General features: G+C 57.5%; 7 protein-coding genes across 18 annotated transcripts; 4 read left to right on the plus strand and 3 right to left on the minus strand.

Annotated features, from left to right (window-relative positions):
• Nucleotides 1-8776: 8776 nt before the first annotated feature.
• Nucleotides 8777-20954, plus strand: GRIN2C (glutamate ionotropic receptor NMDA type subunit 2C). The gene is made up of 12 exons (XM_067308112.1): nt 8777-9184; nt 10890-11482; nt 11864-11978; nt 12902-13113; nt 13645-13819; nt 14671-14824; nt 15938-16063; nt 16150-16379; nt 16739-16899; nt 17600-17787; nt 18420-18652; nt 19238-20954. Exons 1-12 carry the CDS (start codon nt 8777-8779, stop codon nt 20564-20566), a joined length of 3924 nt encoding a protein of 1307 aa, XP_067164213.1. The 3' UTR covers nt 20567-20954.
• A 3855-nt stretch (nt 20955-24809) lies between these two features.
• TMEM104 (transmembrane protein 104) lies at nt 24810-70577 on the minus strand. The gene is made up of 9 exons (XM_013961719.2): nt 70473-70577; nt 67578-67699; nt 65490-65571; nt 64395-64500; nt 63911-63991; nt 59103-59202; nt 58155-58263; nt 41851-41944; nt 24810-29018 (listed from the first exon to the last, which is right to left on the minus strand). Exons 1-9 carry the CDS (start codon nt 70515-70517, stop codon nt 28258-28260), a joined length of 1500 nt encoding a protein of 499 aa, XP_013817173.2. The 5' UTR covers nt 70518-70577; the 3' UTR covers nt 24810-28257.
• A 2824-nt stretch (nt 70578-73401) lies between these two features.
• Nucleotides 73402-78096, plus strand: NAT9 (N-acetyltransferase 9). Of its 2 annotated transcripts, XM_067308439.1 has the most exons (7): nt 73402-73440; nt 74493-74652; nt 75453-75562; nt 76707-76847; nt 77069-77128; nt 77326-77420; nt 77511-78096. In XM_067308439.1, the coding sequence occupies exons 2-7, from the start codon at nt 74576-74578 to the stop codon at nt 77655-77657; spliced, it is 630 nt and encodes a 209-aa protein (XP_067164540.1). In that variant the 5' UTR covers nt 73402-73440; nt 74493-74575; the 3' UTR covers nt 77658-78096. The 2 variants fall into 2 exon arrangements, with proteins under 2 accessions (XP_067164540.1, XP_013817169.2); XM_013961715.2 differs by lacking the exon at nt 73402-73440 and having other exon boundaries at nt 74443-74652.
• Nucleotides 78097-82824: 4728 nt separating this feature from the next.
• On the minus strand, nt 82825-97284 carry NHERF1 (NHERF family PDZ scaffold protein 1). Its single transcript, XM_067308270.1, has 6 exons — nt 96854-97284; nt 87278-87439; nt 85906-86059; nt 85023-85063; nt 84104-84202; nt 82825-83900 (listed from the first exon to the last, which is right to left on the minus strand). The coding sequence occupies exons 1-6, from the start codon at nt 97247-97249 to the stop codon at nt 83736-83738; spliced, it is 1017 nt and encodes a 338-aa protein (XP_067164371.1). The 5' UTR covers nt 97250-97284; the 3' UTR covers nt 82825-83735.
• A 1665-nt stretch (nt 97285-98949) lies between these two features.
• RAB37 (RAB37, member RAS oncogene family) lies at nt 98950-115133 on the minus strand. Of its 11 annotated transcripts, none has more exons than XM_067308455.1 (9): nt 115054-115133; nt 109652-109762; nt 103699-103740; nt 103501-103567; nt 103361-103413; nt 102890-102955; nt 102234-102290; nt 102026-102102; nt 100146-101845 (listed from the first exon to the last, which is right to left on the minus strand). In XM_067308455.1, the coding sequence occupies exons 1-9, from the start codon at nt 115108-115110 to the stop codon at nt 101740-101742; spliced, it is 636 nt and encodes a 211-aa protein (XP_067164556.1). In that variant the 5' UTR covers nt 115111-115133; the 3' UTR covers nt 100146-101739. The 11 variants fall into 11 exon arrangements, 10 of the variants coding, with proteins under 10 accessions (XP_067164552.1, XP_067164551.1, XP_067164549.1 ...); XM_067308456.1 differs by lacking the exons at nt 109652-109762; nt 115054-115133 and adding exons at nt 105854-105964; nt 107862-107978; XM_067308451.1 differs by lacking the exons at nt 109652-109762; nt 115054-115133 and adding an exon at nt 105854-106888 and having other exon boundaries at nt 98950-100234.
• Nucleotides 115134-119831: 4698 nt separating this feature from the next.
• On the plus strand, nt 119832-129678 carry LOC106500026 (uncharacterized). The gene is made up of 16 exons (XM_067308631.1): nt 119832-119980; nt 121042-121371; nt 121531-121663; nt 122348-122457; nt 122771-122811; nt 122916-123026; nt 123272-123419; nt 124524-124579; nt 124893-124992; nt 126104-126433; nt 127259-127364; nt 127832-127944; nt 128261-128325; nt 128713-128829; nt 128919-129038; nt 129419-129678. The coding sequence occupies exons 1-16, from the start codon at nt 119938-119940 to the stop codon at nt 129452-129454; spliced, it is 1959 nt and encodes a 652-aa protein (XP_067164732.1). The 5' UTR covers nt 119832-119937; the 3' UTR covers nt 129455-129678.
• Nucleotides 129679-130473: 795 nt separating this feature from the next.
• Nucleotides 130474-133305, plus strand: LOC106500028 (protein CD300H-like). The gene is made up of 4 exons (XM_067308457.1): nt 130474-131087; nt 131235-131570; nt 132294-132408; nt 132780-133305. Exons 1-4 carry the CDS (start codon nt 131054-131056, stop codon nt 133138-133140), a joined length of 846 nt encoding a protein of 281 aa, XP_067164558.1. The 5' UTR covers nt 130474-131053; the 3' UTR covers nt 133141-133305.
• The last annotated feature ends 2318 nt before the right edge of the window (nt 133306-135623 follow it).

Below are 135623 nucleotides of genomic sequence, written 5' to 3' on the forward strand. Positions count from 1 at the left end.
GAGGAGCCTGCGTGAATCCCGAAGCCCAGCATTAGCCGAGATGGGTTAATGCAAAGCTGGAATCACGTCTGCTACGAGCCATGGCATCCTGGCTCGCTGTCTCCCGGCCCGGCCGGCAGCGGGATTTTCCCTGCAGGATGTGTCTGTGCACCAGGAGCTGTCAGAGCATGTTGCCTCGCATTTATCAAGCTGCTTTCAGAGCCTCCTGCACAAAAGAGGCCAGAGAAGGATGGGGGGGGGGGGGGGCAGCAGAAAAGCTGGCCATGCTCCTCTGCTCAATGGCTGCGAGGGCTTCGGCTCAGCATCCCCAAAAGGTGACATCTGAGGGGTCCCGCTGGGATGCTGGGAGACCCATTGGGGTGCTGGGAGACCCGCTGGGATGCTGAGGGCTCCCTTCCTGCGATGCTCATGGGGCCGCTCCGGGGTGCCGACCCGTTGGTGTGAGAGAGGAGGATGAAGGGGGGGGGAAGAAGGCACCCTGGGAAGAGGCAGCAGGCTGGGAGATGAGGCGGCTTCGTGCCTGTGTTATCTCCCATGCTGCCCGGAAAGCCGTGCAAAAGGGAGAGCAGGAACAAGCGGCGTGACATCCCCGGTGACGATGGTCCCGAGGGGCCGGGAGAGAAAGGCTCTGCTGTCCTGGGAAAACTGGAGGGGTTTTCAATTGGGAGGAAAAGTTCAGCCTCTGAGCTGTGCGTTTATTCTGGGTTTCCATCTGTGTTTTCGTTGCTGCACTGACCTTTTTAACCATCACACTCACGCCGATTGTTTTCTAGCATAAAAAGGCCTTTTCTTCCATTTAGAAAATGCCCAAATAAGGCATCTCGACAGTTGCAAAATAGCTTCCAAAAGCTGGTTCTGAGTTAAAAACCTCGTGGCACGGACCCCCCCCTTGGCAGCAGGCTGGATTTGGGGAATCTCTGCATTTTCCCATGGAAAAAGCTTTGGGTTTGTGTTTTTTTTTAAAGACACTGAAGGGCTTTGACAAGACAACTGAAAACACGCAAGGGAGCTTTTAGCACCGGTCCCTGCAGAAACTCGGTCTGCAGCCAAGCCAAGCCACGCTGTCTGCCTCCTCTTAACAAGTGCTTTATTTCCTCTCAGCTAAAGTAGATAATTTGGCTCTTCTTTCAGCTGTGCTCGGCTCCCAGGGGAAAGGAAACGCGGCTGTCGGGGGCCGGCGCGTATCGGCACCGGCCCTCACGCCGCGCTGCTTCTCCCCACTCCAGGCACCTTCCAGCTGTTTATCCAGCTGTGCGCCAGCGCCCGCTTCCTGCATCCGTCCCCCCGCGCGGGCTTCGAGGCGCTGCCGGAGAGCCCACGTGGGCTGAACGTGCCGCGGGATGGAGCTGCCGGGCGAGAGGCAGGCAGAGGGGTGGTGCGCGGCGGAGGTGGGTATCGCCCCGGGGTCTTGCTCTCGCCCCCCTCATCCTGCCCCGGCGTGGGGCAGCGCTGCTGGGAGCTGTTTTCCCCATCCCCGAGGTGCAATAGCTCCGATGCGAGACGGTTGGAAGGAGCCAGCTCGGGGGCAGCCGCCCTGGCACCGGTATGTCGGGGCCCTGCCTTGGCAGGGGGAGGCCTTAAGGCAAAGGCAGAGACCAGGGATTTCCAGCCCTTTCTCCGCTAGCCCGACAGGACCGAGTCTCCAAAAAGCTCTTCCCCCAGGCTCTGGTTTCAGCCATGAATGGGAAGGGAGCAGGAAGGGTTAAATGCAGCCAAGAAGCCAGCTCTCTCCTTTTCCATGTTAAAACTGGGAATGACCCTTTTGTTTTCATGGGGAAAAGACCTGAGGCAGCAACGACCTGTCACCTGTCGCCAGCCCTCACCCTCACCTCTCCTTTCTGCAGGCGAGAGAGAAGCATCGCTGCCGAAACACCAGGCAGCCGGGGTGGCAGGGGCTGCCTGCGGTCGGGGCGAGCGGCCCGGAGCCGGCAGGTAGCCGAGTGAGGGGCTGCGAGGCCCCACACCATGTCACCCCGCTGCTCTGGGCCCCTCCGGACATGCAGCGCTGCCTGCAAAACCCTTACGTGGCCTCCTGGAGAAGGAGAGGGTGCTGCTTGCAAATCCTTTATAAGGAAGTCCATGAGGAAAATACGTTTTCCGTGCCCTCCAACGTTGGTGTCAGCATCTCTTATAGGTACCAGTTCTCCTGGCCACCTGTCGAGCCGGGGGAGCATCTTCAACCCCTCGGTGCCCAAATGCCACCTCGGTGCAGGGGTGCTCAGGAGCCTGCTGTCGCCCCCCCCCCCCACTCGCCCCGCAGGATCCGGCTGGGGAAAGCCCAAGCGTTTGGGCAAAGCGAGCCGGGTGTTTGGCAGCGCTCTGGAGGCTGTGCCTCTTTCGAAATGCAGCTCCTCCCTTTTTCCCCCTTGTGATAAGTCCTGCAGCCCAGAGGAGTCCCGAGGGCTTTTGCAACCCCTCCGGGGCCACGGGGAGCTTGCAAGGATACGGCCACCTTGGGGAAAGGTGGGGAGAGGTCCTCGCGGTTAGGCAGCTTGTGGTTGACTGGGAGCAGCAGGTTTTCATGTAGGGTAAAACCCCTCTGGAAATGGTCTTTCCAGGCCCCTGCAGTGCCGTGTTTAGCCGGACCAGGAGGGCGGTGGTAGAGCTGGGGCACGGTGGTGAGAAACGCAAGTGGGGAGCTGAGACTGCGGATGCGCTCGCGCTGCCTCTCTGGTCCTTGTGCCTGCAAGCGCGTAACGGTGGAGCCCTTAAATGTCACAGGGAAGTGACATCGATGCTGTCGCAGGTGGCTGCGATGCCAGGTTATTCTGGCAGCTGCCAAAACACTCCGAGCGCCTTGCTTTTGGGCAGCCACTCTGGTTTTGGCGGCCCCCAAGCCAGGCACCGTGGGCACTCCTGCGCTTTCGCCGCCTGTCTCGGGAAGGCGACGGCAAGAGGGCAGCGCCTGGGCACGGGGTGCTGCCCGGGCAGGTGTGCTCGGGGTGAAGCAGGGTGTTTTGGGGGCTCTGAGTCAGGGCACACTGTGATTTTGGAGCAGTTGGCCCTGCTCGAGGCACCTGCGTTGGGATCTCGCCCTGGCCAGGCCCCACGGGGAGCCGTGCTGGCTCTGCCAGCGTCTCAGCTGCGGCAGAGCATGGGCCATTTTGGGGACTGCAAGCCCAAGTGTGACTCCCCCTGGCCCTGGAGCTGGCAGGGCAGCTGGCGGAGGCCTCGGCATTGCCTCTGCCCGGCTGGGACCCCCAGGCCCTCTTCCCCCTTCATTCGCCAGACCCCCCCCCTCTCCCCCCCAGTCCACATTGCTCTAAACCAGCGCTGCAGGATCAGCTGACCCTTTAATACTGGGCCTGGCGACAGCTGGAGGATGCTGCTGCCCGCGAGGGCTTTGCTCTCTGTGTTGCCCCCCCGAAGCGCCGGGGCCGGGGCTGCTCGAGGGCGACCTGGGGGGGTCAGCTTCCTCCCGTTAAGTTAGCAAAGGGCTGCAGGGTATTTCTGGGGGGCTGCGAGTGCTGCTGCAGCCGTTCATACCCCCCCCGCCTGTCCCTGGGGTGGGTGGAAAGGGGAGGCGATGCTCTGGGGGGGGGGAATTGCTTTGGGTAGGCTGTGCCAATTTGCAGTGGTTTATTTTTTGCGCCCTGGGGAAGGCGAGGGGGACTTGCCCCCTCGCTCCCCAAGTGGGTGGGCGCCAAGGGAGCCCAGCAGCTTTGGGCGGGCGGCTCCCCACCGTCGCCACCGCTCCCGGGGGGCTGGCGGCCAGCCCCGAAGTTGCGGCGAGGCGGGAGGGCAGGGGCTGGGAGGACATATGTCTTGTCCTTCTGCCAACCCCTCCTTCCTCCCCCGGGCACGCCTGCCTGCCTCCCTGCCTGCCTCCCTGCCTGCCTCCCTGCCTGCCTGCCCGAGCATCCCGCGCGGCTCCCACCGGCCGTCCCGGGGGTGGCCGCCGCGGCCGGGCGACCATGAAGCAGGGCGCCGGCCCCCGCCGAGACACCTGCCGGCACCGGGCGCGCTCGGCGGGCCCCCCCCGTGCACACCCGCTCCTCTCCCTCCTTCCTCCCCTCCCGCCCCTGCCTCCCGCCGCAGCTGCAGAGCCTCCTCCTCCTCCTCCTCCAAGGACGAGTCCGGACCGACGGCGCCTGCCGGACCGCCGCCTCCGCCAACTTCGGCCCCGCCGCCGCCGCCGCCGCCTCCCCGGCCACGGGCGCCGGGCGGCGCGGGCGGGCGCGGGGCTCCGCGGCGGGCGGCGGGGGCCGGGGGGCGCCGGGCCGCCGCGGGACATGTAGGCAGCGAGCGCCGCGGGCGGCCCGTAAGTACCGGCGGGGCCCGGCGGGCTCTGCCCCGGCGGGGGCAACGTCGGGGGCGGCGCTGGGGGGGGGGGCGGCCGGCTGCCGACCCGTCCCTCGCCCCGCTCGGGGCCCCGCCGCTGCCCCCCGCCGCCTCCCCGCGGCTACGGAGGGGACGGGAATTGGCTTTAGTTTTAGGGCTTTAATTTAAGGGGTTCCCTTTTTTTGGGGGGGGGGGGGGAGCAAAGAGAGAGGAGACATCCGGCAGCCCCGGCGTCCCCCCGCCGCCTTGCGTAACCCAGCAGGCGGCGGGACGCTTGGCGTTTATTTCGGGTTAATCCGTGTTCGACCTTCCTAAGCGGCGCGGGGTGGGCGCGGGTGCCCGGCCCACGCGCGGCGGCGGCGGCGGCGGCGTCTGGGGCGGCGCGGCGGGAGCCCCGCAACTGTTGCTGCCGCAGGCGCCGGCGAGGAAGAGGAGGCTGCGGGGTGACGCTGGCTGGTGGCAGATGAAGGTTGAAAGGAGACGGCGCTCGCCGGAGAGGGGCCCGGGGGCTGCCGGCGCTTTTCCCTGCGGAGTCCCCCCACGCGGGGACGGGGACAGCGGGAAGGGGCTGCCGAGGAGTTGGCTGAGGGGCACTTTGGGGAGATTTTGCCGCTTTGCTGCCTTTCGGGGGGCTCTGCCGAAGTGCCCTTGCGCTGCGGGGGTGTCGCTCATCCGGGCAATGACGAGCCCTCGCACAAGCCCGTGCCCTCCCTGGTCTCCCGGCACGGCTCCTCTCGCGCTTCCCGGGAGCTTCGGGTTCGTTTTGTCCTTTACATCCCTCGGCAGCGCCGTCCCCCTCCCCTCCCCGCGTGCCGTGTGTTCCCTGTGGCTTCAGGTTTGGAGGGTTTTTGAGATAAGATTTCCCTTTCTCGAGAGGTATTTTGCAATTCAGGATTTCATTTCTTCCGTCCCTAAGGTCAAAATATCTGCATGATCTCTCCCCTGGCTGTGCTCTGTCTCCGAGCCAGGGAGGGAGGGATGGAGGACGAAAAGGAGGTTTAAAATTAGGAGCAAACTTTCCCTGTTGCATTAAAATAACGTCTTGGGGGGGGGGGGGTGCAGGAATGCGAGGGCTTGATTGGTGCCTTTAAAAGCCGGTTTCTGTAAGTGTTTATTTATCAGGTGAAACTGCATTTAGGAAGGGGTTTAACCTGCTTAAAAATATCCCAAAGCAACAAAAAACCTGTGCCAAAGCAACAGGGCAGCTCCGTGCTGGCCCTCCGGTCCCCAGGGAGGCAGCTGGGAGGATGCACGGCCGAGCCCCAGCTCCCGGCTGGGGACACGCTTGTCAGCCCCCCGGCCCCAATGAGGGCCTCAGCAGCCGTCCCTTCCCGCAGCAGCGCCCCGAGCTGAAAATCCGCCTTTTTGATAATTTTCCCAGAAAGTGCTTCTGCGGTGCTTGCTTAAAGGGGTTGGAAAATGGGGATTAAAAAGTCCAGAGGGATTTTATTTTGTTTTTTTTCAGCCCCAAAAGATAGGCCAGCTTGCTCTCACTCCCCCAGCCTGGCTGGCCGGGCCAAGGTGGCCCCTTGCCGAGCCGTGGACGGGCTGTAGAGCAGCCCGGGGCCGAGCCGGCATGGGGAAGCGCCAGGCTCCTGCTTCCCCTCCGTGGGGTGAACGCTGACATCCCAGCAAGCGCCTGGGCCGGGAGCAGACCCTGCACGTTGCCTACAGCTGCCTGGGGCCCTGCGTAGCTTTGCCGCAGCCCGGCTGATGCAGGAACGCAGGGAATGGCTTTGGTGGCTATTTTCCCTCCTCTGTCTCTGTCACTCTTTCTGCAGTTTGCCTTTCCTCTCCCCTTCCCCAAAAATCACATTTTCCCACACCAAATCGATCTCTAGCTCGCTCCTGTTTAAGAAAAAAGGGCCGTAAGTTGCATTTGATTAGCTCTGTTGGAGGCTCTTGTTGCACTTTGCATCCCAAGCCCGGCCACGTCGGCTCTTGGCAGCGGCTGGGCTCCGACCCGTGTCCGTGCAGCTCCGGCACAGGGGAGCAGCCGCCTGGACACGGGCATCAAACCCGCCGTGCGCATTTGCTCCCAGCCAAGGGGGAAACGGAGTCAGAGCCTGTGCACGTCTCTCCTCTTTCCTGCCTCTCCCGATTTCCACCCCTGGGTGCTGCGGGGGGAGCACGGCCGGACCCGAGCACCCCGTGTCCTCCTCCACGGTGGCAGCCGGGGCAGCCTGCCTCCGATTCCCGGTTAACGGCAGAGCTTTCCTCGGGGTGCTGGCAACCTCCTCGGCGATTTGCTCCCGTGCTTATTTCAGTAACGGAGGGATTTTTTTTTTTTTTGGTGCCCGTGCCCATCTCTCCGCTCTGCAATTGCCACCACGGCTCGGGATGCAAGGAAGAGGGGATGGGGCTTGCTTGAGGCTCAGGCCAGCGGGCAACAAATTTGCCCAATTTAACCCGGCACGTAGCTTTGCAGGAGGGTTTGGCTGATCGGGACTCGGGTCCACAGGGCTCCTGAGGTTCGCGAGCCCTGGGGCAGGGGCTGCTTTGGGGGAAGGGCAGGAGGGTTTCCGTCCATCCGTCCGTCCGTCCGTCCCATGCGCAGCCGAGCCGGGGCCGGCGCGAGCGAAGCCGACGAGCGGCTGCGAGGGCGCAGCGCTGCCCGGAGCGTATTGAAACGTCCTTGAGGAGGCACCGGGCGGGCAGAGCGCGGCTCGCGGGGAGGCGCGCGGTTTGTTTTGGGAGGCGCCTCGCTCCCCTTCCTCTCTGCTCGGGTAGCTGATGCCGGATTCCCGATGAATTATTTATCGCGGGACTAAAAATACTTGGAAATTTGCAGCGAGGAGCGAGCGGCTTGACCCGCCCCGGCGCTGGCGTTGGCGTGCCGTAGCGTGGGACGCTGCCAGCATGACTCACCGGCCGCCCTCTCCGGCCAAGGAGCCCCGGCGGCGGCTTCGCGCTCGCTCCGGCGCCTCCTGCCCACCCAGCCGGCCCGCGGCAGCGGCTCTCCCTCGCCGGGCAGGCGGGAGGCGGGCAGCCAGCTCCGGCGGCGTGGTCCCCCTTTTTCCCCGGCGATTCGAAAGGGAGCCCGGCCATGGGTCGATCCCTGCCAAAGCCACCCGGTCGAGTGAGCGCCGGATGCCGTCGGGGGCCCGAGGCCTCTGCGGCCGAACGCGGGGAGGGGGGCGGACACGGGGCTGGCGCCTCCCGTCTCTCCAGAGGCGAGAGCCCAGCGCTGGGTGCTGGGGCGCGTGAACGTGCCCCGCGCGATGCTCGGTCCTGGCTCGCGGGGTGCCCCCAGGCACAGCCGTTGGGCTTAGTTCTTAGGTTTTGGTTCAAAATGCTGGGGGTGCTGTTGCAGCCTGGGCTCCTGCGTGGGGCTGTGGGTGCACTGAGCTGGCTGGGACTCAGCTCTGCCGGCGCCAGGAGGGGTTTCTCTTGCCGTGCTTGGCCTGGCGCCCAGGCAGGGGTGAGACGGGGGCGGCTGCGAGGGCACGTTGAGCAAAGGCAGCGTTTAACTGCGCCGAGCGCCGGCCGGCAGCGGCAGCTCACCGCGCGGAGCACCACGGGCGCCGTGGCCGGTGCCGCCGCTGCGGAGTAAAGAGGAGAAGGGGCTAAAGCTGTTGAGGCTGGCGGATGGCGCCCGGCAGGGAAACGCAGGGAGGCAAAGCGGCTGCGAGCGCGATTCGGTGGGAAGCGGGGGAGCGGGTGGCGCGCAGGGAGAGGGGCCGGGGCACCGCGGCCAGGGGACGCCGCTGCTTCGGGGACGGCGCGGCGCGCAAAATCCCCAGGCGGGGAGTCGCGCGGCTGAACCGTTCCCGGCTCAAGGGCACCTTTCACTCGGCTTTAAACCTGCCTTGCGCCGGTGCCGTCGGTGCCTCTCCTTGCCCCAAAACCGGAGGCTTGGCAAGCCGGAGGCAAAGGGGGTAAAAATGCAATCTTCGGCCAGAACAAGCCGCAGCTCGCGGAGGAGGGGCCCCCCCCGCCCAGGGCCGGTGGCACCAGCGGCTGTTGGAGACGTGGCTACGGGCCAGCGTGAACGGGCCACCAGCCCCAGCCAGCCAAAACCGAGTTTTTCCATTAACGAAGCTCCGGTGAGAGCTGTGCTGTGGGCCGGCCACATTTTATCTATTGCATTGTCACCCTGGGTGCTTAATTTGGGAGTCAGCGGAACCAGAGGTGGCTCATCAGCCTGTGACATATAAATATATATATCTTAATCAGGAGGGAAGGCAGGCAGCTCTTCGGCTGACAGCACAGCGCTGGCAGGGGCTCGGGGGAAGCACTGGGGCGAGGGAGCTGTTGCAGTCTCCCTCCCGAGAGCATCTTCCCCACCGGCCCCGATGCTTCTGGGATGCTCCTCCTTCCCGGGGATGCTCCTTGGGGGGCTCCGGCTGGGAAGGGTTAGTGGTTTTGGGGGCTGGAGTAAAAGGCTGGTGCGAGGGCGCTGGGGACCGCGCGGCCGAGGCACGGAGCTGGGCGGCCGGAGCGGCGGCGGGTGCGATGGGCTCTGTGCCGTCCTCGCAGGGACGCGGCGGCGGACATGGGCAGAGTGCCGGCGCCCACCCTGCTACTGTCGATGGTGCTGGGCTGCTCGGCCGTCTTCACCGACATCCTGCTGCCCGGCCCCGAGGAGCCGGTGGTCAACGTGGCCGTGGTGTTCGGGGGCACGTCCTACCCGCTGCACATCCGCTCCCGCCTGAGTCCCCAGAGCTTCCTGGACATGCCCCTGGAGATCCAGCCCATCACGGTCGTGGTGAACAACACCAACCCCAGCACCCTGCTCACCCAGATCTGCAACATCCTCGCCAGCCACAAGATCCACGGCATCGTCTTCGAGGACAACGTGGGGACGGAGGCCGTGGCCCAGATCCTGGACTTCATCTCCTCCCAGACGCAGGTCCCCATCATCAGCATCAGCGGGGGCTCTGCTGTGGTCCTGACGCCGAAGGTGAGGCTTCTCCCTGGTGGCTCCTGCCAGGGGGATGGAGGGAATGGGGCGTATCGGAGCCATTTAAGGGGTGCAGAGCTGGACATCAGGGTGGCTGCTGGTCTGTGCCATGGGGGCGCATTGCAGGGGACCGGGGCTTCAGTGCCCTTGAGGAGGGACCTTCTCTGGTCCCCTGTCCCTTCCCATCCATCTCCTGTGTCCTTGCACAGACCAGGGCAGCCGCATCCCTGTCCTGCCCCACTGCTCTGGGGGATGGCAGCATCCCTCCCTGGCGATGGAAGATGTGGGACCAGGGCTGTCCCCAGCGCCGGCAAGGCCGGGATGGCTCTGCCTGCCGTGGGGCGCCAGGAGGAGGGTGTAATGCCGGGGGACTGCGGTCAGCACAGCCTCAGCTCAGGGTCTGCAGAGCCCAGCGCCGCAGGGGCTCAGCCCGGGGCTGGATCCAGCCCTGGCACCGTCATCAGTGCACCGGGAAGCACCTCGGGTCTGCGCACTGGCGGCGGGCAGGCAGGGAGAGCTGCACCGGGGCACCGAGCGACAAATCCCTCCTGCAGGATTTGTCTCATCTCCTCCACGGTTGCTCCTGTGGCTTTGCCCAGCTTTGGTGCCCGGAGGGGTCCTGCTCCTGACGGCCTTCCCCGGCATCAGCGGCAACTCTCTGCTCGGGGAGTTTGCATTTTGGCTAGGCAGAGTGCAAATATCTAGCCTGTTGCCTCCACTGTTTGGGTGTTTTAGTGTTTTTTTTAAATATTTTGGTTTCCCAGAGCTTTTGGGGGCTGTCACCCCTGGATCTCACCTCTGCAGGTCTGCCCACGCCGACCGGGGAGGCTGGAAGGGGACCGGCTGCCCGGCCGGCAGCCAGCCCTGCCCCTGCAAGCGCCCCCGAGCGCCCCAGCCTGCCCGTCGCGCCGGCGGGTGCCGGCGGGTGCCGCGGGCTCAGGCGTAGCCCCCGGGGCTGTGAGCGAGCCGTCGCTTTGCTGCGGGCTGGCGGCTCTTCTGCAGCCTGCTCCAGGGCGGATGTCGCCAGCGGTGGTGGGGGGACCCGTTCGAAGGCCTGCCCTCCTCTTCCTCACCCGCGTCGCCTGCGATCCCCTTTCCCCTGCGGTGAATCCCCCAGGGATTCACCCGCTCCGAGTGGACCAACGCCTCGGTAGGAAAAACACTTCGCTGGCGATGGAGGCCGTCTGCACGGCAAAACGCTGCTGCCTTTTCGCGACCTTCTGCAAATGCCGTTCACTGAATCATTTAAGACGGAATCAGATCAATTAAGATTTGCTAATGAGAGGCCAGATGGTCGGGGAGGTGGGGTGGGAGGGAAGGAGCAGCCGAGGGGCTCCGGGAGCAGGTCGCGGTCCGGAGGCTGGAACAGGATTTACTCGCCCGGCAGATTATTATTTGCCCCCCTCACTCTCGTGATTTAAAGGGAAATTATTGGTGTGCTTTGGAAAGTGCTGGATGAATTTTGGTCAAAGGGAGAAGTAGTCCTAGAAATGGGGGCAAGAAGAGGCTGCAAAGTGTGGGGATGCACTGGTCCCATTTTTGGTGTCTCCAGCCCTTGGGCCTCACCAGCTCTCAGCCCCCCGACCTCCTCTCGGTGGTGGGTTCAAGGTTTGCAGGGGTGCGAGGAGCCCCGGCCACAGGGCCCTGGGTGCCAAACCCGTCCCTCAGCCCTTCTCCTCCCCACCGGGCTCGTCTTCTCCTGCAGGAGCCCGGCTCGGCTTTCCTTCAGCTGGGCGTCTCCATCGAGCAGCAAATCCAGGTGATCTTCAAGGTCTTGGAGGAGTACGACTGGAGCTCCTTTGCCGTCATCACCAGCCTGTACCCGGGCTACAACATCTTCCTGGACGTCATCCGCTCCTTCACCGACGCCAGCTACTTCGGCTGGGAGCTGCAGGACGTGCTGACCTTCGAGATGAGCCAGGAGCAGAGCAGCTCGCGGACGCAGCGGCTCCTGCGGCAGCTCGACGCCCAGGTGCTCCTCGTCTACTGCTCGCGCCAGGAGGCCGAGTACCTCTTCGAGATGGCGGAGCAGGCCGGCCTGGTGGGGCCGGGCTACGTGTGGATCGTGCCCAGCCTGACGGTGGGCAACATGGAGCGGCCGCCCGCCTCCTTCCCCGTGGGCCTCATCAGCGTGGTGACGGAGAGCTGGAAGCTGAGCCTGCGCCAGAAGGTGCGGGACGGCGTGGCCATCGTCGCCATGGGGGCGGCCGGCTTCTTCCGGGCCCATGGCTACCTCCCAGATGTGGGGCGCGACTGCCGGGCGCCCACCGGCCCCGCCACCAACGGCAGCTTCTACCGGTGAGCCCCGGGGAGCGAAGCCTCCGTGCGGGGTGGTGGGGCACCCTGGAGCATCGCTGCCGCGAGCGTCCTCGCTTTGCAATGGGCCAAGGGAGGAGGAGCGGGGAGGAGGAGGAGGAGGAGGAGGAGGGAGCCGGCGGCAGGGCCACGGCGCTGGCTGGGAGCGGGACGGTGCCAGGCTGCTCATGGCTGACCTGGTGATGGTGGGGTTTTCCCTTTCTTTGGTTGCTCCCACCCACACGTCCCACCATGGCCAGCTCCGGGACCGGTGGCTGCGGCTCCCCAGCCGGCACTGGGGGAGGGTGGAGACGTGCCGTGGGGCCGGTGTGGCAGCGGGGACCGTGCGGCTGCGGGCTCACGGTGCTGCTGTCGCCCCGCCAGGCACCTCCTCAACGTGACGTGGGAGCACAGGGACTTCTCCTTCAACGAGGGCGGCTACCTGGTGCGGCCCACCATGGTGGTGATCTCGCTCAACCAGCACCGGCTCTGGGAGATGGTAGGGACCCGCGGGACCCGCTGGGCTGGGCCGCGGGAGGGCTCGGTTCAGTGGGCTGCGATCCTGCCCCGGGGCAGGTTACACCCTGCAAAACCCATTGCAAATATCGAAGGTGGCTTTGGTGTTGCCCCCACCAATTTGGGGCCGTGCAAACTCCCCCCGCCTGGGTGCACAGAGCAGCCTGCGCCGCGGGTATTTGCCTGCAGCAGTTGCCTACCGCAGCTTCGTGATGGAGTTTCCATGCCCTGCTCCAGCTGGTGCCTGGCATGGGGAAGGGGTCCTGGTGGGCTCCTGCCCCGTCGTCGAAACCGTGGGCTGCTGCGGGGCCTCACCACAGTTTTCACGCCCCGGCTCACCTTGCAGCCTGCAGTGTGCTGGGTCGGCTGGGCCGTGGCACCAGCTCCCGCAGCCGGGCAGCGGATTGGCACGGCTCTGACGGGCACCAAAGCTGTGCAAAGCACTGATTTTCCTTTTCCCCCTCGATTTGGTGGCTGCGGAGTTCCAAAAGATTTCAAAATGCAGACGTCCACCTTTGGGGACCAGCAAGCATTTAGACCAGCAGCAAGCCACACGGGGCTTTTTTTTTGCCCTTTAAATGCATTTCAGTTGATACTTGGCCATGTTTTTGCTCACGGTGCTGGCACAAACCCCGCTTTTTGGGGCCCGGGTGGAAACCCCCCCCCCCCCCCCCCCCGGCGGTCGCTGGTGCAGAGTGCGAATGTGCCCGTGGGTAACGGCGGTGCAGAAAGCCAGCTCGTGGCGACTGGGGCACGCGCTCCAGCGTAACGGTGTACGGGGAGAAGCGAGCCCTCGAAGACCCGCAGAGCGAAGCGCAGGACGCGGCGGGACTCCTCGGCTGCCTGTGCCCCAGCACCCGCCGCCACCTCGCCAGGCGGTGACGGGGCTCTCCCCGGTCTCGGCAGGTGGGCAGGTGGGAGAGAGGCATCATCCACATGAAGTACCCGGTGTGGCCCCGCTACGGCTCCTTCCTGCAGCCCGTGGCCGACAACCGGCACCTGACGGTGGCCACGCTGGAGGAGAGGCCCTTCGTCATCGTGGAGAACACGGACCCCAGCACGGGGGTCTGCGTGCGCAACACCGTGCCCTGCCGCAAGCAGACCAACTCCTCCCAGAGGTGCGCGGGGACGGGGCGGCACGGGGCTCCCCGGCGGATCCCCTGCGCCGCGCGGGGCTGAACCGTGCTGGCGAAGAGGGACGCGGCTGGCGCAGACCGACCCTGTCTGGCTGAGCCTGGGCGAAGTTTTTGCGGGTTCCTGGCCGTCCTCATTAAGAGAGGCTCCACTGCAACCGAGCTTCAAGCCGCTCCTTTCTTGCGGTCTGGGGCTTTAGCTGTGATGTGGCTTGAAGCCCCCTGCCCAGGGCAACGCTCCGGGACTTCAGCTCACCGCTTCCCCGAGGCTTTTGGGAGCTTGTCAGTGGCTTCTCTTCCTTTCTCATTTTGGGGTAAAGCCCCCAAACCCCGTGCACTGTTCAGCAGCAGGGACGAAGCTCAGCATCTCTGGCCCTGCTTCCCAGGCAGCTGGTACCCTGGAGGCACCAAGGGAAGGGGGGGATGGGGCAGCTCTGGGTGCTGTGCACCCCCTGGGGTGCTCAGGGCACCTCCAGGAGGACCTGGGGAAGGCCTGACCCGCTTTTCCTGGCGCAGCTTCAGCGGCGATGGCCCCCCGGACCCCTACACCAAACTGTGCTGCAAGGGCTTCTGCATCGACATCCTGAAGAAGCTGGCTAAGACGGTCAAGTTCTCCTACGACCTCTACCTGGTGACCAACGGCAAACACGGCAAGATCGTCCGCGGGGTCTGGAACGGGATGATTGGTGAGGTAGGGGTGGGCAGGGCTCGTCCCCAAAATTCACCCCCCCACACCCCAAGGCATCCCAGGGCATCATTCTCCAGCCTTGCTTGGGGGCAGGTCCAGGGCTGGGATTTTCCTGTTGAAATGGGTTAGAGTTTCTGCACTTGGACTCTTGTTTGCTTTTGGCTAGCCCCTGCGTAGGGGATAATCCGGCATGAGAAAGAGTGGAGGCGTAATTGTAAATCCCAAGGGTTATGGTTGAGGCTTAACAGGGAAGAACGGATGGGGTGGTCAGAGAGCTGGAAGTTTATCGTCCCCCAGCTGGCTGTGTTTGTCTCACTGTTAGCTTAATAAGCCAATATTAAGAAAAAAGTTAAGGTTGCAAAATGAAGCACTCGGGAGATGAGGAAATGCCTGGAGAAGGTCGTCTGGGTCCCTCAGTCCTGCCCGTTGTGTGTCTGCATTCCCGCGGGGGTTTTAAGGGCCAGCTCATGCCCCGGTTTCTCCATGGGATCCCTGCATGGTCCAGGAAGCCCTTTGGGCACATCCTTGTCTGCGCAGGACCCCGGGCTGCCTTCATCCTGGTCCGGTGCAGCAAGGCACGGCCGTGGCTCCACCGCGGTAGCCAACAAAATACCATTTCTCACTTGGACCTCCAGCACTGGGGTTGCTGCCCGAGGGGCGCAGGGAGGCTCAGGCTGACGCCGCAAGCGCAGGCAGTTTCCAAGGGTGCTGCCCCAAAGGAGGGTTGCAAATCCCGGAGCTCCTGAAATGCTGCTCCGGGTGCCTTCAGCCCGCCTCCTCTTCCTCCGGCGGCCGGCGGCACGTTGTGGGTGCTGCCGAGCCGCCCCCGCTGAGGGTGAGCTGCCCCTTCCCAGGTGTACTACAAGCGAGCGGACATGGCCATCGGGTCGCTCACCATCAACGAGGAGCGCTCCGAGATCGTGGACTTCTCCGTGCCCTTCGTGGAGACGGGCATCAGCGTCATGGTGGCCAGGAGCAACGGCACCGTGTCGCCCTCCGCCTTCCTCGGTGAGCAGAGCGGGCCGGGGCGGCGCGCACCTCTCCGTGTGCGTGCACTCGCACATGCGTGTGTGCATGCGGGTTCCTCCCGTGCTTTTGGCAAGCGTGAGTTAGAAATAGCATCATTTAAAAAAAAAAAAAAACCTGTTTGTACATCGCGAGCGAATGAGATTGTGCCGGCAGCTTTGTGGCTGTCTCCTCCCCATGCCGTAAGTAATCCTTTTATTATGGAAACTGAGGCTGGGATCGGCGTGGTTTTTCCTCTCCATCCCTTGCGTAGCGGAGGAAGGATGGAGGCACTGGAGGTTTAGAGGGAAGCTGGGGATTTGCTGGCGCTGAAATCTGCTTGAGGGGATCTGTTGTGTTTGCTGAGCCTTCACCAAATCCTGCGTTTGAGCCGGGGAACTTCCTGGTGCAGGAGACTGCGGGCGCTGAAAGTTCGAAGGAGTTTTAAAAAACAACTGGGCAAAAAGCCTGGGGAGGCAAGGAGGTTGGCCAAGGTCGTCGTAAAATTGGAATTGAAAGTTAGGTGATTTCTTGGGGCTTTCCAGCAAGAGCGAAACAGCAAGAGCCCAGCTTAGGTGGAGCAAGGGTTCGCACACGTGGAGCTGGGCTCTTGCGTCGAGACGCGTCTGAGAAGCGTGTCGGCCGTTGCGTCCAGAGGGCCTGGATTAATCCCGTCCCTCAGGCTGCCCCGGACACCGGAGCCCCCTGCGCCCGCAGTGCCACCCCGCAGCTCCCACTCGGTGTCTCGCCTCTGCCCCGTCCTCACCAGCTCCAAACAACGGCTCTGCCAGCCGGGGCTTATCCCAGCCGCGGCTCCACCGCCCCAGAAATACCTGGGGTCACGTTCCCGGCTGGAGCCGGCCCCCCCTCCCGTGGGAGCCCGGCTTGGCTGCCGAGTAATTTCGATTTCATAAGTACATTTTGCCTCGCTTCCTCTTAATAATATCCCTGCGGCAAGGCTGTAATTCCTCCGGAGCAGACTTATTGCCTGGGATTATTGGCTGAATAATTTTGCAAAGAAAGAAACCCGCCTGGGTTTCGTCGCGGGGGCGGCGGCCGTGGGGGGGGGGGTGCGGATGGGGATGGGGGTCCCAGCGGCTCCCCGATGCCTTGCAGAGCCCTACAGCCCGGCCGTGTGGGTGATGATGTTCGTGATGTGCCTCACGGTCGTCGCCGTCACCGTCTTCGTCTTCGAGTATTTCAGCCCCGTGGGCTACAACCAGAACCTGAGCAGCGGCAAAAGTGAGTGGGGGGGGGGGGGGGCGGCGGGCGCGGGGCCCCCCCGGCCGGGCTGACGGCTCCCCGCTCCCGTCCCCTCTCCCCGCCAGGGCCCGGCGGTCCCTCCTTCACCATCGGCAAGTCCGTGTGGCTGCTCTGGGCCCTGGTCTTCAACAACTCGGTGCCCATCGAGAACCCCAAGGGCACCACCAGCAAGATCATGGTGCTCGTCTGGGCCTTCTTCGCCGTCATCTTCCTCGCCAGCTACACGGCCAACCTGGCCGCCTTCATGATCCAGGAGCAGTACATCGACACGGTGTCGGGGCTGAGCGACAGGAAGGTGCGGGGCGCGCGGGACGCGGCGGCGCTCCGGCTCCAGCGCTGCTGTGCCAGAAGCCTTCGTTGTGCCCCGTGCCTCAGTTTCCCCATCCATGAGGGACAAGGGCAGGAAGGAGCCCAAGGAGCTTCGCTTGTGGGCACAAGTGGGGATGCAGAAGGGTGTTTGGGTGCCAGGCCGTGGCACACCTTGCAGATTAGACTGTTCTCCCTCAAAAAGGTTATGGGGGTGGGAGCTCCCCGGGGGGGGACGTTGTGCCCAGCCTGGCCGTGCACGGACAGGCAGCCGGAGGGACACGGCGAGGGGCGCGGGGGCGGCGCCGGGCCCCGCGTGACGCCGCTGCCCGGGCCCCCCCCCCGCAGTTCCAGCGGCCGCAGGAGCAGTACCCCCCCTTCCGCTTCGGCACCGTCCCCAACGGCAGCACCGAGAGGAACATCCGCAGCAACTACCCCGACATGCACACGCACATGGTGAAGTACAACCAGCGCTCGGTGGAGGACGCGCTCACCAGCCTCAAAATGGGGTACGGCTTCCCCCCCCCCTCCAGCCATGGGGTAAGGCTATCCCAAACGGGGCGCAGCTCCCAGGCCCCCCCCCCCCCCCCCCCCCGTACGAGGTATGGCTTTGTACGGCTGCCCGAGATGGGCACAGCTCCCCCAAATGGGGAACATCTCCACCAAATGGGGTACGGCTCCCTCAAACGGTGTGTGCCTTTGTACAGCCCCCCCCACATGGGGTATGGCTCCCCCAAATGGGATACCCCCCCCCAAATGAGGTATGGCTCTCTATGGCTCCCACAGGCGAGCTATGGCTCACTTTAGATGGGGTGGGGTGCACCCAAATGCGGTACAGCTCTCCCAGAGGGGGCACAGCTCTGTATGCCCCCCCCCAGATAGGTCATGGCCCCCCAAACGGGATGCAGCCCCCCCCCAGATGGGATACAGCTTCACCTGGCCCCCCAAATGGGATGCAGCCCCCCAGATGGGGTACAGCTTCATCTGCCCCCCCAAATGGGATGCGGCCCCCCCCCAGATGGGATACAGCTTCATCTGGCCCCCCAAATGGGATGCAGCCCCCCAGATGGGGTACAGCTTCATCTGCCCCCCCAAATGGGATGCAGCCCCCCAGATGGGCTATGGCCCCCAATGGAGCTACAGCCCCCCCCCCAGGGGCTGCTCACGATGCCAGCCCCTTCCTCACCCTGCCCTCTCCGGGCGCCGCAGGAAGCTGGACGCCTTCATCTACGACGCGGCGGTGCTCAACTACATGGCGGGCAAGGACGAGGGCTGCAAGCTGGTGACCATCGGCAGCGGGAAGGTCTTCGCCACCACGGGCTACGGCATCGCCCTGCAGAAGGACTCGCGCTGGAAGCGGGCCATCGACCTGGCCCTGCTGCAGTTCCTGGGAGACGGTGGGTGCGCGCCGAGCCGAGCCCCACCAGCTCCTCGTTAGCCTCTTCTGACGCGCTCCTTGCTCGTCCCCTCCCCAGCGCTCCTGCTGGCAGAGAGAAGCTGCTGGTTTTATTTTAAAGTGTTTATTTGTTTCAGTCTTGTAAAGGACAACATGAGGGTCTTCTGGCCCATGGAAACCCATCCTGGCACAGCGAATTAACCCAGGGACAGCAGAGGAGGAGGCTTTGCCATCTGCCCGCCCTTGGCATGGGCTGTTTTGGTCCCTGGCGCCCTCAGAGGGGCTCAGACCCTGCCATCAGCTTGGAGACTGCCATGCACAAAACATATGAGGGCCAGGGAGCCGGGGAAGGAGAAGGAACATCACAGGACAGGGAGTGTGGCCAGCCAGCACGAGGGAGGAGGAAGATGGAGGGGCGAAGGGGAGAAAAGAGAAGGGAGAGGGCCTGGGAGAAGCATGAGCATCTCGCGGGATGCTCAGGCCACAGGCGATGGCGAGGGCAGAGCTGATACCAGCTCCAGGGGGTGATTTTGTCCTCTTCCTCCAGTGACGGTGATGGGTAGGAGCTGTGCTTGAGGAGACACGGCCTGAGTGGGACTTTTTCACCCCATGCCTCTGTATGTGTGGTCCCAGGTGAAACACAGAAGCTGGAGACGGTTTGGCTGTCGGGCATCTGCCAGAATGAGAAGAACGAGGTGATGAGCAGCAAGCTCGACATCGACAACATGGCTGGGGTTTTCTACATGCTGCTGGTGGCCATGGGGCTGAGCCTGCTGGTCTTCGCCTGGGAGCACCTCGTCTACTGGAAGCTGCGGCACTCCGTCCCCAAGTCCCACAAGCTCGACTTCCTCCTGGCCATCAGCAGGGTGAGCACGTGGCCACTGGGGGCTCTCAGAGTGCCCAAATTTCCTCCTGCAGGGCCGTGGAGGTGGGCAGAGCTTTGCTGATGCCCCTTGGACCTGCGTGGGGCTTGCTGGTGGAAATGCTCGTGTTGAAATGCATTGTCGGTTGGGGAAAGGTGTCGCTGGGGATGTCGGTGAGCGGGCACTGGGACAGGGCTTTGGTCTCCCTTCGCTCATGTGAGGAGCCTGGTCTGCAGAATGGGGGAATGGCAGTGGGATGGGAGCTGCTCCATGGTGGAGGTGGGAGCGGGGATGTGGGGGTTTCTCTGGCCGGGCAGTGGAGCGGGTGCTTGTGGGGTCCCCAGCATGGAAAGGGGCTAAGACGGAGGATGGGGCACATGTGAAGATCTCGGCTTGGCTTTCCTAATAGCCGGAGATCTTGGCCTGAGCCGTGTCATCTCATGCCAGCTCTTCTTGATCCACCCAAACCAGCTGCTGGTGTAGAGGCATTGGCAGACTGCATGCAGGACGGGCCGGACTGGTGGATGTGGGACATGGAGCTCCAGCTGCTCCGCTGATGGGGCCGGGGGGGTTCCCCTCTCTCCGCAGGGCATTTACAGCTGCTTCAACGGGGTCCAGACCCTGGCGAGCCCCGTGCGGGTGCCCACCCCTGACGTCACGGCCGGCTCGGCCCAAGCCAACGTGCTGAAGATGCTACAGGCCGCCAAGGACATGGTGTCGACGGCCAGCGTGGGCGGCTCGCTGGAGACCGCCACGCGCACCATCGAGGACTGGAGCAGCCGCAGCGAGCGCCTCCAGACCACCTTCTCGCTGAGGACACCCCAGCTCGTGGTGCAGAACAGCACGGGCGCCCACCGGCCCCCCGCCCCACCGGAGAGGTTCGGCCGGGTCTACGCACCCAAGGGCGCTCCTGCGGGCCTGCCCCAGCCCGTCCTGGTGGACTCCAGGCTGCCCGGGGACGAGAAGTGGCGAGGGGCCAACGAGCAGCCCCACGTCCTTCACCCGCTGAAGTTTCGGGGCGGCTGTTCGGGGGACAGAGCGCTGCCGGGCTCCGCGGCGGGCGGTTTCCCCCACCTCCTGGTGAAGACCACGCCGGAGGGGGATGGCCGAGACCAGCTGCTGATGGGCAACCACGTGGGCGCCACGCTCTCGCCCCTGACGCCGCCGAGGGAGCTTCCCCTGCCGGACATCTACCGGGAGCACAAGCGGCCGCCGGCGCGGGGCGACCGGCTGCACAGCACCCCGCTGCTCTACGGGGACGGCGGACACGGCGGCCCGGCGCCGCTGCCCCGGCTGCTCTCCGCTTCCGCGAAGGAGGTGGTGGGAAGCCCTTTCGGGCCGCCCTCGTGCGCCCACGGCTCCTTCCCCGGAGCCGAGAGGACTTGCAGAGCCTCGGGGCCGGGGGCCGGCACGGCGGCGGAGCAGGAGCGGCTGAGCCGGCGCGCCGCCTCGTCCCGCGCGTCCCGGGAGCGGGGCGAGAGGCGGCGTGGGCCGGGGCCGTGGCACTGCGGCGGCAGCTCGCCCACCCGCACCGACGTGCCCGACCTCTTCCCCGCGGGCGCCGCCGGCTGCAGCCCCCCGGCCGAGGGCCTGGTGCCGCCGCGCTCGCCGGGGGCCCGGCTGCCCTCGTACGGGGAAGTGTGCCGGCACCACGCCGGCGGCCCCCGCTACTCGCACGGCCGCGCCAACGGCACCCTGCCCCTCTACGTGGGACGCCTCTGCCGCGGGTCCCCGCCGGGCCGGAGCGCCAGGCGCCCAGACAGCGGCTACCGGGACTGCGGGAGCCGAGCGGCGCCGGCCTTCCCGCGGGCGGCGGGGACGGAGCAGAGGGAGCCGCCGGCGGGGGCCCGCGGGGCGGCGGGGGGCTACAGCGGCCGCTCCTGGCGGCGGGTCTCCAGCCTCGAGTCGGAGGTGTGAGGGCGCGGGATCGGGGGCATCGGGGGTCCCGCCGGCGGCTGCCCGCCTCGCGCCCCGCCAGAGCCGCCGTGCGCCCTCCTCTGCGCCAGCGCCGGTGGGGAAAAAGCGAAGAAGTGACCTTTTCCCGCGCTGCCCCGTGGGCTTCAGCGCGGGTGATCCGAGGCTCCCGCCGCCGCCAGCGGGATGCCAAAAGGCGGGATACCAGCGGGAAGCCAAAAATCCACGTGCGGGGCGACGGATACGCCAGGTCGGCGGAGAGCACGAGAGCAGGGACGCAGGGGCTGGCGGCTGGATCCTGCCGCCGCACACGGACAAGGCTGGTCGGGGGGCAGCAAACTCCTTGCCGCCGCGTTTCCTTTTCTGAGGGACTCCAAAATGTCATGTCCGGGCCATTAAAGAGACGTTTTAAGTCTTTGCGGGGACCGTTCTTCCGTCCGCCTGCGCCGAGCTCGGGGCTGCCCTGGGCTCAGCCCCTCGGTCACTGCGACTCGGTTCGGCCAAATGGGACGTTTGAAACCTATCGAATAATTCCTGCAGGTGGCCGGAGAAGGGGCAGCTGATGGGCTAGCGATGCGCCGGCCGGGTCCGAGCCCTGCCTGCCCTCCGCGCAGCGCTGCGGCATGGCCGCGGCGCCCGAGCAGCCTCGTAAAAATGTGCCGCAGGGGAAAAGATAAGGGGGGGGGGGGGAATCCTCCCCCCTCCCCAGGCTGCTGGAGCAATAAGGCAGGCGAGAGCTGTGAGCCTGGTTTAATCCTTCTCTTGCCTCTAACGCGTCCCTCTCCCAGTGCCGCTGGGGCCCCGCGGATGGGGAGGGCAGCGATTCGTGGGCAACACCGCGCCGGGGGCACCAGGAGCTGAAGCTGCCTGGGAATCGGGCACGAGCAGGCCAGAGAGCAGCTTCGCGGGAGCCACCTGCAAGTGCTGCAGCTCCTTGGCTGTGCAAAGCCACCGGCTGGGCCCTTTTTTCAGGGAGCTGCCACGATGCCAAGCCATGGTCGCTCTTCAGGGCTGGTTTCGCACTGGTCACACACATAAATGTCTCTTCAAGGGGCTGATCTAAAGCACCTTTTTTCCAGTTAAAAGCAGCCTTTTGGGATGCTGGGAGCAGCTGCTGAGTTGGGAGGTGCAAGGGGGTGAGTGCATGGCCCCCAGGAGCCCCGGCACTCGCCAGCCAGCCAGGCATCCCACCGGCGACCAAGGCTGGCTTGCTGGGAGCACTGGGGTGCATGGGGACCGGCCCGGGGGGGGGGGGGGGTTAAACTCTTGGGGAAGGCAGAGAGTGCTGGGCTGCTGCTGCGGGCGGGCAGACGGGGTGCCTGCACATGCAGGGGCCATGCACGCGTGTATGAGCCTGCATGTGTGAGCACGCGTGTGCGCATCTGCACGCAGGCAGCGGGTGTTTGGCAGCTGCCGGTGGCCCTTTTTATGTGGGCAATTACAGCAAATAGCTGCAGCCTGCCTGTGAAGTCCATAAAAGCTCTGTGGAGCTGCGATGCTGGGTAGGTGGTGGTGGGTGGGGGGGGGGGGGGGCGGGGGCCACAACTGGGAGCTGCGACAGCACTAATCCTGGCCGGGGGGGGGGAGGGGGGGTCCCTCACTCATCCCCCCATCCACCCCAGGGGTCGTCCCCGTTTGGTCCCATGCACCAGGCAGGCAGGGACAAGGGGGAATCACTGCAAAGCCCTGGGGAGGTAAGGAAGGGCCTGGAAACGCATGGCTGGGGACAAAAAAGCCTCTCTGACTATCCATCCATCCATCCATTAGTCCATCCATCTTTCTGTCTAGCCATCTGTCTAGCCATCTTTCCGTTCATCCATCTGCCCATCTATCCATCAGTCCGGGATTAAATCCAGCCTCTTTCCCCACTAACCGCCCCCCCCCCCCAACAGCCTTGCTGCCGTGCTGCCATCACGCTCCAGTGCCGACGCTTTAATTCCCATTACTTATTTATCACCGCAATTGTCTTTTAATTGCTTTGGCGGCCCCTCCGAAGGCATCTTGGCGAGGGGAGAAGGTGACGATGTATAAATAAAGGCGATAAACAAGCCTGGCGGCGCCACTTGCAGGCATGGGGAGGCTTGCTGGGCCGGTCCCGCGTGGCTCCGGGGTGCCAGCGGCTCCCTGGGGAGCTTCCCCGGATCGTGGCTTTGCAGCCCAAGGAGTCAGCACCCATGGGTGCCCTGGCGCAGCACCCCCCGGCTCGGCTCAGTGGGGCCCGGCCAGACCTGAGTGGGGTTTGGTGGGAGCTGTAAGCGCAAAAGGGAGCTGAAAGAAAAGAAAAGAAGAAAATCCCTAACTCCCATTTTTAATTAATTAGTTATGTCCCCAGTGACTCATGTTTTATCGAAGGACCCTGCTGCGGGAGGCTGGGACAGCCGCGGGGACCGGGCGCCATCCGACAGGGCACCGTGGCCCAGGTGCACCGCGGCCGGCGTGGGCAGCAGCCGCCCCCTGCCCCGTGCCGTTGCCGTGTGATTTGCAGAACTTATTTATATGCTAATTGCAATGGGACGAGCTGCTTTTTTTTTTTTTTTCCCACTTTCCCTTGTGCCTGTGGCGTTAATTTGGGGCGCTGGGGGGGGGGGGGGGGAGAGGAGCAGCCCCGGCGCCTGGGTGAGGGCAGTGGGATGCTGCACCACGGCCAGGGTCCGGCGGGGAGCCGAATCCAGCCACAAGGGCTCAGCGCGGCCCCTGTACGACGGCTGAACCATCAGGGTTAAAAGAGGGGCCGAGCTGCTCCTGCCACCATCCCCGGCGGCATCGTGGGACAACCCCGGCTGAGAAACGCAGGCGGGCCGGGACCGACCTCCCGGCAAAGCGGCCAAACACCGGGCGAAGGCGGCTGATGGAGGCAGAGAGACGCAGCAAAAATCCCGGCTAAAAAACGAGCCTGGCACCGAACCCTCGGTGTGGGGCAGTGCTGAGCAGTTTGCAGGCAGCGTTTCAGCTAATCCCGCCTGCGTGGGGCAGGATTTTGCCCTCGGTGCCGCCGGGACGCATCGCTCGCTCCCTGGGAGACGAGAGCAGGGCACAGATTTGCCCACGCATTCGTCCTGGTGCCAGCGCTCAGGGGCTCAGGGGCTTTGCGGAGCAACGGTTTGGTATTTTAGCGCTTAACAGCCCTTGAGGGATATTATTTCTCTTTGGTGAAAGCGTCTAATCAATCACTTTTTAATTCAGCCCGTTCTGGCACCCATGCCACCGTGGGATGCTGCAGTCTGCAGTTTACGAGTGCCCTGGGTGGAAAAAAACCCCACTGCCGGCGCCTCTGTTTGCAGCCCGCCTACCGCACGCAGCAGCGGCGGCGGCTCGGCCCCGCTCACCCCGCACGCCTCCTCCGGGTGCCGGGCCCCTGCCCTCCCCGGCAGCGCTGGGCTCCGCGCCGCTCGCTTTTGGGCTGACGGAGCCGAACTGCGGTAGCTAACTCGGAGCCTGTCACCACGGCTGTACGGGTAGGGTTTTTTTTGCCCTGACACGCACCATTCCCCCACTTTTAACAAAGAGTTCGGGTGTTATTTTCACCCTGCCGCGGGCCCTTCCTGAAGACCACGACAGCTCCTCGGTTCGGGGCCCAGCTGCCCCCGCACGGATTCGGGAGGTTCAGCCACCACCTTTCCGCACACCTTCAAATGACTAAACCCCCCCCGAACAACACGGGGGCGACGCTGTTCCTTGGTGATGTTTAAGCCTTTTCTAAACCTGTTTCTCCTGCTCCAGGTTTTTATTTTTCCTCCAGCGGCTGTTGCTCTTTGAAGTGCTGCAAATGACCGAATCCATCCCCGATGCCAGTTTGATTTCGGATTCACCGTCCAAGCCCCCAAATCTGCCACTGCTTGTGAGGTCCTTCGAGAGAATCACAGCGAAAGTGTTTATTTCCATCGTAAAGATGTGTTTTAATATTTTACCATAAATCAAGCTGCGCTTTATGGCGATAATAAATTTGTTGGCAGAAACTGCCTTTGCAGCCCGAGGCAGTGGTGCAATTCAATTTGTTTGGTTTTAAGTGTAAGGATATGTAATTGAGAAGGAGAAAGTACAGATGTTTTAATTGAGTTCCCAGATACCACCTAGAGTTGCAGGAGACTAATAGAGAGGAAGAGGTGAGGGTCTCCATTACCCTCTCCGCTTGCCGTTCCTCCTTGGCCTGCGGACCCATTAGTCACGGGAGTCCCCTCCAGGAATAGCTGCTTGTTGCACCTACGAGAGGAGGAAGGGAGGGGAAGAAAGACGGCAGACTAAAACAGATGTATAATGTGCATTTTATTTTGGTTTTAATCCTTTTTTTTTTGGAAAACTAATTACAGTCAGGACAAGCATCATGTGAGGATCTGTAATAATGATTTGTTAGCATTGATAACAGCCAAATAAAAATAGACTCATTGCTGATCTGCAAGAGGAGAGCAGCTCCCACCCCGTGCTGAGCCGGGGTAGCAGCTGGAGTCACCCACTCCCCGGCTCTGCTTCCCCCAAGCCCAGCGCAGGGCAGCGCTGGCCCTACCGAGCCATCCCAGTCCCCCTTTCACCGGTAATTTTTAAGGCATTGCTATGTCAGGTTTTGTATGAAAAATGTTCTCTCCGCCACGGAGTTTCTTTCCACTAAACGCCCCGATTCCTAAGGTAGATTTGTTTCGCTGCTGTGCAAGGACAGCAGCTGTCTGGGAATTCTTGGTTATTTATTTAAGAAATCACTCACGCTCCTCGGGGACCAGAGCTCTTCCAGGTGAGGTACCATGGCGGATGCTGGGGACAGGAGGCGCGAGAGCAAGGCAAGCGGCCCTCGCCGTACCGCGGCATCCAAGCCCCGCTGCCAAGTGGCTCGCAGCTTAGACCTACGGCCCCTTGGAAGTCACTGTCACGCACCACGCCAAAGAGCAGAGCCGGTCACCGAGGCCAGGGAAGAGAAGGCACGTCTAAATGCAAGTCCATCAAAGGGAGCTGGCCGGGGGGAGGCTGGCAGCCCCGCAGGCGCATGCGGTCGGGGGGTTGGTGGTTGTGGCGGGGTGAAGCCGGCAGTGCCATGTCCCAGCCCCGGGGGAATTTAGCAGCTCCTACTAAAGAACAAGCGCAGTGGTGCTCCACCACAGCCTGCCGTCACCCCCGCGGTGGCAACCGGGGGGAAGGCGCAGGGGGTGGCATGCCCCGCGGCGATGTGCTGCGCTGGGTGGTCTCAGCCCTCCGCTCTCACGGCGAGCGGTGGAGTTTGAAGGCTGCTGCTGTACGAAAAGCGAGATCCCTTCTCCGACTGTTTGAGAGAGGGAAGGAAGGGCAGCCCTAAGCGGGGAAAGGATGAACGGAGGTGAAGAAGGAAGTAACCGAGGACAGCCCGCTCTCTGCGAAGGCAAGAAACTCCGCTCAGTGCCTGAAGGGATGGAGCTGACTCCAGCGCCCTGCAAAGCACAGGCAGCCCGAGGGAAACAGCCTCAGCCCCCTCCGTAAATCCGCACCTGCGCACTTGCACAGAGGAGCAGCCTCCTGCAATTTTTCCACCCTTCTGAAGGCTCCTTTCGTCAGGATTAAATCCCTCCCTCTGGCTCTGCCCATCTCCCCGCTGCACCAGGACGGAACAGGCCAGCGTGCCCCACCGCGGCATCTGCGACCTGTCCCGTTTCTGGCAGCCAAGGCTGCGCAAGAGCCCCGAGAACAAGTGACAGAAGGGAGCAGTTGCAAGCGCCTGCCCCGTGCCTCGCAGGGGCTCCCCGCTCCGCTGCCCGGGGAATTTGCCCTCCAAACTGCACAGCTACCGTCACTCTTCCTAAGCGAGACACCAGCACCGGCTACCCGTAAAGTGACTTGCTAATCCGGCACTCAAGGTGCCACATCAGCTTTCTTGTAGCACTTGGGGCTGTTGAAGTCCACTAGCAAGGGCTGCCAAAACCTGTTTAGGACGGAGCTGGAGATGAGGGAAAAGGTCCCCCCGGATCCTCTCCAAGCAGCACAGCAAGGACCCGTTCACAGTGCTCAGGCCTGAGAGGTGAAGGGACTTTTGCTTTAAAAACCGTGTAGTGTTTTCGTACAGCTCCAGGTACTTGCATACTCCCCCCGGAGGAGCACTAGGAAGTCCTACTTGAAAACAGAGCTTGATTAAAAAGCAGCTGCACTTCAAAGCTTGCTTTTAGTGAGCAGTGACACTTAATATTAGAGCAGCGCAGAGGGCAAGAGGATATAGCACCAGTGGCATGCACCTGGCTTTGAACCCGCTTTAATAAGGGCTGAGGGAGGAGAAAGGCTTAAAATATTTCAGGTGAAAACTTCTAAAGTTCTTCCTTCTGCTAGGAAAGCCTATATGATCTTTGCCTAAGGGCCTCAGATCCCTGGAACTGATGCTGTCTCTCACTGGGTGGTATTAGAGTGACCAAGAGAAGCCTCAGAAGCAGAGATTATAATCTAAGGCATTAGCTGCCCAAGATAGCAGGCAGAGAATTATCTGGGAGCCCAGCAAACTCTCACGTAGGCTGAACGAGACCAGCAAGAAGCCCACCTTAACCCTGCGCAGAAGGAGAGGATGGGTGGGCTCAGGAGCAGTTTCATAGGGTTCCAGTTTTCTCTCTCCCAGCGCGCAAGCTCTGCTCCTGCAGAGCCGCACCACCGCACAGCCTTTTCCCGCTGGCACGAGCCCATTCCCTTGAGTTAACACCCACCTTGTTTCAAGGCTAATTACCCAGCACAGGAGGCTGGAAATGCATCAGTGTGCACAGCCAGGGCTCTCACAGATCTAACACGCATCAGGCCTGGGTAATTAGCACCTCCCCAGCCCACATAAATCCTGACCACCGCAGCCGGGGCCTGGCCTGTTGCACCAGCCCTGTGTGAAACGGAGAGTGGCTCTGCCAACTGAAGTCACTTAGCTGCATGCAGGCTGTGGTTTCCTTTCCAAGGGTGAGGAGCTACATCCCTGCACGCATATGGACATTGCTCTATAGGGCTAAGGCTGCCAAAGCAAAGGAGAATAGGATGAGAAGTGTGAATGTAAACTCCAGGGCTGGGGAAAAAAAAAAGAAATCCAGTTCTGCTAAGCAAGAGATCCCAGATCCCAGGCAATCTGTGGTGCTCCTTACCCAGAGCATAAAACAGGTTAACGCTTCTGGAAGAAGAAAGTGTAACAGATATTTAAAAAAAGAAAAAAGAGGGCTTGGGCTATTCCCACCCTAATTTATTTTCTCCCCCCTAACTGGCACAGGAGTTTTGTGTCTGTGGGGGTCGCAGTTGAAGAACAGAGGTTAATTTCCCCCAAATTCCTGCCGGATTCTGTGCGCAGCAGGTCCCTGCTTTTGGGGCAAGGGATATTTAGCTGAGCAGCGTAGTGAGCAGCCAAGGCTGTCGGCTCTCCTGTGTGCTGAAACCCGCAGCGTCAGAGGAGGGCCGCTGTAGGGGCAGAGAAAGCGATGCTTGAACAGAGCTCAAGGCAGAAGGGGCTGGGCACCGGTTAATCGTACAGGCTGCCAAGAGCTCAGCCCCATGCCTTCGCACAGCGGGTCCGTGAGCCAGGACTGTAAAAAGGCTGAGTCCACTCCACCCACACCCGACGTGGAAGTGGAGAAAAAGTCTGTGTCCAGGTCTGACCTGTGTCACCAAACCAGTGGCCTGGAAACCTCCCTTCACGCTGCCTCTCCTTCCCCCTCCGCAGTCCCAGAAAAGCTGAAGTGCTGGAATCTCCTCTGGAGCCCCGGAGGGAGCGCGCCACTACGCCCACATCAGAGTTTTGACTCACTCAGAACAATGTTTGCAGTCACAAACACGAAGCAAGAAAAGCCCCATATGAGCACGAACACAATCCAGAAGGTGTGCCGGAAAGGGGACAGGTGCTTGTTAACAGTACCACTGCCGAAGACCAGCTGAGTGTCCTTCCGACTACAGTATGCGAGGAAAGCTGGAATGAGGTACTGGATCCCATTCCCAGCATAGGCTCCTGTGATCCCCACCAAGGACTCCAGATCGTGGGTGCAGAAAGCCACCAGCACTGGGGGAATCAGCGTGATGGCAGGAAAGACAATCCTATCCACCACCCATGGGTAGGTTCCCCCTTCTCTGTGGAAAAGGGTCTTCCAGTTGTTGCGCAGGGTCACAGCAATGATGGGGAAATTGGTGCTGATGGTGAAGACTGGGAAGAGGCCCAGGAAGTAGCGAATGAAGGCGATGTTGATGATTTCACAGTTGGTGAAGTTGAGCGTGTACATGTCCATGAGGGTGTCATTGCGGAAACAGTAAATGGCAGTGAAGGACAGGAGGCTGTAGAAAGCCAGGATCAGGATATAATCGAGCAGCACAAGCTTGTTGACATGCCTCTTCTTGGAGATGGGTGTGATGAGGGACGGCAGGGAGTGCTGGCACATGAAGGAGTAGATGCACACCCCAAAGAGATTGTGGATGCCTGACAGCTGGGCCATGGACGGGTGACCCTCTGCTTGGCCTCTGCTGATGCGGATGAGGGCCAGAATAATCATGAGGATGAAAGCTGGAGAGAGAGAATGTTTCAGGTCAAGCCACGTCCATGCTCCCCACAACCCTCCTCCCATCGGCACTGGCAGCCTTGGCACCAGATCTCCCGACTGTGCCACAAGAGCATTTCCCTGTCTCTGGAGAATGTGGTGCTGCACATCAAAGGCAAGATGCACAGGAATTAATCACGACTTTCATTGCTAGTCAGCACATAAGGGAACAGGCTTAGGACCGTCTTTGGCAGACATCTCCCTCCAGTCTCCCTCCCTCAGGGACTCTCCCACCTGCTTTAGGAAATGATTGCTCTAGGCCCTTCAGAAACGTAACACTAACACTGCTGTCCGAACTCATCACCCTCTTCCCCAAGGGTCTCAGGCCATGTAGGCTTCTGCCATGCACATTGGCTAATTGTCACCGTCTAGAAATGACTTACGGAGAGGTTTGAGCCTTGACCTCTAAAGGAGGAAAAGATCAAACCTGGCTGCAGAGTCAAACCCAGCAACATTCTTGCATGGTTTGTGGCCGGACTAATATTTTCAAGACCTCACCTATGTATACAGGCAGATGCATGCGAACAGCTACTATAGAGCTTTCCTGTCCCTGTGACCTGTCAAGCACGATAGAACAAGAACTAGCCAGCCATTTCCTGGGTAGGAAGAACAGGCTGTCTGTAGTTAATCCCAGGTGGAGAAACCAGTCTGGAAGGGACTAAAACAGCACTGAAAGGCTGCTATTAAAATTCATCACTTCTAGGCATGAAGTCTGCTTGTCTACCCTTTACTTATGTCAGGGAAAAGCCTAATAACATTTTATCAGCTTGTCACAAAAAGCTACTTGCTATGGACAAAAAGGAAACGGAAAGATTGGGCTAATACCTTTATTTACTCTGCTGGTGGAAATCTGAGCCAGAAGCAGTTATTGTGAGACTGTTATTCCTAGCATGGCACAAACAGCAGAAACCTAATTCTGGCATCACAGAAATCACATCAACCTGGGAAAGACGATCATCAGCTGCTGGAGTTAACAAGGAACAGGGGAAAAAGCCTGCCTGGCTGGGCAGCAAGCAGCAAAATTTACAGTCTGATGCTGGCAATGGATGGGTCACTGTGGCTTGCACAGAGCTGTCTCCTGCACTGGTTTGAGGCATCAAAGCACAGCCATGAATTACCAGGTATTGAAAAAAATAACAAAGTGCTGACACTACTATTATGGATAACTTTGAATGTCATAAATTAAACAGCAGAGAAAGTAGAGCAGCGCACATCCCCATGGCCAAGCCCATAGCAGGCAGACCACTGGCACTGCAAGCAGGGCAAGGCTCACTGCGGAGCAAAGATACTCGCTTGCTCTGCTGGAAACCGGCAGCCGGAGATGGAAAGCCTTGCCAGGGACGGGCCTAGAGAAGTGATAGTTACAGACCAGTTAGCAGACGCTGTCTCTGCTGTCCCCAGAGAGACCAGATTAACCTTAGCTGAAGCATCATCATCTCTCACACCCCCCCCCCAGCAGTTTCCCAAACAGTTTCCCCTCTCTCTCCTCTCACAGCAATCCTTCTTCTTATCCTCATGTTGCAAACACTGGTTTCATGCCAAGCACTTATGTATCCACACTCTGCATTTCACCTCTTACTGCCTCAGGAAACCTCTCAGCTTCCAACTGTTTCCCAGTGGCAGGGAAAGTCTAACAGTTCTCCACAAGCAGACACCAGACTGGAGAGATGACAGCAGATCTATTACTTCAAGGCACCACAATAGCTGAGCTACTTTGGGAGTGCTGGGCACTATAGATCTCCCCAGGACCAGTCACAGAGGGCTAGGAAAAGCAACAGCTCATTGCTCTGGGTGTGCACAATTCCCCTTGCCTTCACTCAAGCTAGTAAGTGAGATGCACTGTGAACAAAAGCACGGTTACTGTGTCTTCCCACGCTTCCCCATTGCTCTCCAGAGGAGAGATGTTTGCCAGCCACATCAGGTAGAGCAAGATAACCTTAAAGAGATGTGTTCCAGGTGACAAGGCATCGGGTACACTCCCTGGGGTTGCACATGCTACAAGAAAGAGAAGGCACCCTGAAGACCAAGACAAACCAGGTTAGGCAACTTTGGAAATACACTGAGGTCATTCCTTTCCCTCTCGCTTGGGGAAGTGGTCAACCTCTGAAGCCCAAAACCAAACCATTCCTGCATCTTGAATAGATTTGACTGCAAAAGCCTTGCTCCTCTTCCCCTGCACACAAGACAGTGAATCTCTACCAGCTATGCTTAGCCCAGAGTAAAGAGTTTCTATCCTATTTCTATCTCTCAACTCTCTCACCATTCACTCAAAACCCCGCTTTCCACACTGACACTAACAGGACCAGCTGGACTTCAGGGAAACCTCCAAGCTTGTAACCCATCTTCAGTCAGAGATCCAAAGGCTCTTCTCTGCCCCAGCATGTGCTTTTCTGGTAGGGAGTCCTGAAGGATCAGGTTTCCAGTGGATTTCCTAAATGTCAGACAGAAGCCTAAAGGCTTAAGAAACTAGAATTCAGATAACTTTTGTTTTTTCTTAAATGCTTCTTTCAGAAATTAAACCTTCTAAAAGTTTGAGAAGTGATAATCCAAGACTAAGATCTAAACTCATACTGTTTTCAAGAAGGCAAGGTGTGATGCCTTACTAAGCACTTGGAATCAAGGTTTGAAATGTTACACCAGCCTTTGGAACACCATGCTGTTCCTTAGAATAAATAGCTCCTTCCCTGCCCTGGTGCAACAGTACCCTCATTTTGTTAGATTAAAGAAATCACACTCTTCTGGTCTTTGCTTCTGTCCCTTAGCACCTTCTAGCATCTAGATTTAAATCAATCCCCCTTGGACTCTTCACTCAAGCCAGGGCTCATCTATACATAACACAGCCCTCCCTCCCCAGTCACACATGCTATTTTGAGAAAGGAGGCCTACTCCAAGGTATCTGGTAGTCATCCTATCATTCTTGGCGAGACCCAGGGAATCCTGGGGCTGGAGACAACCGTGCTTTGGTAGTTAGGAAGTCTAGAATCTCAGATAGCTTGTTCGAGCTATCAGTGCCACAGAAAGTTGCTTCCTACTTATTTCCATGGACTGAAGTGGATTCCTAAAGAGAATCTCCTTAGACATCTCAGATCCCACTGGGCCAAGGCACAAAGCTGACTTTGCTCAGCTATATTTGGAGCTTTACCCTAGACAAGAAATGGTACAAACAAGATCAAAACATCACTCCTGGGGTTTTTTGTTTTTTTTTTCCTTTCTCCTCCCACCCTGAGACCCATGTATGTGGGATAAGCCAATAACTCTCCCAGAAGTTCCCAGCTCTAGAGGAGGTGCTGTGATCAAGCGTTCCCCCTGCCCTAGCACTAGTGTTCTGTGGATGTACTTTCTCCGAGAGAGATGGTAAACTGGAAACCTCCCCTGCCCAATTCCAACCCCAGAGATCACAACAGCAACCCTGCCCTGACAGCTGTTTTCTCTCACTCCCTGGGGTGGAAGTTTCTCTTGCCCTGCTCCTAGAATCAGAGAGTTAAAACATTTGCATCCTAGATTTATTTCCCTGTCCCTGGGAGAAGGCAAGGCTGAAATGAAACTCTGAAACCTAGTTATGCTGAATGATAAATCAAGATGAAAAGAAGATGACAGACTGTGACTGACAGGCAGCTTTGAGCAGACAAGGCAGCACAGGATCCTGCAGGCACACACAAAGACCCTGCTCACATCTTCCTCTACCTGGGATAGCAGGCTGAAGGCAGAGCCTCAATGTACCATCTCAAGTCACCTACGGTTGCCACATCAACTGCTCCTTCAGTGCTCCTTCACCAGAAGGACATGGGTTGGTAAAAAAGCCCTGATCTTTTCCTGAACAAACAGGACAGAGGATCTGAGCAACATGCTTCAGGAATGAAAGAACTTCAGACACCCACAACAGCGTTAGACCCATTCCAACCCAACACACCACTGAACAGGCTTTTCAGTCAACAAGGCACAGAGAACACTTCACCCATCTCATCTCCTGGTCTCTAGAGATTTGAGTATCCTTTTTACTGAAGAATGTAAATGGGCCTGAGGAATAAAAAGAGGGGGGTATGCCATAAAGAAAGAGTTGTAATGCACTCTCATCACCCCTGTTCAGTTGCCTCTCCCTACAGACACCTCCCCTCACTCTTGGAGAAAGACACACCAGCTCTTTCTCTTGGACAAAGTGGACCTTGCAGACAGTTACTGCCTCCTGTCCTGCTTGACTCAAGAGATGTTGATTCAGAGACAGACAGCTCTGCTATGTTTCTTGCAGATGGAAAAAGGATGAATATGGATGAGCACACATCCAAATATCAGAATCCTCGGAAACTATGGGAGTCTGGGGATATTAAAAAGTACATTTTTGTGAGCTTTGATAGAAACATAATAGACCTGTACAGAGAAGCAGTGAAGATAATAGTGAAGATAATTTAGCCATTCTGAGTTTAAGTACTGTTTTGCAGCATCAGAGCAAATACCTTTGCAAATGATAAATGCTGTCTCATGCTTGTGCTTTATTTCTCTGCAAAAAGGCTGTTGCAGGAGAGAAGGGGGAAAATAAAAAGTCCTAGGCTGAAACATTTTTTTTTCCTCTGATCATAGGAGGTTCCTGGAAGAAGAGGAGCTGATAGCTGATGTTGAGAATGAGGTCCTGGCTTAACTCTTCCCTGTGTGCCTCCAGCAAGACACTATGCTATGCTTGCAAGCACCATAGCACCTGGTGGCCCCCTTCTGTCTCTCTCTTGGCATGTAGAAAATAATGGGAAGACACTAAACTGAGCCATGCTGGGAAAAGAGAGGAGAGACACGTGCTGTTACACAATTCAGAAAAAGCTGGCCTGGCAAGAGGATGTGATCTCAGAAGTGAGGTTCTGCAGAATTATGACTTTAGATAACCTCTCTGTGATCCCAGGAAGGAGAGCCAAAAGCAGATACAGCTCCCCAAGTTCAACAATAAACTCCCACCTTCAAAGCACTGGTTCCAGTTAAAACTAGGATGGTTTTACTGGCTCTGGAAAGCACAGAGGCAGACAGCTACAAGCCAGAGAAGAGCAGAAAAAAAAAAAACTACTGAAAAAAATCAGAACAAAGGTTACATTACAGCTACCTGTCTGTTAAGAATCAGAAAGGTAGAGATGGGGAGGAAATATCTTGTACACCCATTCACCCACAGCTCGAGTCACATCCTTTCTAACTCTGCCCCTTCTCTCCTTCCTCCTTCCAAGAGGAAAGCCCAACAACATCACCGAACCTGTCTGTCATCCCTCCCAGCAATCCACACCACCTTGCCATCAGCAGAGCAACCCATGCCTCACTGCTCCCCTACCCCCACTTGGAGCCATTTGTTTAAGCAGGCACTGCATTACATTGCTGACACATTTGCAGCAGGGCCATCCCTCAACGTTGGCTGATGGTGTGACAGAGCTTTCTTGTCAAAGTGGAGAATCAATATGCCAGGAGATAATGATAATGAATCACCCTTTCATAACGCATGCCGCTTGCTTCCCTTTTCATACATTAGGTTGCATGATGGATTCAGAGAGGAAGAAGTCTTCATGAGCTTCCTGGGCCCATTCTCTTCTGAAGGACTTAAAGGATGAAGCTTTCTCCCCATCTTAACCTTGGTCTTGAACCCTCACCAAGCCAAATCCCACCAGACCATGCTTAAACAGAAGAATGGACCTCCTCCAGTTTATCATTAGGCAGCTCTTTCAAGAGAGAAGACATAAAAGCAAGACTGTCTCCTCTGCACGTACTGAACAGAACAGTGTCATGTCAAGACAATTTCGCCTTCTGTATCCCTAGCTATCACTTGGTTTGCCTATCACTATGATCAATGTCTTTCCAGGCTGCTATTCCCCCACCTCAGAGCCAGTTGCCTTCCATGAGTTCTCTGAGCAAGTTTAAGAGCCCAGTGCAGCTCTCTGGAGTTGCCAGGTATTATGGATGCTGTCGTATTTGAAGTCCTAAAGCACGGTTGGAGTTCACTATGCTGGCAGAACAAAGTATCTGAAATGAAGACACTGATTCTTAAATTTAAAACTCAGTTACCCAGTTTCTCCTCCAGAACCTGTATCCTATCACTTGCTTATGACTTCTAGCTCTCTAAACTCTGGAGCAGCAACTGATAAATTGTTCCAGGTTTCAGAGGAGGTTTCTGCATGAAATGATGGTAAAGGGGTAACATGAAAACCAGATTTGCCCCATCAGATGTGGAAACTGGAGTAGTTAAGGATCAGACTAGGCAATGACTGAGCCTAAAGCACTGTCTCTGGGAAGATGAAGGATTTATGAGTGCAGAGACTATGGGGAAGCAAGATGGATCTGTTCACAGAAGACAGCAATTCTCTTGACAGAGACGTCAGAAAGAGAAGAGGAGAGAAATGACTTCCCAGAAAAAAGTTATCAGCTATGAAAAGTTGTGGAACACTACTGTGGCTAGTTCTTCTGGTGGAGGGCAGGGACTTGCAGGGATAAGTTACCTCCCTGTCCCAAAGACTCGTGCAGAGTCTACATGGCTGGGGACTGTTGCTCATACAGCAGGGGAAGCACAGCAACATGCTGGGCATATTATGATCACAGAAGCATGATGCAACTTACCAAGAAGGCAAGAAAAAGGTAGCCTGAGAAGTGGAAGCGTTGTATCTCACTGCACTACTGCTCCCCGTGCCATTTCACCCACGTTGCCAGGTTTTGCTAGCTCCTGCTGCAACCCTCTCAGATGTTACTGCTGCCCTGGCCTTGGGCCAAGCAGAGCCCATTTCGCTAACAAAGGAAAACTTTATTAAACAGCACCAAGTCTTTTCAGCTGTCAAAAGCGGTTCACTAGGAATTCTCTGCTGCAAAGAGATCACCTGTCTGCTTTCCTTCACGGTTTGGGGTAGTGTTTGCTACATGATAACTAAGATTTACAAGTAACCTCCCCAACCTGGTAACAACTCACGCTGTGAAACTGTTGGAGCTACCCTGCTCTCAGCTCACATTTGCTGGTCTGCATCAACATCTGCACACCAGTAACAGTTCATAGGGAGAAAAAGTGCTCTGCACTCTGGTGTTTATCACTGATGCTTTATCTCAACATATGGGAAGGGAAGAGCAGCCAGGGAGGTTTGTTTGCTTCTGCTGGAAAATCACCTGTATAGTTTATTGTTCCCTCTTCTTCAGTCACCGTTGGCAGAAGCACCATAAAGCCTTTACAGCTGGGACTCAGTTCAGAGTTCTGAGCTCTGCTATTGACTTGGTCTATTAGCTTTGATAGTTGCTTCCCCCTCCATGCTTCAATTTACTCTTCTGTGAGAAGGGAATATTACATTCTTCGGTGTCACTGTGAGCCTGAGCTAGGGTTCTGCATGCTTTGGAAAGCACTGGGTGCAGCACACCCATGTCCCATGAAATCTGGGTGCTCTGCAGCCTCAGCCATACCTTCCGCATCTTGCCTCAGACCATGCCCAGCAAACAGTTTTAACGACCTTGTCCCAAAAGCTCCTCCTTTCACACTCTGAACAGCGGAGAGCAGCTTTGCATGCCAGACTCCTGCCCTGAAAATCTGTGTGGGCACAGTCATCCAGACCCTTCAGCAGAGCAGGGACATAGGGCTGAACTCGACCTGGCGTTTTCAGCTCCCTTTCTCCAACTCTCAGACCCATCAGTTTGTCTCTGCTGCCTGGATAAAGTGCTCTTTTCAGGAACGTCGACTCCTCAGACAGGACCTCAGTGGTCCTGTCCAGCACCACACGTCACTCTCCATCTGCATCTGAAGCGAACAAGGCACTTTCGTTCGCACTGGCCCTGCTTCACCCCACTGCCCCCCACAAGCACCACTGAAATGAGCTCCTCAACCGACAACTCGAAAAGCAGGCACGACAGAAGCACCGCCTTTTAACTAACTCTTCATAAATATATTCACTTCTCTTAGTGAATTATTTACCCCAGGCTCTGGCAGCAGCTTTCTCTGCTCAAAATGGATATAGGAACATAAAGCAACTTTGTGGAAGAAGGTTGTCAGAATCCTTAAAACAATTCAATATGCAACAGTGTCCTGACTTACAGTTCAATTCCACCTTCCTTGTCATCCTTCCTTGTCAGCCTCACCAGTGTGCTTTGGAGAGCCCTTCCCCAGTTTCTTCCCTAGCAGCCTTCCACCAAGCAGGCTGGAAGGGGAACACAGAGCTTAACGCACTCTCCCTGCTATTCTTGTCCTTCCTCACTCCATCTTACCAACCACAAGGAAAGAGCTAGGCAAGAGATTAAATTAATGGTCTCCAGTTTTATACCCACAATTTGGGAAGAGTTGGAAGTGATCCGTCTTAAGGGCTGTATTTACTGGAATGGATGTAGTCTGGTCCGACTATGCTACAGGGAGAAGGAACTGAGCATGCAGCAGCCAAACCCAGAAGTTTATTCCTCTATAAAATGGCTCTTTATTAAAATACAATACTTTAATAACTACAATATAACATCAAGAGCAGCACATGGGGCAAATGTTCCAAGCGGGAGCTGTCTGGGAACATTTGCCAGAGACTATTCGACAACAGCAACAATAATCACGCTACCACAATCTTTAAAGCCAATGGTCCCTGCCTATAGAGCTGGACATCTCAGGCTGCAACTAATCTGGTTAGCTGCTTAACACACGATAGCCCAATGTTTGCTGCTGAGCTCCACCAAGGCCCATCCTTTTTGTTAACTTCCCTAATCCATATATCTTTCTGTGACGCTGTGAGATAGTTATTATCTAATAATAAAGAGAGGTAGGGCTGTGCACCGGAAAGCTGTGTTCCCTTTGCGTCAGCCTTGCCTGACTCAGTCCGTTCCCTGCTCCCTTCACCAAGAACGAGCTGTGCTGTCCCCTCCAGCAGCTCACCCCTAACACCATCTATTTGCCCAGGATTGGCGAGAGGAGGGGAAGAAAACAGCTAGACATCAAGTCTCTAAAGTGAGCAGACTATCACTACCAAAGATTTAAACCCTTCAGAAGAGGAGAGAAAAAAAAAAAAAAAAAAAAGAGCCAGAAGCCTGAGCAGCAAAGTTTAAAATACCAACAGTTCAGTCTAACCTATTGATGGCTTAGTTGGATTAGCCTTCAGCAGAAGGCTCCCCATTCCAAAAATCTTTCAAGAGACCTGCAAACAGGCTCCAAAACTGATAAAGGGCTTGGGCTAATAACAGCTCTACTCTTTTGTTAGGCTGAGGTGGAAGGAAACTGAAAGAAAGGAAGGAAGGAGAGATAACTGTTGGGGGAAGGAATCTTCTCTACCCCAAAAAGAGGATCCACATTGGTGACCCCGTTGGTATCTGGTCACCCAGTCTGGGTCTTGGGCGTGCTCTTAGTAGTGTTGCTCAAGCACTGGTTGAGCCAATAAGGTTTTATCCCTAACTCAAATCAAGGTCTCGCCTTAAACATTTTCTGGATTTTCGTGACTATAGCCCCTTCTCCATTTAAGCACAGCAGGCTGGCTCCCTATCACACCCCTTAGATATCTAAGGGTACTGAGGTCTCCTGAGGCGGTTCAGACACCAGCAGTAGGAGAGGGCTGACAAAGCAGGTTGAGGAGCTTTTGCTGTTGGATAAGGGATGAGAGCTTGGTGTAGGCAAACCCTCACACATTGGCCAACTGAGAACCGAGATCGCTAAGCACAGACAAGCCCTTTAATTTACGCACCAACTACTGCACTAAGTTTAACCATTGGCACTCACCCACGCGAGGCAGCAATCAGTTTTGCAGCCAAGCTTGTAAGCTGTTACTCTTGAGAAAGCTGCCACTGGATCCACGTCTCTGGAACCCCTGACTCTGCTCTCAGTCCCTCTCCACCTGGAGATGCAGATCCACCCTCTGTGCTCCTATTAGTCCTGACAGAAGAAACGCCTCACCATGCCAGCCTTGTTTCCAGATGAGCTCTCTGTGTTCAGCGGGCCCAAACAGCAAAACTCCATCTGTCTGGGCTCTCTGGCAGTATAGCACTTGAGCTTTCGAGCTCCTTCTTCAACGTTCTCCTTTTAGAGACTTGAGAGGTGCCTGTCCTGGCTAGTTCCCCTATCCTGGGATGAAAAATGCAACAGGGATCAGCCCTGTGTCTGGCTGCATCTCCAAATTCTTCGAACCAACTCAATTTTTCTTTCCAATTCACATCCTAGCATTCAAGATGGTGTATTTTTCATACAGAGACGGAGTGAAATTTTTCTTCTCCATGAGGTGCGGAGAGAGACCGCTGTAGGCTTTGTTAGCTGAAGCGTTGCTTGTGATGAGCACAAGGCTCTGCAAAGAGGCTACTGACATTTGATTATCACTTAGATGAGGAGAAAGAAGAAAAGCAACTTTCAAAGGCAAGGCTGACATTGTTACAAACGCTAGCAGAAATGACCTTCACACACAGCTAGCTCTCCCTGCTGCCAAGAACCATCCTCTCAGCCACTGTCATCTTTATCTCCAGTACACCTGGGGCAGTGCAGTCTTACATCAGCCATTGCTGCTGCGAAATCCAGGGGCTTTTCACCAGGCTGGGGAAAATGGTGCAGGGGGCAGGTGGTCCTGCATGGTAGAGAGCCTGAAATGGCCTCATAGCTTAAAGAAGAGGCTTGGTTTTTCAAATAATGGTGCAAAGCATGGGTCAGCTTCCCATCCACACCAGGCCAGCAGACACAGGTAAACTGAATAACCCACTATCTGTACAGGAAGAAGTTTTTACTCAGCAAAGCAAACACCTAGGCTGGCAGCTCCAGCATTCAGTTCTGCGGCTCAGAGAGCCTTGCAGAGAGAGAACCACCTTCAGCACCGCATGGCTAAACCCAACCAAGGGAAGAGGGAAGAAAAGGCACAGATTGTGGCAGGACAGGAGTTCACATCTGGCCATTGGTATTCAGGTCAGAAAAGTTCAGGAGACCTCAAAACACAGGTTAAAACCATTCTTTAGGATCTTGTCTAAGCTCTATCACCAACACAAGATCTACCCATGTTTAACTTAGAGTCCTGCTTTTGGAGAAGGGAGATGGTGGGTGATGTGAGAATGTGCAAGAAGCCAGCTTGGTAAGTCTGAACAGTGCTGGATCCATCCTTAGCCCAGAATCTGCAGCAGAGAGCATTACACTGTTCCCCGCATCACATGGCTTTCTGATAAATAGTCTTTCCTAATAAATCTATCCTTCATTGTACACATACGGAATCCATTGCTCTAAGTTGCCACCGAGGTACTGTCAGAGTCATTAAATATCATTATCTGGGGCAGCTGTTCCCCAGTGGTCTGATGCAGGAATCAATCAGGCTAAAGCATGAATTTCCCCTGTGCTTCTCCAAACGCCGCTTTTGTCCCTCTCCATCAAGCGACAAAAGAAGAGGCAGTTTGCCTTTACGGCAAGGTTTAACAAACCTCGTACTGGAGGGAGCAGGCTAATAGGAAACCAATGACAGACCAGACAGGCATCAGGTTGTCACAGAGACAGGATGAGGTCTGACTGATGTCTCTACCGGGAAAGAGGAGGCCAGGTGATTGGAAACAGGCCAATGAGCTGAGAGGAGATTACTTTTTTTACTTACTTTAATACCCCTTAATGAGATAACCTCTTTCTCTGAAGAACATGGGGGCTTTCAAACCTTTCATGTGCTCAGACAACAAAGGGGAGAAACCAACATTCAAGATTTTCACAGCACCCAAGGTCAGCGTTCGTTAACTCAAACTATTCAGCATCTGAGGCTCCAGGGCTTAAAATCCAACCTCATTTTCTTGGGTGACAACTGCTTAACCCCACCTCAGATGTTCTTTGGAACAGAGAATCTCCGTTCCCCTGCAGTGACCACCAGCCATTTCCAAACAGGATCAGGGCCTTTGAACTCGCAGAAAGTTACTTTTTGCCCCACTGAAGTCAGGTCAAGTGTGTGGTGGTGGTGGTGGGAAATAGTCTGAGAATCAACTTTTCTTCCTGGTGCAGGTCAGTGATAGGCATAAGCAGCACTAACCCGTGCTGGAATGGTCTGTGCCATCAAACAGGAGACTGCTAATCTGCTGAAATGCTGCTGGTGCTGTAGCACCCATTCTGTTAGCTCTGAATATCAGTTATCCTGTCTAGGTTACACACAGTAATATGAACCTCAGCATAAGCCTCCATAAGACACACTTGCACCTCTCAGCCTTTAACTGCATGTACACATACAAGCCAGATATGAGGCAGCTGCATCTTTGCATGACAACAGCACTGCAAAATCAGGAATCTTTTATTCCCCTTAAAGGAAATATGGTTTGCACTGACGTCTTCCCCAAAGTCCTTGGCAGTAAGATTTTGGAATGGACTCATGAGAGCAGTGCTTCCCAAGGACAGCATACATTGGTTTAGGAGTTTTCAATGCAGCATATCCTATGCTAAAGCAAGGCCCAGGGAAAAATGCAAACAGATGATAAAACAAGGGGAAAAAAAAAAAATCCTAGAGAAGTCCCTTTAGTTCTCAGATCAAAAACAAGATTGTTCAAAACCTGTTATACACATGCTGAGAGAGAGACGTACTGCAGAACAGCAACTGGTGGTTAACGTACTTAGCCCAGACAAAGGAGACCAATCCACATCTCTCCCATCTCTCTCACATAAATGAGGTTAAAGCTGTATCTACCAGACCATGTCTGATCAAGAACAGCGTTAGTTTCAGTCAGAAATTTCATCCCAGAAAAAAACCCACATCCTTCCTGATCGAAGATTTATCAGGCCTGGACAATCCTCCTCAAAGAGGTTGTTTTGACAAGCATTTGTTTTCAAACAAAAAAAATCTTGCCAAAAAGATTCATCAATAGCATGACTCAGTTCCATCTACAGTGAAGAGGTGGGGTCCTGCCAACACTCACCTATCCATCTCATCAGGGATGTCATGATTTGTAGATACTTTGTCTTCTGCACATTGAAGAAGGTGAAAGGACCCAGGAGAAGAGTGAATGCTGCCTGGAAGGACAACAAAAACATACATTAGGTTAAAAAACAGAAATCCTGCTATTAAGACAAATTTACAGGTAAAGCTAAGCTTGCCTTGAAAGTTCACCTCCAGACACATCTGTTTGTCACTGAGCTTTCTTTGCTGCTTAATTTTACAGCTGGTTTGGCTGAGACGCAAGGGGGTCAAGCAAGTTGCTTGGATCAGAGAACATGCCTCAGGCGGAGGTAGAGAGCAGGATCCTCTTGGCTCTCAGCCGCTTGCTCTCACTGCTACAGCACGCCTTTACTGACACATTTCAGTATGAGCTCTCGGTGCAGCTTTACAGAACATTAAATATTAAACTGTGGCATCTTTGTCTGGGTACATGCTCAATTTAGGTCTGGATAGCAATAACTGTGACCAGTCTGCCTACATTAACATTGATGGGCTAGCTTTGAGGTGTTCCAGGCTGAATGGCAATGGAACCAGGTCTGCCCAGACCATTTTTTCCATGCTTTAAGTTGCACGTTTTATAGGAGGAAGTTTACACCATAACAGTTAAGCTGTTGACTGGGAAGCTGAAACGTTTTGCAAAGTAAGGAAAATCAAAGAGATACTGTTAAGAAAGAGCTCTATTCAGAGTGGAAATTAAAGGTACTGTCAACGAGGACAGTTCTCTCCTCACTGCCCTCTCTTAGGTGTGCATTTGGAGACCCATGGGCCTTCGCACACTAAACTGGCGAATGCTGTAGTACCAGTTTGTTGCATTTCTTTCAGGTATGTCACAGAATACACCCAACAAAACTGGAAGTTAAGACTGCGCGGTTTCCTATGAGAGTTCCCCCTAGCACTCTACCACAGCGCACAAGGCAAACACGTTGTTGGCCCATACCAAAAGGAGCCATGCTCTCTGCCCAGCACCATTACCCCGGGGGACTGGAGCACCACTCAAAAGCCCTAGCTAGTCCAGGTGGAGAAGAGAAAGAACTTCACTCCATGAAGATGATAGACCTTGACTGAGGTCTGAATGTGGACCGAGAGAAGTCAGCAGGACACCGTTTCAGTGCAGCTACCTGTGCTGGGGAGATGGGCTGAGCGTTACCGAAGAGAGCTCTACCTGTGATCCAGGGGGCAGCACAGGCTGACAACTGCTACTGTCATGGGCTAATGATGCACTAGCAGATCCAATCAGTAAGACAGCAGCGTCCAGAAGACCACAGCACACACTGTGCAGATTTGTTCAATATCTCAGAGGGATTTTAAAGACAAATACTAAACATTAATATTTACACATTGCTCTTTTCTATGACTTCTTAAAACAGTTCCCAAAAAAAGGTGTCACCAGAAGGGAAGAACAGGGACTCAAAAGGGCAGGCTGCAGAGCCTCGAGGTCTCTGTCGACCCCAACAGAGTCAGTGACAGCACAGAATCCAAGCTATTTTAAGATTAGTACAACCCCAAGAAACCTTTGAGACAGTTTCAGAACATCTGCAAGGCAAATTGGAAACACCTCACGTCACAAGTATTCTCAGACGACCAAAGTAAATCCAGAGAGCGGATCACAGGAGAGAACCCTTGGTTCCACATGCCGCTTGGTCAAGACATATTCTGACCTGGGGCCATCATCTACTTCAAACTTTGTTTTTTCTGCTTGCAAAAGAAGGACAGAAAGCATACAGAGAATTCAAATTTGTGAAGCAATTCAGGATCCTTGGAGGAAACTCTGAAATCACACAGAAGATACTACGTCACAGGCATAACTGACAAGACTAAGAGCTAAAACAGCCTTAACTATTAAGACACTTGCAATTTTAACACAGAAGCAAAACAACCAGTTACAAGTCTTTTTATTCTTCTCGCTCTGGTTCCTTTCTTGCAGTCAGGTGCATAACTCCACTCTCCTTCCACTCTCTTCTGCCCTCTGCAGACTGCCGTTATATCCTAGGATAGTGCACAAACCCTAAAGGACTAAATAAACTTATGACTAAAAAGAGAGACGTAGGTCAAAGACCCAGAGCAAACCAAAGTAGACAGCAACTCTATTACTGGAAATTATACTCAAGTTTGTGACTCATCTCTCTCAACTCCCCCCACCCCACACACATACTACTGAACACAACCTACCTTCAAATCATGTATGCTTACGCGTCAGAAAGCTGAAACAGAAGAGACAGAGGAAGGATGGTGATAATTAAGGAACAGGTGTCTTTTGCAAATCAGAATGTAGCAGAACCAATCAGCGAAACAGCATCTTAATCCAATGCAAGGACTGATACAAGATCCCCGGCCACCAAAACACCTGGGTCTGAAACCTAGATTTGTCTTAAGCATCAAAGAAAGAACTGTGTTGAGGAGCGTTTGAGGCTCGATTGCTGAAAAGCATAAAAAGCATCTTTAGACACTGGAAGAACCTGGATGCTCTAAGTGCTTCCCCACAACTACTACAGAGGCGTAAAGAGTCCCTTTCAGTTTTACACTCCAGCTTCTACCGTCATTCTCCAGTGCTCTCGGCATCTTAAACAACTAAATCCCTTGATCAGCAGAGCGCATCTTTCTGCTCTCCATCTCCTCTGTGATCTTGGTTTTTCAGCTCATTTGGGAGGGAGGAGGGCAGGGGAGGGGTGGAGATACGAATCGTTGTGGCTGAAGGGTCGGTGCTCTACCTCACTGTGTCAAGCACCTAAGTGCCCTTCCTACTCTGGACTTAATTAGTTCCATAACTTCTCCCCAGGGAAAAAAACAAGCCCAAATAAGCACATGGGACAAATATACACCCAAACTTCCTCCTGATGTTTACTAAGCTCAGGTTTTCCCCAGAGGAATATAATTTACCAACTGTGCTTCATTACATGTGCAATTCAAACAATCTGAAGCCTACATGGAAAACCACACCAGTTTGCCTTGCCAAACGTCAAACACACAAAGCTCTTACACATCAGGAAAGCTCTCCTGAGCTTTCTAGTTCACCTCTTGATCTAGCTTAAAAATCTTCCTAGGAGTTTATCATTCACTTCCTAAGCTTCAGCACATTAACCCAAGGCAGAATGAACATAGCCAGCTTTAATTAAAGATTTGTCTATTACTGAGTTGGTTTCCTAGTAGGAACAAACAGGTGTACAAGGCCGATTCTTTTTTTTAATTTAAACAAGGTAAAAGAATCCTCCCTTTGGCTAAGAAGGAGCATCAGCTCTACTGAATGCTGCTTACATTCACAACAGGATGGGAGAGAGAAACCTTTACTGTGTTTTTGCACAGGGCTGACTGTTAAGAGACATTCTCTAATTTCTCTCCCAACCTCTTCCATTAAAAGCAAAAGGCCAGACACATCCCAGGCCTGTTGCAGACGGTACGTGGAATCCATATACAGCAACAAATAAATGCAACAGATGCAAAAAGCTTTACTTTTCCTTCCAGATTCCTTTTTCGTGCTGAAAACAGCATGAGGACCCAGCACAGCACTGACTGAAAAAGAACAGTGGATTTGTGGCTTTTACTGAAAATTACATTTCCAGTCAGAAAAAAATTAGAAGCCAGCTAGCAGAGGAAAGGACGGCAGCTTGTCACCCTGAATTACACTCTGCCTTGCAGGCTAGTAGGAGTCATGAGCAGCAGACCAGCTTGCTCAGCCCTGGCAGGGCCTTCAAATCCAATCCCCCCGCAAGCCAACCCGGAGCAGCGCAGCAGCCAGGAGCGCACCCAGGTCGGGGCACCTGCCCAGCCAGCGACACAGCCGCCACTGCTCTCCCTGCCTCCATACCTGCCAGCTCGCAGCACTTCAAAGTGAAATGCAGCCTGGCCAACTTGAGTCTTCTTGCCACAGGGAAACTAGCTGGGGCGCACCATCTCCAGAAATATATCTCTAGAAGTATCTTTTATTAAAGCTCTTGCGTTAAAACTTGGTTACATAACTTTGCTTATTGGCTTAGCTCAAAAAAACAAGAGTAAGGCCAAGTATTAATAGGACATCTGGCTGTTTTTACCAGCTTAGTTTCAGCCAACAGGACCACCAAGAGAGCTCTCAACTACTAAGTCATGGCCATCTAAAGCCAAGAGTAATTCAGAGCATATAAACATGCTTTACGCCAAAGTCAGAGGGTTGTATTGACTAAACAGGCTCTTTATTGACCTGAAGGGTACTTAAATCACTCTGAACCAGTACAGTTCAATAGCTTTCATCTGCTTCCCAGCATGTGGCTTTTACAAAAAAACCAATACGGCTCAGGAAGTGCAATTAGCATCCCAAACTTCACTGATTCACATACTAGATGTAGTAACTACAGCATTATGGCTAGTGCCTGCATATATTTGCAAGAGAACCAACCGAAAATCAGCTTCATTCATAACTGTCACTAGAACTTGCTAATTTTCAGGCTCCACAAACCCATCTGCAAGAATGACATCTGTATTCGGTGCTCACCAAGCAGTGAATTAAAAAGAGTAGCTACCATTTCTTGTTAATTTAGAGCCTGGAAGCTCTCTCAGCCAGGTTGAGTAGAAATAGGGTATTTGCATGAGGAAAGTGAGACAACGAAGACTAATTGTATTAAATGGAACAGCTACTCCAGGAGCAGAGCAAAAATGAAAGTTTAAGATTCTTTGGATAAATCCATTCAAGCAGTGCAAAGCTATCATACCAATACAACGTTAGCAAGGCTCAAATATCAGGCCAGAGATCCCTCATTCTAATATGAAGAAGAGGAATTATAGTGCGCTCTTCTTAAATATCACCTTTTGGGCTGTGCTCCCAACCACCCTTTCCTTTCCTCCTTCCAGCCTTCCTAACCTGCAGAGCCAGAGCTCACCTCAAAGGAAAACCTTCCTTGGAAGTCCTCACTTTACCTAGATAGAAGAAGTGCCAACATCTCGCACAGGCTTCATTTCAGGACAATATCAACTCTGTCTCTCCAGAAACTGCTCAGCATCTGTGAAGTTTAAACATCAACAGTGCTCCCCACCACCCCACTCCCCCCGTCAAAAAAAAGAGAGTACTACAAACGACTTAACCATAATGGGCAACAAGCTGACATTTATAAAGGAAGAGATACCGGTTTAACAGAAGAGATGACTCTGGTAGACTTTGCCATCTTGGCTGGAAAGCTCAGAGTCGAATGCTTTACAGAAGGTACAAGACTACAGGTATGGAGCATTCCCACAGCAAAGCAAGATTTGACAGGCAGGTGCAAGCTCTACTGAACAAGCACCTCCCAGAGGAAGCTCGCTCTTTGATTCAGTGTTTAGAAGCAAGGAAAGTCTCCTTGAACACTAGGAAAAAGCAGACATTTCATACACGCTGTCAGGAGTGGCAATTCTGACACCAGTTCTGCTTCTGCAAGATGTCCCTGAGCTCGGAGCCCCTTCACAACCCATATGAGTGCTGGAAGGGACAGACAAAACACAAAACAACAAAACCAGTCTGTGCAAGCTTCGGACAAGATGCTACAAGAGCCAGGGACTGGCTGCTCTGTTCCCATGTCATGTGCTCTCCTCTAGAGCACATCTGAAGAGGCATATGGGAAAAGAACTTGATTTACCAGTACTGACACTGGTCAGAGGTTTCGTCCCTGGCTGGAAGCTTGAAACAGAGCTACTGTCTTCAGTAAAATAGTTTCTTTTGAATTTGTGTTCCTGAAGTCCATTCATGTCTTCAGGGTATTTTTAGGACTGACTTCAGACAGAAATGTTAAGGTGCCTTCCCCACTCCTGTTTGTTGCTCTGAGATAAGGAAAACGGAGCTTTAAAACATTTCAAAGCTACTAACAGCTACACCAACATCTACCAGCAGTCTCTGACACTGCTACAATAGCTTCACTATGTCCACTTCAAATCGTGGCAACTGCTACACTACCCAACAGCGGGCTCTAGTCACTCATGCCAGGGCTTCAGCATTTTTCAGCTAAAACCTGTCAAGGGGAAAGGGTCTCGAGTGCAGCGTGGTGCCCCCCTCCGCTGTCTCTCCTCCCCCTTCACTACTGTGACAAGGCCACGTTTCTCTCCCGCATGAGCTCATATCTCAAGTTAAAGAGCCAGATGGCACATCACCGAGGGCTGCGATCCAAGCTTTCTTTGGTAAAGCTTTACCCCTTGCAGTGGACAGTACAAATATAAATACATGAAAGGAGTCTGATTGTTCAGGAAGGAGCTTTTTAGAGAGCTGGAAAAAAAATAAATAAAGCTGAAGATCTACAGCCTCTCAAGGCTGGAGGCAGGGCTGCAGCAGGGGCCATGCTGATAGGCAGTAAGTTATAAGCAGAGAAGCGACTATGAAGCTCTTAAAGTTGGTTGAAAAGAGATAACCCAGCAGCAGAACAAGGATTGCTCAAAGCAGCTGAGAGGCAAGAGGGATTTTAACCTCCAGATCCCCTACAGAGTAATGAAGTCGCAATGGAGGGAGCCTGCAATTGCCAGACATCACACGAGCAATATTTACGGATAAAGAAACAAGGCCAGTTACACTCTGAGTAGAGCAGGCATCTACTGCCACAGCAGCTCTGGTTATTAACGTGCAGCTCTGGGGACAGCCAGCAGCGGTTTAGAGTCATAACTTGCACGAAGCATATTGCTGGCACTAAGGAGCCCTCACCCACCTTTCTCCTGAGTCTCACAGGGCAGGGAGCAGGTACTCCAAAAACTAAGACCTCAGCTGCTGCGAGGCCAGTTTTTGTCAGTGAAGCAAGTGGCATTTTGTCCATCTGCACCCATGGAACCCTAAGCCAGATGCTTCCTCTCACGGTTCCTTTGCCTCAACACCGAGAGTTCTCCCAGCTTTAAACCCCACTGTCTTCTGGCATTTCCTCCAAGATCGAGACCTTTCGTAAGGCATAGAACGAAGTGCAGTACTCTCAAAGCTACTTGGTTTAGTGGATCCGAGTATGATCTAGAGATTTTCAAAGGCTCTAGTCCAGCACCAGCTGATGGCAGCTTGCATTTGACAGCCCATCCAGAAAATAAGTGTTCGTTTCACAGCCGATGTCGCTACCAGTTTTGATCTTGCTGGGCATCTGACACACTAAGGACTAAGGGGAAACTGAACAGCTTCTATATGCAGCTTGAGGAGGTCAATGTTGAAGCAGTATGTGGACAGAAAGGATGGTGCTGTTCATCTCTCCCCATCCTGACTCAGGGTCAGAGATGGTTTCTGAAGTTGGCCCATTTCAATGTGCACTGGGAACTTTTCACTTTGGAAGGAGCACCCCAGAAAACCAGTTCTTTTTCCTCTTAAATTGAAAAAATCCAACCACAAAGTGTTTTCAGAAAGTCATTCAATGCAAGGACTGCGGTCCCTGGCACACATGGGTCCAGGATCATAGCCAGCAGCAAACTTACATTCTCTGGGGTAAATGTACCTCCATAATCGTTTTTCACAGCCAAGAGAAAGATGGAGGCCAGCAATATCCCCGAGGTGACTGGCATCTAATTTTTCATCACTGGAGTATTTATGGCACAGCCATTTGCAGAGTCTTGTAATCACTTTAGCGCCTCCTTGACCCCTGGCTCCCCCTTACTCTGCATCTTCTAATTGCATCTGAACAAGCAGGAGGGAAGCAGCAAAGTGGGTAGATAAAGGAGAGCTGAATAGTTGGCCCATGACACTTGGAAGGACTGCAGAGAGCAGTCGCAGAGCCAGGTCTGGCTGCACCTCCCTCCCACCCCCCAGCTTGCTTTGGCCTCCCACTGGCTATGAAACAGGAGCCTTCCTCCTTCCTGACACCAGGTAACCTTGAGGAGTGTCTCCCCTCCTTCCCCTTCCCTCCCCCGCCGCCAAATTTGTTAGTGTGGTACAAGAGATTAATGAGCTCCCTCCAATACAGCATGAAGGCAAATTCATTATTACACAGACACTGCCCAGAATTCTTGCAAATTCATATCAACTCCTGGCAGGGTAATGGCAGCTAAAACCGTATTTATATTGACTCCAAAAGCCGCTGGGTTAGACAGCTCTAAAGCAAGGGAGACTTGGACTAGTGTGACACTGATGCGCAAAGGGCCCTGCAAACATGTCAAGCCACAAACTGCCAGGGTTAGGAGGTACTTGGTTTCTGCAAGGATGACTGTTCCCGAAGGCCACTAATCCCTCATCGGCCACAACACATGCCAGCTCCATCACTAAGCCGTCACGTTTGCTCTTGACTTTTTCCCCCATCAACTTTTCAGTAGAGCTTCACACCATTTTTCGGTTGCCTCGAGGTCGTAACTTCAGGGACCAGAGCATCACCCCATTCACTGAGCGGTGTCACGGAGGAGCTGCCCGGAGGCAAAGCGAGCGGCCCCCGCTTTGTAACTGCTCTGCAGCAGCACAAAGGCAGGACACAAAGCCACAGCGCTTGGGGCTCGCAGGCAGCCTGCTTGCTGCCTGCCTGCTTTGCCTACACTGTACAGCACACACCAAACAGACTGGTGCAACAGGCTTCGGAGATCAGCTCCGCCTGAGAGCATTATACCAACTTCAACTTACACGATAAATCCCAGCTGCATTATTTGTATTTATAGTCCTGCTTACAGAAGCATGAGCCACATGTGGGATTTGCTGATGTAGTCCAAAAATCCACATTTTTGGACAAGAGCATCAGTGATCTCACCCAGAGATAAAGTGCAATTTAGGAGGCTGTTAAGAAGTTGCAGACTTATTTCGGCATATGAAGAGATACTATCCTGTCCAGAGCCCTTCCCCACATAAACTTCTGGCAATGTTTAGAGTGGCATAGCTGCACAGCTCTGCAGCCCTGGTGCTTTTTACCTGTATGTTGAGGAATTAATGACAATTTCAGGGGAGGAAAGAACAAGACTGCTGCCCTACTCAATGAAAATGCTGCTGTGAGGTCAGGCAGGCAGCAAGGTCGGAGCTCTGTTTAAAAGAAAGACTAGTGTTAAAGCACTGAACAAAATACTGGAAAACATGCTGTTGAGAAAAAGGCTTGTATTGAGTCTCCCGGGGGACTGCTTAGTTGACTTAACAGGTCTCCTCCAGCTCTAGTTTCTAGGATGTTGTCACTACCACGGCACAAGGTAACACTGCACAGAGGAAATGTATTTGTGACTTATTTTCTACAAAAGTATTCAACAGAAGACAGATCAATGAGTCTCCTGGAACAATCTAGTCCAGAAAAGGAATCTTCGACACAGGACTGCACTCTCTTCTGTGGGGAAACCAAGTGCATCTGAGCTCGCCGGTGGCCTCTGCCAGTCGCCCCAGGCACGCTGCTTCTTGTAAGGGTTAGTAGCACCTGCAGCACACCTGGCCGGACATGCAACCGGCCACAGGAACCAGCTCAGCACCCTGTCCTTCTGCACAGCCCTGGCCACCCAGCTGCAGGCAGCAGGGGGAAGGATTGGCCCTCTGGCAGGCAGGCTCCAGAAAAGCTCAGTGTCTGACCAAGCATCAGCATGGTCCAAGCTCCATTTAAGAAAAAAATGCTTCTCATTGTGAAGCAAACAAACTGCTCTACGTAAAAACACATTCCAGTCCCCTGCACTATCGATTTCTCTGTAAAAAGAGACAAGCTGATCCTTTAAAGATAGTTGCTTCAATCCCTGGTCTTGCTGTTTCTTCACCATTGTACCAAAGGATCCCTCTCCCATCCCAGCCCTGCAGCAGGGAGGCTTGCCTTCCAGCTGATACTTCCTTTATTCGAAAGGCCAGGAGCTTATAAGGAAAGCAAGCAAATCAAATACCAAAAGCTGAACTCCAGCTCTTGGGACAGCAATACAAGTTTATACTCCACTTTCAGAACGCTGTACTCGTTCCCATCACTCCTGCCAGGCCAAGAGAAACCTCTTATCCACAGGCCAGTTACTAAAATTTCTTTTGCATTAGGAAAGGTCAGGGCTGTGGGAAACTCTGCAAAACTGCTAGTTTATCTGTCACAGGCATATGATGAGTGAGCAATAGAGAGAATTTATCGACAAGCCCACAGAAGAAGAATGGACCAGGATGAAGGAGGCAGGATTTATGCCATATTAACAAGGCCATGTGCCAATTTCAACCTTATTAGTTTCACAATAAAAAAAGCTAAGAAATGCCTTCCTGTTCCACTCCCAGACACCATTTATTTCAAATTAACGTGGCTCCTGTCCTCCTTCAACCACTTCAGAGCAAAGGAGCAACTTAACTGACCTCGCTTATTGGAAGCTGACTAGATGAGACACGAGAAGCCTCCAAACAGCCCCTGAGACTGGGCTTTTAGCCAAACAGAGCTGTATTTCAGAGGCACCTGTAACAAACATAGTTAGGGCTATTGATATTTATGCTTAATGCAGTGCTAATTCCTCTCCTGTCACAGTAATGGCTCAAAGCTCAGGCGCTTGCACATACAGAAATGGCACAATATTCTGGATTCCCAATAGAGGCTTTTCCCTATTTTGAAGGCTTTCAGAACTGGAACTACGCACAGAAATAGCAGCTGTTTTTTGTACATTTGTTTCTATTTCCATATTAGCACCATAATAAACCACACTAGAGTATTTGCGCTAGCGAAGAGCATGCAACACCTTTGGCAAGGTCTTATCATAAATAACTTCTTATAGAGCATACAGGGCAACATGCTAATAGTGCCCCAGTCCTGTAGCATCCTTCCTGTAAGCTGTGGTAGCTCGGAACATAACAATGCTACAGTACTGGAAGTGATTTATTTAAACGAGACGTTGGCTTCACACCAGCAAGGTAAACTTCCATCAGCCTTCCTTCCTCCCTCCCAGCCTCACCCCGGAGCCCAGGGCAAGCACCCCAGACGGCACGCTCAAACCCTTTTGACTGATGCGCTGTGAAGTCAGCCCGCCCCGCTCTAGACACCTGCCGCTGAAGCAGCTACCTTCCCCACCGCTGGTTCTCAAGGTCTCCAGACACTGAGACCTGTAAGAATAAATATCCAGGAGACAGCAGCTGTGACCCATTTATTACCGGCTGCTGCTGCAGGGCACAGCTGAGGAAGGCAGGACAAAGCAAAAGCACTTGCTGCAAAGGGAACAAGTGGGGCAAAGCCAGGTGCCCTTGGAAGATGCATCCTGTTTGCAGCACTGCTCCAACTGTTTCTCCTGCTCCCAGGTGGCAAGAGACAGCTTAGATCAAGCACGGCTGTTCAAGTACAGCCATGAGGGCTACCCTCCTATATTTGCTGGGAGGTAAAAACACAGCGGCCACAAGGCAACCTTGACCTGGAGGCACGGAAAGAGAGGCTAAAACTAGTCTCATGCACTGAAAAAGTTGATACGTTTGCCCTCGCTAGGGCAGTTTTACCTAGATCTGTTTTGAGAATAAAATCACAGGTACCTTCACACAGAGCAGAGAGCGTGCACACGTACTGTACAGTCAGAAAGGAGAAATGCCAAGGAGAGAACAGAGCACGTACGCTGGAGGGACGAGGAAGGAGCTCTAGGCTACGGCAGAAGCGGGCCCAGGAAGGCAGCACCACGCGGAGACAGAAGGAGACGGGATCTACATCAACACCGATCAGTTCAGCCTTTGCATTTACCGATTAAGTTCTGCTGGCACCAAGCAACTGTAAATGTCCTCAGACTACCTCCTCACCCCCCTGCACAGCCTCCCGCGGCGGCAGCCGGGCCCCGCTCTGGTCGCTCAGTATTGTGATCAGAGCGTCAGGCTGGGGTGACATTGTCCCTTCCTGAAGGGAGACGGTAAGCGCCTGCAAGCCCGCTCATTTTATGCACTGCACAAGCATGTTTCCAACTGGGATAATCTCCATTAAACCATCTGCGCTCCCATCTTCACTCGGCCCGCACCCGCTGGGCTGCCTGCGATACTGCAGCATCTGTGAACCTGTAAAAGCGGATGCCGTGTCCCTTTTCCCAATCAGCTAAAAAACCAAGAGACTCAGACAGAACAGATGCACCTGGTAGCTTTAACACACAACTAAGTCAGGCTACCAGGAGTACCCATGCCAGTGCTTCTCTTCTGAAACGCACATAGCTTCCCCTGAGAACTGAAGCCATTTCCTTCCCGTTCTTGGAAGACACCATGTCCCAAATTGCCAGAAGAGGAGGGCTGAGAAGAGCATAAAGGTTTTAGCTACAACGGCTGCCACGGTGCACAACAGAATCACTGTTTGCCAGGTCATGAATGCATTTTGGATCAGACACTCTGGATGGCTGCTGATCCCCAGGATTTAATCTCCTATTTGCTTTCTAGAAACAAGGACTATCATGTCGCATTTCTACATCAGAGTAACACCGGATTAGAAAGACAAGAAAGTATTAGGAAGAGAGATCTGAAACTTAAATCCACTGCCCCTTCCCCTCAGTCTACACAGATGACATCTAACTGGCCTTACAGAAAGCACGATAAAGAGACAGCATTGAAGCACAAATCTGACGTAGAGAGAACTCTGCTCTGCCCTTAACTTTGCCATCAAAACAGCCAAGGGACTCAGGAGTCACTTCAGCTGTTGAGGACATGACTGTGTTGTGACTGATCTGCAGAGAAGATAGGAAGCCATCGATCTGCTTTAACTGTAATCAGCCCTTACCTTCAACAAGGTCACTGGGCCATCTAACACGTGCCTCTTTCCTATCCAGTTTGCCCCACATGGTCTTGTCTTCACAGGTTTGGAACAGCATTGCACAGCCTGTCTTTTAAACCCACCCAAGACCCCAAGGTCCAAAGGAGAGGTGGCAAATGTTAGCAACAGGTGATGGGACAGGAGCAAAAGATTATTTCAGTATTTCCTGCACTTGCCTCTGACTATTTATTTTGCAAGCCTTTATTTTGAAAGCCAATTTACAAACAAGAAGCAAGATAACCATTTGTTCAGACAAAGGTTAATAGGGGTCTAGTGGTCTCTGAAGACTCTGCAGTTGCACTTAGGTGTGAAATTTTGGAGCAGCAATAAAGATGCTGCACAGACAGACAAGTCTCAAGAGAAGGATTTAATCTGTTTAACTATTCTCATTATATACAGAGTTTTCAGCTTCCATTCACAGTGATCAGAGCCGACACAGCTTCCAGAGGCCTTTTTGCACATTAAACCATGAAACAGGATTTTTACGTCAGTCATTCTTTTTTCCCCCTCCTTACCCAGCTCGAAGAGTCAATGTTTGAAATTGTTATTGTTGAAAAGAAGACAAGGCGTGTGGGCAGAAAGAATTGACAGGAGGAAGGCAGAACAAATCTTTGGCAGAGTGGTGGCACTTGGCACAAATGAGTTCCCATTGGCAGCATTTTCCCAGAAAACCTATAATAGACTATTTGTCCTGGTAGTTCCCTCTTCCCCCCCAAAAAAAGCTTTCCGTGCGGCCCTGCGCAGAGTAAGTAGGGATATAGCACCACATTCAGAGACCTGCTTCACTGGAACAGGGAAAAGGTTTCCGTTACATCCACCCATCCTGCTCCTAAAATCACTCAAAGCCTAAATACAGTGCAAAGGCAAGGTGAGAAATCTAGAGGCAGGCATCTAGGACAACAGGGCTCATCCAAAACCAGGGCTGCTTTCTTTCGGGATTGCAATGTCCATCTGTCCTCTTGCCACAGGGGAACTTAGCCTGCAAGAAAAGTCCTTGTTTGCCCACTGAAACGTGGAACCTGAATTATTCAAAGGAAGGAGAACTTAAAACAGAAAAAGAAAGTCAAGACAATAGAGTAAATTCTCTAGAGGCTGGGATCCCCCGGGATAGAGAGAGGAAATCCCTGTGCTCTTGTGGAATCTCACTCCTTCACTTTGCTTTCGCGTTGTCTTTTCTCCTTCAGACAGGCAGTTTTCAGCTATCTCACGTGTCCAAGACCCCACTTCTGTACACAAGCTTGGACAAAATTTGCAGAGAGTTATAGTTCTCCATGCTGTAAAGAGTAATAGAACTCCGAAAGCTCCAGGATATATCCAAGAAATAACTGCCAGACTTTCATCACTGCAATGGAGCAGTGAACATTTCTCATGTCTGGTGACGCCAGGTTTTGTATTATACACATTATTCCAATTAAGCTTAAAATAAATGCTACATACAACAATTCTGGCAGCAGCATGTTTGATAATTGAAAGCCTGACCACCCTGTAGCCCCGTCCATGGAAAGAGAGGCAATTTGGAAGAAATCTGATAGAGAGATAACATTCCCTTTCTTTTTTAAATTAAGGATAGCAGTTGTATCTGACTGCATCAAGTCCTCCAAATTACGCAACCCTCCAATAGTGGTTTGAAGCTTCCTACAGCAGAAAGCTTCAGAACTTGCACAGTGCTTATGTCACAACAACCTAGCAAGTTACAAAATCTTTTCATTCCTAAAATTTCTTTTCAAGTGAAACTTTAAGAGAATCGGGCATGTTCTGTGATGTCTATATTAAAACATCTCTAGCAAGATACCACATTTGGTGAACGATGACAAACTGTGTTGCTATTTTTTACTTGACACTAAGTGACTTCGTCCCCCTGCCCTCCCATCCCCAGGTTTCTCTCAGAACGTTTAAGAGCTCTGACTACTGGTCACTAGTTGTCCACATTATAACCAGGACAGTGGGGAAAATATTAACCAGCATCATCTCTTCAGAGGTGGCCCAAACCTGAAGACAGTGTCAGTGCTGTGGGTCTCAGTGTTTTATGAATGATTACCCTCTCTGGGTAAGTAGATCATCATCATCTTTGCTTTCTGGGGAATAAAACAAGACACAGGTCAAGCATTAAGTGAGACTAGCAGAGCTGGGGACAGAACAAGTCCCAGTTTACCCGCATACTCATCTAGTGAAAAACATTAGAAACCTTAATAAAAACTACAGCTCGGAGGTAATGCTGACAGCAGACTTCTGAACACAGCAAACGTGGAAACAATTCCCTCCTAGTAATCCACCACAGACTGATACAGCATTTTCCTGCAAACGCTCCCTCCCTACTCCTAACAAGGAGCTGAAATCTTCATCTCAATTACTGAGCAGGGGAGGATTAACCACTACCAAAGACTTTGCAAATATTTACTCTCCAAATCCAGAAGAGGAGACAAGCAGAGGGAAAGGTGTCTCTGAAAGTCATGTACACACAGACAACAGCAAGTCTAATGCTCATACGGTCTTAATTTTTTTTTTTTTAATTTTTCAAGTGCTAACAATTACCATCATGAGTTATAGGCATAATATCTGGGAGACACAGGCAGTAATTAATGCATGTCTGCCTTTTCTGACTAACTCCTTCTGCTGGGTCAGGAGGAGTTATTGAAATTCAGGGAGGAAATCCTCAATCATGTGGAATTTTTAAAGAAATAGACTAAGACGCAATTTAACAAAGCAATAATATTTCTCTTAAATAATTAACTAGGCTTTGACATTCACTAATATTCCTGAGGCCCAAGCTCTTACTTTTTCAATAATGCTGGAACAAGTGCACTCAGGGACGTGATCCACCGCACGCACAAAACACAGTAACCACAAAATAGCTTTATATAGTCTCTACCCCTGAATTTCTCTGCAAACGCAAAAGGGACACCTCCATCCAGAGCCTTTTCACTCTTGTTTTTTTTTTAAATTGTCACCTAAAGCCTTAACAGCTCTGCCCAAAAGCCACACTGGTTTTACTGCCACAGCTATGCTACTATGCAGCACTTAAATACTTCCCTCTTCCCATTTTGCCCTACTGACATCTGTCTTCAGGTATGAGTGCTCAACGCCCACCAAGCTCAAGAGAAGCAGTGTTTATCATCCTTTGGGAAAACCTTGGTTTCACAGCAGAACCACCGCGCAGTAATAGATGCAACAGACAATCCTAAACTAGACAGAAAGCTATTACAAAAGCAGCATATAGCACTGGATGTTGTTTAAGTAGAATGTTTCCATCATCTCTCAAAAAGCAGATCCTCCTGCAGCATAAACAGATCTTATTCACACACAGAATGCACTCAAGAGAGCCTAATATACTTGAGTATATTGAGAACAATTACTTCAAAGCAACTTACTTCAGCCAGGCACTGAAAAAAAAACAAACAAAAAACCCCCCAAAACCACTTTGGCACGGACATATCACCTGCTTAAGCAATACAAAACTATACAACAACGATGGAACATTATTTAACAAACCCAAAACCATAAGGATGACTTTGATGGCCAGCGTAGCCACCAAGCTGAAATACAGCAATGTCACCAAGACGACAGAAGAGGTAATAGGCCAATAAGGCACGACTGAGTTGAGAGCTTCACACCTTTGTTGTTCACTTGAACCACATTATCCCTACAAGAAAAAAAAACCGCAGCCATGCTATTTCAGATCGGAAACAATGTTTAAAGGGAAATAATGGTCATACCAGTTTCAGAAACTCACCAGGTACAGTCTGTATGCATCGATCCGTCGAATTGGCCCCCAGCACTTATCTGTATCATTATACTTTGTGCCATCTCCAACACTGCAAGAATGGTTGCCAGTGGCACTACTGCGAAAGGAGGAGGGAGAAATAAAAGGCAGTTGCTCACTCCTAGCAATTATTTTCCCTTTTCCTACATTTAAGAGAGAGGAGAGCTCAGAGACAAGAAGCATCCATTCCTCACCCCCTTCCCTGCCCCACCAACACATACACGCTCCTTGCTCTGTTGCACAGTTCAGCAAACATGAAGTCACCAAAAACCATGCGTTTAAAGGCAAATCTCAGATTGCATGCAGTTACTTAGAAGTTTGGCCATCAGGCTTTAGAGGCCATATGTGGATCACCTGGGCTTCCATTTCCAAGTCATGGGTCCAAATTCAGCCCAGCACAAATCTGATCAAAACGATCTCTTCCACTGGCTGTTTTTTTGATTATGAGAAAGGAACTAGTCTTAGTCCAAAGCTCGTCAGGTAAACATTGCAAAATAATATAACGTCATCACTAGCGGGTCACAGGCTTGGTAAGTGTCACACCTCTCATTTCATACCCTAAGTCACAGAGAAGCTAAATTTTGCACAGGCTACAGCAGTCAGACTGGTGAGCAACAAGTCCCACATCTGCAAGGTGCTGAAGCTGGAAGTACTTCACACCTCTGGACTCATCTGAAATCAGGTCAGTTACTCTTCAGGCACCTAACAGCAGCGGAGCATGCAGCAGGCACGTGGGGGGAGAATATAAAGCAACCTCACCTTCCCACCTGCTAAGTGGTGAGCTGTCCTTGAGGCACTTCTCTACTCCAGTCTTCAGAGGGAAGAGCTGATCCCAGTTGGACTTATTACCCCATCAAATCCCCAAACCCTACCTTCTTCACCGTTAGCGCACAACCCCACAGTGGTAAGCACACTTACCAGGTCACTTGCATGAGAGAGACCGGTACAGCCGCTGCGTAGATTGCCAGGTCCCCATAGAGGTAGATAATTATGCAGAAATAGAAGAGGTTGACACCCACTGCAGGAAAAGGGAACATTGTACAGAGATGGCAGAGTACACGCGGATTCTTGAACTCTGCACTTTACATCAACAATTCACATGAAACTTTTCCAAGGTCTTTAAAAAAAATCTATCTATCTATATCTATATATATCTCACTGTTTGCCTCCTTAGTTTACTTCCTTCTGCAACAAACTCCACACAAGGGTCACAGCAGCAGCTCAGGGAGCTTAGTTATAACAGAGGAACTGATAGACAATAGGTGTCTCAGAGATCAACTCTGCCTTGTTGAATATCTGGCCTTGACACTAGGCCCTCTAGTTTAAGCCCATCCTCTAACAGCTGGCCAAAACCAACAGGTCTCACACAAGCCATCCACCAGATGAAGCTGTCAACCTGGAACAGCCCCAGGCAAACATCTAGAAGATGCTGACAGACCTGGTAGCAACACAGCTTCAGGAACAGTGAAATGAAGAGACAAGACACCTTTAGTGCTGTGCTGACTCTAAACTTTGTGCTTGTAAAACCGCAGGACCTTCACATTAGGGATTTGGCCCCACAGAGCTCAAGTTCCATAGGGCTGAAATGAAGCTGCTCTGGAAGATCCCTGAACGCCAGCGTGCTAAGTCAAGTTTCAAACCTGCAAAGCTTTAAAACCTCCTTTCTGCAGCTCTCTAATATACCAGTGCCACAGACAGGGAACACAGTCTTTCCTGCCCTACACCGTAGGTTTTTTTTGGTTTTGTTTTGAAAAAAAGCTTGCTCTGCTTTCAGCTGTGAGACTAAAAATGCCTTAATCAGGTAGACAAAACAGCTTTACTGGGGCACAACAACACATGGATGTGAAGGACTGAAATCAACAGGTATAAAAAGATGCTTCATGAGACGCTGGGCTTCTTTTCTTACAAGTGAGTTAGTATAAATCTCACCAAGGCAAGACAAATTGGAACATACTTTAGTTCAGAGATAGGTGAGCTATGAAGAAAAAAACCCCAAAACTGTTTCATTTAAGAAGTTGATATTAAAGGAAAACTGCTCAGGGAACCTGCCCATGCTTTCTAATTGTACTGGCTGATGCTAAAATCTTAGTGCAGCTCGGGCAAATTAGTTCACCTCTCCAAGCCTCACCTGTGACGACTATCAAACAAGGATAACATTATTGCAGGAACAGGGATTAATATTTCTACAGTGCTTGATAGCCCCCGAGTTTTACCACGGGCTTTGCCATCCTACTGCCCCTGGATCTCTGGATGTCAGGAAACATTAATAGTCTCTCTCCTTCATTTAAGTAAATTATTCAATATGCTGAGGGTACTTAACAAAAAAGCATTTCTAAAAGGGGCTGTATTTGGAGAGCAGCAATACAACTTCCCTACTTCTATAAAGCAATACAGTAAACCAACACACCAGAAATGTTCCTAGTTTGTCTAAATTAGAACATAATGAGATCTTCAGCCCCTCTACAAATAGTCAGCCCATTTTATATACTCCCCCCTTGTTTTCTTCCTCTGTGAAAGATTTAAGATGGCTACACCCTTAGGAGTCTCTGCATCATTCTGAAGATGGCAGCAAACTACCTACCAGTTTTCTCCAACTTCCTATTAAAGGAAGCTGAAAATTATAACAAGTATCTGACCTAAGACAGAAGCTCAAGATCCACTAAGCATGGGACGAGCTAGACAGATATAGATTTTATTTTGGGGACCTGCTACTAATTTCAGGCCTCAGTTGCTCTATTCATAAAATAAGGTTAGCGTGACAAGCTAAGAATTCAAGATAAATCGTTCCTCCCTGTGCCAACAGTCATCTTGCTTTTGCTAAACAGAAAGTTGAAGGCTTTCCTGCATTGGGCACGTGAGGGTATATGAGAACAGAATTTTACTTTAGCATTTCTTCCACCTGTCAGCACACCAGCACCACAAGAACCAAACCTACAGCAGCACCACTGGGTACCCACTGGGGCTTTGCTTCTGGGCGTACACTCTACGCCTGTTCCAGTGCCGACTTCTGGCTGTGGGAAGTCCAGGTGATATTCCTCTCTGAAACCCTTCCTCTCCAATGGCAGGAAACTTTAGTGTCAGTTCTTTTATAAACTGCTGCTGACCCTCCCCAATCAATACTTTCATTACTGGACACAAAACAGGAAAAATCAATGACTTCCTGTGAGGACACAGCACAATAGAGGCGCCCAGAATCCATTATTACAATAAATGACTGCCAGATTCCAGAAAAAAGCACCCAACATTGCAAGTTTAAAAAGAAAAGAAAAAAAAAAAATCATCCTTTAGAGCTGGTTCTTTTTGAAGAGCGCACTGCAGGCCCTTCACAGCCTAAACTTAAGTCAGCTCCCTTTAAGAAAGCAGATGGTCTGAGGTAGAGATTTATCCCCAGCTTAACTCTCAGAGTTGCAGATTCAACTCCTGTTAGACTGTTAAAATCCATCAAGGAAAATGAACAGATAACTCACTAGAAACCAGAGGTTTTGAGGGCTGTTGCAAAGCCTCCACTAGCCTTCCTTCTGAAGGCTGTAAAGCTCTCAGACATCTCATCTTTGGACCCCCGCTTTGTGTAGTGTAAGCAAAAACCAACCCAGACATTTGCTAGCTGTGAAACTGCAGAGGTTGGTGCTTGGAGTCAGGACTTCAGGTACTGCCCAGTTTTTCACTGTAGCTGACTGAGCAACTGCCTTCAGGCGAGGCCTTTCTGCGCCACTGTCAGAAGGAAGCACTTCACAAAGTATCTGCAGAGGGATGTACTTCACTTGTCTCTTCCCTGCAACTGCTCAGCAGACCAGAGGGCATCTCTGAACTGGGACTCTGCAACACTACAGGGATGGAGTCTCATTTCTGAGCACAGAGGAAGGGAGAGCAGCAAATGAGTGACAGCTACCCTAACCCTTAGCTGTGTGTACATTTTAGCTGGAAATCACAAATAGTTTCACGGTAGGATCCGCGACTGTTCCAGCTGACTTCCTGCAGAGGGTCTTATCCCTTTGCATTGGACTGTGTGGGTCCAGATGAGGATCCCTAACACAGAAATCAGATAACCCTGGCTAAAGCAACATTAAGAAGGGGGATTAAGATTTAGAATACTAAGCAGTTTATATCACTTTGCTAGGAAAAGTGCATGAGCTCCTCACAGGAGAGAGGACATGAATTTCCAGCACCCTCTGCTGGCTGAGAAGCAGCTAGCATTAAGGCAGAGGGACCTTCTAGAAGGCAACATTCCCAACCCCTGGCTTGCCTGAGGGGTCCTTATCATCTCCCTCTATGAAGTTCATGCAAAGAGGGGCCTTTTGAAACTAGCTCATGGGAACACTCCACATGGGTTCCCCCAGCTCACCTGTGGCCGAACAGACCTGTCATTATCCACAGCTGAATCCTCAGTGACACTGCTAAGGGGTGTTACACACTGCTCACTCTCATAGCACTTCCCAAATATTACTCCCCAGTGCACTACTAAGACAGTGAAGTGTTTGCACTCCCCCCCCCCCCCCCTTAAACAGATGGTGAAGCAAACAAGCAAGAAAACTTGTCCAAAGTCAGGGCAACTGAGTGCTACAGGCAAGGCTAGGAAGAAAAAAATTCTGGGTCTCCAATTCACATTCAATTCACCTCTCCTCCTTTTCAACTAGAAAAGTAGCAGTGAGATTCAAAGTGTAGTATTTTGATAGTCCTAAGTGATTTAAATCTATAAAGGCCCAGAAGAGGAGCAAAAAAGTTTTTTTTCCATCTGAACTTTAAAAACAGCAAAAATATAGTTCAAAGAGTTCTTATTCCTTAAGCCCAGCTGTCCCTCGAAGGTAATGGGCTTACACTGGCATAAAGCTGGTGTAATGTAGTGGAAAACACCAGCCCATTGTGTGTTTATAAGGTGGCCAGTGAACAAAAGAGAATATTACTTTCCACAAGAAATGGGGCCTGACAAGCTCAAAACCGCACAACTATGGTGTCTGATGATTTTCTGGCTCTGCATAGTGTTTCTCAAATGTATTGTTCTCTAAGTATCAGCACGCCTAATTTTATAGCTGTATTTCTATTGTATGCAGCAATGGATATGGCTTTATTGCAGTATAATTACAAGCTTGTTCCCTGATATGCAACAAAGGCTTTTAAAAGCACACAGATAAGACATCTGTCTATTCAAGTGCACACCAGGGACCCTTTCTGATTCAGCAGTTTAGTGTCCAAGCAGCCCTTCTTCTAGGTGACCTCCCCAGACACACACAGCTCTCAGTAAGTTCTCTCCAGTGGCCTCTCTCCTTTGGACCAAAACTTATGGGGTTCAGGGAAACCCGAACGCCTCCTTCTCAAATGCTATCACCAAAGTGGGACTAGTGTACTCTATAGTTTGGCTCTGCTGCTTTAGATAGTGAAGATCACAGAGGATATATGCAGCCCAGAGTTAGATTGAGAGCAGTCAGAAGAGGCAGTGACTTTTACTTATCTGTCTCAAGAAACTGGGCCTATATCCTGCAACTGTTATTTCTGTTACTGCACCCTTTCTTATGCAGGTTCTGGCCCATCCAAGTATAAAATACTCCACTTTGCACAAATACTACACAGGGGGATGAATATAGTCTACAGAGAAGGAATGACACTTTTGGGTGGAACATCACCAACTCAGGATGCAAACTGATACTGAGAAGCACCGAGATTTAAGGAACAGCCATACGCACAATGTGCAGTAGGACTTGAAGGGACTTTTGAAAACATTAAGCATTTACCTTTATTGAAGAACATGGAAGCCATCTGACCCATTTCCACCCTTTCGGTGATTTCAAAGATATTGGGTGAGCCACGTCTCTCTGCAAGTTGAAAACAAGAAGTGTTTCAAACAGTTACTCCAATAAATCCAGAGGCCAGACTATCTGAACACACCCAAGAAGCTCCAGCAACAGCTTTAAAGACAGTATGTACTACTCCACACCTGCAGAGTCATCTGTCCAACAACCCTGAAGTTAGTTTAAAATGTTTCCAAAATAAGATATTCTCATCTCAGTGGCCTAGAAGGAAAATATCAGACAGGAGAAGGTAAAGAGAATTAGCAATGAATCTTATCTTACAAGTCCTAAGGACTTTGGGATGCAAACACATGGAGTTAAGGGTGAAATGAACAGAAGAGTCCTGCTCTGCTTACTGGTGCCTACTGGGATACTGCCTGCAGAGAAGAGGTCTCAGATCCAGTGAGAGCATGAACTGGGTACTTACGAACTGAAAGGATAGGTCGTGTCTCTGCTCGCTCATAGCCATCTTGGAGGAGAACATCACTGTCAGATACTCCAGAGGAAGAATCCTCATCCTCATCATCATCTTCCTGGCAGAAAAGGAAAGAAAGAACACAGCTGAGACTTCTGCTACCCACAGCACAGGCTGTGGCACCACCAGTATCCCAGCCTCACTTCCAGCACCTCAAAGGAAGGTTCCAAACAAGGCAGGGCAGGACAGGACAGGCTAGCAAGTATAGGTGATACCAGGGAGCCCTTGTGTCTGGGCTCGGGACATGCTGATGGCAGAAAAGGGCACTAGCAAAGCAGGCTAAAGTGAGTGACAGAATAGACTCTGTTGTCCTAGCAGGTCATATACACAGGAATAGTGTCCAGTTGGTGTAGTGATAGGTGGCACTAGGAAGTTAGAAACAGCAAGTCTGGAGATCTGGCAGATCTGCAGGATTGCAGAAGTGGTAAAAAAAAAAAAAAAAAATCCAAATGCATTCATTATTATAGCTGGCCAGAGCAGACATGTTCATCTCATAATTTCAACCCACTCGCCTGCAGGCAGGGATCTGAATCAGTGCAAACAATTATGCTTCACATTGATCCAGAAAAGCCACTAAAGCCAGGATCCAATAAACCAGAAGTCAGTTTTACAGCAAGGACATGCTCCAAGAATGTCCATTCCCTGGAATACAGTCTGAGTGACAGCAAGGACATTCCAGCTTGTCGCAGTTAAATGACCTGAGATCAGCAAGGATTTATAGACCTCAGCACACTCCAAATGGCACCAATGTATCGGCTGCCACCTCTCCACATTCACTGAGCAGCACTTCAGGGCAAGGAGAGCAATCAGTAAGAAATGTGAGCAGCACAAGAGATTTTTCAAGGCAGGAGGAGAAATTCCTGACTTCAACGAGTAACCCCATGGGGAATTAACAGCCATATTTTATATGGCAAAGTTAAGTACAGTAGAAATTTATTCCTTTATTAAGGTTACTAATGAGGCAAGGCAAAGCCTGCAGAGGAATCTGAGGACAGCCCTACAAGATAAAAGAACGATAGGACCCTGAAAGTTAAAGCCTGCACAAACCTTGCGTTTTTCCATTCTCTTCCATCGCAGTTGGGCGTTTGCAGCAGCCATGGCTTCTACCACAAAGGTGGTAGTCATATAGCTAAAGGGAGAAATTCAGTTGATATTAATAGTAGTAAAGAGCTGTAGCTGAAGAGACACAGGGAATTATTCTCATCTGTTTTCAGGAGCAGAAGCTTCTACAAAACCTTTCACCAACTTTTTCCCCACCGCTGCCTTTTTGGTACAGTTTTTTAACCCAGCTTGCTGCTCCCCACTGTCCTCAAGATTAAGGTGCTCAAGCAGGGCACAAAATACAACATGCAGTAAAATATAACATTGCCGTCAGATTAAGGAAACACCTTAAATATCTGGAAGGCACCTTGCTAGTGGTTCAGAGGGTTGGAGAAGGCAAGAGGATTTTCCCCTTTGTGGGGCAGCAAGCTTCCTTTCCCCTTTTAGGTCATAGGACTAATACAATACTGTTGTGAAGCTTATCCCTTAGGGGCCCATAGCATAGGTATTACTGTTCCCGGAAGAATCTTACAAAGGGCATTAAAAGTAAAGCAGCAATACAAGACCGATGAGCAGATCACAAGCGCATGAAAATATGCTTTGCTGGAGGACCATGGGAAAACCTGTCCACAGAGATGACGGCTGAAGCTACCAATGCTTCTACAGATGAACTGTCATTATCTCAGTTAAACAGTCCTATAATAAAAACCTCAAATCAATCTTATTTAAGGCTTTAAAGTGGTTTCTTACTGCTTCAGGAACTGCACTCATTTATCAAGTTCAAATGAGAAATGAGTTTTGCCAGGATAAAAGAAAGCAGCCCCATCCTGAGGCCCACATAGCAATTTCTGCACAGATTTTTATCACACTGAAGAGAAGATCCCTAGAGGGCACGAGGGAGTCACAGGCATGAGCACGGGAAGAAAAGCAACATGGAGACGCAGCTCCCAAAGCACTCAGCACCAGTAGGCAATCCTTTCAGTTCAGCAGAAGAGCCTGCAAACCCACATACTGTGACTGCACCAGATTAAACCAAGCAAAATCATATCAGAAGGTACTGAGTTTTATGCACTGACTTCACACTTTAAAAATAATGCATCTAGAAGGAATTGCTTCCAAATCTCCCAGTTACTGGCACTCCCACAATTCACATTTTGCCAAGCCTCTGAGACATACAGCTATGAGGTACAGAACTTACAAGCATCAACACATTTAGTACTGAGAGTTGGCTACCTTTATATAGCAGCATCGAACAGAGCAGAAAAGCACTGCCTCCAAGTCAAAGGTACATTCAGGCCGACAGAGCTGGTTACCCACAAGAAAGGAACTTCTACATTCTGTTCTTACAAAGGCAGGAGAGGATTTTTCAAAACCAAGCTAGAACCAAGCAAGGATTCACAACACATCAGGAAGATGGCGCTGCTATTAATAACTGGAGAATCTCAAGCTATTTAAACATCACTGCCGTATCAACAGCTTTCAGCTCCACCTGCTGCTCCAGCAGGGAGGCATCTGGGCAGAAACTCACAGCGAACCAGCACGGATCCAAATCACGAGACCAACTTCAAGGTCTCAAGCAGCAAAGGTGGGAATGAGACAGGCCCAGCTACAGGGTAGTTTGTTTTCTTGACACTCTTGCCTCTGTCCAGAATATTGCCAGAGGCCAAGATAAAACTAACACAAGTGGTCTGCTTCACAACTGCAAATCACAAGGCAGAGAAACGAACCTGTGTCACTTATGACCTGGCCAGTGTTAGGGAAATCTGTCAGTGACAGAGGCAGGCATGGGATGTATCTGTGGTGAGGACAATTTCAAAAAAGGAAGCTGGCAGAAAGGTCCCAGAAGACTCTGGACTAGACAGAAAATCTTTCCTTTCTGTCAGGAGATGGGATGTAGCACCATATCCTGGATATTAGTCAGACTTCCACAAAGATGCAACCCTCCAAATAAGGTCCACAGGCAAGACAACTGTAGAGATCTCAATGCTTAAGCAGGAGAGGGACAGAATCACTCAGAAAGGCAGCACTTTAAGTCTTAGAATGGTTCTTACAGTTCTGCCTAACTGAAGCCTCCAGTCTGCTAAAGATACATACCTCATAAAGCCCAGGAACATTAGGAGAACAAGGCTGACAAGCCACCCTGCTGTTGCAAAGGCCTTTGGCATGGTTAGGGCTCCTGTCCCGACGATGAGGTTGAACATATAAACCAGACCAACCTGCAATCATCCACATAATCCAATATCAGAGTTTGCAGCTGTCCCAGAGATCATCCAAGACACCTCACAGGCATACTAATTTTAAAGAGAGAGGAATCTTTGTGAGCTAGCAGAGAAGGAGCAAGTCCAGACTAGAAATAAATACAGAAGGAGGGAACTGATAACCAAAGAGAATGAAGTGAGTTTCAGCATATTTCTGGGGAAATACGCTGATATTCCCTCTCCAGTTTTCTACTTCTTTTCAAAGCTTATATGGATTATTTAATGATCTTGAAGTCACATTTGGTCACATATCCATCACTCCAGGGGTTTGGGAACAGGGAGCGCAGAGTATGCTTAGTACTATGAAACCCTTCATTCAGCACACTTTTGGAAACTTGACTTACAGAAATGTGACCTCCAGCTACTCCAGACAGTCAGTACCATTGCCATGGAGTTAGAGGAGATCATCACCCCAAGGAAGAAGGCCTCACCTACTCGAATAAACACAAGGAGCATCTCCATCAGCTGCCACTGTGAATTTAACATTTGTGCACAGTGCTGCCCAATCTAGAAAATGGGTGGCAGCCTGAAGCAACAGCACTTCCCACTTGAATTTTATTTTGGATTTTCTTCACTATTTTTGAAGGTTGGTTGCGCAAAGCAAAACCAGTGTTGCCGACTGAAGGGGGTAGCCACAAAATCACACAACTCGTGCTGGTGAATAGATGGTGGTTTAAACTGGGTTCCTTAGGGCACAGACTTCTCTCATTCATGATCTTTGCTTGAAAGCTCAAAAGAAGAAAGTGTCAGCACCCAGGAGGATTAGCTATGTCCCAGTGGAATTACTCATATTTCCCCCAAAACTATACATATGCTCTATGAGTTGCAGTCATCACCCAGCAAGAGGAGAAAACTCACAGAACATGCGAGAAGACACTATTACTTGTAAAGACAAGTTTACCTCCAAAAGGTACTTCTAAAGTTAGAAAGCACATGGGCTTTTTTGTCATTTTTCAATCCAATGCCTTCTACCAGAAGGGTCTATAATATGGGCCTGGGTCTCCTTATTTTCTGATCTCAACCTGAGTAGTTATGACGGCACACGAAAGATCCTATTAAAAACTCTTTTTCTTTACCCTTAGCCAAGCAGGAAATTTCCAAACAGAATTGTAATTCAGAGCCTGCTTGCCATTTTACCAGGAAGCAGCTGAGCACACTCTGGAAAAGGGGTACTGTTTATGGAAGGAGAAGGATTTCATCCTCTCAAGCAACTAGCTTTTTTCTGATCGGGGCAAAAGATAATTGTACACCTGGACAGGACTGCTCCCCACCCCAAAACTGCAAATTTAGCTAAATTCAAGATCAAAAACTGCCCCCGAAGTTGTTTAATAGGTCAGAGTCTCTCCAGAGGAGAGCTAGTAAAGAACTCTATCTGAGTACACTTTCCTGGGTGTGGAACAATTAATACCAGGAGTTTTCCTCAGAGATCCTGCAAGCACTCCTGCCCTACATTCACTGACATTAGCACAGTAAATTCAGCTTTTGACCGATCTCCCAGAAGGGAGAAAATCAGCCATTGCAGCTTGCAGGAAAGTTCTTTTCATTCAGCTGGCAGAGCTGTCATTTCCCAAGCACATCTCCTGCTCCAAATGCCCAGGGCCATCACTCACTTTTCAGTGAAGGATGCTTGAATAAAAACTCAGGTGATTTCCTTGACTTTGGTCAAGTAGACACAGAGATGAGAATGATGCCTGAGTATTCAATCTGGCTAGACATCTTCAGGAAAAAGGAGAGAACACTATAGCCTTTTTGGTGAGACTCTAGGAGATTTCTGCAATACTAATGTAACAACATAAGAGCAGGTGACACTAATCCTTTAGGGTCCGGATGACCCACTTACTCTTTCCTTTTTCACTTGTAGCCTATTTTTGCAGTCTAATATGCAGTTCTTCTAAATTCAGTCATTAACACGGAGATGAAAGTTTTAAAGCATTTGAAAGCCAACACTTAGATTTCAGCACTGGTTCTGTCTTGAATGATTTGTGAATTCACTTCAGAAAAAAATGTCTGCAGAGCAAGTGGCCATACTGTTTTTAAGAGCTGACACTGTATGAACACCAGTGGCTATGATCACTGGTATTTCCAGTAATGTAGTAAACTACTAATTGGTTCTGCAGAAAAAGCAAAGTGGGATAGTTTCCATGTCACAATTCCCCCTGCTTATGCTAGCTTCACATGACAATTTGGGCTGATGAAAACACTAAAGAATATATAAAAAGTAAGAACAAGGGCTGATACAGGATTTGAAGCTGTTCTTAACACGTTTAGAACCATACCTTAAGCAGGCATTGTCCCTTTACAATATATAAAGGGATCCATGATGCAAAATAAAGAAAAGAAAAAGAAAAACCCCCACGTACTAAGCATTATAAGTAGCTTATGCCATGAAGACGTACCATCTCTGAGGCCCTGCAGCAAGATAACCCCATTTTTAGTCACATTTCTGACTGTAAATGAAACAAATCAAGCTAAATTTTGTAAGTGTCTCAGAGATAGGAAATCTTTGTTTCACAGGTTCTTGGGACTTTTTCAGGACAAGATACCACAGGAAAGAAACTAAGCTGTTTTACCACTCTTTGACCTACATCATCCATTATCTCATGAAATACTGAGCTTATGTTCATAGGGAAGTAGGAAATGAAAAACAAATAATGCTGAGAGAGGAGGATTTTGAAAAGACTACTAAGCAAAAACCCAAACGGCAGTCATGGGCCAAAACAGCAGTACTTACATAAGGAGAGTAAAGCTCTCCAGTATCAGTAATGCCACCAGCCATGTTGAAGATGGTAGGGAGGCTCAGAGCAGAGCAAGCAGGGAGTTTTCAGCCTCTACTGCCTTTAACCTAAAGAAACATCATAAAGTTTCATCATCTTTTTCAGAAAGAGTAGGAACTCATGAGTCAACTGTTGCACATTGGTTTTCTGACATTAAAACAAAAGAGGATTTCAGTAAGACATTGCACTTCAGACAACCCGCAGATACACCCCATTCACATGCAACACTTGGTTCAATCAGCTGTGAAAAGTTCTCTGCGCCTGTTGAACTAGTTAAAGAAGTAATCAGAAAGCCCTGTCCTTTCACAGCACACAGTGACCTAAATTCATCTTCCCAAAATAGCCAGAGGGGCCATTTCAGACACTAAAACCTCAAGAGGAAGAATGCCTGCCTCGAGGGTGATTTCATACTTCTGCTTCTCACACAGGTACTACTCCTAAAGAGCGCATGCCTTCTGCAGATCAAAGCAGTAAAAGACAGCTCACAGTCTCTCCTCATTATCTCAAATACAGAAATGAGCAGACAAGTGAAAGTACTGGACCTTGGAAAACAAAACATTTTGTTACATATACCAAGACTTCCATAGCAGAAGCATTCAGGGAACTTCACATCATCTGGAAAAAAAAGCTACTGGGGGAGGAGGTACCCCAATGTTCTGAAATATTTATAACTCAATAAGTAATTAGTTGTAGTTGAATTATTTAAGAGCTTTATCAAACTCTTTATACTTCTATAGTACAAACCTTTGCTCTTTGTTAGTTATAAGAACTGGGACAATTCATCAGCACAAACCTCATGTGTTAAGAATGCTGCTCAAAAAGCAAACTGGTTGTAAACTTTTCACTTCCTCACCCACAAAACTACAGCACACAATTAGCAAGAACAGTCCACTGTGGTCATAACTAGATTGGCCCTCAGAACAGTAGAGGAAATGGTCTCTGTCATTTGATCTAAGCTCAAGTCACTGAAGCCAAGAACCAAGAACAAGGGGCAAGCCTGCTATCGCACTAGCAGACACCTCAGAGACACAGCCAGGGGGAAGCGTGCTAGCATAGGGCAAATTCTGCCCACGTACTGCACCAGCAATGTTTTAGTTACTAAGCAATCACTAAAGAGAGAGGGAGAGAGAGAGAGACAAGGCAAAGATTCCCACGGACATTCACACTACTTCAAGTAAAGGACTGGGGGAGGATAGGGAGAAGCCAGTCTATCAGAGAGGCCAAGACAAGAAATAGCAAAGAAAAGAGCCAGCGCTGCGTTACGCAGTGAGCGGCTCGGAAACAGGCACAACTGATAAAAGCCACAGTACACAACAGAGCCTCAGCTGGGCAAACTTTTGTCACTTATGACAAGGAGGTCCAGCCCTTGCCCTAACTGAGCCGCTCCTCCGCGGACAGCAGCACCTCGTGTCCTCTCCCAGGGAGACCACCCCATCCCAGGAGGGGCCCTATACACCCCCGGAGGGGGGCATCGAGCCTCCCTGGCCCCGCGGCTCTGCCGGAGCCCTGTGGAGACAAATCACCTCCCAGCTACCTGGTGCCCAGCCCCACCAGAGCTTCGACACTGCTGCTAACCCACGGGAAACTCCTCCAGCCCCACAGAGCCCCCTCTGCAGCCCCACTGAGCACCACAGGCCCCCTCTACAGCCCAGTGGGCATCTTTCACCATCAGACCCTGCTCACTCCAGTTATAGCCACCTCCCCAGACCACCCCATATCCCACAGGGACGTTCCCGGAGCCACCTCTCAGCCCCCTCCCCACAGACCCTTCCAGAGCCACCCCACATTTCTCCCCTCAAGGGACACTCCCCAAACCAGCCCACAGCCCCCCTCCCCACAGACCCTTCCAGAGCCACCCCACATTTCTCCCCTCAAGGGACAGTCCCCAAACCAGCCCACAGCCCCCCTCCTTACAGTCCCTCGCCAGACTGCCCCACAACACCCCCCCCCCACAGGGACCATCCTCAAGGCACCTCACAGCCTCCCCTCCCCACAGACCCTCCCAGAGCCACCCCACATCACCCCCCCCACACACAGAGACCCTCCCCAAGGCACCTCACAGCCTCTCCCCCCCACAGACCCCCAGAGTCACCCCACATCAGCCCCCCCCACACAGGGACCCTCCCCAAGGCACCTCACAGCCTCTCCTCCCCACAGACCCTCCCAGAGCCACCCCACATCACCCCCCCCACACACAGGGACCCTCCCCAAGGCACCTCACAGCCTCTCCTCCCCACAGACCCCCAGAGCCACCCCACATCGCCCCCCCAACAAAGACCCTCCCCAAGGCACCCCACAGTCCCCTCCTCCCCACAGAGACCCTCCCCAGACCACCCGATCGCCTCCCCCCACGCACAGGGACTCTCCACTCCCCCCCACAGCCCCTCCCCGAGCCGCCCCACACCCTCCCCCCCAGGGAGGCTCCCAGCCCCCTCCCCCCCGGGACCCCCCCCAGGCCTTACCCCACACTCTCCCCACTGGGACCCCCCCGAGCCCCCTCAGGGACCTTCCCCAGCCCCCTCCCATCACCTCTCAGGCCTTACCCCACACGGGCGCCCCCCACCCCCCCCGGTACCTCACCGGCGGCGGCTCGTGCGGCGGCCCCACCCCGCGCGGGCCGGCAGCCCCGCCCCCTCCTCCCGGGGCACTTACAGCGCACGCGCCGCCCACGGCGCCCTTCCGCGCACGTGACGCGGCCCCTCCCCCGGAAGCGAGAAGGGGCGGGGTTAGCTCCCCGCCCGCCATTGGGCCCCGGAGTCACGTGCGCCGCGGCGGCAGCGAACGAGGGCGGGGGCAGGGAGCCAGGCGGTGACGTAAGACACCCGCCCCCCGTGACGCGCTTGGGAGGGGGGAGGAGGGAGGAGGCAGGGGAGGTGCCGCGCATGCGCGGGAGGGCTGTGGGTGGGGTAGACCTGGCCGCCGCAGGTAGAGCCGCGCGCCCTCCCGCTCCCCGTTCCGTGTGCGCGCGCAGGGAACCGACCCCCCCCCCCCCACCCGCCTCCCCTCGGACTGGGGCCAGCGCCCGGGCCCGGCCCGCGCCCCCTCACGCTGGGTCTTGGCTCCCCTCGGGCCCAGGGGCTCCCCTCAGCACCGAGCCTCTCCTCAGGCCTAGGATCTGCCCTCAGGCCCGGGCCCCAGCTCCCCTCAGGCGCAGGATCTCCTCTCAGGCCCGGGCCCCAGCTCCCCTCAGGCCCAGGATCTCCCCTCAGGCCCGGGCCCCAGCTCCCCTCAGGCCCAGGATCTCCCCTCAGGCCTGGGCCCCTGCTCCCCTCAGGCCCAGGATCTCCCCTCAGGCCCGGGCCCCAGCTCCCCTCAGGCGCAGGATCTCCTCTCAGGCCTGGGCCCCTGCTCCCCTCAGGCGCAGGATCTCCTCTCAGGCCTGGGCCCCAGCTCCCCTCAGGCCCAGGATCTCCCCTCAGGCCCGGGCCCCAGCTCCCCTCAGGCCCAGGATCTCCCCTCAGGCCCGGGCCCCAGCTCCCCTCAGGCCCAGGATCTCCCCTCAGGCCCGGGCCCCAGCTCCCCTCAGGCGCAGGATCTCCCCTCAGGCCCGGGCCCCAGCTCCCCTCAGGCGCAGGATCTCCCCTCAGGCCCGGGCCCCAGCTCCCCTCAGGCCCAGGATCTCCCCTCAGGCCTGGGCCCCAGCTCCCCTCAGGCCCAGGATCTCCCCTCAGGCCTGGGCCCCTGCTCCCCTCAGGTGCAGGATCTCCTCTCAGGCCTGGGCCCTGGCTCCCTTGGGATTGTGGCCCGTGCGGTGTCAGAGCTGGGCGCCTCCACCATCGCCCTGGTCATGAAGTGCTGGAAGGCCCCTGGCTGGTCAGGCCCCAGGCCGCTGGCTGGATCTCTGGGGACACTCAGCACCAATACACCCCCACTTCATGGGTGAAAGCACAGACGGTGCAGGAAAGCCGCTATGTGGGGGATTGGTATAAACTGGGGTCTGTCCGCACAGTGACCGTTGCCATCGTTGCCTTCCACAGGGCTCTGGATGATGCTGTCCCATCCCCTTGGCCTCGCTGGAGATGCAGAGTGACGTGTCAGGTCTCTCCTGCAGTGCAAGGCCATGAAGATCAACCAGAACACAGTGCTGCAAGGAAAGAGGGTGACTCTGGTGCCGTACACTTCTGCACATGTGCCCCGGTGTGTGGCTCACATCCTCTGCGGCTACTGTTTGTGCTGTCTGATTTCACTTCTCTTTTTTTAAGAGTCTGTGGTGTTCAGAAAGGGTGCTGGCTTGACAGCTGCAGGGACTCCCTCCCCATGGGAACAGCGCAGTGGAAAAAGCACTAGTAGAAAGACAATAAGTTTTGTCCTCCTTGCTCTTTAGCAGCCATCCCTGGCAGATCTGTGCCCTTTGCCAGGTCTGCTGACAAAGAAAACTTCATCTGTGCCACTGTGTATCCAAGGGAAGGGGAATACCTGCTTGTGAGTGAGCCGCCAGCTGTTCTGATGCTCGCTGTTATCTTTCCCTAATGACTGTGGAACAGCAAAACTTCACTGTGTAAAGCCAAATGGATGTTTGATAAAGTAGAAGCAGACATGCAAGCTGTTTGTAAAGTGCCGGCTTGGGCAGCTGCAGGCTCAGCACAAAGATGCTTGTATTAGTCAATTTGTCGGTGCCCAGGAGATGCTGTAACAATCTCCATCAGGTTGAAATATGCTGATACTCAATGTCCCTGGACCAGTACGCTTAAAAACATCAAGTGGCTCTTTTCAGACAAAGCTGCAAGACAGACACATTTGTGCTTCTAAATTTCCAAGGAGAACCCTGATTCCTGTGTTACCTAGGGAAGGAAGGCTTGCAGATATTTACAGGTTGCTGTGAATGCCAGGCTGGTGTTTCCAGAACGGATTTATGATAGGGCACGATCCTTAGAGCACTTTGTGGAAATCAGGCTGTACTGCAGTTAAGCCTGTGATCTCTTTCTGGTTCTCATCAGGTACCATGAGTGGATGAGATCGGAGGAGCTGCAGCGCCTGACAGCATCTGAACCATTGACCCTGGAGCAGGAGTATGAGATGCAGCGCAGCTGGCGGGAGGACGCAGATAGTGAGGATCTTAAGCATTTTCTAAGAGTGGGTGGAAGTGGCAAACAGGTCCCTTTCTGTCCTGCTAAGAAACCACAGTGGGCTGAGAGCACCTGGTGAGTGAACTCTACTAGCTGAACCAGAGGGGATGTAAGACCTCCTGCAGCAGTAGCTCCAGCACCGTGAAACTTCAGCCTAGCTTTCTGTTTAGCAGCCGGCTCTACTTTAGTACCACAGCATATTGGCTTACTCTGACCATCTTAAAAGTTTCTGTGCTTTGTGGAGCTTTGGGGTTGTTAGTCTTCAATATTTGGAGTCAGAGGAACGGTGACAGTTTGAAGCAAGGGGAATATGGCCATGGTAACTTTCTGAATGGATCAGAGCATGTTTAGAGCTGGTATATGCTCAGAGAAATAGAGAATGCCCATGGCTGTTGGTGTCCTTTTTATCCAGTTTTTCAAAGATAACAGTGATTTAGTTCCCACAGCATTATCTGCTGAGCTGCTGCTGCACAGTCAACACTCCCCAGGTCTGATCATCGTAAAAAGGTGGAAGGGAGTTATATTTTTCGCTGAGAAATTGAACGACTTCATAATTACCTGGTTGAGATGTGTTGACTGAATTGGTTCCCTGGCTCTACTGCAGGAAATGAATCACTGCCCATAAAAGCCTAGCAGAAATACAGTGAGCTCCAAAATACTGAGGCAGGGAAAGATCTCAGCTTGGAGCATTTGTCTTAGCTGGCATTAAAAGCCTTACTGACAGCAGCAGTAAGGTGGACTAAGTGAGTCACTAAGTCTCAATCTCCTGTGCAGAGATTATTTGCCCAAACTTCCTGCAAACTGAGATGAAGCAGAGGGACCTCAATCATGGGATGAAAGTTTTGGTGCTCCTTACATGCTCTGTTTCTACACTATGTTCCTACATACACTTAGCCTGTGTAATCCTTTGTCCTCCCAACAGGTTTTTCAGAATATTTCTTACATTTGTAGGGGTGGGAGCATGCAACTTGTCACGAGAGGCCGAATCATTAGCTCTTCCTCATAATTAACATTTGGAAGCTGTTGTTCTTCTGTCTATCACGTGCCTTTAATTTTATCCTTCAGTAATTTGTGAATTATTCTTAGCACACGCTGAAAATTCTGCTACTTCTTCATTTTCCGCAGAGTGCACATTCATTGTGCTGGACACGGAGCGGTGGTCAGGGCAGGCGTGTGCGGATGAGGACTGCATGGTGGGGGATGTGAATTTGTTCCTCACCGACTTGGAAGATCCAACTTTGGGCGAGATTGAAATTATGATTGCAGGTAAGTTCCTGCTCCCTGGCTTGGCCTTTGTCACCTTGGCTAAAGCCAACTGCAGGCAGTGATGTTATGTGCAGGCTTTTTATACTCATTGCTTTGCCATGCTGTTCAGTCTTGATCTGCATCCTTTGCTGGTCTGGGTCACGGTCTCTTCTGAAAAATATCCAGCACGGCAGATTTGTCTGACATAGCTAGGTGCTGACTTCTGTGGCTGTCTCTTTCAGAGCCCAGCTACCGTGGCAGAGGATTTGGCAAGGAGGCAACTCTGATGATGATGTCCTATGGTAAGGATGGCCCAATGCAGGAGAATGGCAGTAAAGTCCTGAAGTGATCTAGAAGCACATACTCCTAGTGATACAGGCAGGGTAATAAGGGATGCATCTGCCCCAGAAATGGGAGTCCTCTACCTTTGTAATATGACAACAGAGCAGGTAACAGGAATGCATACGCAGAGTGTTTGTCTTTCTGCCTTATTTTGCAGGAGTGACAAACCTGGGGATCACCAAATTTGAGGCAAAGATTGGCCAGGAGAACGAAGCCAGTATCTGCATGTTCAGAAAGCTTCATTTCAAGGAGGTGTGGTAACAGCCTGTCCTCTTCCCAGAGAATATGAGCAGTGCTTATCCTATGACTGGGATTGAGCTGGTTATCCTCTGTATGATGCAGGTAGCTGTGAATAGTGTCTTCCAAGAGGTGACGTTGAGGCTGGATGTGAGTGACCAAGAGAAACGTTGGCTCCTGGAACAGACAAACCACGTGAAGGAGAAAAGCTATACTGAACTGAAGCTGCCAGCTGTGGTGCTGGAGACCTGATGGATACATCCAGGCACAGGCCTGGTTTGTGGGAGGATGAGTTGGACCCTGTTGCAAGGTCTGAGCATGGAAGATACCAATAGGCCAGCATTGCACTTGACTGTTTTCCTCTGTCTAGCTGGTTACTTTGCGATCTTGTCAACTTTGCACTTTGTTGCAACAGCCAGAAATACTGCCTTAAATTTGGACCTCAAGAACAGTCACTAATTCATAGACTTAATTAGGAATGGCCCTTTCAAACCTCAGAATATCTGACTGTCCCAGCAGAACCTACAAACACCAGCAGTGAATTGATTCCTAATGCAGCCAGTCTCCGGACAAGCAGCACCCTGTGCTCCTACTTACACTGTCCTTAGAGCAGAATTCAGTTCCACAGAGGGAATCTAAATGCTCTGGTAGCTCAGTTTGTTTTCTCTTGAATAAAAACCTGACAAAAATCTGACATGCCTGAGTGTGATCTGGGAGCAGTCGGCTTTGACTGCTTTCTTTGGCTGCTGAGAGGGGGGTTAGAAGTCATAGAGGACAACACAGACTCTGAATCCTGTCTTCCGGGGTGTGTGGGTTGCTGGGGGCGCTGCTAGGTCCTGGAGGTGATAGCCCCAGCAGTGGGTGAGCATAGCCAAAGGGAAGGGACTGGTCCCCTTTAAGCTCTGGAGGGTGATCCAGAGGTGATGTAACCTCTTAGGGAATCAGTGAGGAATGCTTGACCAATCCCTCTGCTCAGCTAAAACAAGGCCAGAATTAAAAACAGAGTTTCTCACAAGTAAAGGCGACAGTCCAGGGGGAGCACAACCCTTCCAGTTCTGCCTGAAGGCTACTGATTCACAATAAACCCACAAAGGATGAAGAAGTCAATCTGTTAAAGTGTTTAAAATCACCAGCTATGAGCCGAGCGGATCATGGTGAGACTAGCACACAGCCTCTTCCTGGTCTCTGAATAACCCGGGGAACTGACAGCTGCGGGATGCAGTTCAGATAAAATACCTTATTTGGTTTCAGGACCCTGCTTTGGCATGCTGACATCTGTACGAGCACAGCTTTCGACACCTCAGGCCGTCGGTGAGGTGGTATTTCACTTCCATTTTATCTGTCTGCTTTTATGAAAGCACGTGGGAGGAAAACACATCTGAAAGGAAAAAAAATAGTGAGCACATTCTTCACGGCAGCTCAGCACTCACTTTATTGAGCCTGGAGGCTCAGTTCACTGCTCCCCAATAAGATGAATGCAGTAAAAATATATCTTGTACTGGGAGCAGATGTCCTTGGGGTGAGAATTAGCCCGCCATCCTGCACTGTGATATAGCTGACTTTGAGATCTATTGCTCAGGAAGAGGCACTTGACTGACTCTCCTACTGGACAGACTTTTTCATGCAGTTATTTAGTCTGACCTTTCCTGCCCCCAGTCAGCATGCTTTCCATAGCGTGGAAACTTGCTAAAAGGAAAGAAAGCGTAGGTAAGGAGGACAACTGAAACTCCTGTGTGTTTTCCCCACTGTAACAGTAACCGTAATGGCAAATTCTAGACCAGAAATTATTTGTTCTAATTGTGAAGTATCAGAGGATAGATTTAAGATTTGCCCAGGGACGTTATTATTAGAGACTGGTAGAACATGGAATTTTTAGTTTCATTCTGCCTGTATTTTTAGGGCCTGGAGATTTTCATTTTCCAATTTTAGTTCATTTAAATGCATCATTCCTGTGACTTAATATTAAAACCAACTGTAGGAATTGTGTATCATGGTATTTTAATCAATGAGTGAGTACTTAGCATGGATTTTATTGTAGCAAAAGCTTTGGGCAGTAATAAAATTAAGAGCAGCTCTACTTAGAGCTGGCATTAAAGCTACATGTGCTATTAATCCTTGTGCTCTTGATCACCAGCAGCAAGCAGGAATGAATTTTTGTCTCCCAAAAACAATAGTTACAGAAACAATCAGGAATATTATTGGCTTTTCCCTGCTTCCACTGAAGCATTTGATCCCTCTACCTGAAAAGCAAAGTCAAACCTCTGGTTTGAGATGCCTGTTTCCGTGTTGCTGCATTTTTGGCTTTTAAAAGAAATGGTCGGACTCACTGCAATACTATGCGCCGGTGCAGGGTAATGAGCTTGCACATGTTTTGAGGTTAGGAAGGGACATGCACCCCCCTGGTTGGGGATGGAGGAAGAAATTGGGCTTTTTGTTCCTAAAACGCAGTGTCCGCTTTGCAGGATGCGGGCGGGCTGGGTGGGGGGTGCTACAGCTCTCCCTAATGCTGGAGCTGAAGCCACCAAAGATGGATCCAAAATAGCAGTTTATTTCTTAAGCTTTGATACAGAACAGTATCAGCACTTCTTTCTTTAGCTTTCGCAGGTTCCTGGTATGAGGTTGGGGCCGATGCCTGTCTTGTTAGAGAGCTGGAAGGGCAAAGTCCTCTCTGGATAAGCGTATGGTGCGTGGGGGGGTCCCTAGTGCTGGAGAGATGGTTCTGGCCTAATGGTGACGGAAGTAAGCGAGGTTCTGTGCTCCGGGGCCTCAACTAGCCAAAGTCAAACATTCATTTCACAGCAAACTTTCCCGCTTTGAACGCTGGAGGAGTTTCCTCCCCGCTCCCCATCGCGCAAGCAGGCCTTCGCTGAGATTTATTAAAATGGGGCAGGAGCTCTGGGAGCGCTAACGAAGCCTTAAACCTCTCCCCGGCTCGAGGGGACGGCACAGACCACAGCTTTCCACTCGCGCTCCCCAAGCCCTGCTGCCCTTCGCGGCATCGCATCGGGCGCGGAGGGTCGAGAGCGGGGAAACGCTGAACGGAGACGTCACCCTCTCCGGGCTGAGCCAGCCTGCGGCTCTACGGACGCCCAAAGGGGTTTCCCACCCCAGCCGCCTCCGGGCAGCAAGCACCCGTCCAGCCCTAGGGTCTGAGCCCCGTCTGCGGGGCCCGGGCAACGCTGGCAGAGGGACGGCAGGCGCAGGGCCACAGCGCGGGCAGGGGGACGCGAGGGCCGAAGGGAGCAGGCATCGCAAACAAACCCGAGGTGTTTTACGGCCGCGCGCAGCCGCGTTGGCAGGGCATCGCTCCGCGGGGAGCCCGAAGGCATGGCCGCCCTTGCGATAAACCTTGCAGCTTAGCTAGCTGAGTACACGACACGTGGTCGTACGAACAGCCAGCGCAGAGATGTTAAGCGACGCTCGTAATTCGGGTCAGCTCGTTTTCTCACGCTGTTAGTGCCGTGGAAGCAATTAGCTCCCGCTGTGCCCAAGCCCCTGACACTCAGCTCCCGTCCACTCCCGGCCCTGCAGGCACCCCAGGGCTGGGGCTGCTGGATGCCTGGGCTCCTCCGCTCTCACCTCCGGGCTTTGCTGAGCCCTGGCCGGAGCTCGACCCTCTTGCCGAAGTCCTCCCTCGTCTGGCAGCCCGGCAGCTCCGTGCGGGGCCGGCACCCCTCCGCCCGGACCCTGCGGGACGACAGTGTGGAGGAGCCAATCCACCTAAGCGAGGACGTACAGGCTCTCGGCGGGGACGAGGCTGGAAACAACCTGGTGATCCTCTGAAACTCTTCCTCCGTGGCAGCGGGGAGGCGAAGCAAGGCTTCCTGAAGGATGCCCATCTCCCGACGGAGCAGAGCTGCTGTGCCAGCTGGGGGAGCAGGGATCGGGTGGTTCGGTGACGGAGGAAGGAGGAGAAACGTCGCTGCTGGCAGCATTTACCCCCGTTCAAACCAGGCAGCTCCGTGCAGGGGACTGGGAAAGCCGCTGCCTGGAAGCAGGGCTCCAGCAAAGCCTCGGGCCGATGGATTGCCGCTGGCTCGGCTCGTGGGAGCGGCCAACAGCTACATGAAGGGGCCCAAGGAGCTGAATCCGCTGTCGACACTGCTCCGTCTGGCCGCAAGAGAGCGGCTCGCGTCTCCGCTCCTCCGCGCGGCCCTGTCCTGAGCCCTGGGAGAGGGGGTCTCCGGCACCGGGGGGGGGGCTCTGTGCCAGGGTGTCACCACCGGGAACAGCCCCCGGCACCGGCAGAGCAGCCAGAGAGCGATGCTGCCTTAGTGCCGGGGTGCGCTCGGGAGCCCGGGACTGGTCCAAGACATGCACAGAGCCCGAACGCCCAGGTCTGGGCTCGGAGCAGACCGCCCCCCGTCTGCCCCGGAGCCCGAGGGCCCCCCTCGCCGCCGGGCGGTTGCTCCGGAGCCAGCGAGCGCCCGGCTCGGCATTCCCGGGTCCCAGGCAACCACCGAAACGCTCCCCACCTCCACTGCAGCGAGCCTGCGCCCTGGCAACCCCAAACAAAGTCCGGTCTGTGCCCGCGCCGCGGCCCTCCCCGAGGCACTAAAAAAAATGAGATAACCGAGGAGGGGCCCCGCCGCCCCCCGGGAATGCCGGCCCCCCGCGCCCGGCCCGGCGCTCTCCCACGCTCCGTGCTGCGGGAACGGGGCTTAGCACTGATGCACTTAAGCCGCCCAGCATCGCACGCGCTTAAAAATAGTGCTGTGACCCGGGCAGGCTGCGCAGGGCGCTGCGCACGGCATGGCCCGGCCCTGCAATGCTGCACGGGCCGGGGAAAACAGGGAAAAACAAAAAAATGCCACTTGGGACAAGGAAGGTGCTGAGCGCCTTCCCCCACGGCTCGCCCCAAGTCCCCATGGAGGGGCCAGGGGCCGTTTGGGCACGCACGGACCCAGGGATGGGGATGCCGGGTCCCATCCTGCAGGGCTGCTGCCCTCCCAAGTGGTCAGTGAAGCCGGGCTCCGGCTCATGGCAGCCTTGCAGGAACCAGCCTCCCTCCCTCCCTCCTCCTGGATTAGAGCCTTTTAATCGCCCCCAGGCACTAACCCGCACTGGGACCAGCCAGGCCGTCCCTGATCCTCCTGCCCAGGCCCCCAAACCAGCCCCCCCATCAGCCACAGGGAGCACCAGCCCCATCGCCTGCCCCGCGCCCCCGACTGCTCAACCCCAACGGGGAAATGCCAAAAAAAAAAAAAAGAGCCGGGACATTTCTACAGCACGTGAAAATGCCTCCTTGCCCAGAGCCCATCCACACAGCCATGCACCGCTCACCACGGGGTAAACCATGCTCCGTGAGCCGCTTTTAACCCATCGGAGTCTTCCCATGTGGCAGCCAGGAGCGTTACCTGCCTCTGCTCCCCAGACACCGGCGGCACCGCTGCAAGGATTTACCCTTAAAACAGACATGTGAAGTCAGAAAGGTTTATTCCAGTAAACAGAATTTCTCTTGAGCTCGACAGTATGACAATACCCGATCACAAAACATGGAATAAAACATCCACAGGAAAAATTTTCACAAAATACATTTTTTAAAAAACCTGGTGATTGGAAAACTCTTATTTTGGAAAAAACAGACAGAGTCTATTGAGAAGGCTTTAAATTAAGCATTGCCGGCTTCAAACCCTGGCCGGCTCTGTCTCCAGGAGTGAGCGAGTACTGAGATAGTTATTGCTTGCTGCGCTGGGTCCGGACACCCTCTCCTCTCCCAAAAAAATCACCCCGGGGGCAAGCCACAGCGGGCGCCCAGGACGGCTGGTTTCTCTGCACCGAGGGCGGCCGTGGGACAGGCTGCGGCTGCTGGGCTCGTCCTGGACGGACGGGCAGAGGTCAAAAGCACCAATTCCTGCAAGGAATCGTGTTTGGTCCTTGGCGGGGACGGCTAAAAGTCGCTAAAAGCCTAAGGCTGCAACGCAGAGTTCGAGGGCGATTCGGGGGCGGCTCGAACGGAGATGGGTTTTGGGTGGGAGAAGAGGAAAGGAGGAGGAAATAAGACTTCGAGAAGCGTTGGGCATCGGATTGGGTCACCCCAAATCACCGCTTACCCCCGAATCTCCGCTTACATCTACCAGGGTTCGCAGGACTTCAAGCAGAGGACGGAGGAGCGCCCGGGCGCAGGGGGGGCCGTCTCCGGCCGAAAACCGCCTGGGGAGACGCCGATGACGTCGCCGCCGCTCCGAGTCTCCGCCCGGGGGCTGCGGCGCGGAGGAGCCCCGTGTCCCGGCGGGGGCAGAGGCTGCTCCGCCGGGAGCCCGTGCGGAAGGGGCAGCGGGGGGGGCGCCGGCGGCGGGCTCTCGGCACCCCCCTGCGCCCCGAGGCCCTTCACAGGTTGCTGAACAGTTCGTTTTTCTTGCTCCAGTCCATCTGGGGCGCCCGCTTGCTGGTGCGCTTCTGGTGGGCGCGCTCCTTGGCCACGGCCAGGGGGATGTCGAGGTCCAGGAGGGAGCCGGGCGCCGAGGGGCGCTTCTCGCCCTCCCGCGGGGCCGGCTGCGGGGGCGAGAGCCGCGTCAGCCCCTGGGCGCCCTCCGCCCGCCGCTCCCCCCCCCCCCAGGCCCACCCGGCAGGGGGGTTTCGCCGCCGGGCCGGGGCTGGACGAGGCTCCCGGCGTCGCCCCTGCGGCGGGTGGGCGGGCGGCACGGCCCAAACCCTCTTTCCACCCACCGCCCGTGCTCCCCCCCCCCAGCCCCTACCTCCTCGTGGGTCTCGCTCGGGTCGGGGGCCGTGGCCAGAGGGCTGGGGCTGGACGGGCTGTCGGACACGGAGCCGGGCCGCGGCTCCGCGTCGTCCTCCTGCGAGGGAGGAGAGGGTGAGCGAGACGCCAGCCTGCGCCGCACCGCGCCGCCCGGCAGCTTTGCGCCTCTCACCTCCCCCGGGGAAACGGGGGCGGATTTAGGGCCAAGCCCTCGATCCTGGGCTCCCCGAGCGGCTGTACGGTCTTGGCGCGGTCCCCCAGCACGACAGACATCCCGGCCGCCCTCCCTTCCAGGACAGATGGACAGGGGTATGGGCTGTGCTCCGCGCGGACCCCAGCTCGTGGCCAGGACTGGAGCCTCCCCCGGAGCCCAAATGTGGGTTTTTTCCCAGGAAAAGCTCTCCAGGGCTGGGGGAAGGGGAGCCGCCGCACCTCGGACGTGAGCTCCTGCAGCTGCCTCCCCAGGGCAGGGCAGGGAGAAAGCAGGCAGCTGGGAAATGCTCCCTCCCAGCATGTAATCCGCAGAGAGCTGCGCACCAATAAATACCTCCAGGGCTGTCCATCCGGGGCTGGGAAGGGTTAAACCCCGGCTAGACTTCCCCAGCCGCCATTGGAGGCGGCGAGGAGGAGGAGGAGGCAGGCGAGGGCCGGGCGCAGCGCAGCGCCCAGGGCGATGCAGCAGCCCAGGGGCTCCCGGCCCGCCGGCCGCCTTGCCCTGGCCCCGGAGCACCTCTGGGAGGGAGGCAGGAGGAGGGGAGGAATCGCAGCCACCTCCGTGATACTCAGCACCCCAAGTGACCCCCCACCCGTCCACCCAGGGGGGCACCAGTCCCCTGGGCAAGAAGGACGCCAAAACCAGCAGGGTGCACGTGCACAGCCTGGCATGGGGGAAAATGAAGGAGATGGGGATCTCTTACCTTCCCTACATCACCGTTGGCAACTGGTTCTGGCAAGGGACCTGCAGGGACAAGACACGGGTGCTGGGTAAGGGGAGGTTTGCTCTGCCTGCCCCTAACCGCCCCGGGGCGGTGCAAGTGCCCTGCGTTCCCTGGGGCACCCCGGCTGTGCAGCCCCTCACGTCCCCGGCAGTGGGACACCCAGGGTGGATTTAATCCCCGTTAAACCAGCCGGCCCCGTCCTGCCGATGGCCGGAGAGCAGGGATGGAGGGAGCCGAGCCCTCGGCAGGTTCAGCCCCTTTCCTCCAGGCCTCAGGATCTGCACTAAAATTGGCACAGGGCTGCCTGCAGGAGACCCTCCTCCTCCTCCTCCTCCTCTTCGGCCCAGTGGGAGGCAGCAAGGGGGCCAAGGCCAACGCTGCGGAGGAGAGTGAAGGGCATCTGCCAGTCCTCCCTGCGCTCCCCGAGCCATAAACCCTGTCAAACTGTAACCGGCAGGGCCATAAAGTGCTCCTTCCCACGCACCCAGCACCCCGGAGGCCGCGTGCCACCCACAGCACCCCCCTGCACGGAGAATTTGGCCCCAGCTGGCCAGGCCCTTCCCCTGGGGGGAGATGCCAAAGCAGGACAGCTGTATTTGGCCTTGGGTGTAAATGAAATCGCCTCCTCCAACAGCCCGGAGACTTCTCATCCACTGCCCGTTTCTTGCACAGCTCATTAAGGGCAGAGTCCTTGGTTTTGGGATGAGGTGACACAGCGAGGACCGGTGCTACTGAGGTTAACATGGAGCTGGCAGAGGTGACTTTGCACCCCCAGCGCACATCTCCCCTTAACAAGGGCACCCAGACCCCACCACCACCAAGCACGTGCCACCTCAAGGAAGCCCCCACGCGAGCCGCTCACCTGCCAGGTGGGCCTCCGAGGGGACCACCTTGCACTTCTTGAAGAACTCGTCCGTGAGGACATCCACCACCAGCAGCTTCGTCTCATCGCCGCCCGCCTTGATCGCTGCCACGACGTCCGCGTGCTGCTTGCCCTCCATGCACACCCCGTTCACCTGCGGGACACGGCGCTGGGTGAGGGCTATGCAGAGCCCCCAGCGCATGGGAGGGCTCAGCTGGGGCAGACAGGGGCTTTCGGGCATGTAGGGGGATTTGGGAACATCCCAGGGAAACATGTGGGCCCTTCTGCCCTGGGGAACACAGCCCCTGGGCCATAAGGACGTCCCCACCACTCCAGAGCAGTGGGAAGCTCCAGCCAGGCTATTCCCATCCATGGAAAGCAGCAAGCTGAGAGCACCACGCAGCTCCCCCCTCAGCCCGAGAGCCCCCAAATTCACAAGGAAGAGGAAGGGACATTCCTCTCCAACCAGCCCAGCTGGGGTTGGGTGGGAACGCCTCCAAAAAAAGGGTTTTCCCCAGATCTAGGGCAGATCTAGCTCATGGTCGGCTGAGCCAGATCGGGCTCAAGGCTCTTCGTGGCTCCTAGACGTTCCCGTGCTGCGCACCGGTGAGGACGGAGGGTCAGCGGTGCCTGCTGCCGTGCCCAGCCCCTGCCCCGTGCCAAGCTCTCTGAACGGCTGCTGGCGGGCGACGTGGCCGAGCGAGCGGAGGCAGAAACACCCCGCGACAGCTCGGTGGAGGGACTCAAATGAAAGCTCAGGAGCCCAGGAAAAGGCTCGTTTCTTGTCTTGGTACCGCCTGCAACCACAACGCCGCTGCTTTACAGCCCCCCCCAGATGTCCGGAGCCAGAGGCTTGCATGGATTAGCAGAGAAGCCAGCAAAACCTCATTAAAAGCAGATTTTCTCTTAGCGATTAGCACGGGATCGTACGAGCAGAGCCGCCAGGAAGAGCAAGGCAGGGCATGTGCGGGGGCCGGGCAGCAGGCCTGCGGCTCGAGCAGGAGACGGGCACCGTGGGCCCGGGACCCGCGCCGGAGCCATCGCACACCCGCCGGCATTCGCACCCGTCCTCGGCACAGCCCAGGGACAGTTCTGCATCGTGCAGGGGACAGCGTTGCAGTAGTTTATCTGTGAACAGCTGAACTGGGCTCGGCTCCAGCTCCGCTGGTTGCTGCTGTTGGCTTCCCTCCGGCGCCCGGCCTGGCTGCACCTCCGGGTGGGAACGTGCATGCGAGCACCGGCGCGCCGCCGTGCCGTGAGTCACCGCCAGCGCGCGGGGCAGGGAGCGCCGCGCCGCGGGGAGGGACGCAGGGGAGCTCCGGCCCGCCGCGCGTTTCCGACAGCCCTCCGGCCCCGAGCCGCGCCGGCGTACCTCGATGATGCGGTCCTGCGGCGACAGCCCGGCCGCCTCCGCCGGCGAGTCCGGGTCCACGGCCCGCACGTACTGGCCCGGGCGGCTCTTGTCGCTGTGCAGGTTGAACCCGTAGCCGTTGGGGCCCTTCTTCATGTGGCAGAGCCGAGGCCGCAGCTCCTTCTGCAACAAGTGAGAAAGAGGCCATGAAAAAGCCGTTCCCAGGCTTCCGCCCCCTCCCAGCGCCAGCGCACGAGGGCTGGAGGTGAACCGGAGGCGGCTGCACCTCCGCACGAGGCCGCGGGGTCTCTCCTGCGGCTGTGGGAGGAAAGCAGCCCCCGGGCTCAGGTGCACAAGCAATTTGGGAACCGCAGACACCTCTAAATGGGAAACGGTGCCTAAACTCCCTGCGAATCCAGCCCGTAGCTAATTAAGGAGGAGCAGAGCAGGGCATGCTAATCATTGCGAAATGTTAAGGGAACTCTTTCTTCTGGGTTCAGGATTGCAATACCCCGAGGGCGGAGGAGCAAACGCAGCCAGGCTGGCCGGGAAGCCCCTGACCTGGCAGCGGGAGAGGGCATCTCCATCCCCCCCTTGCAGGCTTCGTCCTCGGGCCACCCCACGGCCTTCGCCGGAGGGGATCGGGCCCACAGAGCCCCCCTTCCTAGGGGCTCAGGCCCTGACAACAACACGGGGACTGAGCTGGACTCAGCCAGAGCATCCCAGATGCCGAGCGGAGCCCTGACTCCTGGGCAAGACCCTCCATGATTGCAAAACCGGGAAACCAGCTCGACCGGGGCAGCGTGCCGCGGGGCACTGACCTCTCCCCGCGAGGCAACACCCAGCTGCGTTTCACCCCGCCGCGGCGCGGGGCTGACCGCAGCACCAAGCGCTGCTCCCCAGCGCCCCGTGAGCCCTTTAAGGTGCAGGTCCAAGCTCCAGACGCCCTTCGCGAGCAGCGAGCCCAAGCTCAGGACACGAGGGAAAAGCCTCCACGTGCTTCAGAGCATCCCCTCGGCACAAACCTCGCACTGACCAGCCAACACAGCAGCCAAACGTCACTTAAATATGCACGTTCAGACAAAACAGTTCAGTTTTCCTCCCCTTGTTGAGACTGGCTGGTAGCAGCGATTTGGATAAGTGGGGTCCCACAGCGGCAAGGCTCCCTCGCGGCCCCGAACCCTCCTCGACCACCAGCTCCCCACCTTCGGCAGGACTTTCCACCCCAGCAGCTGAACCCCCACTAGGGCTCCTCAAATATTCCTCATTTGGGGTGTTTAATGTTTATTCTTTCTCCTAATATTGTTTGCACTCCGTATCGTCACTGGGGCGCGCGGTGGCTGTACGGCATGGATTTCCCCCATCATATCTGCACTGCGTTTACGTCTCTCTGAAATCCCCTTGCCCCATGGCCAGGAAGGGCTGGTCCCGGGGCTCCTGGCACCCCTGGGTGCAGCACCGTGGCCGTGGCGGTGGGCGCAAGGTGCTCCGGCTCACGTAAGCAAGGGTGACACATTCCCATGGGGCACCAGATAAGCCCAGCCTGTGCTATAGTCCTCCCGCAGCGATAAAACCCCGTTCCTCTTGCGTAACGTGTTCCTCCCGGGGTCAAGGCTGGCTGCCGCCGTGCCCACCACCGCCCCAAGGAGGACGACACACGCGACGCCCAGCCGGAGCAGCCGAAACCCGGGATGCTCCACACCGGCAGTGACGCAGGGCCCGGCTCTGCCCGGCGTCTCGCTTGGGCAATGCCCTGGTGCAACAGCCCGGTTGCATCTCCGAGAGCCGCCCTTCACGCCACGAACACCCGCCCGGGCAGGCACAGCCCTCTCCTCCGCAGACCGGCAGCGTCACGGCTGGGAAGAGGATTGCAACACCTCGACCTACCCGGGCGCCCGTCACCCTGCCGCCACGGGTGCCCCGCAGTATCCGCCCCTCCTTCCTGCAGGCTCCCCTTGTCCGGCGGCTCCGGGGGCAATTGCACCCTGCACCCCGGCCGTGCTCCCAGGAGGATGCGAGGGCAGGAGGTTGCCCGGACCAGAGGCTGGGGCTGCTCCCGGTGCCGGGGTCCCGGCTCCACGGCATCTCCAGAGTGCAATGAATTTAAAGAGAAGGGGGGCTGCTTGCAGGGGGAGAAAAGGGCTTTTTGGCTTACTGGGAGAAACGACACATCCCAGCCCCGCTGCAAGCGCTGGGCAGAGCTGGCTTCACTCGGGCTGCTCCCGACCGAGGGGTCGCGTCTCCTTGCTCTTAGCTGGGAAACAGGGATGGCAGGAGGGGAAAGCCTCCTCCCCACCCCTCTTCCAGCTCCTCCGGGTGCCGAGCTACCACAGCAGCTCCCCGCTCAGGAAGCCCAACTCTGGCACCCCGGCCTCGGCAGGCGTGGGGTGGAGGAGACAGCCCTGGTTTTGGGCAAGGGGCCACCCATGGGTCTCCAACCCCAGACACCAAAGGGAAAGGGCGACCGCAAGAGCTCCCTGGGGGCCACACCAGCATCTCGGGCGTCTCTGGGCCCTGGGGCCCCGGTGGCCCCAGCCACCTCCCTGCCAGCAGCTGGCAGCTCCCCCAGCCTGGCAGTGTCCAAATCAAACATGCCAGACACCCTGCCGTGGTTCTGCCTCCCAGAAAACATGGCCAGGGATGGGATCGGACACATCTTGCCCATCCAGCAGGCAAGCACCCTGCACCGGAGTGTCCCCTTCGACAAGGGACCCGGCACCACCAGGGAACAGGAGCTCTGAAATCTCGGTGGCCGGAGAGGACCCAAGGGCATCCGTCAACTGATTCGACTCCGACATCCCGGCACGAGGGTTGGGGCAGGAGGCCGGCGCCGCTCCCCGCGGGATCCGGGAAGGCTCTCTGGCAACGCGAGGGCTGCGGAGCAGGGAGGCCGCCCGCCTGCCATCCACCCACCGCGGGAGCTCAGCAGGGCAGCGAGCTCGTTAGAAGGATGACGAAAACACCCCTAATTTCCATAAGCTTTCTTGTCCTCTCCTTGAACACCAGCAGCCCTCCCATTCCATGCCGGGGTGGATTTACTCCGATCCTCATTATAAGCTTTCCTCCACTGCCCTTGGGGACAGCAGCCTGGCAGAGGACGAGCGAGGGCTCAGCTCCCTGCTCCGGCACGGACACCCAGCGCGTTCCCGGGCTGCCACCCCGCTCCTCCGCACCCGCCTCCCGGCCGGCAACCGAAGGACATCGCCCTGCCTGCAGAGGGGCCCGTGCTACACGGCGGGGAGCTGCGTGCCTGCTTCAGACAGGGAGCCCCGGGATCGCATCCCGGTTTCTGCCCTTGGACCCGGTCCTGCCAATTCCTGGAAGAGGTTCCCTGGCTGGAGGACTGGAGGCGTCTTTGTTCCAGCCCTGCGGCTCTGATCAAAGCCCAGCGCCTTCCTTTCCCTTCGCTGCCACCGCATCCCGACTGCCCATTAAGCTGGTCCAGAAGGAATTAGCCTCATTTGGTACGGGAAGCACTTGGTCACGAGGATCTCCTTTGGACAGGATCTCCGATTCACCGCCGCAGCTCCCCAGGGCCCTCTCCGAGCCGCCCCGGGCAGTCCCGCAGGCGGCACGCAGCTCATCCCGGCAGCCGGAGCCCCGCGCAGGGGGCCAAAGGGGCAACGGCGTTTTGCTCCAGGCACCCACGCTGGGGGCACTTCATCTCTCCTAAGCGGCCCAGGCCGTGGGGTGGATCCGACACGAGCCCCCTGCCCTGCAGAGGGGCTTCCTAGCGCTGGGAGCGTGCAAAGGCTCTGCCCCGCGCCTGCGGCAGCGCCAAGGAGCCCACGACATGCCCAGGACCCACCGCTCCCACGTCTTTGCCCCCCTATCCTGCCCCGGCAGCCCTTCAAGGTCGTCTCGCAGGCGCCGGCCGCTCACCCCGCGCGAGCCTCCCCGGAGAGCCGCCCTCCCAGACGCCGAAACAAGCCCAACGAGTTCCTGCCGCAGAGCCGCACGGCCCCCGCCAGCGCTCCTCGCCCTGCAGGACGCCCGGCCCAGCCGCCGCCGCCGCCGCACCGGGCTCCAGCGCGGAGGTGCCCCAAACCCTTCCCCCTGCGCCCAGGTGCGCGCCTGACCTGCCTTCCCCACCGCTCCGGGCACCCGCTGCGCTGCAGGACGGGCCGCGTCGGGGGGACGGGGGAGCCCCGAGCGGGCAGCACGCCGCAATACGCCTCGCGCCCCAGGAGCCGCGCGGAGCGCGCCAACGGCGATTCAAGGCGGCTTTTGAAGCCCCGAGTTTCAGGAAACACCCTGCAGCCCTACAAGAAGCAACAAGCCCGCAGGCAAGCTGGGCTGCGGTATTTCTGAACTGCTAAGAGAGAAACAAAAGCGCTGAGGACCCCCCCAGGGCAGCAAATTCGCACGTGTCCCCAAACCCGCCAGGCGCATTCTGCCCGGCACAAAAGGCATGCAAAGCAGCCTCGTTGCAGCATACCCATCACGTACCGCTCCACTGGAGATGCTTTTCATGCAGCCCGCTCCGGCTCGAGAGGAAATTCAATTCATTTCCCAGCTCAACTCCAGCTCCCCCGGTGCCGCGCTCCCAAACGTGGCATCGCCTCCCTGAATTACCCCAGCGGCACTCACCTGCATTTGACTGGGGGAGGGGGATGGCGCTTACAGTAACGGCCCTAATTCAGCCCTGATTTGCAAGGGGGAAGCCCTGGGCACCTGGCAGAGCCAGCGGCGGCTGTCCAGAGCTTTGCCGCGGTGACAGCGCCTGCCCGCGGAGGAGCTGCGGCAGCCCGGCCCGTCTCAGGGCGCTGCTTCAGCAGCTGCCATCTGCAAACAGCTCGCGGTTTCAGTGAAACCTCCGGAAACGGGAAGGGAACCGTGGGGCACCCATCACAGGCATCACCCGGGGCAGCAGCAGGGACCGGCCCCTGCGGTGCAAACCCATCCGGACATGGTGGCTCAGCTCACCGCTGACAGTTCCCCCCGGCAAGCCCAAAGGGCTGCGCTTCGTGGCCCTAAAAACCAGTGCCCTTGACTGACCCAAGGGACTTCTGCACGTTTTACAGCTGGAGGAAGAGGGCCTGGTGCAGGCAGGAGCAGCTCCAAGGACACCTGCATCCCACCTCCAGCACTCTTGTGCAACACCCGCTGCCTGCAGAGCGGGACCCCCGGGCTGCAGCCGTGCACAGGCAGGCGAGGAAGCGGGAACGTGCTCCAGCGAGCCGGGATCAGCTGCTTTGGGCAGTGCCCTGCTTTCAAGCCTTTCAGCCCAGTGACTACATGCACACACAAGTGCCCGAGGGCTTTTAGGAACCTAAATCCTCGTGTTTTGCAAGGCAGTGGATCACCCCTCCCTGCGCTCTGACTTGTGTGCTGTATGCACAGCTCTGCGGCAGTTTTTACAGTCATTAAGGCAGAAACGGGACGGGAGCCCAGAAGACCCCCTAAAACTTCCTCTTCTTTTCTGAGCGTTTCTAGACCTTGAGCGTTTCTAGACCTTGAGCAATTCCAAGGAGCACATCTGAGCAAAGCTTTCCCATAAAGGAGAACCAGAGACAGCCCCAGGTACCACCCCACATCCAGCCCCAGCACGGGCACCAGCGCAGAGGGCTCTGGATCGACGATGCCGACAAAGCCCCCTCACCGGATCCCTCCGGAGCGTGGGGGGTTTTAGCCCCTCATCCCTCCGCGGCGAGAAGCACCCCTGCTGGCAGCGGCCCTGCCTGGCAGCAAGCATCTCCAGGCTCATTAAGCAAATAAAGGCAAGTCCAGCCCAATAAAGCAAACAGGACTCTGAGACATGCAAACCTGCCCCCTCCCCGCTGCAAGAGTCGCCACCGATGCTACCCCGGCGGGGAAGAGCAGCCGGGAAAGCAGCCCCTCGCCCGGCCGGGAGCCCCTTCCCGGGGCAGGGCCGCGCGCCGAGGCGCAGGGGGATGGGGAGGCCGAGCAGGGAGGCAGGCAGGAGGCCAGCGGAGGGAGAACAGGCAGCCCAGTGTATTCCCAGCTCGCCGCCGAGAAATCCCTTTCCGCACGCTCTGGCCCACGGCAGCTTGGCACAACCCCGGCCGGGCTCCGAGAACGCTCCGCATCCCCCAGGCTCTGCACCGGGGCTGACAGCCCCTGCTGCTGCCCTCCTCTCACCCAGCAAGGCCAGCTCCCAGGTCTTCTTCGCTGCGGGGACCCAAGCCGCTGGGTGGAAGAGCTGGGGAAACCTCTCCCAGCCCCTTCGCCAGCCAAGCTGGTAATTCAGCAAATAAATGTTACGGAGCATCCTCCAGGCCAGCTTCCCACGCAAGCCCTGCCAGCTCTGGCGTGCTGAGCATCCTCCTGCCGTAGCAAGGAGAGCTGCTGCTCGGGGAGAACGCCAGGCCAGGCTGGTGGGACAAGGGCTCTCCCATCCCACCCATCTTCACTGTCTTCCCCACTAGCACCCAGGCCCGGCCCTGCCCCCAGCTGCAAAGTCTCCTGCTACCTGTTGAGCAACTCGCCCGGGGCCGCGGGGGTGAGCTGCGGTGGATGCTCGCAGCCTTGCACAAGCCCAAACAACTTCCTGTTCCTGCAATGGCAGAAAAGCCGCCCGCGCCTTAACTCGGCGCGCGCGGCCTCCCCAGCCTGCCCGGCCCGTCCTGCCCGGGCTCCTCGCGCCCGCAGCGCTGCACGCTGCAAGACCTCAAAGCCCCTACGGACAGCTCGGCCTCAAAACCACGGCGTCGCCGGCAGGAAGGTCACCCAGGCTGCACTTAGCAGGTCTCTTATTTTTTCCAGCTCATGGGGAGAGCTAAGCGAGCCAAAAGCACGTCACAGATCGCGCTAGCCTGGGGGGAGCGCTGGCTCCGCAACGGATGGGACGCCCCAGCACGCTCCCCCCGTCCAGAGCTGGCTACCACCGGGCAGCAAGCGCTCACGTAGCCAGGCCCAACGGACCCAGGAGACCGCAGCTGCGGCTTTCGGCCCCGGCACGCGGCGGGGAAGGCGAGACGCACGGCCCAGGACGGGGGGGGGGGGAGAAGCCAGCCGCGAGGGCCGGAGGATGCGTAGCGAGCGGAGCCCTCACGCGAGGCCTGGGAGAGGACCTCCTCTTCTCTCCAAAGGGCAGGGGACACCATGCCCAGGCCAGCCAGCTCTCCACACCCCCCTCCAAAGAGTCCTTATCTTAATCAGATCCAGCCCATTTCCCCAAAGCAAGACAGAGGATCCTTAAAGATACAGGCACGCACAGGAGGTGGCACGAGCTTGTCAGTTCACAACATGGAGGAACCATCTGACCCAGCCAGACTTTGTCCTCCAGTTATCACCGAGCGCAACCCATGTCCTTAAGGGCCTTGGCTGGAAATCCCACAGCACTCCTGGGATAACAGGACGTTTGTCCCCTAACACACGTGACCGGCTCCCAAGGGCTGAGGCTGCTGTCGCCGTCCCAGCTGGTGGACCAGGGACAGATCCTTCCTCTGGCTGGCAAGGACAAGGGGATGTTCCTGGCTGTTTTCACCTGACACCTGGGGAACAAAACACTCTGTCCCTCTCATCCAGACAGCAGAGGAAGCAGTCTGGCCCCTCCACGGCCACCCCCACTGCCAGACAGTGCTGTTAAGCACTAAAGTGAGGCTTTAACCAGATCTGCCTGTTCCAGGAGCTCCCGGGGCCGGCACGTCCCCACCGGGGGTCAGCCAGGCCAAGGGGGAACGCACACCTGGCACCGGGCTGAAGTCCAACAAGAAAATGAGAGCAGAACTTCTGCTCCTCAGCAAAGCCCTGGGGGATGATGGCTTAGCGAGGCACCAAAGTCTGTCCACTCCCTCCTGACGCCCTGCTCCAAAATCCTCATCCCTCCTGGTTCCCGTTTTGCTTGGTAGAACAGCTCAGGACATGCTTGCAGATGAACTGCAGCTCTCCCTCAGCCCTCCTGGAGGCACAGGCCTGAGAAACGCCCAGCTGGCAGGCAACGCTCGTAAATCCTGCCGTGATTCCCAGTCAGGCCCCGACACTGTTTGCTCCAGCATCCACAGCATGACCACTAGGGATTTACACGCGGCCACAGCAAAACCTCCTGGGAGCCTTTCGCCTGGAGGCTCAGCGCCAGCAACGGGAACGAACGCCCGCGGGAGCCGACCCTCCCAGGGCACCCTTGGCGCACGGAGCTGGAGCAGGGCTTCGCCAGCCCCACCGACCCTGCTGGCAAAGCCCCACTCCTGGCTTTTTAGTGCCTGGTCCCTCGCTCCGCGAGGCTCTCGTGGGCGGTGGGTCAAGGAGGGTCCCCGGGTAGCGATGAAGCAGCCCGCTGCTATTGCAGTCGCATTGCTGTCACGGACGGTTTAACCTGTTCCTAAAAACGAGGGCTGGCACCAAGGCTTCCTCGGCCCCGGGATGGGCCGGCTGACCCCAAGCTGTCCCAGCCCACTTCCCAGGAAGACCATCTCCATCTTCGTCATAACAACAAACATATGTTTTCACTGGGTAAATAAAAAGCAGTATTATCTCAGGCGGCCAAAAGCGTCTCTTAGAAACCACTCCGAGGAGGAAAGGTCAGGTATTTCTCAACCCCTTACCTCTCTATATTGCTTTGTTTGTGCAACGGCTAACTCCCACACGCCGTTTAAGGCTGGCATTCCTGAATTGATAAGTATACAAAGCCCTATGGACCGCACGGGGCCGAGCCCCCCTTCCCAGGGAGGTCACCACCGCTTCCGCTCTGCCAGGGAGCAAACGCCGCTCGAGGCACGTCCTCAAGGTGAGGGGACGCCAGCCACAAAAGGCTGCGCTCACAGCCCTGAAGTCTACCTTCAGCCAAGGCTTTCGGTTGCGTTTTGGAGCTGTTTGACACTAATAAGGGGATTCTTGGCCTTCTGGACATGAATAAAGGCGCAACCTTGCCTCTGAGGCCCTGGTGCCCGTGCCTGAGGGAGCGGGCAGGGCCCAGCGTCACCTGTCCCAACCCGCAGAGCAAACACCTGCTCAACAAGAGGCTCGGAGCAAACTGTTGCCTCCCCAAAAGCACCTCCTCGAAGCTCCCAGCGTGACAAGGCGGCGGGCAGGCAGGTTGGCACCAAACCGCAGGCTGTGGCTACCTGTTTGCGCAGCCGGCAAAGCAGCTACGAGCGGCGTCACACTCCGGCAGTTTCCTGGTGCATTTTTGACCCTGTGTCACCGGTCCCGCAGCAGGTGGGCCCTGCACCCCTCGCTATGCGCTGCCCGCTCGCAGGGTCCTGCCAGTCCCGGGAGCCCCCTCGGCTCTGCTTGCCACCCCCCTGCAACGCGGCTGATAACAAGCATCGTGCAAAAGTGGTAAATAAAATTAAAAAAGGGAGAGAAGCAGCCCACGCGGCTGCTGGGAACCCGGCCGGGTGCCGCCTCCCCCGGGCGCCCTCACGCGCTGCCCCGGGTGGGTGCCCGGGGGCTTTTTTGGAGGGAAGCGCGCTGAAACCGAACAAAGAAATAAACAAGCGGCCGCGGGAGCCGCGCGCGGAGCCCGGGGAGGTTTTGGGGCAACCGCGACATCGGCGGTGGAAAGGCAAAGGCGGCAGCCGCCGGGAGAGGAGCCGACTCGGCCGGGGGAGCCCCCGGGGGGGGACAGCGGGCCCCCCCACGCCTCCAGGGCCGGGTCCCCCCCGCCCCGCCCCGTCCCGCCCCCGCCGTTACCTGCTCGGTCGCCGGGCTCCGCTCCTGCCGCGGGGGCGCCGCCGCCGCCGCTGCCGCCTCGCCGCCGCCGGGCGCCGGCTCCTGCGGGCCCGGGCCGCCCGCCTTGTGCCGCTGCTCGTCGGCCAGCGGGTCCACGACGAGCAGGCGCACGGCGCCGGCGGCGGCGCGGATGCGCTCCACCACCTGCTGGTGGCTCTCCGCCTCCACGTTGTCGCCGTCCACCTCCAGCAGGCGGTCGCCGGCCCGCAGCCCCGAGCGCTCGGCCGGCGAGCCCGCCTCCACGAGCCGGATGAACTGGCCCGGCTTGCCCTTCTCGCCGTGCAGGTGGAAGCCGTAGCCGTTGGGGCCCTTCTCCAGGCAGCAGAGCCGCGGGCCCGGCGGCGCCGCGGAGCTCATGGCGGCGGCAGCGGCGGCCCTGCCCCGGCCGCTCCTGGCTGAGCCCGCCGGCAGCGGGCGCCGGCTTTTATAGCGAGGGGCGGGGCCCGGGAGCGTGATGGCCAATCAGGGGGAAGTGGGCGTTTCCATTTCCTAATAAGGGGTTGGGCGAGGTTATGTAAATATATCCGCATGAAGCCCCGCCCCCTCGTTGCCAGGACCGGGGGGGGGGCGGCGCGGCGCGGCTCGGACCCCCGCGGCGGCGGCGGCGGCGGCGGCGGCGGTTCTGCGGCCTCTGCCCGGGGCCGGGACAGCCCCGGACGCCCCCCCGGCTCTGGGGCCGGGAGCCCGGGGCTCCAGCCGGGAGCCGCCCCCGGGGCTTGCTCCCCCGTGGGGCCAGATCGCTTCCCGTGGGGCCCGATCACTGCCCGTGGGGCCAGATCGCTCTCCAGTGCAGCTGGATTGCTTCCCCGTGGGGCCAGATCCCTCCCTAGTGGGGCCAGATCGCTTCCCCGTGGGGCCCAGTTGCTCCCCCTGGGGCCAGGTCGCTGCCCTCCCAGCTTCCCAGCGGGATCAGAGCGCTTCCCGGCTTCCCGGCCTGAGCACTGCAGCACTGCTTGCCACAGGGCCAGGTCGCTCCCGGGAGCCGCGTCCTCGCCTCCCCACTCCTCATCTCCACGGGCTCTGGCCCTTTCCCATCCCTTTCCCAAGCGGGATGCAGGGCCGGGGCAGCCCACGGCCCCAGCGTCAGGATGGGCTTTGCTCTCCCTTCCTCTCCACCCGCAGAGGCACCTGCAGCTGCCGCCTGCGCCTCTCGCAGGATTTAGGAACCTCCCGGGGGGGTCAGTGCGTGCTAAAGCAAACTGCGCCGGTGCCTTTGCCGGGTCAGGGCCCGGCCGGCGCCGCGCGGCAGGGTGGGAGCAGAAACCTTCCCAGCTCTTAGGAAACCGGGAAACTTTTTCCTTTGCAGGCACGCGAGGAGGGACACTAAGAATAGCCGAGGCGGAGAGTCGGATGAAACAGCCGTTTTTGTTGTTTCGGAGAGGAAAAGGGAGTAGCGCTGGCCTATTCCTGCGGCAGTCGTTACCCAGGGCGTTCCTCATTAGCACCAGCCTGCTAGCCTTACCCTCGCCTGCCGCAGCCGAGCAGAGGCTCCCGGGGCAGGTCCGCGTGACGGACCGCGGGCTCTTCCTCCCAGTCCCCTCTCCCAGTTTGACCGTTTTTAACTCTGCTCCCACCGCTGGGCCGTGGGGCTGTTCAAAGGCGAGGTTTGGCGGGCCGCGCTGCGCTTCAGAAACGAAAAAACAAACAGAAACCGCATTTGCATGGGAAAACGGCTCGGGAGGCAGCACTTTCCAGTAACCCGCTGCTCAGCGGAAACGAAAGAGCTGCCCAGTTCCCCAGAGCAGCCCCGAGCCGGGCCTGACCTTCGCTTGCCACCCCGGCGTGGGAAGCTGTGTGCGGGGCCCGGAGGGCGACGGAGGCGAGGGAAAGCACCCACGGGCGCAGGGGCGTGCGCTGACCTCGGCCAGGGAAGCAGGAGCGGCCGCGGGAGGTTGTGCAAGTGCGAGATCCTGGTTTTCCCAGGCAGCTGGGGCAGATGCATGGGCACCCGCGGCAGCCAGCCCCGGCGCTGCTCCTCCCATGGTGTCTCACTGCTGAACTTCAGGGCCTGCTTAAAATTAAGGTTGGCTGCAGGTCTTCGTTGTGATCGCTTTTAATTGCATTACAGCTGAACAAGTAAGGAGGAAGAATTCCAGCACACTTTAAGAAACACCCCCCCGAGAGGGGGTTCGCAGCACATTGGAAAGGGCTCGGAAACCCCAGGAAGAGCTGCGCTGCTCAGACCAACGGCTCTTCAACCCAACATCCGGCCAAGCAAGCGCTCGCGTGTCGCGGGGGTTGCCGCACTCCGCTTTATCAGGGCTGAACTCGAGAGCGGAGGGTGGATTCATTCGTTTCCTCCGCTCCGCTGAGCAGCGGCTCGGGGCTGTTCAGCCCTGAGAGATGCAGGGGTAGGAGGCAGATCCGGCTATCAGCCTTCTCCAGAGAAATAACCCAATCTGCCGGCCCCAACGGCAGCTGCTATTTCTGCAACCCAGCAAGGCACAGCCTTCCCCTCGGAAGGAGGTTCGCAACTGTTTGCAAGGGCAAAGGGGGGACATGCTCTTTGGGAGCACTAGCGCAAGTCAGGAAACAAAACCCAGTCCCAGCGAGGATGGTTTCAGCCCAGGACCGAGATAAGGGAGAAATGCCGCACAGAAGGAAACAGCCAGAGCCGCTTCGGGGCCAGGCCCCCGTCAGCACCCGCGCGAAGGCAGGATACAGGCGGCACCGCTCCTACCCCAGCTGCGTCCTCCTGCCGGGGCTCTTCGCAGCTCGGGGTGAGGTTCAGAAAGCTCGAGCTGGAGGATGGAAAGCAGAGAAGAGCCAACATCTGTTTGTGCTGAAGCTAAGCAGCGTTTTCTGCAGACATCAGCCAAGACGCAGCAGCAATGCCATTGGTGGGAAGACGGAGTTATTTGGGGAATGCTGGACTCCGCACCATGCGAACGGCAGGGGAGGAGGTTGGTTTTAATTTAACAGGCCGTGTTTACTCTTCCCCTCTCACCTTTGGACTGTCTGAAATCTGCAGCGTAAGCTCTGGCGAGGAGGAAGGGGCTGCGGCGCCCGCCCGGGTCCCCTGCCTCCGCGGCAGCCCCGGCACGGCAGCCTCCCACGTCGCGGCCCGGGGTCAGCGCTTTCTCACGCATAGAAAAACAGGCGGATGCCAGGCCTCTAAAATACTGAGCTTTAATTCTGTAAACTTGCAGAGAGAGACCCGCGAGCGGAGCGGAGGCAAGGGCAGCCCCGGGGCAGGTGAGAGGCGGGAGCGCGGGCTCCGGGCCAGGGAAGATGCCCGTGGGACGGAGGCGCTGGAGCTGTGCGTCATCCCAGGACTCCCACGTGCAGCAGCGTCCGGCCGCGGCAGCCCCTCTGCATCTGCTCCGAGCAGCAGGGCTTGAGCTGTATAACCAAATAAGCAGCGTCTCGCACCGTTTTCTCCCCCCGGGAGCATCCTGCCCTCCATGCTAACGCGGGGCATGGGCAGGCAGCGGGCCGGAGGTGGCGGCAGCCACCGGAGCAAGGCTGGACGCCGAAGGGAAAGTGAGGTATCGCAGGGTCTAAGACTTGCACCCAGGGTCCCCTCCAGCCCCTGCGAAGCGCATTAACAGTGTTTGCTGGCTGAAGCATCTCAGGCATCTGCTCTTTAGAGAGTGGGTTTAATCTGCTATTTGCCAGCGGCAGGAAGAAATATTTGCATTACGTGCACAGCAGTAGGAGAAAACCTCAACCAAGATTTTGGGCTGGGAATTTATAAGGTCTCCGGTTACCACCTTCACTTGGTCCCAAACCCTAGAGCTGAAGCGGGAATCAGCAGCTCCCTGGTTACGTCTGGAAGGAGCATGTTGGAGACCAAAGGAAAGACCCAGCTCGGGGGAAACCCCACGGGCACAGGGAGCTCCTGCTCCTCCTCACCTGAGCAGGGCCAGCGCGAGGCGACACGCCAGTTTGGGCAAAGCCTGAGGGGGGGGACCTGAACCAGCCGCGGTGCAGGAAGCACCTGAGATTGGAGCGCAATGTGGCCAAGGGGCCACGAACGGAGACGCAGCGAGCTGCCGCGGCTTGGGAGAGCCCCGAGCACATGCAGGCACACGTCCGAGGGACCCTGTGGGCTTACCCACATCACGGACAAGAAAACCTGACGAAAACAGACCTGTGGAAGAGGAACCCGATCGCGAGGGACCTCCTGCTTCCCACTGATGCCGGAGAAGGAAACAACCAGGTTGGAAGGGGCCGAGCGGGGCTGGCGAGCTCTCGGCGTCCTCCCAGCCGAGTGTGCGGGCAAGCTCAGGGCCACGCACGAGGTGGCATGCCCAGCGGTGGCCTGGGACAGGACCAGGCTGTCCTCGGGGTCCTCGGGCAGGAGCCAGGTTGTCTCTGCCCTGGTGGCCTCAAGCTGGAGCCCCAAAGCGATTCCCCGAGCCGCCAAGCCGCACGCCTCTGCCGGCACGGCCGCCCCTCTTGCACGTCCCCACGGGGCTGCTCCTCCCCGGGGCTGGAGCAAGGTGACGTAGGGCTGGGTTTGCTCTCCGGAGACCCCAGGTCAGCAGCGAAGAGCCAGAGGCAGAGCTTCCCGGCAGGCTCCAGGACCCAGGCGGCTTCGGCTTGGGCTGCGCCAGTAGGATCAACGCTGGCAGCAGGAACGGCCACAGCGGAGGAGCGGGACGATGGTGGCAGCACAAGGCGGAGAGCCGGGCTCAGCCACCGCGTGCCCATGCAAGACCACCCCAGGGGGGCACGAGGTCCCCCTCGCCCCTGTGGCCGGCCGCTGTCTGCATGCTGCTCTGCCGTTGCATCCATCCCTGCACGGACCCTCTGGACGCGGCTGCCTCCGGGGCTCCAGGGCAGGGCTCCGGCTGCCGGCCGGGTCCCCCCGCCCCAGTCCCGCCGCCCCGGCACCGTCCCCCTCAGGCGAAGGCGCAGCAGCTGGATTTGCTCCTCTGCGACGCGACGTAGTCGTGGATCTGGAAGCGGGGCTCGCCCGGCGCCTGCACCGCTCGCTGCTTGAGCTCCCTGGGGCGGGCGACGGGGCCGTGTCACCCGCGCCCGCAGCCCCCGCGGGAGCTCCCGGCCGAGCAGCGATGCCAGGGGCCGCCGGGCCCTCCGCCGGCGCGGGAGCCGCCGGGAGCAGCCCCATCGCTCGCCCCCCGCAGCGCTCGCCCCTCTCCTCCCGCCGGTGCCCCCGTTACTCACTTGGCCACAGCCAGGAACGCCAGCTCCACGTTCAGGCCCGTCTTGGCGCTCGTCTCCATGAAGGGCACCCCGTATTCCTGCCGGGGCGGCGGGGCACCGTCAGCGCCCGCGCGGGAATGTCCCGCTCCCGCTCCCACTCCGAGCTGCCCTCGCCCGCCCCGTCGGGCCGCGCGCGGGGTCTGGGCAGCGACTCCCAGGCATGGCTCACCCTGGCCAGCGAGGCTCCGTCCTCCGTCCTGACAGCCCTCTCGCCGCTCATGTCGGCCTGCCGAGGGAGGGAAAGCGTCGCCGCCCGGCACCCGCACCCAGGGGCACCCGGCAGCACTGGGTGCACGGGGGGCTTCCAGTAACGGGGGGGACCCGGGAACATCCGTGCCCAGGGGAGTCCAGTGCCCTGCTGGGCATCCAGGACCTGGTGGCATCTAGGACCTGGAGGGACAGCTGGCACCTGGGGGCTTTGGGGACCAGGGGGACACAGGGGACCTTGGGAGAGAACCTGGGGCGTGGGATGCATCTGGTACCCAGCTGGGTGCTGGGGACATCCGGGATCTGGGGGGGCATTAAGGACCTGGTTGGGCACCCAGGACCAGGGGAGAATCCAGCACCTGGGACATCCCATAGCACCCGGACACAGGGAGAGTCCAGCACCCGGAGACACCTCAGCTTCATGCTGCCTCCCACTGGCAGTCAGGCACACTGCCCCCCCCGCAGCCCCCCAAACCTCTGGGGCGCATCTGGTGAGCCCGGAAAGCAGCACGAGCCGACGCAGGCGAAGGCAGGGTGCACCCGAGCCCCATCACCCCGCGGCCACGGGGACAGGCAGGGACAGCGGAGGGACGGAGGGGGCGCGGGCGCCGCACGCACCTTATTGCCCAGCAGCATGATGACCACGTCCTTCTGGGCGTACTCGTGGATCTCCGAGAGCCAGGCCTGCCGGGGGAGGCCGGGCTGCGTCGGGGCGAGCGGCACCCGGCCGTCCCTCCCCTCCCAGCCTTCCTGACCCCCCCAGAACCGGGGAAAGGGCACCTTTGCACGGAAACTGTTGCAGAATCACAGTCCAAGTAGTTCAAACTCATCCTGAACTGTTTTCCCCCTCCAGCCGTTGACAACGTCCCGCAACAAAACTCGTGCGGCCGTAGGCACCCGGCCAGCTGCCCCGGGGACGAGCTCCGGGCTGGCTGGGTCTGGAAGAGGCGGCTGGTGCGTGTGTGCAAAACAGGCATAAAAGCACCCTGAGCGCCCCAAAAAGCTGTGCGGGGAGCAGACGCCCCTGATCCCCGGGCAGAAACGTGCTCCCGGCCCACGCTGGGCCCCAGGAGAGCGCCGGGTACTCACGCGGATGTTGTCGAAGGAGATCTTGCTGGTGATATCGTAGAGCAGGAGCAAGGCTGGAAGGGGAGAGAGGCAGTGGGAATTGCTGCGGCCGCTCCGGCACGGGGAAACGCTCCGGCAGGTCCCACCGGCCGCAGACCCACCTTGGGCATCTCTGTAGTAGGCGTGGGTGACGCTGCGGAAGCGCTCCTGTCCCGCCGTGTCCCAGATCTGCCGAGAAACGGCCCCGGGAGGACGTGATGGGAAGCCCCCGGCCGGCCGGGGCGGCCCCCCGCTCCCCGGGGAGGAGGCTGGCTTTTGGGCAGCTTGGCTACGAACAGCTCGCCCGCTCCCAAACTCACCTGCAACTTCACTTTCACGCCGTCCACGGCCACCACTTTGTTCTGCGGAAGAGGAGGACATGGCGCCCGTCAGTGGGAAGCGCGTCCCGGGCGCCCGCCGGCTCCGGCAAGGGAAGCCGAGAGGGGCCGCTGGCGCCCCGTGGCCCCCGCAGCCCCCGCGGGCCGGGGAGGCTGAGCTGAGCCGCGGGAAGCGGGGAGGTTTTGCATCACTTAAATGCAAACATGTGTTTACTAATAAAATCGTTGCGTGCTTTTATGATGTTTGCCCAGCATAAAGCTCGCCTGTGCCTTTGCTGGATGTTAGGAGGAATTCGAAGCTGGTTTTCCAGCCCGGGCACTTGGAGAAGATACCAACAGAAGTGCTGAAGCCAAGCAGGTAACACCGCAGGACTTTTGCTTTCTGCTACCCACGGACAAACCTTGGGCACCCGAGGAGAGGCAGCTTTGAGCCCCAACAAGCGAGAAAAGCTTCCCACTGCGTTTGCATTTCGCTTCAAAAGCAGTATGGCTAGCACTGACGACGGGGACCTGCCCCCAGGATAAAACACCCAATACCGGGCGTTAACGCAAGCTGGGGGAGGCGACGGACACCAGCTCAGCAAAGCAGCCCCCACCTCTGCCCGGAGACCTCCGGTCCAAGCCTGCGCCGAAGGGACTAACAGCTGCGCTACAAGTTTTGGCTGCTTTCAGCAATTTAAGGCCTTTGGATGCTAAGAGCTGCCTTGGTGACACCCACAGGAGACGCTGGTTGTCCAGCTCGTGTCCCCTTTCCACAACACAAGCTTTGTCTGTGCCTTAAAGGCTTGAAATGAGACACTTCTCTTAAGAAGCGCAGCTGCAAACACTACGAAATAGGGTTGCGAGTAGCATGTGTCTCCATAGGAAAATCCCCCCGGTTATGGGGGCTGCCGGACCGTTTGGCCCCTGAGCATCGGGGTCAGTTGAGCCCGCAGCCGGGCTGGGGACGCCGAAAGGCATTCGGCACGGGCAAGCTCCGGGCGTTAGCGGGGGACGCAGCTATCTGAGAAGGGCTGAGCAACCGCTGCGCCGAACGGCGAAACGCGGGGACTTCCCTCCGAAGGCCGGTGAAGAGGAAAGCGTGAGCTACTCAGGGGCGTTTTAAGACTTTTAAATAATGATGCTCGGAGGGACTGTTCTGGAAACAGAAGACCTGTGTAAATAATTTGCTGGTCTGGAATGGTTTGAAAGAGAAATTCAGCCCATGTGAAACTTGAGGGTTAGCTCAGAAAACAGGCTGAGTAAAGCAAAAAGGTGTCTTAGGATACTCTGGAAATTACCTCCTATGAGGAAGAGGCAAGCTGATTTATGGGACATTTGCACTAAGCGGAGCGAGTATGGACAAGCTGAAAACGCTCCCGAGGCCACTGATGTTGGGCCAGTGGGAACCAAGCCAGCGGGACACGGCAGGTTTTCCTTCTTCCATGAGTTTATTGGAAGAACAGGCCCCGAGTCCTCTCCAAAACGAACCCGCCTCCCTCTGCCCCTGAGCCCCAGCTGCACAGCGCCCCTCGCTCAGCTCCCGATTCCTCCCCGCGAGCCCAAAGCAACGCAGGCGGCAGAGACGGCCAGAAAACCCCAAAAGCTGCAGCTCAGGCTCAGAAGGCAGCGCCGTCCCCTGCAGACGGCGTTCGACACGTGTTAGCTAGCCCACGGCTAAAGCGCTGCCCGGCGGCTGATCCCCCTCGATGATTTTAAGCCTGCTGAAATGCTATTGTAATTTATGGTGCAAACAGCTCTTCCAGTTAGAAGCCAACTTGCTTAACCCAAATATCCCCCAGAGAGACAGTGCAGCTAAATTTGGTAAACAGAGAGCAGCAGGGGGATTTAAATGGGATTTTATGACCTTAACAAGCCCGGATTTGCCTAGAACAGCTTCCCGCTCAGGTGGGCAGGATGCGCTGAACTGAGGCTTTTGGCTAATTTAAGGGAAAGAGGCTAATGTAAAGGAGCTTGCGGCTGTAATTGCCGGTCCTGCTCTCCCAGGGACCGGTCAGACCGTGGGAGTTTCGTCCGCATGGTCGCATGGCCCGTGTCCCATGTCCTGTCCCCGCCAGGCACCGAGCCACCCGGGCTGCCACCAAGTCGTTTGGGGCCGAGAAGCTGGAACCAGCCCTTGGAGCTGCAGCGGTCTCACCCGGAAATCTATGCCCACGGTGGCTATGAAGGTCCCGGAGAGGAAGGCCCCGTCCTTGAACCGGCTCAGGAAGCAGCTCTTCCCCACGCCTGAGTCTCCCAGCAGCATCACCTGCAAGGCGGGCGCAGGCACCGGCGTCGGCGGGCGGCAGCACGGGGAGGGCAGTGCCAAGGCGCCCCGGTGTCCCCCCTGCAATGCCCCCTTCGTCCTGCCAGCCCGGGGAGCCCCCCGGGAGCTGGCCCCGCTGCGAGGCGGGTTGGGGAGCCCAGCAAGCTGCCAGCCGAGGGGAGAGGAGAAGCTTGCAGCAACCAGAGAGGGGGAAAGAGCAAAAAAAAAGAGAGAAGGTGGGAACGGCAAGGGGGAAGGAAGGTCCTGCAGCAGGTCGGAGATGTCTCCTGACCCGGGGGTGGTGGTGCGGAGAACCTGGCAGGTTCCCCTCTGCATGAACCAGCTTTCTGCCCCACGTCCCCATCGGGCTGCTTTGCACGGCCCCAACCCAGGGGATTTCCCGGCGAGCCGGAGCTACGTCCCTGGCCACGTCACGCTGACTTCCACACGGGCCATCGCCCAGCCCGGGGCGCCCGGCCGCTGCGTGAGCAAACCCCGCCGCCTCCGGGGCTCCTGCCCTTTCCCTTCCCCAGGCCCTGCCTGCGGCAGACACCAAAGCAAACACGCTGCGTTTTCCACTCCTGCAAAGCAAACAGGCCCCAGCCTGGGCTGCCCGGCTCCTGCAGCACCTCCGCGCCGAGCCCCGTTCATCCTCGGCCGAGATCAGCAGGGATGGCACGGAAAACGCCCGCTACCAGCACAGAGCTCGGGGCCTGAAAATGCTCTTGCTCCCGACAAATTCCCCTGGCTGGTCCGATCCTTCCCCGTGACGGTACCGTCCAGCCCAGGCTGGAGGCGAGGCCTGGCAACAGCGCTCAGGTTTGCCTCCAACTCCCTCAAGATCAAGCTGGCCACTGTTTTCTTCTTAAACACGAGGCTCTCCCTGCACCGCCAGCCCTTGAAAGGAGCCAGAGGAGAGGATGGAGACGGGAGAGTTGAAAGAATAAAAGCAGCTGGAAAACCTGGAAGCACGCAGGACCGCTTTGGCGAGCGGTTCAAGAGGCAGGGGGAAGTCTCGTGGCGAACTGCCAGCGGCGGGGTCAGGCGGGGTCCTGCGCATTGAGCACCTAAATATCCCCAGGGTGAGAGGTGATGCTGCCCTGCGCCTCCCTCGGGGTGGCACCGGAGGGGCGCGTCACCCCTGCCCGGCCCTCCGAGCTGGGGGGCACCACTGCTGGGGCTGGCGGGAGACTCTTCCCCGTGCTGGGGGAGGACTATACGGGCCGGCTTTCCCCAGGGACCTCCATCGGCCAGCGAGCCTAAACCCCAGACCTCCTACTTCCATAGCCTGGCCCCCAGGGCAGGGTCCCCCATCCCCATCTCCCCTGGGACAGGGATCCCACCTTTCCCAGGGCAAGGACTCCCCTGGGGCAGGGATCAACCCATCCCCACCTGCCCCGCAGCAAGGACCTGCACCCCCATTTCCCCTGGGGCAAGGACCCCCCTCGCACCCCCCAGAGCAGGGATCCCCCCCATCCACATCTGCCGGGGCTGGGACCTCCACCTCCATGTCCCTTGGGGCAGGGATGCCCCCTTTCCCAGGGCAAGGGCAGCCCCCCCGGGGCAGGGATCCCCCTCATCTGCCGGGGCTGGCACCTCCATTCCCACCTCCTCCAGGGCAAGGACCCCCCCGCACCCCCAGAGCAGGGACCCCTCCGAGGCCAGGACCCCCCCGGGACAGGGATGCCTCCACCCCCATCCCCCGGGCCCGGCCCGGCTCCTGCGGGCGCCGCCGCTTCCCGGACGCGCTCGCGGTGGCGGAGGAGGAAGCGGGCGCCTCCGGGGGCCCCCCCGGGCCGGGGCCGAGCCCCAACCTCCCCCCGGAGGGGCTGCAGGGCTCCATCCCTGCTCCTCCCATCCCCGCGGGCCCGCGGCGGGGGGACCCCACGATGCCTCCCACCTTGCCGGCCAGCTCGTAGTCCTGCGGCAGCGACGGGGCGCGCTGGGGAGGGCGCGGCGGGGCCCCGGTGCCCGCCGGAGCCTCCCGGGTACCCGTCGGGGCGGCCCCGGTGCCCGCCGGAGGGGGCCCGGTGCCCACGGGGGCGGCGCTGGTGCCCGCCGCCCCGCCGGGGCCGCTCATGGTGCGGCGGAGCGGAGCCGCCGAGTGTCGGCACCGCGGGGCCGGCGGCAACCGCGGCCCCACCCGGCCCGCCTTCCTCCTCCTCCTCCTCCTCCTCCTCCTCCCCCTCGGCCAATGCCACCCGCGGGCCGGCGCCCCGGCGCTGCCACCTCCCCCCGCTGCCGGCTGGGTGCGGGATGGGGCCCCGGCTCCGCAGAAACACCCCCGCGCCGGGGGGGGGGGGGGACGGGGCGGCCGGCAGCGGGCAGCCGTTCGCTCCCGCCACTCCCCGCCACCCCGGGCCGAGGGTTTGGGCCGTGAAACGCCGGCCGAGCCGGGCCCCACCCCGCTTTTTGCACCGAGGCTCGGAGAAGCACGAAGCAAGAAGCGGCGGCTGCCGTTAGCCGGAAACCAAAAGCTGAGGGAAGCCGATTCACCCGGCGCCTGCGAGCGAGCCCGGCCGCCCGCGCTCGCCTGCCTCCGCTCAGCCCAGCTCCTCTTTCCGGCCCGCACACCCGGAAACCTCGCTGGGCGCTCAGGCAGCCCCCAGCGGGAGAGCCGGCACCGCTGCGTTACCCCAAAACTCGCCCCGTCACCCTGGCGAGTCCCGTCCCCGAGCCGGGCTAGATCGGCATAACTCCCGGCTCCGCTGCCGGCGTCCCAGCATCGACGCAGAGCCGGGTCCCTCGGCTGCTCGCGGCCTAACGAGACGCGCAGGGGGGGCAGACGGCGGAGATGCGCCCAGCGCAGCGGGGCCGGCCTCCACCCTTCCTGGCTGCCGGCTCCGGTTCCGACCAAGACCTTCCTGCGCCCCTCAGGAGATGCAGAAACTGGAGCCTGTATTTCCAGTCTTGTCACCGTGCCACAGACCAAGCCGGGGAATTTAGAGTTTATAGATAGACACTCTGGCCAGGGAACGGCACGGAGCTGAGGGCCGGATGCAGGCCAAGCCCCGGGAAGCAGCCGAGCTCTCCCGCAGCAAGCCGAGGGCAAGACGGCACCCGAATGGCAGATCCCTGTCCTGGAGCTGGGAGAGGGACACATGCTGGTGCTGCTCGCCGGCCCCGGAGCGGCTCTGCAAACAGCCCTGGATGGCAGCTGCCTGCTGTTCCCATCCGCCTGCCCTTCGCGAGCGCCCAGAGCTGCGTGGTGGCCCGGCCCGCGTCTCCCGGGAAAGCACGGCCGCTCCGGAGGGGGGCTGCTGGATGCGATGCAAAGGCTGCGCTTGCACCACGGCTGTGTTTGCACAGTGCCGCGTGCGGGAGCGACTCAGGGTGCAGCAGGGAGGGAGACTGCTGCAGAGTGCGACCGTGCCGCTGCGTCCCGTCGTGCTTTCCAGCCACCAGCACTAACACGTTGGGGGCAAATCCATCAGCTGGACCATCTTCCCGGGCTCAATGTTTCCGATGGCTTCAGCCATTTACCTTCCAGCACCCGATGCTCCCAGCCACCCCAGCCTGGAGGTGACTTCCAAGCTACCATAGGAGAGATCATGGCAATTCCTACACTATTTTACCTGCACCACCAAATCAAACTTTCCCACTTCTTACACTTAGCACTATTTATCCAAACAAACTCCCCCCAAAGTGAGCAAGGTTAGCTAGCACAGCAACCAAGGATTCAGCTCTTACTGTAAATCCGATGCCCACGGTGGCGGAGAAGGAGCCTGGAATAAACTTGCCCTGGTCAAACTGGACGAGCAGAGACGTCTTCCCCACTCCGCTGTCTCCAACCAGGATGGTCTGCAAGGAACCAAGGAGAAGGCGTCAGTGCACAAGGGAGCTGGGGACACCCGACCCTCCGCGCACGAGCTGCTGCTGGTGCTTGGTGTGTCTGCCGAGGGAGGCGAAGGGGCTCTCTGCTGGGTGCGGAGGTGCCTCAGTGCCTCTCCCGGCACCGGGAGCAGGAGGGGACAGCCTGGCCCCGGGACTCATCCCTCGCGCCGCCGCACGTCCCTGCTCAGGAGCAGATTGTCACCGCAGGCTGCTGGCCCCCCATGTAGGGGCCAGATGGCTCGTCCCGCTGCGCCCCATCCTTTGCCATCACCTTTGGCCCTGCTGCCTGCCCGGGGACGAATTTCCACCCTTCTGACCACGTCTCTGTAATAAGTGAAAAGCACCCAGGGCCGAGCCCCCCCACGCCCGTCCCATCGGCACGGTGGCCCTGGGAGCGGAAGCGGCTGCGGGACGCGAGCCCCTCGGCCGAAGGGAGGCCAGCGGCTGCAGTCCTCCGGAGCACGCAAAGATGGAAAAGAAACCAAACCGCTGCCCATGGCGGAGACCGAGGCAGCTCTAGGCAGGCTGCCCTGAGCCGCGGGGGGCGTTTTGCCGGGCAGAGGCGGTCTTGGCCTTCGCGGCTCTGATCCAAAGCCTGTTTGAGAGGAATCTGGCAGCTTTGGATTAGGTCCCAAATTATTTAATAAAGCAAGCATCTCTTGCAGCTGATGCACACGGACAATGCCCCAGCGCTCTGATACATTATTAATCTAATGAGCCTTTCTGGGACAACGTGCCGTCTTCACAGCGCATTAATGCAGCGCATTCGCAGCTCAGCCGTCTGGCCGGGCACGACGTTTGAAGTAACGTGACACAGCGGTCACGGAGCCCCTCGGCCTTCTGTCCCTTCGCAGCTGCTGCAAAGCCCCGCTGCTCTCCCACAAGGAGCCAAACGTTGTGGCCCCTGAGCGGCAGGGACGAGTGACCTGCCCAGGGCCGTGGGGGTGGCGGTGTCGGAGCGAGGATGTTGCTATTGCCTCCTTAGCTGCTCCCGTTCTCCTTTGCACCTTTTTCTTCTGCTCACTGTTGTTTCTCCAGATCTCAGCCCTGAGGGAGGCTGATGGTGCAAACCAGAAACACTCCCCTCCCCGCTGGTGCCTGACCGGGGTTTGGTTTGCAAAGCTGTGGGTGCAAACACTTCTACCTACAGACGTTTTGAATCCCAGGACACATGGCAAAATAAACGCTCTGCCAACTGACGCCTTGCTCCCAGAAACGCTTTTGGCCCCATCCCTCGGGGTCGCCAGCACTCCCGTTGCCCACAGCCCCCAAAAGCCTCAAACCAGCCCCAGGGCGGCCGCCCCCTCTGTCGTCGCGGTCCCCGGGGCTGCAGCTCTAGGGCTGCTCTTAGCCCGATGCAACAGGGAAATTCACCCCGGCCGAGAGAAAACGCAGCTTTAGGCACTGTGCAAAGCCTGGGTTGAAGTGCAGCTCAGATGGGCTCGTAGGGACACGTTTAACGAAGTGCCCAAACTGCCTGGGAGAGGCGAGACCCAGCCTGGTGCTCTGCCCCGGGGCACCTGGAGCCGCCCCCGGCACGTCGCGGTACCCGGATGCTGTGGCTGCCGGCATCCTGCAAACCCTAAAAGAACAGGCTGAGACCGAAAAGCCGACGAGCCTGAGGACCACGGCTGAAGCAGGAGCATGGACTGGCAGGAGACCAGCATCCTGCCTTGCATAAATCATCGCACCACAACCTGCCCGGGGCCCGTTAAAGCCGATATGCTTCAGTGAAATGCTTGTTCCAATGAATCAGCGCTTTCCCTCGGAAAAAAGCCCAAACCCCGCATATCTCCGAGGAAAATTCCCGACCTGCTGCGCTTCGCGGTTGGGAGGCTGAAGCCCTGCGCCTCGGCGAGACGCGCAGCGGCGCACACACACGTGCATGCTCGCAGGCAGCCACCTGCCGCCAGATCTGCTCCCGGGAATTTGCCTGCCCTTCCGGACTGCACGCCAGGCTTTTTTCCAGGTCACTTGTGCATTGAGAGCAGTTTCCCAGGCTGGGAGCGCCTGCGCGGGTTCATCACCCCGGGGCTCACAGCAACCCGGCACTGCTTTTTTCGGTGGTAGAGACCACTCCCAGGCAAAACGCCACGTGCACCAAAAGCAGCTGCGACTTGCAGCGCTCTCGTCGGGAGCTGTTAATGCAGAAAACGGCATTAATTATGGAGGGGCAAAAGCTAGCTGGAACAAGCACCGGAAAGCCTCCAGGGCCCAGGATTTACAGAGAGCTTGTATAAAGGCTGACTCTCCTATCAATAATTTAATTGGGATTTATAATAGAGACAACTCATGAATTGCTTCATTACTTAGTAATAATAGTAAATTTGGCCTGAAACAGCCCAGAGAGCAGCTGCAGACGTCCCCGCCACGGCTCTGCACGGAGCCACGCGCCAGGGTCCTCCACAGCGAGGAAGTCGCAGGCGTGGGCGCTGCCGTGTGCTCAGTGCCTGGCCCTGGGATGGTGTTGGTACACCCCCTGGTCCAGAGGGAAACCCAGGCCAGGCAAGGAAAGACGCTTGGTGGCAGCCCCAAAGCACCATTCTCGGTCCCCGGCACAGCTGGAGAATCAAAGCAATTTCTGTTTCCAGTCGAAGGAAATGATTCTTTGGATCCCAAATAAAACTGCTTCATTAAAACACGCTCGGGACCAAAACTGAGACACACGTGCAGTGGCTTGAGGCTGAGAAAGCCATCGCCGTGCATGGCATAGGAGGGAGTAACTTCACGGCACTGCTCACCCCACGCCCCCGAGGCCGACAACTTGTCCGCTTCTCCATGGCCCAACAGAAAAGCGGGCACAGTTTGCCATTAAAAAACCTGAACAGACCCGTCTGCCAGCTCTGGGTTAGCAAAACAGCAAATATCCCTCCCTGACACCGCGACCGGGGGCTTTAGCTAATTCAGACCTAGACAACCAGCCTCTCTTGAAAATCACTGTTGACTTGGCACAGGCTGCAGAGACGAGGCAGAGCAGCGGGCGGCAAGGGTGAGGCAAGCAGTGATATACTCCATTTATACACTCAGATCTCCCTGGCCTGCGCTGGCAGCGTGTGAGCAAAGAACAGGAAGATATTTGCCCTAGCGTGGCTGGAGAAGAGTGGTTTTGCACGGCTGTCAAGGCAGCCTAGGAAGGCAATCGCTGCATTTCCACCACCGGCCAAGCAGCAGGAGATCTGGGGTGGTATGTGTGGGTTTAGGTTACATTTCCAGTTCATTTTTGAGCTTTAGGATGTGCTGGCTGGATCAGAGCTGAAATTTGGGAAATTAGGGATCTAGCTGAAATTCAGCTATGAGTCTGACAGGGTAAAGTCCTGGCGGGAGAGCGCAGGCAGGGGACAGGTCACCCTCCACATACTGGTCTCCAAGAGGTGCTGAAGCCCCAGACCTGAAGATTTGCTCCCAGGTCAGTGGGATTAGTTGCAAAATTGTGGAAATTGCGTACATGCACCTAAACACACCTGCCTACAGAGCTCAGCCAAGACGCTCCACTCAGATTTCTCACAGCAAAGCCACAGATGCCTTTTGGCCCCTCGCAGTCCTGCTCTCCTGGTCCCTCAGGAACGTTTTGCCCAGACCTATTTTTATCTGCTCTATATGCATAATTGAGCTCTCCCTCCCCTGCTCCCAAACTGCTCCCCAGGGCCTCTTGGATGCTGCCTTGACCCTTCCTGTGCCACAGCAAGATCTCAGTGCTGACCCACCAGCCCGGGCACCGTTTCGTCATGCCCAAGCCCACAGGCGCTTCCAGCTTGTGCCAGCTAAATGGATCCAAACTTCCAACAGGAAAAGACTTAACAAAGGGTTAAATCACCTGAAAACAGAACTTGTCATTTTGTGCCAAGTGAAACTTTCCTGAAATTGCTCAGAGCAAACCTCTGTTGTTCCTATTTTGATTTGCTCCTGCCTAATTTCCTCTCCAGGCCTGGGTTTAGCCACCAGCTAGGAATCACTTAACCTTTGCCTCCACATTAAGCTCTCTCGGGGTTTCTCAGTAGGTCTGAAATGTGATTCCTCAGTCAGAAGCAAGGTCTGGTGAGTTATTTGCTGCCTCATGTCCCTGGAGTGAGAGCGAGCTTGTTTCTGCATGAAAAACCCTCCCAGAAACAGCAGCAAAATACCAAGGGAAATGGCAGAGAACACGGGACTGGGGTGGTTATACGCCCGAGTAGCTATTCTGCCTGGAAACTCATTCACACCAATGTTGTTCCTTAACTGCAGCTCTCTGCTGGAGAGGAGAGAGTTAAGACTGTAAAGAATCAAAGTTTCTTGAGTTATCCCTGGAGATGTCCTCCCTATTTAGCATACAAGGGAAATACAAGTTGCTAGTAATTGGTATTTCTCTGCTAATCAAGGGCTGGGCATGTTGCCCTGGGTAGACTGGAGCTGTTCCCTAGAGCAGGGGAATCTCAGGGTGAAAAACAGGCTGAGATCTGCAAGAAGAGCGATTCGCTCATCCCCATCCCTTTCCCCTGCCCTGGCGCTCCCTGCTTTCGCCCCTGCTCCCCAGGGGTGTTTGTCCCTGCAGAGTCACACTCGAGACTGCAGCAAGGCAGCGTCGGGACAGCAAGAAGGACCGGTGGGTGGATCTGGCAGAGATCAGCGTCTCCAGCATGTCTCCGGGAGTTGCAAGGCAGCGTCTGACCGCAGGGATGATCGCTCTGCTCGCAGAGAGCCTCCAGCCCGGGGCTGCGGAGCCCAGGCTCTCCTGAGCCGCCCGGGACAGCAGCAGCCCACGGCCGCCCTCTGTGCAGCGTGGAGTTTACGAAACGCGGTCCAAGGGATCTCGCAGAAGAGGGGGATTTAAGGAGGGCAGGGATGGATGTCTCCTGGGGCACCGCTCTTTCCCGGAAGGGAAGTCCCGGCTCCTTAGGCTGGCGCTGGTAAGCGGAGCCGCCGGGTGCAGCCGGCCCCGACCCCCGGGTGGCCCTGCCCGCGGGCCCGGAGGACGGCAGCGGGCTACGCCGCGGGGCTGGCCCCTTTCCAGCCTTCCCGCCCGCCCGCCCGGGTCTGCAAACACGCCCGGTCCTGCCGTCCGCCCCCGCCGGTACCGAGCTCTGCAGGGTGCCCGGGCAGGGGAAGGCGGGGGGAACCGGGGCCGGGGAAAAGCCGCAGCCGCGGGCTCCCTGCGGGGAGCGGGATCGACTCCACCGGGGCGAGAGGGGCGACGGGCAGCCCCCACCCGCGAGAAGGACGGAGTTTGCGGGGAAGTTCAAGCAGGACCCCGGCACCGGCCGCCGCCGCCGCTCGCCCCCTACCTTGTGCAGCAGAGCCTCGTTGTAGCCGGGCCCCCCCGGGTCGCCGCGGGCCTCCATGGCCGGGGCGCATGGGCCGCCTCTGCCCGCCGGCGGCTGCGGGCCGGGGGGGCCCGGCCGCCTGCAGCACCGCGGACAGCGACCGCACCGCCCCCGGCCCCGCACGGCCCCGCACGGCCCCGCACGGCCCCGCACGGCCCGGCCCGGTTCGGCTCGGCTCGGCGCTGCGGAGCGGAGCGCGGCGCGGCCCCGCACGGCGCTGCGGAGCGCGGCCCGGCTCCTCGCCGCCGCCGCCGCCGCTCGCAGGGCTCCCCGGCACGGCGGGGGGGCCGGGGGAGGCCGTCCTGCTCGGGGGCGGGGAGGGACGTGCTGCCACCGGGGCGGGGAGGGAGCGAGCGGGGCGGGGGGCTCCCCGCGCTGTGCCCGGGATTTTGCTTCGCGGCGGTTTTGCGAGCAGCGCTGGAGCGGGGGGGGGGGGGGCAGTGACCCCCCCCCCCCCCACACACACACACACCGGCTGAGCTGCTCCATGCCACCACCCGCGCTCTCCGCGCTGGGCCTCAAGGCGCACGGCTGGCTGTTGGCCCTCCTCCTCGGGGGCTCTGGTGGGTCCAGGGAGCACCAGCTGCCCCTCTGTGGAGGCAAAGCCAGCAGCGGTTTCTGCACAGCTGCGTTGTCCCTTTGCAGCCCCCTCCATCATGTCCCCCCACCTCATCTCCCTTTCTCCTCTGCGCCTCCCCCCTCCTGCCTGGGCTGCCACAGTCGGGCTGCAACAGTCAAGGGTCTCCGCGGGGCTCTGCAAAGAGCTCCCAGCTCGGCTGGGCAGCCAATGCCCTGCTCAAGGGCACACGGATCCTTCTCTACTCACAGCAAACATTGCGCTTCCTTCTTCCCATTGCTGAAGTTATCAACAAAGCATGGCTGGCTTTGGAAGGCAGCCCCAGGAAGAGAGAGGTCTCCTGCTGCTGGATCATATCAATGACAGCCAAAAGCATGAGCCAGCTCCTCCGTGCTGCTTGAGCTGTGCTTAGCAGTGGGCTAGTTCTCCGTCACGCTGGTGATCCCTCAGTGTGCACAAGGGCTGACCAGCCTGACACCACTCTGACCACGAGCCTAGGAGGTTGTGGGGCACCCTGATGTGGCAGTGAGGCTCCAACGTGCCTCCCTGGGAGCAGCGTGCCCATGGGCACTGAAGGCACGGGGGTTAGCGCTGTGCCACCCCAGCAAGGGGGCAGTGGCTCGTGCTAGCCAGGCTGCTGCTCTGCTCTTTTACAAAGCCAGGGCTAATCCATGCCTAGCTACTAGGGCAACCTCCCTTTTGAAACCCACCATATTCAGAAAGCCCAATTAGCAGCTGGTGTTTGGAAACAGGAGGAATCTGTATCTAAACCTAGAAGCAACAGTCAATATCTCATTGAGATCCTTTTATTTACAACTCCCTTTAGAGGAATCTGGTGCTTTTGATTAGATGGGAAATAAATGAATCTTTGAGAAGTTTATTTAAGAGAAACACGCTGCAGTCTCCAGTTGCCTCCTTTCAGATCAACAGACAGCCCTGAGCAAGAGGAGCAGACCGTGTTTCCACAAGCCATCTGCACCCGTCCGGTTGCTGTTTGTCTGCCTGCGTCTGACAGTGCTAATTATATCTCCCCATTAATTCCTCCGACAGCAGAGACCGTTCTGCCAGGTCAGATGAGCAGTCTTGGCAACAACAGCCAGAGAAGGGGAAGAACAAACAGGCAGGACAGGGGTCTTCCAGGTTTGCCCAAGGCTAAGACGTTGTACCCAGGTCCAGCACAAGTCATCCTACAGACAAGCCACACTCAGGCCACCCATTTGTATCAAGCCTTGGAAGCTGATCGGCAGCACAAAAATAGGCAGTATCTTGACCCATGGTGTCTGGATCAGATAATTTATAAAAGACAAGACTGGCATTGTGGTTCGACACAGTGCAGCCGCACACACACACATACAGACCCAGGTGAGGCCTGGAAGAAGAGAGCAGTGAGCTCCAGAGTGACTTCAACAAAACCAGGGTGACTTGCTCTCCTTTTAAATACACCAAAACCTTGGGAAAAAAAGCCCATGAGAGTCAACACAAGCCTTTCCATGGGTGTCTCAGTGCTGCATCATTCCCTTGCAGATGGAGACCTTGTGTTAACATGTCTCAAGGACACGCTCAACCTTCTCCTGCCCCAACATTCGTGCAGAAAGAGCGCTGACACCGATCCAAGTTGAGCTGCCAAGGGGTCACATAGACCATGGAAACCCAGACCTGCTCCCTGCTCTGCCAGGATCAGGCAGGTCTGCCCAAGAATCAAGCTGTGCCGGGTTTGTGCTGCTGGTGGGAGAAACCCACCCCAGGAATGAGAAGAATTTCCCCCAGCAAAGAAGAGAAGAAGCCCCCAAGGTGCCACCAGCTCCGAGGCTGCAGCCTGCTTACCTTGGGAAGGGGATTCCCAGCACGTCCCTGCTGCAGGAAAGGGGTTCACGACCAGGAGAACGTCCTCTGACTGCTCTCATCTACAGTAATATTTTTTCCCCTCCTTTTCCGAGTGGTAAAGAAAAGCAATGGGCAGCTGTTGCTGAGCAAGGGTCTGACCAGGAGGAAGGAGAACCTCATAAACATGGATTTGCCTTTCCTGCTGTGGGCATCAGTGTTACACCAGAGATGCACTTGGCCCAGCCGGTTTTACAGCACTCAGGAGGAAGATAATTTTCCTAATTCATCGTGATATTTTCCAGCATAACGCAGCCTTTCCAGACAACACAGACCGCTAGCAAAAGACAGCCACTCACAGGGAGAGGCAAACACAGCTCTCCACCAGCGCAAGCTGGCACACCTCCAACAGCTTTATACCACTTTATGCCTCTCAAGGACCTGACCACTACAGATAAGTGCTATCAGCAGTTTTATTGGAGCCCAGCAGCCTGACACCTGGAGCACGTTCCTCCAATTGCGCAGCAATGACTCCCTTTCCCCACCTGCAAAGAAAACCACTTTCTCTGCTAGCCTCTCACAGACCCAAGCAGAGCTTCCTGGTAGCCGATGAACAATTTATAGCCCTTAGCAAGCGCCAAACAGTTGAAATCAGGGCAGAGCAATGAAACCAAAGAGGAAACGACCTGCAAGCTGCATGAGTAATTTTAAATGAACCTGCAATTTAGCCTCAGTGTTTGGTCTGTTTGCTGGTAGACTGTACCTCCAATCAGCTTAATTACCGATCTATTTGGCTTGGGAAGTGTGGCTGTAAAACTGGAAGATTTACCTCCAGCTCAGGAGGTCCTGTTTGGCTGTCCGCCCTCTGCCTGTGCTACTCACTCTCGGCAGCCTAACCCCATTAGCTGCCCACAGTCACTCCCTAGACAGCCTACATTATGCTTTTTGGGGGAAACCTGGGCCGAGCTGAAGTCATTCCCTCCCTGTGGACTAAGGAGAAGTCAGAACTTCATCCTCTGAATCTGTTAAATTTTGCTTTCTTAATTTTACCGCAATAACTAACCCCTGCTCTGCAGCCCTTTTCTGGCTAAGAAGTCCAGCCTAAGGCACAATCCAAAGTAAAACCTTCACCACAATAAAAACTGTGAGAATCTCTCTCTTTTGCTGGCTTTGCTAAGTCAGGAGATCTGGGAATGATCTTGGTTCATCCTGGTTATCTGAGATGGCAGCGGAAGAGAGAGATCAGATAGCGCGTGCTCAATCAGGCAGCACTAAAGGAGTCACATTAGCCGTTATTATATTCGGCCTGGTCTCACAAGGACAACTTCACCAAAGTTGACAAAGCAGCACATGGAAGCACAATCCAAAATACACAGATTGTTTTGCAAAGTCCCTAGGTCAAATAGCAGGAGCCATGGTTGGGAGATGTCATTGCTGCCAAGAGGGACGGGGGACTCTGAGCAGGCTCTGCACGGATTCGGCAACAGCGCTGGGGAGGTCTGTGCGTGGGAACCAGCCCCGGGCTGGGTGGCAGCTCGCCGTGCCCCGAAACCAAGCCCCGAAACACAGCTGGGAAAGCGAAACTCATACGTCTCATCTTAGAGAGCATCCAAGGCAGAGGTGACTTGGAAAGTCCCCCTGGCATCTCTACCCAAAATGCCTATTTGAACAAAAGCTTCTGTCCAATTTCGGGTAATCAGACTGTCCCTGGAAGCTCTCAGGCAGCACATGGCTTTGTAGGCGCCTTCCCCGCTGCGCGTCCAGCCTGAGCCTCTGCCTCGGAGCCACTTCTCCAAACCGTCCGGCCCCGCCGAGCGAACTGCGGGAAAGGCTCCCGGCACTCGGCAGCGCCCTGGCGCAGTCACCGTGCCTGGCCGGGCAATCGCGCAGACGCAAATAAAGTTTCCTATGTAATTTAGCAGCCGTCATGTAAAATGGGCAGTGAATTCCCCCCCAGCTGCTCTTCCCCTTTTCTTTTTTGGGGAAAGTTCCTCCTTTTTTGCGCTTTGACAGCATGAAGCCAGCCGTGGGAAGGCGGCGTATCTGCCCAAACCTGCAGCCCATCTGGCAGCTCTGCCAGAACCCCTCTCCGGCGGAGAAAAGGGGCGAGGAAAGGCAGTGCAAATGCACAGAGAGCACAGGCACTGCTAGGGAAAGAAATTCCATGAGAAAAAGTGGAAAAGTGAGCGGCTGGGGCAGGTCGCCCTGGCCCGGCAAAGCAGCTGCAAGCGCCCTCCCAGGGCTGGAGAAGCGAGGCGGGGTGGGCTGGCGAGCCCCACGCCTCCGCGGGGAAGCGAAAGCGGAGCAGGAAGCGGGTGGCACGGCACGGCGGCCGCGGGTTTCGGGCGGCCCCGACAGTCCTCCGAGGGCGCCCGGCCTGGCCCCGGCCTGGCAAACGCAGCCGGTGGTGGAGGCGACCGGAGCCCACGGCCGGCGAGTGGGGCAGGATGCTGGAAGGGCTCCTGGTCTGGACCTGGCTTCTCCTCCCAGGTGAGAGCAGCGTCTTGCTGTGTTGGGGATGGACGGACGGACGAGGGGCTGCTGGGGCTGTTCAGAGCTCCTGAAATCCGTGTCCTGGTCCAGCTGCCAGAGCCTGGGCTTGGACCAGGACGGACACTGGGGTGGCGAGTGTCCTAGTTTAAAAGCGTCCCTGTGCCCGGCTGTCACCGTTTGCTTGGCAAAATCAGAGGGCAGAAAACGCTCCCAGCCTGGTACTGACCCCTTTTTGCACTTCTCGGCCACTACGTGGTGAGTGGTAGTGAACCACAGATGTATTTCTTTCCCACTTCTCCCTCTGCTGTGAACTGGTTCCAGCTCAGAGGCGGGTGACCTTTCCGGCTTGCAGGGCCCTGGAAGTGCCCCCGGGAGGTGCAGCGTGCTCGGGAAGGAGTCCGTGTGTCCCGGCTGCCGGAGCCTGGTGGTCTCGTGCTGAAACCACACCAGATGCCTTTTTGCTCCGTGGGTGGCGGGACCCGGCTGCTGCCTGTGTTTCGTGCCCCGCGGGCCGGGTGCGTCGCTGCCGCCAGCCTTGCTGCGGGCAGCATCTGGGCAGCGGGCAGCATCCGGGCGGCGGGCAGCATCCGGCGCGGGCTGGCTCTTGAGGAAGCGTGGCAGTGATGATTGCGGCTCTGCTGCAGAGCTAGGGCATATCTGGCAAATCATCTTTTTTTTTTTTTTAACAAAAAACAACCTGAGAATGGGAAAGTCCGGGGGGAATTTGCTCTGCACTCCACGGTTTGTCTCAGACCTGCTGGCTGGCAGAAGCAGAAGCGGTTTTCCGGTCGCCGGGGTTTCATCGGGAGGCAGAGATGGAGCGGTTCCCTCTGCGCCGCCTCCCTCCCTCCCTCCCCGGCACTGCCGAGGGGCTGCAGCGTCGCTGCGCTCAGAGCCGGCACGCTGCAAAAGCCGCCGGCGCCGCAGCCGGCGGGCAGAGCGCTCCCGGGCCGCAGGCAGGGCTGCAGTCCCCCGGAGAGCTTTCCCGGGGGCGGCAGGGACCGGCAGCGAGCTGCGGGCTCGCCACCGGCAGTGTGACACCGCCTCGTCCCTTGCAGGGTGCCGGGCGCTGACGGGCCCCGTGGAGGCCAGCGGGCCCGTGGGGGGCACCGTGTCCGTGTCCTGTGCCTACAAGCCGGAGCTGGCGGAGGCCGAGAAATACTGGTGCCGGGGCAGCGGCTGGTTTTACTGCTCCATCCTCGTTCAGACGGCGGCCGCCGAGGACGAGGCGAGCGGGGACAGGGTTCGGCTGCGAGACGACCGCGCTCAGCACGTGTTCGTGGTGACCATGGAGAACCTGACGGTGGGCGACGGGGACACGTACTGGTGCGGGATCCAGCAGCCGTGGTATGACCTCATGGTCCCCGTCGTGGTGTCTGTCCTCCCAGGTGAGGCCCTCACGGGGCCGTCCGGGCTTGTCCCCAGCCACCCCGCTCCATCCGGCAGCCGCCGGCGCTGGGCCAGAAGGCAGGCACAGACCTCGGGTGCAGACCGCGGCTGGTTGACGTGTCCCGCTCTGCTTCAACTCCCACGTATTTCTACCGCAGCGCCCAACGTGACGGACTACCCCATCTACACGACACGGGAGGAAGAGCCCACATCTGCTGCCAGCTTCCCGTGGGATGCCCCGGAGCCGGCGAGCACCGCGTCCATGTTCAACAGCAGCAGCCCGCAGGCTGGGTGAGCGCGGGAGCCATGGGAGGGGAGCGGGACCGACCCCCGTGCGGGTACCGGCAGCCCAAGGAGGCTGGGCTCCAGCCCCAGCCCGGCCCGTAGGGTTTCGGGGCCAGTAGGGCATCTCTGGGGAAAGCCAGATCTGATGCTGTTGAATCCCTGCATCCCGTCGGGATGCGCTGGTTTGGGCTCCCAGAAGCCTTGCCCGGCTCCCGTAGGGCTGCCGGGGCCCCGGGAAGGCCCTGGCAGCCCAGGCAGGGCTGCACCCCGCGTGGGCAGAGCACACGTCTGTAAGAGCAGAGGGCGACTCTTACTGTGCAGTTTGTTCTGGCCGAATTTGCCACGCTTTGCATGTGCACGTGCGTGTAGGCCAGGAAACCTGGGAGAAATCCAGGAGCCTGCTACAGAAAAGTGCAGCTGCAGGAAATGCTTTGAAGACGAGGCTCTCCAGCTGCATTTGCAAAGCTGGTCGTTCGTTATGTATTATATATATGTATAAAAGAGCTGGAAAATCTCCCTGCTGGAACATCCTTCCCACCTGCAGAGCCTCATGCCCTGAAGTGTGAGTCCCTTTGCACAGCCTGGGTATTAAGATGCCTGGTGCTGGTGCTGGGATCATCCTTTCGTCCCAGAGGCACCAGGGAGGGCGGGTGTCCAGAAGAGGAATAACAGACATTTCTGCCCTCCTAGCGCCCCAAACCTGCCTGTCTTGGTCCTGATGCCGTCCGTTGCACTGGCGCTGGTTCTGAGCATCGTCATCGGCCTCCGGATGAGAAGGGCATCGCCAGGAAAGACCAGCGGTAAAAGCCAAGGGGGGGCTGTGGGGTCCCCAGCACCCGTCCCTTCCTCACCAGGGCACGTGCCTGGCCCTTCCTCCTCCTCCCTGGAGGGTTTGTCGTGTCAGCCTGGCTTTAAGCTTCTCAAATCCAGGGTTGTCCATGGGCCGTGCACCCCGCGGTGCTGGGGACCCGCTAGCAAGGTCAGGCCAGCCCGGATTGCGCGGGAGCTGCTGTGGGCACCCCCCAGGGAAGGGCTCGGCTCCCCCAGAAATGCCCCTTTCAGGCAAGGGGAGCCCCGCGCCGGTTTGACCGTTTCCATCTGCAATTCCCCCAGCTGCCCGGGACGCGGCGAGGACGGGGGACAAGGACCGCCAGGTACCGCGGGATGGAGGGGGCGGACGGGCACCTTTCACCGTGGCTCCACCATGAAGGAGCCGCTGCCGGGCCCCTTCGTCCCCGACACGCTGTGTCTCCCGCAGGGCCCCGCAGGCTGGGGGCAAGCGGCCGCTCCCCCAAACATCTGCGCAAACACCAAGCAGGAGCTCGGCTCGCCCGAGGATGACTACGAAAACAGCCCAGCCATGTGCCAGGTAAAGGGGGCTCGATGGGTCGCGACGCGGGATGGGTGAGCTGGATGGGGCAAAGAGGGTCTAGTCTGCTCTGGGGTCACGGTCCTGCTCCCCCCCGGACCTTCCCCTTGCCTTTAACAAGTCGTTTCAGGCCAGCGGCAAGCAAATCCTGTAGGGATGGACGTTACTGGGATGAAGACTTTTAGGGATCCAGCAGACCTGTGACAGAAAGCGTCCCAGATCTTCCCATTTCTCTCCCATTTTAGGACTTTGAAAAGAGATATGAAGTTTTCTTTTCCAGCGCGAAAAGCTCTGCTCCGAATTCGCAGCCGATCTACATCAACATGCGACCGGCCGGGCCCCGCTCAGGCCCTCGCTGCCACAAAGCGCAGCGGGCGGGAGAAGGCGTCCGATGAAACTCTCCCGCTCTCCGGGGCTTGTTTTCCTCCTGCTCTACAAAAGCTTTCTGCCTGGTCTCTCCTCATGCTCTCTCCAATGGCTGGAAATATCGGGACCTCCATCTCCTTGGAGGCGACGTCCGTGCTCCCGGGGCCGGCTTGGTGCAAGGAGCCTGCAGCTGATGGAGCTCCTCGGCCCGTCCTCCCCTCCCAGGGCTTCGGCGAGACCCAGGCAGCTTGGGGAGACGGGCTTTGGGGAAGACCCTGTGAGAGCCCAATTTAATAAAGCAGGCTGGAACAGCACGGTGAGAAGTTGTGTCCCGGGGGTGTTTCGCTGCCGTTGCCCACACGTCTCCCCGGTCTCCCCCGCGCCGCTGAGCCCACGCACAGGCAAGACGCGTGGATGGGCTCCAGTGCTGCGTGGGGCTGCCTAAAGCCTTTCTATCAGACCCAGGATGGAGTCTAACGAAAAAAAAACACACCAGATCCCCTTGGTCCCTGCAGTTGCCCAGAATCCCGCTGCAGAGGGGATTTTCCACTCCAGTTCCCACCAAATCGGAATAAGCTATCAAAATCTCTGACTCATCCCTGCCCGTTTCTGGGGGCAGGGAACCCCTTTTGGTCTGGGCTCCGGGTCGGAGTCTGCTGCTCCCGAATTGCCGATGAGAGCCCTCGTTTGGGGGGGCAGGTCCCTAAAGGGACACGGGGGACAGCTCTTGTTCATACGCGTGACGGGGAGCAGCTTCCCACCTGTGCCCTGAGTGCAGCAGGTCTCTGCAGAACCTCTTGCACGACAGTTTCGCAGTCGCGTGCCCTGTTCAACTCGCTGCTTTCCCCACCCTGCCATGAGGTCTTAAAAGGAGAACAGATCCCAGTTCGGGCCATTTTTAAAACATCCCCAAATCGGGGTTAAAAGCCCAGCTTCTCTGGTCCAGGCTCCAAAGTGCTGGTGAGCGGGGCAGACCCAGCACCGGGGCCGCGCGGCGGCCGGGTGAACACAGCCTCCCGGCGCCCCGGGAGCGACGTCTGCACCCGGGTGAGGGCTGCTCGCCAGGAAAAGAGACCAGCTGAGAGCCGCTAAAGCAGACCCCCCCCCCCCCGGTTATTTTGTCCTCTGCAGTTTTTACGTTCAGGAATAAAGAGCAAGAGGATTCGAGCGGATTTGACCACCCCGAGGTATCTAATACAGGGTCTGGTTTCCTGCTACCCCGGGCTGGAGGACAGAGAAAATCGGGCTGGGGGCTCTGAGCCCGGCGGGCTGCAGCCCTCGAGCGCTGGGTCAGGGACACCCGGCTGCGCCGCGCTCGGGGCTGGCGCCCGGCTTGTGCCTCCGCGCGGGGTACAGCGCGGGGACGTCCGGGCACCGCAGAGGTGACACATGCTGGCTCCCCATCCCACCCGCCTCCCCACGGCTGTTGGAGATTTCGGCAGCGTTTGCCACGCCGGACGGTTCAGCGGAAAGTCCCGGTCTCCCCCCCCCTTTGGGCAGGTCTTGTCACCTACCAAAGCAAAATCGCACCGGTGCAAAATGGAAATAAACAGCAGTTGTGGAAAGAGGAAGAAAAACCACGTGGACGGCAGCGAAAGAGGTGGGGCGCTGCCTTGCGACGGCCTTAGGATGGCTCCGTGGGCGCAGCCCGGCAGCCAAGCCGGAGCTCGAGCCGTGCGGAGGCTCGGCTCCCTCCGCGCCCCCCCCCAGCCGGCATGCCGCCTTGGCTCCCAGGGCCACGGTGCGCATCAGCCCCTCTCTGCAGCAAGGAGGCTCGCGGAGAGCTTCCTTCTCACTTCCCGAAATCCAGGGGTTTCCCACAGTCACGGGGCACCAGGAGCTGGGGATTTAAGGATTGCACCCAAGAGCCCCAAGAGAAGTTGGTGTGTGGGGGGGGGGATGAAAATCCCTTCCCTTCGAGGGCATTTCCCTCCAGTTTGGTGCACGGGCTCCTCCGTCCCTCCCTTCGAGGGCTTTTGCCTCCAGTTTGGTGCATGGGCTCCTACATCCCTCCCTTCGAGGCCATTTCGCTCCGGTTTGGTGCATGGGCTCCTCCGTCCCTCCCTTCGAGGGCATTTCCCTCCCGTTTGGTGCACGGGCTCCTCCGTCCCTCGCTCCTCGTGCCGTGCCTCCCGGGGGCCTGCGTTTCTGCAGCTCTCCCCGCTCCCGAGGGGCTCTGAGCCCCCGGCTTCGCGTGCGAGCTTCCCAGCTGCACTCAGCTGCAAAAGAGCGTCTCGGAGGCCGCTTCGCCACAGCAGAAACCCCCAGCGCCCAGATGAAACTCTTCCAGCTAAAAATAACGCGGTCACAGAGCGGAGCGCTCCGCGGCCGCCTCCCGCCGGCGGCAAGGAAGCAGCGAGCGCAGCCGAGCCCGCGCGGCCCCTCGCTGCCCAGTCGGTGGCCCCGCGTGAGCCCGTGCGGACGGCAGCGGCCGCCCGGCGCGGAGGAGAGGCCGTGCGGCACCGCGGGACCGAGCGCCCCGGCCCCTGCGGACACGGCACCATGAGGGTGTCCCCGGGCTGGGGCTGGCTCCTTCTCCCAGGTGAGGACCAGCTCCCGACGCGCCGGCAGCCCACTGCCCCGGGGCTGAAAGGGGGCGGATGGGGCTCCCCCAAAGCGCTCGCTTCTCCGAAGGGAGCCGGGAAGGAGCAGCTCAGGGGGCGACTGGCTTTGCAGGCCGTGACGGCCGTTCCTCCCGGGTCACTTTGCAGTTTGCAGGGCTTTGGTGGCCCCTAGGGAGGTCAGCGGCCGGCTGGGCGAGACGCTCTCCGTGCAGTGCTGGTACGCCAGGGGCTACGAGCGCTACAACAAGTACTGGTGCCGCGGGGCCTCGCGGGACTCCTGCCGCAAGGTCGTCGAGACGGCGGGGCTCGAAGCGCCCCAGCGGCGCGGCCACGTCTCCATCACCGACAAACAAGTCTTCTGCGTGATCCTGCTGACTGTGGAGCACCTCTCCGAGGAGGATGCTGGGAGCTACTGGTGCGGGATCGAGAGGCTGGGCAAGGATATCATGGAGCCGGTTAAAGTGGCAGTTTTCCCAGGTAAGTCCTGGCGTCATGCTGGCTTGAGCTTTTTGGACCAGGAGCCTCCACTGGAGACAACTCTGGCCAGCAGCCAACAGGGGGGAAGCTCCAATCCAGCTACACCCGTCCTTACCCAGTACAAACCAGGTTGGGAAGGGCTGTCCGGGTGCAGAGGCTCGTGCAGAGGACAGCAAGGCGGCTGCAGAACGTGCCGGGAGCCCCGTGTGCAGCTCTGCAGGGCCTGCGGTGGAGCCCTGGGCGGCTATTTGTGCTCCCACGCTGACCGCAGTGCAGGAAGGACGCAGAGCCGCCGCCGAGCTCTGCAGCGCTCCTGTGCTAAAGTAACGCGGGGACGCTAAACCCAGGGAGCGCCTGACCTGTCCCCTACGCTCCTGAAAATGAAAGCAGGTCCTGATGCACGCAACGTGGAGACCAACTTGGTTGCTGAAGGAAAGAAGAAATAGAGGCAGGAAAGCAAAGAGGTGAAGGTGCCGCATGAGCGTATCTCGCTGATAAAATATCCAACTCGTTGGATGAGGAAGCCGGATGGATCCAACCCCTCTGATCTCTGGAAATCCTCTGGCACATGGGGATGGGGGAGACAGGGCTGGAAAGGCTGGGTGGGAGTCACTGGGCAGAGCTGCTCCCTGCGAGGGCTGTAGGACCCAAATTTCCCCATCCGGGTGGGCGCTGGAGATGGTCCACCAAGAGGAGCTGCGGAAACCCGGCAGGGCCAAGGGCACCAGCTGAAGGCGGTAAGGGCAAATATTTGTCTGCTGCCGGGGTCATTGGGGCCCGGGGCCACCTCAGTCCCCAGCTCCCAGCAGGACTTTGTTAACACAGCTACCTCGGCACCTCTCCCCACCACCCCAGCAGCACAGACGCCCATGGTCTCCACCGTCATGAACAGCACGGAGCTTCCCAACACCACCAACGCGACCTCTCCAGGGTGAGTCCAGGGCACCAAGTGGGTCTGAGGACGGGCGCTGGCTCTGCGCAGCCTTGGGGAGCGGTGGGGAGCCCTCGGACCTGGGGGGGTCCCGGTGCACCTCGGAGCTGCTGGGCTGAACCACCCGGCAGCCTGTGACTTCTGGGGTGAGGCAGCAGCAAAGACCCAAAAGGGGCCCCACGGATGCCATGTGTCCCAGCGAGGCGCATCGGGCACCTTGCTCACCCCTGTGGGGTGCTGCCCGGCTCCCATGAGGCTGGGGGTGACGGCAGGACTCGTGTCCCCACCTGGGAAAGCCAAGGGCCAGGCCGTTTTCCCTGCTTCGTGCCCCATGGCACAGCTGCCTGGGGGGCTGCAGAAGGGGTTACTGCTGCGGGGGGACACCAACACACCGGGACACTGCAGAAGCAAAGCATCACCCTGGGGAAGGAGAGGCGCAGCCCTGCTCCTCTTCTTCTCGTCTTCAGCTCTCCCAGGACAGCCATGACCATCGTGGTACCCAGCGTGGTGCTGGCCTCCCTCCTGGTTGCCGCCGGCTCTGCCGTGCTCATCTGGACCCTCGTCCGCAGGAGGAAGGAAGGTGAATGTGCCTGATGCTTCATGGCCGTGGGTCCTTCCCGGAGCCGTGGGTCCAGGCTCTGCAATGGTGCCCATCCTGAGGAGCTGGGCTCGACCTGGACTGAGCCCCTGGAGGGTGTCCTGGCTGGGGGGTCCCGGCCTGGTGGGGCCATGGGACAAACTCGTCTCAACACGGCTCCTGGCTGCGGAGGCTGGTGGGGAGCTCACAGTTCCCACAGCTTCTGGGACAGAGGATACCCCTGGAGAAGCTCCCGCCAGGACAAAAATAGGCTTTGACGTGTTTTTTTTTTCTTTTTTTCTTTTCCCTGACCCTCCAGCCCAGCAGAGACCCCTCGGAGACGCCAGCCGCTCCTGGCAGGACAAGCTGGCTGCAGGCTCGCAGGTGAAACCCGGGGTATTGCACAGCAGCAGCAGCGGCGGCCGGCCAGGGTGCGGAGAGCTGTGCCGGACGGGCCGTGCCGGCGGGGACCACCGCGGCCCTAACCCCGGCCCGGCCGGCACCGCTGCCGCCGCCGCCGGTCCCCGCGGGCTCCCGCGGCCACTCGGGAGGTCGGGAGGGCGGCGAGGCCCCGAGCCGGGGCCGGGAGGCCGTCGCAGCCGCGGGCAGGGAGCCCGGCGTCACCCGCCCCCGCCAGCCCGGGCTCCTGTCCCCCTCTAGCGACTGCTGCTCGGAGGCTCCTTGTGGCCGCGCATCCCTCGGTGCAGTTTTGCACGCTGGAAGCCCAGGCTCGGCCCGCCGACCCCCTGCCCACCCCCCTGCCTCTTCCAGGCCCCCGGAGACACGCCGCCCCCGCGCAGCAAAGCCAAGGCAGCCGCGAGCGCCGCGGCCGAGGGGGACCCTGGCCCCCCGTGGCTCTGCAACGTCTACAGCAATTCCCTGGAAGAGGTGAGCGAAAGCCGGCGAGCGGCGGGGGTCTGGCAGCATCGGCCCCCCCCCGTCCCCCCGCCCTGCTGAGCGTCCCCTGCTGTGCCCAGGGCCCCGTGGACACGCCACCGCCGCCTCCTCGCAGAGCGTCGGCCGCCAGCACCCACACGGAGCCGGAGTCCTCGCCGTGGGAAGAGACGCTCTATGAAAACGCCCCGCAGCTGGAGGAGGTGAGGGGAAAGCCCAGAGCCGGGGAGCTGCCGGGACGGGAGCAAACAGCCCAGCACCGAATGCAGGAGGGGGCCACCCCCGCCTGAACCCTCCTTGGGGCGTCCCCGGGGGCTGGATTTTCTCTGCACCCTTGAACTCTTCAAGGGTTTTTTTCAGGCGATAGTTTCCCTGGAAAGCTGCAAAGCCACCTGCAGCCTGGGCCCGGATTTGCAGGGAAAAGGCATCTTTCCCGTGCTTCCAGCTGAGCAGGAGGGCCCTGACCCTGCTCAGATGCCCTCTGCCCCTGGGTGGCCGCTGGCGCCTCCAGGGTGCTGCTCTGTCGCTGGCGGGGACCTGCAGGGGCTCATCCAGCTTCTCCCCATCCCTGTGCTCATTGCAGGCTCCAGGATCGGAGGAAGAGACGGACTATTGCTAGAGGCTGCTGCCGCTGTCTCCCTGTTGCAGCATCTCCGCGGCATGGGAGCCGCTGCGTGCGGCCTGGACCCGCGAACCCAGGAGCGCCCCGCCGGGAGGACACACCGGCCTCCTTCCCATGCCCGCCGCCGCCACCGGCGTTCCCGGCCTCCTTCTGCCGAGGGCAGTGCGTCCCTGCTTCCCCGCTCTGGGGGCCCGAGGAGGCTCCCGCAGCCTCTGCGTCGCTTTGCTGGATTAACGAACTGCTCAGCACCGACCCCGCAGCCGAAGCGACCCCAGCTCCCTGGCGCCGGGGGATCCCCTGGAAAATGTGTTAATTACGTTGAGCTGAGCTGAACGACAATAAAGTGCTGATCACGGAGGAGGAGACGGGAGATCAGACACCAAGCAAGAAGCAGACGGAAGCGGCTTGCGGCACAGGAGGGTTTGGAGGGCAACGGGAGTGGGTGGCAGGGAGGGGACGGCGCTCGGGTGGCCGTGGGGGCCGCGGAGTGACCCTGGCCCATGGGAGAAGAGGTTGTCCTGGCAGCCCCGGCCAGCTCCTGGCTTGCAGCTTTTTGGGGAAAAGCAGGTTTTGGGTCACCGGCCACTTCAAGCATTGAGACCATGCCGGTTTTGGCAGGTAGTTGGGGCTGGAGGGATGGATACGGCTCTCAGCTGGTCACGCAGCTCTTGGGAGTGGTGGCTACCCAAAAATCAGAAAAGCAGAGCTTCCCCTCACCTTGGCCGGGGGGAGCGCGTGGGGGGCAAGGGGCAAGGCAGGCGTGGAGGAACGGGCTCGGGCATTCGGCTCTTTCTGAGGCACCATGAGGAATGAAGCTGCCAAAAAGGGAACTGCCGGGGAAGCAGCTTCACTTTTTGCAGAGCCTCTTTGGGTTCCTGAAACTTTTGGTGGAAACATTTAATCGGGGGAGAAAAGCAAAAGCTGTCATTCGAAACCCGCGTTTGTGCCAAAGGGGGGGGGGGGGTTTGGGGAAAACGAGGCACTTTGTTTCATCAAACAAACCAAAGCAGCCCGGTTTTCACCGGCAGCCAGCGCGGGAGCCGCGGAGCCGGCTGGGCACCGTGCGCGGGACCCCAGCCCCGAGGGCGCCTTCTCCTCCAGCACGGGCGCCTTCCCAGCTCTTGCCCCCCGTTGCAGCAGGGCTCATGACCATCTCCTTGGAGCCCCCCTCCAAAGGCGACCCTGACCCGCACGCTCCCTCCTCCTCCTCCGTCCCCATCCACAAAACCCTCCCAGCGGCCCAGACCGGTCCGTGAGCAGGGGCTGGCCGGGATTCGGTGTCTCGGGCCGGGGCTGGGGTGCCCCCCGCACTGCGGTGTCTCGCTGGAAGGCGGCTGCCGTTTCAGCGACGGGTCATGAGACGCTGCCGGGGTGACTCAGACTCCCTGGAAGCGGGGAGGAAGCAAGCGCCTGCAGCGAGATATCCAGGGTCCTCCATAGGCGCGCGGAGGAGCGAGCGCTGCCCAAGGAAGTGACGGGGGGGAACGCGCTTGGGAAACCCTCTTCCAGCCGGGGCGCTTGTAAAGGCTCTGCCCGACGGGGCGTTTTGTGGATGGCCGCGGGGGAAAGTCCTCGTCGGGAGGAAAAAGCCAGAGAATGAGGATTTTCCCCATTTGGGTCCTTTTCCCAGGTGAGAACAGGCCTCCTCCCGTGGCCGGCGGAGGGTCGGAGAGGGGGCTTGCGGGGTCAGCGAGGAGCCCAGGCTCAGCCCCCTCCTGAACCCCCCCGTCCCGGCGCCGGGGGCGGGCAGGACTCAGCGGCCCCCCCTTCCCCGCAGGCGGCTGGGCCGTGACGGGCCCCCGGCGGGTGAGCAGCGAGCCAGGCGGGTCCCTGTCGGTGTCCTGCAGCTACGAGCCGGGCTACGAGCAACACCCCAAATACTGGTGCCGACTGGACTTCTTCTGGCTGTGCCTCACCTCCATCATCCGAACGAACGGCTCGGAGGCCCGGGTGACGGAGGGCCGGGTGTCCATCGGGGACAACCACACGGCGCGCACGGTCACGGTGACGCTGGGGAGCGTGGTGCCGGCGGACGCCGGCTGGTACCGGTGCGGCGTGGCCAGGACGCTGCGGCTCGGCTTGTGGCACGCCGTGGAGGTCGTCGTCTCGGCAGGTAACGGTGTGCTCGGCTCCCCGGGAGAGCCCGGAGCGTGCTTTGTGCCCCGTGCCGGGGGGGTGCCGGGGGGGCAACAGAGACCCGCTGCTTTGGCCGGGGACGGAGACTGCCGGGGCGACGGAGGCGGACGAGGAACGGACGAGGAGCAGCCACAACAGAGCCTCTCCCTTCCTCCCTCCTGCTCGGCATTTCGTCCCCCGCGGCCTTGCTGGCAGCCCATCCTCGAGCCCCCTTCCCGTAAAAGCCCCCCTTTTCCCTCCTGCTCCTCCACAGTGCTCCGTTAATCGCCTGTGGTTAATTGGGGATGTGCCCCATGCCCAGCTCTCTCGGGGCTGCTGGCAGTCCGGCAAGGCGGCGATGCTCTTGCACAACATTTCTCCGAGGAAAATATAAATATTCAGCCTCGGAGCGCTGCACTTCTGGTATTTCCATGGCTGGTTTTTTTTTTTGTTTTTTTTCTACAGCTGTCAGCACTTTCCGCACCCCCCGGAGACGGAGCCGGCCCCAGCAGCGAGCGCCGCGCCGGGCGCTGGTGCAGACGGCGGCGATGCCGGCGGGGCGGCAGTGCGGGGGGCTGGGCTGGGGCCACCTCTGGGGCCACCGAGCCACCGGGGCCAGGCTGCGCCTCGCCTGGAGGGCAGGAGACCCCGGCTCCAGCTCCGGCGGCGCTGAGGCCGGGGTTCCCTCCATGGCTCTGACTCTCTCTCTGCTTCCTTGCAGCCGTTTCGGCCACGACGGAGGCCAGCAGCCTGGCAAAGGTGACACAGAGCAGCGGCACGAGCCCCCCGGCACCCACCCCTGCGCGCCCCATGGGCTGCACGGACCCTCCAGCGCAGTGAGTTGGGGTCGGGGTCCGGATGTGTCTCCGAAGGCGGACACGGCCCCTTCGCCTTTTCCCCGCGTGTCCCAGGCGCTGCCGACTGCAGTGGCCCCCAAGAGCATCCCGCGGGGCCGGCGGGGAGGGGGGGACAGAGCAGCGCCCCGCTTCGCCCCCACGTTGCCTGGAGCTGACCGGAGAAGCCTGCATGGCTCCAAACAGCCACGGGGACCTCAAAAAGGCCGTGGGGACGGTGCGGGGCCGAGACTCACCCCCGAGGGTCCGCACCGGGGCAGGCTCAGCCCCCAGCCCCTCTCCCCGTCGGCGTCTTCGCCCCCCCGGCGGGATGCTCCAGCTTCACCGTCCTTTCTCTCGTTCCCGCTGCCCAGGTCCTGGCTCGGCATCACCTACTTGCTGCTCTTCCTCGGCGCGAAGGTGCCCGTGCTGCTGGCCTTGGCGTGCTGGAGCAGGTGCAGGAGCCGCAGCCCCCGGGAAAAGCCGCCGCCGGGCACCGGGGCGGCCCCATCGCGGACGGTGCCCCCTCCGCCCCCACGTCCCGCCGGGGACGAGCCGCGGCCCCTGGGCAGCCCCGCGGCCGGAGCTGCCGCACGCCGGGCGCTTGTGCCCCAGCAAAGCCTGCGCCCCCCCCGGCAGCCCCCGCGCTGCTTCCGTGCTGGGCCGAGAGGGGATTTGCCGGGGCGCGGAGCGCTTCCTCCGCCAGGATGCCCCTGGGGTAGCGGCACCCGGTGAGGCTCAGCGACGTCGGCCGACCGGGGGGAGCACTTCTCCCGTTCCCCCCGGGTCCCGGATTTGCACCCTCTGCGCCTGAGCCGGAGCCCCCGTGGGACTGACGGGGCTCCCAGGCCTGGGCGCAAACGCGTTGCCGTCTTCGATGTGCAGGAGCTGCCGATTAAAGATGGTTCTGCAATAAAGCCTTGGTCTGTCTGTCCGTCTGTCTGCCCGTTGCCTGCCGGCCCCTGCTCCGGCTCAGTGTTTGCAGCCTCTCCTGCAGCAGGGCCGGGAGCCTTCCTTCCCCTCCCGGGAAAAGCACCCCGTTGGCTTTCCTCTAGGAAAGCCCATTCCCCAGCAGGGCAACTCTCCACCCGAGAGTGGAGCTCGCGTCGGACACAGCTGCAGCATGGGCCCCTTTCTCGGTGCTCCTGATATTTTCCAGGGTCTGCGGCTCCCCAAAGCCTGCGCCGTGCCGAGCGCCTTAGGAACGCTGCTGCTTGCGCGCGTGCCACACGCAACGGCCGACGCCAGCGGCCACGGCAGGGCCAGCAGCGACGTCCGCCGCGCGGCATCCCGCCTCCCACGGCGCGGCCAGCTTCCCTGCTGCTCCCCAGCGAAGCCTTGAAGACTTGGCTCTTTCTAACGTTGTTTAAGGAACTGAAATGCCAGAGCTGCTGGGGCGCTTACAAAGCAGGAACTTAGGGCGAGCTGCGGGCTCAGGTTGCAAAATCTCCGCTGCGGATGCAACGGTTTGGCTCTTCAAAGCGCCCGGCGGTGAGCGAAGTGCCCGGGCAGGCTCCCCGCGGCCAGGCGCCCGGCCGGCGCAGCGGCGGCACCATGCTCTCCCTGCTCCTCGGCTGGGTGCTCCTGCCAGGTGGGTGCGGGGACGGCACCAGCTCCCGCTGCCGGGGCGCTTGGCGGGCAGTGCCGGCACCCCCGGCTCCTGCAGAGCCGATGGGGATGAAGGCTCGGCACGGGAGACCAGGGCGCTCCTGGCAACGGTTTGCTTCTTCGTGGGGTGCAAGGCACGCTCCGGGTGCTCCCGGGGCTCAAGCCCGCTCCCTTCCAAGGCCTTTCCACCCAGCGTGTGTCCCCCCAGGCTGCCGGGCCCTGTCGGGGCCCCCCGCGGTGGATGGCTGGCCGGGAGGATCCGTGTCCGTGGAGTGCAGATACGAGAAAGGCTTCGAGATGGCCCCCAATTTCTGGTGCAAGCCGGGCTTGGTGCTCACCTGCTACGGCTGGCGCTACCTGGTCGCCACGGCCCCGTCGCGGCCCCAGGAGCGCCGGGGCCACTTCGCCATCGCGGACAACCGCTCCCGCCGCGCCTTCCGCGTCACCGTGGGGAACCTGTCGCGGGAGGACGCCGGGACCCACCTCTGCGGGATCGCGCTGCTGTGGAGGGACCTCAGCCACGCCGTGGAGGTGATCGTGGCTGCGGGTAAGCGCCTGTCCCCTCTCCTCGGGGCCAGGAGGGCTGCTGGGGCTGCTGGCCCGGGGAGGGGACGTGGCATCACATGGATAAGGTACTTTTCGTGTCAGCCCCGGAGTGCCAAGCACTTCCCCGCGGAATAAGGGGAAATACGCCCCAGCCCTGCCCTTGCCCATCTCCTCACCAGGTGGCTGCGCAGGTTGAAGGTCTGGTCCTTGCAGGCACCAGCATCACCCTCGCCCGGTCCTTTCCCGATGCACGGCGCGCCTGCCGGGGCCGCCGGAGCGGAGGGGAAGGGGGCCGGCGCAGCAGCCCCAGGGCAGGACGCGGAGCACTGCGGCGCCCGTCGTGCCCTGGATCAGCGTCCCCCTTCCCTTCCCTTCCCTTCCCTTCCCTTCCCTTCCCTTCCCTTCCCTTCCCTTCCCTTCCCTTCCCTTCCCTTCCGCTCAGCAGGGCTGCCCAACGGCACCGAGCTGCGGCCGTCGCCCTCTCCGCGGCCAGGGACTGGCCCCAGCGGTCCCAGCCCCCCCCGGCGCGTAGGTGCCACCCTGGGGTGAGTGTTGGCGCGTCCCGCGGGCACCGGCCGTGCTTTGGGCAGAAGCGTTCAAGGCGGTCACCTCCGCTCGGGGGGCAGCGCCGTCCCGCTTCGCCCGGGGGAACGGAGCAGAAGCATCGCGGGGCACCGCACGACAGCGTGGGATGCGGCAGTGGCACCGCGGCCGAGGGCTGCGCCTGCTGCGGGCGCCGGGCGGGAGGCGGCACCGGGAGCGCGGCACAGCCATGGCCCCTCGCCCGCAGGTCCCCGCTCCTGCTCTGCTTCCTGCTGCTGGTGGCCGCGAAGGGCCTCGTCCTCCTGGGCCTGGCTGGCGCCGCCATCCGGATAAGTGTGCGGGACCGGAGGAGCGCCAGGCAGGGGGCACCCGGCGGAGCAGGTGAGACCCCCATGCCCGTCCCATAGAGCCCGGGTGCCCCGTCCGGGACCCAGCGGGGACGGCTTCTGCCCCAGCGCCACGAGCCGCACGGGGGGAGCAGCTCCCAGCCAAAGCAGCGGGAGGAGCAGGGCCGCGGGCGC

This window comes from Apteryx mantelli, chromosome 19 (assembly GCF_036417845.1).
Source record: "Apteryx mantelli isolate bAptMan1 chromosome 19, bAptMan1.hap1, whole genome shotgun sequence".
NCBI classification, from domain to species: Eukaryota; Metazoa; Chordata; class Aves; order Apterygiformes; family Apterygidae; genus Apteryx; species Apteryx mantelli.

Coding starts and splice junctions, on each gene's coding strand:
- GRIN2C (XM_067308112.1), top strand. CDS start 8,777: ATGGGCAGAGTGCCGGCGCCCACCCTGCTACTGTCGATGGTGCTGGGC. Junction 16,380..16,738: donor CGGGGCTGAGCGACAGGAAG/GTGCGGGGCGCG, acceptor CCCCCCCCGCAG/TTCCAGCGGCCGCAGGAGCA. Junction 17,788..18,419: donor GCTGCAGTTCCTGGGAGACG/GTGGGTGCGCGC, acceptor GTGTGGTCCCAG/GTGAAACACAGAAGCTGGAG.
- TMEM104 (XM_013961719.2), bottom strand. CDS start 70,517: ATGGCTGGTGGCATTACTGATACTGGAGAGCTTTACTCTCCTTAT. Junction 59,203..63,910: donor TTCCATGTTCTTCAATAAAG/GTAAATGCTTAA, acceptor CTTTTCCTGCAG/TGGGTGTCAACCTCTTCTAT. Junction 29,019..41,850: donor ATCCCTGATGAGATGGATAG/GTGAGTGTTGGC, acceptor CTCTCTCTCCAG/CTTTCATCCTCATGATTATT.
- NAT9 (XM_067308439.1), top strand. CDS start 74,576: ATGAAGATCAACCAGAACACAGTGCTGCAAGGAAAGAGGGTGACTCTG. Junction 75,563..76,706: donor CTGGCGGGAGGACGCAGATA/GTGAGGATCTTA, acceptor CATTTTCCGCAG/AGTGCACATTCATTGTGCTG. Junction 76,848..77,068: donor GATTGAAATTATGATTGCAG/GTAAGTTCCTGC, acceptor TGTCTCTTTCAG/AGCCCAGCTACCGTGGCAGA.
- NHERF1 (XM_067308270.1), bottom strand. CDS start 97,249: ATGAGCTCCGCGGCGCCGCCGGGCCCGCGGCTCTGCTGCCTGGAGAAG. Junction 87,440..96,853: donor GGAGCCCGGCGACCGAGCAG/GTAACGGCGGGG, acceptor CACTTGTTGCAG/AAGGAGCTGCGGCCTCGGCT. Junction 85,064..85,905: donor CTCGGAGGCCCACCTGGCAG/GTGAGCGGCTCG, acceptor TTGTCCCTGCAG/GTCCCTTGCCAGAACCAGTT.
- RAB37 (XM_067308446.1), bottom strand. CDS start 106,325: ATGGGGACGTGGGGCAGAAAGCTGGTTCATGCAGAGGGGAACCTGCCA. Junction 102,956..103,360: donor TCTCCTTCGACAACATCCGC/GTGAGTACCCGG, acceptor CTCCCCCGGCAG/GCCTGGCTCTCGGAGATCCA. Junction 100,235..102,025: donor GCGTTCCTGGCTGTGGCCAA/GTGAGTAACGGG, acceptor TTGGTTATACAG/CTCAAGCCCTGCTGCTCGGA.
- LOC106500026 (XM_067308631.1), top strand. CDS start 119,938: ATGCTGGAAGGGCTCCTGGTCTGGACCTGGCTTCTCCTCCCAG. Junction 119,981..121,041: donor GACCTGGCTTCTCCTCCCAG/GTGAGAGCAGCG, acceptor CGTCCCTTGCAG/GGTGCCGGGCGCTGACGGGC. Junction 128,830..128,918: donor ACAGCAATTCCCTGGAAGAG/GTGAGCGAAAGC, acceptor TGCTGTGCCCAG/GGCCCCGTGGACACGCCACC.
- LOC106500028 (XM_067308457.1), top strand. CDS start 131,054: ATGAGGATTTTCCCCATTTGGGTCCTTTTCCCAG. Junction 131,088..131,234: donor CATTTGGGTCCTTTTCCCAG/GTGAGAACAGGC, acceptor CCTTCCCCGCAG/GCGGCTGGGCCGTGACGGGC. Junction 132,409..132,779: donor TGCACGGACCCTCCAGCGCA/GTGAGTTGGGGT, acceptor CCCGCTGCCCAG/GTCCTGGCTCGGCATCACCT.